Genomic DNA, 136444 nt, shown 5'->3' with positions numbered 1-136444 from the left:
AGCTGGGGCTGTGGACGGGAGCCCAGACACGCAGGGGCAGGCCCCAACCACCTGCACACGTCTCTGCTGGGGAGGAGAGCACTAGGGAAAAGACGTCTGTCAGGCACCTACTGGGCGCTCACCGAGTCAGCCTCAGCGTGTGTGGGGCTACAGACCACAGCCAGAGGCCCTGTGAGCCTTGTGCTCTCCGTGCTCTGCTGAGACTGGGCGGTCAAGCAACCATAAGAATAGACTTCCAGTTGCCCTCACGTTGCCTCTACTAGAGCCCTCAAGCTGGAGCGCTTGGTAGTGTGCAACCCACCGGCAACTAAGCCCTCCACAAGAACGCCTGGGGTCTAGGTGCAAAGGCAAGGCAGGAGTGGAGCTGAGGCCAGGAAGGCGCCAGTAGCATCTCCCAGTCTCGCGCAGCCCGCTCCTTTCTGGACTGGAAGCCTAGCCGCGAGGCAAGTCTGGGCAAGGCTCGCCCAGGGCAGAGCAGCCTCACGCCAGCCCTCTGCCAGATCGGGCCTCTGAGCAGAGCTGGAGCTCTGCCGTACTGGAGGCGCACTCGGCTCCGCCCAAGCAGTGATTGCAGCCCCACGCATCTGGGCTGCTTTCTCTTCTCCCAAGGAGGCTCGCTTCCCTCATGCTGTGCACAAGGCATCCAGGCGGGGGCGCCCCGCGCCTCCTACAGGTCTTGGTTGCGGAGCTGCTTCCCTGAGCTGGGGCTGTGGACGGGAGCCCAGACACGCAGGGGCAGGCCCCAACCACCTGCACAAGTCTCTGCTGGGGAGGAGAGCACTAGGGAAAAGACGTCTGTCAGGCACCTTCTGGGCGCTCACCGAGTCAGCCTCAGCGTGTGTGGGGCTGCAGACCACAGCCAGAGGCCCTGTGAGCCTTGTGCTCTCCGTGCTGTGCTGAGTCTGGGCGGTCAAGCAACCGTAAGAATAGACTTTCAGTTGCCCTCACTTTGCCTCTACTAGAGCCCTCAAGCTGGAGCGCTTGGCAGTGTGCAACCCACCGGCAACTAAGCCCTCCACAAGAACGCCTGGGGACTAGGTGCAAAGGCAAGGCAGGAGTGGAGCTGAGGCCAGGAAGGCGCCAGTAGCATCTCCCAGTCTCGCGCAGCCCGCTCCTTTCTGGACTGGAAGCCTAGCCGCGAGGCAAGTCTGGGCAAGGCTCGCCCAGGGCAGAGCAGCCTCACGCCAGCCCTCTGCCAGATCGGGCCTCTGAGCAGAGCTGGAGCTCTGCCGTACTGGAGGCGCACTCGGCTCCGCCCAAGCAGTGATTGCAGCCCCACGCATCTGGGCTGCCTCCTCTTCTCACAAGGAGGCTCGCTTCCCTCATCCTGTGCACAAGGCTTCCAGGCTGGGGAGCCCCGCGCCTCCTACAGGTCTTGGCTGAGGAGCTGCTTCCCTGAGCTGGGGCTGTGGACGGGAGCCCAGACACGCAGGGGCAGGCCCCAACCACCTGCACACGTCTCTGCTGGGGAGGAGAGCACTAGGGAAAAGACGTCTGTCAGGCACCTTCTGGGCGCTCACCGAGTCAGCTTCCGCGTGTGTGGGGCTGCAGACCACAGCCAGAGGCCCTGTGAGCCTTGTGCTCTCCGTGCTGTGCTGAGTCTGGGCGGTCAAGCAACCGTAAGAATAGACTTTCAGTTGCCCTCACTTTGCCTCTACTAGAGCCCTCAAGCTGGAGCGCCTGGCAGTGAGCAACCCACCGGCAACTAAGCCCTCCACAAGAACGCCTGAGGACTAGGTGCAAAGGTAAAGCAGGAGTGGTACTGAGGCCAGGAAGGCGCCAGTAGCATCTCCCAGTCTCGCGCAGCCCGCTCCTTTCTGGACTGGAAGCCTAGCCGCGAGGCAAGTCTGGGCAAGGCTCGCCCAGGGCAGAGCAGCCTCACGCCAGCAATTCTGCCAGATCGGGCCTCTGAGCAGAGCTGGAGCTCTGCCGTACTGGAGGCGCACTCGGCTCCGCCAAAGCAGTGAATGCAGCCGCGCACAGCAGAGCTGCCTCCTCTTCTCCCGAGGAGGCTCGCTTCCCGCATGCTGTAAACTAGGCTTCCAGGCGGGGCCCCCTGCGCCTCCCACAGGTCTTGGCTCAGGAGCTGCTTCCCTGAGCTGGGGCTGTGGACGGGAGCCCAGATACGCAGGGGCAGGCCCCAACCACCTGCACACGTCTCTGCTGGGGAGGAGAGCACTAGGGAATTGACGTCTGTCAGGCACCTTCTGGGCGCTCACCGAGTCAGCCTCCGCGTGTGTGGGGCTGCAGACCCCAGCCACGGGCCCTGTGAGCCTTGTGCTCTCCGTGCTGTGCTGAGTCTGGGCGGTCAAGCAACCGTAAGAATAGACTTTCAGTTGCCCTCACTTTGCCTCTACTAGAGCCCTCAAGCTGGAGCGCTTGGCAGTGTGCAACCCACCGGCATCTAAGCCCTCCACAAGAAAGCCTGGGGACTAGGTGCAAAGGCAAGGCAGGAGTGGAGCTGAGGCCAGGAAGGCGCCAGTAGCATCTCCCAGTCTCGCGCAGGCCGCTCCTTTCTGGACTGGAAGCCTAGCCGCGAGGCAAGTCTGGGCAAGGCTCGCCCAGGGCAGAGCAGCCTCACGCCAGCCCTCTGCCAGATCGGGCCTCTGAGCAGAGCTGGAGCTCTGCCGTACTGGAGGCGCACTCGGCTCCGCCAAAGCAGTGAATGCAGCCGCACACAGCAGGGCTGCCTTCTCTTCTCCCGAGGAGGCTCGCTTCCCGCATGCTGTAAACTAGGCTTCCAGGCGGGGCCCCCTGCGCCTCCCACAGGTCTTGGCTGAGGAGCTGCTTCCCTGAGCTGGGGCTGTGGACGGGAGCCCAGACACGCAGGGGCAGGCCCCAACCACCTGCACACGTCTCTGCTGGGGAGGAGTGCACTAGGGAAAAGACGTCTGTCAGGCACCTTCTGGGCGCTCACCGAGTCAGCCTCAGCGTGTGTGGGGCTGCAGACCACAGCCAGAGGCCCTGTGAGCCTTGTGCTCTCCGTGCTGTGCTGAGTCTGGGCGGTCAAGCAACCGCTGGAGGAGCCCTGCAGTTGCCCTCCCATTGCCTCTAATAGAGCCCTCTCTGCTGGAGCGTTTGGCAGTGTGCAACCCACCGGCAACTAACCCCTCCACAAGAACGCCTGAGGACTAGGTTCAAAGGTAAGGCAGGAGTGGTGCTGAGGCCAGGAAGGCGCCAGTAGCATCTCCCAGTCTCGCGCAGCCCGCTCCTTTCTGGACTGGAAGTCTAGCCGCGAGGCAAGTCTGGGCAAGGCTCGCCCATGGCAGAGCAGCCTCACGCCAGCAACTCTGCCAGATCGGGCCTCTGAGCAGAGCTGGAGCTCTGCCGTACTGGAGGCGCATTCGGCTCCGCCAATGCAGTGAATGCAGCCACACACAGCAGGGCTGCCTTCTCTTCTCCCGAGGAGGCTCGCTTCCCGCATGCTGTAAACTAGGCTTCCAGGCTGGGCCCCCTGCGCCTCCCACAGGTCTTGGCTCAGGAGCTGCTTCCCTGAGCTGGGGCTGTGGACGGGAGCCCAGACACGCAGGGGCAGGCCCCAACCACCTGCACACGTCTCTGCTGGGGAGGAGAGCACTAGGGAATTGACGTCTGTCAGGAACCTTCTGGGCGCTCACCGAGTCAGCCTCCGCGTGTGTGGGGCTGCAGACCCCAGCCAGAGGCCCTGTGAGCCTTGTGCTCTCCGTGCTGTGCTGAGTCTGGGCGGTCAAGCAACCGTAAGAATAGATTTCCAGTTGCCCTCACTTTGCCTCTAATAGAGCCCTCAAGCTGGAGCGCTTGGCAGTGTGCAACCCACCGGCAACTAAGCCCTCCACAAGAACGCCTGGGGACTAGGTGCAAAGGCAAGGCAGGAGTGGAGCTGAGGCCAGGAAGGCGCCAGTAGCATCTCCCAGTCTCGCGCAGCCTGCTCCTTTCTGGACTGGAAGCCTAGCCGCGAGGCAAGTCTGGGCAAGGCTCGCCCAGGGCAGAGCAGCCTCACGCCAGCACTCTGCCAGATCGGGCCTCTGAGCAGAGCTGGAGCTCTGCCGTACTGGAGGCGCACTCGGCTCCGCCCAAGCAGTGATTGCAGCCCCACGCATCTGGGCTGCCTCCTCTTCTCACAAGGAGGCTCGCTTCCCTCATCCTGTGCACAAGGCTTCCAGGCTGGGGAGCCCCGCGCCTCCTACAGGTCTTGGCTGAGGAGCTGCTTCCCTGAGCTGGGGCTGTGGACGGGAGCCTAGACACGCAGGGGCAGGCCCCAACCACCTGCACACGTCTCTGCTGGGGAGGAGAGCACTAGGGAAAAGACGTCTGTCAGGCACCTTCTGGGCGCTCACCGAGTCAGCTTCCGCGTGTGTGGGGCTGCAGACCACAGCCAGAGGCCCTGTGAGCCTTGTGCTCTCCGTGCTGTGCTGAGTCTGGGCGGTCAAGCAACCGTAAGAATAGACTTTCAGTTGCCCTCACTTTGCCTCTACTAGAGCCCTCAAGCTGGAGCGCCTGGCAGTGAGCAACCCACCGGCAACTAAGCCCTCCACAAGAACGCCTGAGGACTAGGTGCAAAGGTAAAGCAGGAGTGGTACTGAGGCCAGGAAGGCGCCAGTAGCATCTCCCAGTCTCGCGCAGCCCGCTCCTTTCTGGACTGGAAGCCTAGCCGCGAGGCAAGTCTGGGCAAGGCTCGCCCAGGGCAGAGCAGCCTCACGCCAGCAACTCTGCCAGATCGGGCCTCTGAGCAGAGCTGGAGCTCTGCCGTACTGGAGGCGCACTCGGCTCCGCCAAAGCAGTGAATGCAGCCGCACACAGCAGAGCTGCCTCCTCTTCTCCCGAGGAGGCTCGCTTCCCGCATGCTGTAAACTAGGCTTCCAGGCGGGGCCCCCTGCGCCTCCCACAGGTCTTGGCTCAGGAGCTGCTTCCCTGAGCTGGGGCTGTGGACGGGAGCCCAGATACGCAGGGGCAGGCCCCAACCACCTGCACACGTCTCTGCTGGGGAGGAGAGCACTAGGGAATTGACGTCTGTCAGGCACCTTCTGGGCGCTCACCGAGTCAGCCTCCGCGTGTGTGGGGCTGCAGACCCCAGCCAGGGGCCCTGTGAGCCTTGTGCTCTCCGTGCTGTGCTGAGTCTGTGCGGTCAAGCATCCGTAAGAATAGACTTTCAGTTGCCCTCACTTTGCCTCTAATACAGCCCTCAAGCTGGAGCGCTTGGCAGTGTGCAACCCACCGGCAACTAAGCCCTCCACAAGAACGCCTGGGGACTAGGTGCAAAGGCAAGGCAGGAGTGGTGCTGAGGCCAGGAAGGCGCCAGTAGCATCTCCCAGTGTCGCGCAGCCCGCTCCTTTCTGGACTGGAAGCCTAGCCGCGAGGCAAGTCTGGGCAAGGCTCGCCCAGGGCAGAGCAGCCTCACGCCAGCACTCTGCCAGATCGGGCCTCTGAGCAGAGCTGGAGCTCTGCCGTACTGGAGGCGCACCCGGCTCCGCCCAAGCAGTGATTGCAGCCCCACGCATCTGGGCTGCCTCCTCTTCTCCCAAGGAGGCTCGCTTCCCGCATGCTGTGCACAAGGCTTCCAGGCGGGGGCGCCCCGCGCCTCCTACAGGTCTTGGCTGAGGAGCTGCTTCCCTGAGCTGGGGCTGTGGACGGGAGCCCAGACACGCAGGGGCAGGCCCCAACCACCTGCACACGTCTCTGCTGGGGAGGAGAGCACTAGGGAAAAGACGTCTGTCAGGCACCTACTGGGCGCTCACCGAGTCAGCCTCAGCGTGTGTGGGGCTACAGACCACAGCCAGAGGCCCTGTGAGCCTTGTGCTCTCCGTGCTCTGCTGAGACTGGGCGGTCAAGCAACCATAAGAATAGACTTCCAGTTGCCCTCACGTTGCCTCTACTAGAGCCCTCAAGCAGGAGCGCTTGGTAGTGTGCAACCCACCGGCAACTAAGCCCTCCACAAGAACGCCTGGGGTCTAGGTGCAAAGGCAAGGCAGGAGTGGAGCTGAGGCCAGGAAGGCGCCAGTAGCATCTCCCAGTCTCGCGCAGCCCGCTCCTTTCTGGACTGGAAGCCTAGCCGCGAGGCAAGTTTGGGCAAGGCTCGCCCATGGCAGAGCAGCCTCACGCCAGCAACTCTGCCAGATCGGGCCTCTGAGCAGAGCTGGAGCTCTGCAGTACTGGAGGCGCACTCGGCTCCGCCAAAGCAGTGAATGCAGCCGCACACAGCAGGGCTGCCTTCTCTTCTCCCGAGGAGGCTCGCTTCCCGCATGCTGTAAACTAGGCTTCCAGGCGGGGCCCCATGCGCCTCCCACAGGTCTTGGCTCAGGAGCTGCTTCCCTGAGCTGGGGCTGTGGACGGGAGCCCAGACACGCAGGGGCAGGCCCCAACCACCTGCACACGTCTCTGCTGGGGAGGAGAGCACTAGGGAAATGACGTCTGTCAGGCACCTTCTGGGCGCTCACGGAGTCAGCCTCCGCGTGTGTGGGGCTGCAGACCCCAGCCACGGGCCCTGTGAGCCTTGTGCTCTCCGTGCTGTGCTGAGTCTGGGCGGTCAAGCAACCGTAAGAATAGACTTTCAGTTGCCCTCACTTTGCCTCTACTAGAGCCCTCAAGCTGGAGCGCTTGGCAGTGTGCAACCCACCGGCAACTAAGCCCTCCACAAGAAAGCCTGGGGACTAGGTGCAAAGGCAAGGCAGGAGTGGAGCTGAGGCCAGGAAGGCGCCAGTAGCATCTCCCAGTCTCGCGCAGGCCGCTCCTTTCTGGACTGGAAGCCTAGCCGCGAGGCAAGTCTGGGCAAGGCTCGCCCAGGGCAGAGCAGCCTCACGCCAGCCCTCTGCCAGATCGGGCCTCTGAGCAGAGCTGGAGCTCTGCCGTACTGGAGGCGCACTCGGCTCCGCCAAAGCAGTGAATGCAGCCGCACACAGCAGGGCTGCCTTCTCTTCTCCCGAGGAGGCTCGCTTCCCGCATGCTGTAAACTAGGCTTCCAGGCGGGGCCCCCTGCGCCTCCCACAGGTCTTGGCTGAGGAGCTGCTTCCCTGAGCTGGGGCTGTGGACGGGAGCCCAGACACGCAGGGGCAGGCCCCAACCACCTGCACACGTCTCTGCTGGGGAGGAGTGCACTAGGGAAAAGACGTCTGTCAGGCACCTTCTGGGCGCTCACCGAGTCAGCCTCAGCGTGTGTGGGGCTGCAGACCACAGCCAGAGGCCCTGTGAGCCTTGTGCTCTCCGTGCTGTGCTGAGTCTGGGCGGTCAAGCAACCGCTGGAGGAGCCCTGCAGTTGCCCTCCCATTGCCTCTAATAGAGCCCTTTCTGCTGGAGCGCTTGGCAGTGTGCAACCCACCGTCAACTAACCCCTCCACAAGAACGCCTGAGGACTAGGTTCAAAGGTAAGGCAGGAGTGGTGCTGAGGCCAGGAAGGCGCCAGTAGCATCTCCCAGTCTCGCGCAGCCCGCTCCTTTCTGGACTGGAAGTCTAGCCGCGAGGCAAGTCTGGGCAAGGCTCGCCCATGGCAGAGCAGCCTCACGCCAGCAACTCTGCCAGATCGGGCCTCTGAGCAGAGCTGGAGCTCTGCCGTACTGGAGGCGCACTCGGCTCCGCCAATGCAGTGAATGCAGCCGCACACAGCAGGGCTGCCTTCTCTTCTCCCGAGGAGGCTCGCTTCCCGCATGCTGTAAACTAGGCTTCCAGGCTGGGCCCCCTGCGCCTCCCACAGGTCTTGGCTCAGGAGCTGCTTCCCTGAGCTGGGGCTGTGGACGGGAGCCCAGACACGCAGGGGCAGGCCCCAACCACCTGCACACGTCTCTGCTGGGGAGGAGAGCACTAGGGAATTGACGTCTGTCAGGAACCTTCTGGGCGCTCACCGAGTCAGCCTCCGCGTGTGTGGGGCTGCAGACCCCAGCCAGGGGCCCTGTGAGCCTTGTGCTCTCCGTGCTGTGCTGAGTCTGGGCGGTCAAGCAACCGTAAGAATAGACTTTCAGTTGCCCTCACTTTGCCTCTAATACAGCCCTCAAGCTGGAGCGCTTGGCAGTGTGCAACCCACCGGCAACTAAACCCTCCACAAGAACGCCTGGGGACTAGGTGCAAAGGCAAGGCAGGAGTGGAGCTGAGGCCAGGAAGGCGCCAGTAGCATCTCCCAGTCTCGCGCAGCCCGCTCCTTTCTGGACTGGAAGCCTAGCCGCGAGGCAAGTCTGGGCAAGGCTCGCCCAGGGCAGAGCAGCCTCACGCCAGCCCTCTGCCAGATCGGGCCTCTGAGCAGAGCTGGAGCTCTGCCGTACTGGAGGCGCACCCGGCTCCGCCCAAGCAGTGATTGCAACCCCACGCATCTGGGCTGCCTCCTCTTCTCCCAAGGAAGATCGCTTCCCTCATGCTGTGCACTAGGCTTCCAGGCAGGAGCGCCCCGCGCCTCCTACAGGTCTTGGCTGAGGAGCTGCTTCCCTGAGCTGGGGCTGTGGACGGGAGCCCAGACACGCAGGGGCAGGCCCCAACCACCTGCACACGTCTCTGCTGGGGAGGAGAGCACTAGGGAAAAGACGTCTGTCAGGCACCTTCTGGGCGCTCACCGAGTCAGCCTCCGCGTGTGTGGGGCTGCAGACCACAGCCAGAGGCCCTGTGAGCCTTGTGCTCTCCGTGCTGTGCTGAGTCTGGGCGGTCAAGCAACCGCTGGAGGAGCCCTGCAGTTGCCCTCCCATTGCCTCTAATAGAGCCCTCTCTGCTGGAGCGCTTGGCAGTGTGCAACCCACCGGCAACTAAGCCCTCCACAAGAACGCCTGAGGACTAGGTCAAAGGTAAGGCAGGAGTGGTGCTGAGGCCAGGAAGGCGCCAGTAGCATCTCCCAGTCACGCGCAGCCCACTCCTTTCTGGACTGGAAGCCTAGCCGAGAGGCAAGTCTGGGCAAGGCTCGCCCAGGGCAGAGCAGCCTCACGCCAGCAACTCTGCCAGATCGGGCCTCTCAGCAGAGCTGGAGCTCTGCCGTACTGGAGGCGCACTCGGCTCTGCCCAAGCAGTGATTGCAGCCCCACGCATCTGGGCTGCCTCCTCTTCTCACAAGGAGGCTCGCTTCCCTCATCCTGTGCACAAGGCTTCCAGGCTGGGGAGCCCCGCGCCTCCTACAGGTCTTGGCTGAGGAGCTGCTTCCCTGAGCTGGGCTGTGGACGGGAGCCTAGACACGCAGGGGCAGGCCCCAACCACCTGCACACGTCTCTGCTGGGGAGGAGAGCACTAGGGAAAAGACGTCTGTCAGGCACCTTCTGGGCGCTCACCGAGTCAGCTTCCGCGTGTGTGGGGCTGCAGACCACAGCCAGAGGCCCTGTGAGCCTTGTGCTCTCCGTGCTGTGCTGAGTCTGGGCGGTCAAGCAACCGTAAGAATAGACTTTCAGTTGCCCTCACTTTGCCTCTACTAGAGCCCTCAAGCTGGAGCGCCTGGCAGTGAGCAACCCACCGGCAACTAAGCCCTCCACAAGAACGCCTGAGGACTAGGTGCAAAGGTAAAGCAGGAGTGGTACTGAGGCCAGGAAGGCGCCAGTAGCATCTCCCAGTCTCGCGCAGCCCGCTCCTTTCTGGACTGGAAGCCTAGCCGCGAGGCAAGTCTGGGCAAGGCTCGCCCAGGGCAGAGCAGCCTCACGCCAGCAACTCTGCCAGATCGGGCCTCTGAGCAGAGCTGGAGCTCTGCCGTACTGGAGGCGCACTCGGCTCCGCCAAAGCAGTGAATGCAGCCGCACACAGCAGAGCTGCCTCCTCTTCTCCCGAGGAGGCTCGCTTCCCGCATGCTGTAAACTAGGCTTCCAGGCGGGGCCCCCTGCGCCTCCCACAGGTCTTGGCTCAGGAGCTGCTTCCCTGAGCTGGGGCTGTGGACGGGAGCCCAGATACGCAGGGGCAGGCCCCAACCACCTGCACACGTCTCTGCTGGGGAGGAGAGCACTAGGGAATTGACGTCTGTCAGGCACCTTCTGGGCGCTCACCGAGTCAGCCTCCGCGTGTGTGGGGCTGCAGACCCCAGCCAGGGGCCCTGTGAGCCTTGTGCTCTCCGTGCTGTGCTGAGTCTGTGCGGTCAAGCATCCGTAAGAATAGACTTTCAGTTGCCCTCACTTTGCCTCTAATACAGCCCTCAAGCTGGAGCGCTTGGCAGTGTGCAACCCACCGGCAACTAAGCCCTCCACAAGAACGCCTGGGGACTAGGTGCAAAGGCAAGGCAGGAGTGGTGCTGAGGCCAGGAAGGCGCCAGTAGCATCTCCCAGTGTCGCGCAGCCCGCTCCTTTCTGGACTGGAAGCCTAGCCGCGAGGCAAGTCTGGGCAAGGCTCGCCCAGGGCAGAGCAGCCTCACGCCAGCACTCTGCCAGATCGGGCCTCTGAGCAGAGCTGGAGCTCTGCCGTACTGGAGGCGCACCCGGCTCCGCCCAAGCAGTGATTGCAGCCCCACGCATCTGGGCTGCCTCCTCTTCTCCCAAGGAGGCTCGCTTCCCGCATGCTGTGCACAAGGCTTCCAGGCGGGGGCGCCCCGCGCCTCCTACAGGTCTTGGCTGAGGAGCTGCTTCCCTGAGCTGGGGCTGTGGACGGGAGCCCAGACACGCAGGGGCAGGCCCCAACCACCTGCACACGTCTCTGCTGGGGAGGAGAGCACTAGGGAAATGACGTCTGTCAGGCACCTTCTGGGCGCTCACGGAGTCAGCCTCCGCGTGTGTGGGGCTGCAGACCCCAGCCACGGGCCCTGTGAGCCTTGTGCTCTCCGTGCTGTGCTGAGTCTGGGCGGTCAAGCAACCGTAAGAATAGACTTTCAGTTGCCCTCACTTTGCCTCTACTAGAGCCCTCAAGCTGGAGCGCTTGGCAGTGTGCAACCCACCGGCAACTAAGCCCTCCACAAGAAAGCCTGGGGACTAGGTGCAAAGGCAAGGCAGGAGTGGAGCTGAGGCCAGGAAGGCGCCAGTAGCATCTCCCAGTCTCGCGCAGGCCGCTCCTTTCTGGACTGGAAGCCTAGCCGCGAGGCAAGTCTGGGCAAGGCTCGCCCAGGGCAGAGCAGCCTCACGCCAGCCCTCTGCCAGATCGGGCCTCTGAGCAGAGCTGGAGCTCTGCCGTACTGGAGGCGCACTCGGCTCCGCCAAAGCAGTGAATGCAGCCGCACACAGCAGGGCTGCCTTCTCTTCTCCCGAGGAGGCTCGCTTCCCGCATGCTGTAAACTAGGCTTCCAGGCGGGGCCCCCTGCGCCTCCCACAGGTCTTGGCTCAGGAGCTGCTTCCCTGAGCTGGGGCTGTGGACGGGAGCCCAGACACGCAGGGGCAGGCCCCAACCACCTGCACACGTCTCTGCTGGGGAGGAGAGCACTAGGGAATTGACGTCTGTCAGGCACCTTCTGGGCGCTCACCGAGTCAGCCTCCGCGTGTGTGGGGCTGCAGACCCCAGCCAGGGGCCCTGTGAGCCTTGTGCTCTCCGTGCTGTGCTGAGTCTGTGCGGTCAAGCAACCGTAAGAATAGACTTTCAGTTGCCCTCACTTTGCCTCTAATACAGCCCTCAAGCTGGAGCGCTTGGCAGTGTGCAACCCACCGGCAACTAAGCCCTCCACAAGAACGCCTGGGGACTAGGTGCAAAGGCAAGGCAGGAGTGGTGCTGAGGCCAGGAAGGCGCCAGTAGCATCTCCCAGTGTCGCGCAGCCCGCTCCTTTCTGGACTGGAAGCCTAGCCGCGAGGCAAGTCTGGGCAAGGCTCGCCCAGGGCAGAGCAGCCTCACGCCAGCACTCTGCCAGATCGGGCCTCTGAGCAGAGCTGGAGCTCTGCCGTACTGGAGGCGCACCCGGCTCCGCCCAAGCAGTGATTGCAGCCCCACGCATCTGGGCTGCCTCCTCTTCTCCCAAGGAGGCTCGCTTCCCGCATGCTGTGCACAAGGCTTCCAGGCGGGGGCGCCCCGCGCCTCCTACAGGTCTTGGCTGAGGAGCTGCTTCCCTGAGCTGGGGCTGTGGACGGGAGCCCAGACACGCAGGGGCAGGCCCCAACCACCTGCACACGTCTCTGCTGGGGAGGAGAGCACTAGGGAAATGACGTCTGTCAGGCACCTACTGGGCGCTCACCGAGTCAGCCTCAGCGTGTGTGGGGCTACAGACCACAGCCAGAGGCCCTGTGAGCCTTGTGCTCTCCGTGCTCTGCTGAGACTGGGCGGTCAAGCAACCATAAGAATAGACTTCCAGTTGCCCTCACGTTGCCTCTACTAGAGCCCTCAAGCTGGAGCGCTTGGTAGTGTGCAACCCACCGGCAACTAAGCCCTCCACAAGAACGCCTGGGGTCTAGGTGCAAAGGCAAGGCAGGAGTGGAGCTGAGGCCAGGAAGGCGCCAGTAGCATCTCCCAGTCTCGCGCAGCCCGCTCCTTTCTGGACTGGAAGCCTAGCCGCGAGGCAAGTCTGGGCAAGGCTCGCCCAGGGCAGAGCAGCCTCACGCCAGCCCTCTGCCAGATCGGGCCTCTGAGCAGAGCTGGAGCTCTGCCGTACTGGAGGCGCACTCGGCTCCGCCCAAGCAGTGATTGCAGCCCCACGCATCTGGGCTGCTTTCTCTTCTCCCAAGGAGGCTCGCTTCCCTCATGCTGTGCACAAGGCATCCAGGCGGGGGCGCCCCGCGCCTCCTACAGGTCTTGGTTGCGGAGCTGCTTCCCTGAGCTGGGGCTGTGGACGGGAGCCCAGACACGCAGGGGCAGGCCCCAACCACCTGCACAAGTCTCTGCTGGGGAGGAGAGCACTAGGGAAAAGACGTCTGTCAGGCACCTTCTGGGCGCTCACCGAGTCAGCCTCAGCGTGTGTGGGGCTGCAGACCACAGCCAGAGGCCCTGTGAGCCTTGTGCTCTCCGTGCTGTGCTGAGTCTGGGCGGTCAAGCAACCGTAAGAATAGACTTTCAGTTGCCCTCACTTTGCCTCTACTAGAGCCCTCAAGCTGGAGCGCTTGGCAGTGTGCAACCCACCGGCAACTAAGCCCTACACAAGAACGCCTGGGGACTAGGTGCAAAGGCAAGGCAGGAGTGGAGCTGAGGCCAGGAAGGCGCCAGTAGCATCTCCCAGTCTCGCGCAGCCCGCTCCTTTCTGGACTGGAAGCCTAGCCGCGAGGCAAGTCTGGGCAAGGCTCGCCCAGGGCAGAGCAGCCTCACGCCAGCACTCTGCCAGATCGGGCCTCTGAGCAGAGCTGGAGCTCTGCCGTACTGGAGGCGCACTCGGCTCCGCCCAAGCAGTGATTGCAGCCCCACGCATCTGGGCTGCCTCCTCTTCTCACAAGGAGGCTCGCTTCCCTCATCCTGTGCACAAGGCTTCCAGGCTGGGGAGCCCCGCGCCTCCTACAGGTCTTGGCTGAGGAGCTGCTTCCCTGAGCTGGGGCTGTGGACGGGAGCCCAGACACGCAGGGGCAGGCCCCAACCACCTGCACACGTCTCTGCTGGGGAGGAGAGCACTAGGGAAAAGACGTCTGTCAGGCACCTTCTGGGCGCTCACCGAGTCAGCTTCCGCGTGTGTGGGGCTGCAGACCACAGCCAGAGGCCCTGTGAGCCTTGTGCTCTCCGTGCTGTGCTGAGTCTGGGCGGTCAAGCAACCGTAAGAATAGACTTTCAGTTGCCCTCACTTTGCCTCTACTAGAGCCCTCAAGCTGGAGCGCCTGGCAGTGAGCAACCCACCGGCAACTAAGCCCTCCACAAGAACGCCTGAGGACTAGGTGCAAAGGTAAAGCAGGAGTGGTACTGAGGCCAGGAAGGCGCCAGTAGCATCTCCCAGTCTCGCGCAGCCCGCTCCTTTCTGGACTGGAAGCCTAGCCGCGAGGCAAGTCTGGGCAAGGCTCGCCCAGGGCAGAGCAGCCTCACGCCAGCAACTCTGCCAGATCGGGCCTCTGAGCAGAGCTGGAGCTCTGCCGTACTGGAGGCGCACTCGGCTCCGCCAAAGCAGTGAATGCAGCCGCACACAGCAGAGCTGCCTCCTCTTCTCCCGAGGAGGCTCGCTTCCCGCATGCTGTAAACTAGGCTTCCAGGCGGGGCCCCCTGCGCCTCCCACAGGTCTTGGCTCAGGAGCTGCTTCCCTGAGCTGGGGCTGTGGACGGGAGCCCAGATACGCAGGGGCAGGCCCCAACCACCTGCACACGTCTCTGCTGGGGAGGAGAGCACTAGGGAATTGACGTCTGTCAGGCACCTTCTGGGCGCTCACCGAGTCAGCCTCCGCGTGTGTGGGGCTGCAGACCCCAGCCAGGGGCCCTGTGAGCCTTGTGCTCTCCGTGCTGTGCTGAGTCTGTGCGGTCAAGCAACCGTAAGAATAGACTTTCAGTTGCCCTCACTTTGCCTCTAATACAGCCCTCAAGCTGGAGCGCTTGGCAGTGTGCAACCCACCGGCAACTAAGCCCTCCACAAGAACGCCTGGGGACTAGGTGCAAAGGCAAGGCAGGAGTGGTGCTGAGGCCAGGAAGGCGCCAGTAGCATCTCCCAGTGTCGCGCAGCCCGCTCCTTTCTGGACTGGAAGCCTAGCCGCGAGGCAAGTCTGGGCAAGGCTCGCCCAGGGCAGAGCAGCCTCACGCCAGCACTCTGCCAGATCGGGCCTCTGAGCAGAGCTGGAGCTCTGCCGTACTGGAGGCGCACCCGGCTCCGCCCAAGCAGTGATTGCAGCCCCACGCATCTGGGCTGCCTCCTCTTCTCCCAAGGAGGCTCGCTTCCCGCATGCTGTGCACAAGGCTTCCAGGCGGGGGCGCCCCGCGCCTCCTACAGGTCTTGGCTGAGGAGCTGCTTCCCTGAGCTGGGGCTGTGGACGGGAGCCCAGACACGCAGGGGCAGGCCCCAACCACCTGCACACGTCTCTGCTGGGGAGGAGAGCACTAGGGAAATGACGTCTGTCAGGCACCTACTGGGCGCTCACCGAGTCAGCCTCAGCGTCTGTGGGGCTACAGACCACAGCCAGAGGCCCTGTGAGCCTTGTGCTCTCCGTGCTCTGCTGAGTCTGGGCGGTCAAGCAACCGTAAGAATAGACTTCCAGTTGCCCTCACGTTGCCTCTACTAGAGCCCTCAAGCTGGAGCGCTTGGTAGTGTGCAACCCACCGGCAACTAAGCCCTCCACAAGAACGCCTGGGGACTAGGTGCAAAGGCAAGGCAGGAGTGGAGCTGAGGCCAGGAAGGCGCCAGTAGCATCTCCCAGTCTCGCGCAGCCCGCTCCTTTCTGGACTGGAAGCCTAGCCGCGAGGCAAGTCTGGGCAAGGCTCGCCCAGGGCAGAGCAGCCTCACGCCAGCCCTCTGCCAGATCGGGCCTCTGAGCAGAGCTGGAGCTCTGCCGTACTGGAGGCGCACTCGGCTCCGCCCAAGCAGTGATTGCAGCCCCACGCATCTGGGCTGCTTTCTCTTCTCCCAAGGAGGCTCGTTTCCCTCATGCTGTGCACAAGGCATCCAGGCGGGGGCGCACCGCGCCTCCTGCAGGTCTTGGCTGCGGAGCTGCTTCCCTGAGCTGGGGCTGTGGACGGGAGCCCAGACACGCAGGGGCAGGCCCCAACCACCTGCACAAGTCTCTGCTGGGGAGGAGAGCACTAGGGAAAAGACGTCTGTCAGGCACCTTCTGGGCGCTCACCGAGTCAGCCTCAGCGTGTGTGGGGCTGCAGACCACAGCCAGAGGCCCTGTGAACCTTGTGCTCTCCGTGCTGTGCTGAGTCTGGGCGGTCAAGCAACCGTAAGAATAGACTTTCAGTTGCCCTCACTTTGCCTCTACTAGAGCCCTCAAGCTGGAGCGCTTGGCAGTGTGCAACCCACCGGCAACTAAGCCCTCCACAAGAACGCCTGGGGACTAGGTGCAAAGGCAAGGCAGGAGTGGAGCTGAGGCCAGGAAGGCGCCAGTAGCATCTCCCAGTCTCGCGCAGCCCGCTCCTTTCTGGACTGGAAGCCTAGCCGCGAGGCAAGTTTGGGCAAGGCTCGCCCATGGCAGAGCAGCCTCACGCCAGCAACTCTGCCAGATCGGGCCTCTGAGCAGAGCTGGAGCTCTGCAGTACTGGAGGCGCACTCGGCTCCGCCAAAGCAGTGAATGCAGCCGCACACAGCAGGGCTGCCTTCTCTTCTCCCGAGGAGGCTCGCTTCCCGCATGCTGTAAACTAGGCTTTCAGGCGGGGCCCCATGCGCCTCCCACAGGTCTTGGCTCAGGAGCTGCTTCCCTGAGCTGGGGCTGTGGACGGGAGCCCAGACACGCAGGGGCAGGCCCCAACCACCTGCACAAGTCTCTGCTGGGGAGGAGAGCACTAGGGAAAAGACGTCTGTCAGGCACCTTCTGGGCGCTCACCGAGTCAGCCTCAGCGTGTGTGGGGCTGCAGACCACAGCCAGAGGCCCTGTGAGCCTTGTGCTCTCCGTGCTGTGCTGAGTCTGGGCGGTCAAGCAACCGTAAGAATAGACTTTCAGTTGCCCTCACTTTGCCTCTACTAGAGCCCTCAAGCTGAAGCGCTTGGCAGTGTGCAACCCACCGGCAACTAAGCCCTCCACAAGAACGCCTGGGGACTAGGTGCAAAGGCAAGGCAGGAGTGGAGCTGAGGCCAGGAAGGCGCCAGTAGCATCTCCCAGTCTCGCGCAGCCCGCTCCTTTCTGGACTGGAAGCCTAGCCGCGAGGCAAGTTTGGGCAAGGCTCGCCCATGGCAGAGCAGCCTCACGCCAGCAACTCTGCCAGATCGGGCCTCTGAGCAGAGCTGGAGCTCTGCAGTACTGGAGGCGCACTCGGCTCCGCCAAAGCAGTGAATGCAGCCGCACACAGCAGGGCTGCCTTCTCTTCTCCCGAGGAGGCTCGCTTCCCGCATGCTGTAAACTAGGCTTTCAGGCGGGGCCCCATGCGCCTCCCACAGGTCTTGGCTCAGGAGCTGCTTCCCTGAGCTGGGGCTGTGGACGGGAGCCCAGACACGCAGGGGCAGGCCCCAACCACCTGCACACGTCTCTGCTGGGGAGGAGAGCACTAGGGAAATGACGTCTGTCAGGCACCTTCTGGGCGCTCACGGAGTCAGCCTCCGCGTGTGTGGGGCTGCAGACCCCAGCCACGGGCCCTGTGAGCCTTGTGCTCTCCGTGCTGTGCTGAGTCTGGGCGGTCAAGCAACCGTAAGAATAGACTTTCAGTTGCCCTCACTTTGCCTCTACTAGAGCCCTCAAGCTGGAGCGCTTGGCAGTGTGCAACCCACCGGCAACTAAGCCCTCCACAAGAACGCCTGGGGACTAGGTGCAAAGGCAAGGCAGGAGTGGAGCTGAGGCCAGGAAGGCGCCAGTAGCATCTCCCAGTCTCGCGCAGGCCGCTCCTTTCTGGACTGGAAGCCTAGCCGCGAGGCAAGTCTGGGCAAGGCTCGCCCAGGGCAGAGCAGCCTCACGCCAGCCCTCTGCCAGATCGGGCCTCTGAGCAGAGCTGGAGCTCTGCCGTACTGGAGGCGCACTCGGCTCCGCCCAAGCAGTGATTGCAGCCCCACGCATCTGGGCTGCCTCCTCTTCTCCCAAGGAGGCTCGCTTCCCTCATGCTGTGCACAAGGCTTCCAGGCGGGGGCGCCCCGCGCCTCCTACAGGTCTTGGCTGAGGAGCTGCTTCCCTGAGCTGGGGCTGTGGACGGGAGCCCAGACACGCAGGGGCAGGCCCCAACCACCTGCACACGTCTCTGCTGGGGAGGAGAGCACTAGGGAAATGACGTCTGTCAGGCACCTTCTGGGCGCTCACCGAGTCAGCCTCAGCGTGTGTGGGGCTGCAGACCACAGCCAGAGGCCCTGTGAGCCTTGTGCTCTCCGTGCTGTGCTGAGTCTGGGCGGTCAAGCAACCCCTGGAGGAGCCCTGCAGTTGCCCTCCCATTGCCTCTAATAGAGCCCTCTCTGCTGGAGCGCTTGGCAGTGTGCAACCCACCGGCAACTAAGCCCTCCACAAGAACGCCTGAGGACTAGGTGCAAAGGTAAGGCAGGAGTGGTGCTGAGGCCAGGAAGGCGCCAGTAGCATCTCCCAGTCACGCGCAGCCCACTCCTTTCTGGACTGGAAGCCTAGCCGCGAGGCAAGTCTGGGCAAGGCTCGCCCAGGGCAGAGCAGCCTCACGCCAGCAACTCTGCCAGATCGGGCCTCTCAGCAGAGCTGGAGCTCTGCCGTACTGGAGGCGCACTCGGCTCCGCCAAAGCAATGAATGCAGCCGCACACAGCAGGGCTGCCTTCTCTTCTCCCGTGGAGGCTCGCTTCCCGCATGCTGTAAACTAGGCTTCCAGGCGGGGCCCCCTGCGCCCTCCACAGGTCTTGGCTCAGGAGCTGCTTCCCTGAGCTGGGGCTGTGGACGGGAGCCCAGACACGCAGGGGCAGGCCCCAACCACCTGCACACGTCTCTGCTGGGGAGGAGAGCACTAGGGAAAAGACGTCTGTCAGGCACCTTCTGGGCACTCACCGAGTCAGCTTCCGCGTGTGTGGGGCTGCAGACCACAGCCAGAGGCCCTGTGAGCCTTGTGCTCTCCGTGCTGTGCTGAGTCTGGGCGGTCAAGCAACCGTAAGAATAGATTTCCAGTTGCCCTCACTTTGCCTCTAATAGAGCCCTCAAGCTGGAACGTTTGGCAGTGTGCAACCCACCGGCAACTAAGCCCTCCACAAGAACGCCTGGGGACTAGGTGCAAAGGCAAGGCAGGAGTGGAGCTGAGGCCAGGAAGGCGCCAGTAGCATCTCCCAGTGTCGCGCAGCCCGCTCCTTTCTGGACTGGAAGCCTAGCCGCGAGGCAAGTCTGGGCAAGGCTCGCCCAGGGCAGAGCAGCCTCACGCCAGCCCTCTGCCAGATCGGGCCTCTGAGCAGAGCTGGAGCTCTGCCGTACTGGAGGCGCACTCGGCTCCGCCCAAGCAGTGATTGCAGCCCCACGCATCTGGGCTGCTTTCTCTTCTCCCAAGGAGGCTCGCTTCCCTCATGCTGTGCACAAGGCATCCAGGCGGGGGCGCCCCGCGCCTCCTACAGGTCTTGGCTGCGGAGCTGCTTCCCTGAGCTGGGGCTGTGTACGGGAGCCCAGACACGCAGGGGCAGGCCCCAACCACCTGCACACGTCTCTGCTGGGGAGGAGAGCACTAGGGAAAAGACGTCTGTCAGGCACCTACTGGGCGCTCACCGAGTCAGCCTCAGCGTGTGTGGGGCTACACACCACAGCCAGAGGCCCTGTGAGCCTTGTGCTCTCCGTGCTCTTCTGAGTCTGGGCGGTCAAGCAACCGTAAGAATAGACTTCCAGTTGCCCTCACGTTGCCTCTACTAGAGCCCTCAAGCTGGAGCGCTTGGCAGTGTGCAACCCACCGGCAACTAAGCCCTCCACAAGAACGCCTGGGGACTAGGTGCAAAGGCAAGGCAGGAGTGGAGCTGAGGCCAGGAAGGCGCCAGTAGCATCTCCCAGTCTCGCGCAGCCCGCTCCTTTCTGGACTGGAAGCCTAGCCGCGAGGCAAGTCTGGGCAAGGCTCGCCCAGGGCAGAGCAGCCTCACGCCAGCCCTCTGCCAGATCGGGCCTCTGAGCAGAGCTGGAGCTCTGCCGTACTGGAGGCGCACTCGGCTCCGCCCAAGCAGTGATTGCAGCCCCACGCATCTGGGCTGCTTTCTCTTCTCCCGAGGAGGCTCGCTTCCCTCATGCTGTGCACAAGGCATCCAGGCGGGGGCGCCCCGCGCCTCCTACAGGTCTTGGCTGCGGAGCTGCTTCCCTGAGCTGGGGCTGTGGACGGGAGCCCAGACACGCAGGGGCAGGCCCCAACCACCTGCACAAGTCTCTGCTGGGGAGGAGAGCACTAGGGAAAAGACGTCTGTCAGGCACCTTCTGGGCGCTCACCGAGTCAGCCTCAGCGTGTGTGGGGCTGCAGACCACAGCCAGAGGCCCTGTGAGCCTTGTGCTCTCCGTGCTGTGCTGAGTCTGGGCGGTCAAGCAACCGTAAGAATAGACTTTCAGTTGCCCTCACTTTGCCTCTACTAGAGCCCTCAAGCTGGAGCGCTTGGCAGTGTGCAACCCACCGGCAACTAAGCCCTCCACAAGAACGCCTGGGGACTAGGTGCAAAGGCAAGGCAGGAGTGGAGCTGAGGCCAGGAAGGCGCCAGTAGCATCTCCCAGTCTCGCGCAGCCCGCTCCTTTCTGGACTGGAAGCCTAGCCGCGAGGCAGTTTGGGCAAGGCTCGCCCATGGCAGAGCAGCCTCACGCCAGCAACTCTGCCAGATCGGGCCTCTGAGCAGAGCTGGAGCTCTGCAGTACTGGAGGCGCACTCGGCTCCGCCAAAGCAGTGAATGCAGCCGCACACAGCAGGGCTGCCTTCTCTTCTCCCGAGGAGGCTCGCTTCCCGCATGCTGTAAACTAGGCTTCCAGGCGGGGCCCCATGCGCCTCCCACAGGTCTTGGCTCAGGAGCTGCTTCCCTGAGCTGGGGCTGTGGACGGGAGCCCAGACACGCAGGGGCAGGCCCCAACCACCTGCACACGTCTCTGCTGGGGAGGAGAGCACTAGGGAAATGACGTCTGTCAGGCACCTTCTGGGCGCTCACGGAGTCAGCCTCCGCGTGTGTGGGGCTGCAGACCCCAGCCACGGGCCCTGTGAGCCTTGTGTTCTCCGTGCTGTGCTGAGTCTGGGCGGTCAAGCAACCGTAAGAATAGACTTTCAGTTGCCCTCACTTTGCCTCTACTAGAGCCCTCAAGCTGGAGCGCTTGGCAGTGTGCAACCCACCGGCAACTAAGCCCTCCACAAGAACGCCTGGGGACTAGGTGCAAAGGCAAGGCAGGAGTGGAGCTGAGGCCAGGAAGGCGCCAGTAGCATCTCCCAGTCTCGCGCAGGCCGCTCCTTTCTGGACTGGAAGCCTAGCCGCGAGGCAAGTCTGGGCAAGGCTCGCCCAGGGCAGAGCAGCCTCACGCCAGCCCTCTGCCAGATCGGGCCTCTGAGCAGAGCTGGAGCTCTGCCGTACTGGAGGCGCACTCGGCTCCGCCCAAGCAGTGATTGCAGCCCCACGCATCTGGGCTGCCTCCTCTTCTCCCAAGGAGGCTCGCTTCCCTCATGCTGTGCACAAGGCTTCCAGGCGGGGGCGCCCCGCGCCTCCTACAGGTCTTGGCTGAGGAGCTGCTTCCCTGAGCTGGGGCTGTGGACGGGAGCCCAGACACGCAGGGGCAGGCCCCAACCACCTGCACACGTCTCTGCTGGGGAGGAGAGCACTAGGGAAATGACGTCTGTCAGGCACCTTCTGGGCGCTCACCGAGTCAGCCTCAGCGTGTGTGGGGCTGCAGACCACAGCCAGAGGCCCTGTGAGCCTTGTGCTCTCCGTGCTGTGCTGAGTCTGGGCGGTCAAGCAACCCCTGGAGGAGCCCTGCAGTTGCCCTCCCATTCCCTCTAATAGAGCCCTCTCTGCTGGAGCGCTTGGCAGTGTGCAACCCACCGTCAACTAAGCCCTCCACAAGAACGCCTGAGGACTAGGTGCAAAGGTAAGGCAGGAGTGGTGCTGAGGCCAGGAAGGCGCCAGTAGCATCTCCCAGTCACGCGCAGCCCACTCCTTTCTGGACTGGAAGCCTAGCCGCGAGGCAAGTCTGGGCAAGGCTCGCCCAGGGCAGAGCAGCCTCACGCCAGCAACTCTGCCAGATCGGGCCTCTCAGCAGAGCTGGAGCTCTGCCGTACTGGAGGCGCACTCGGCTACGGCAAAGCAATGAATGCAGCCGCACACAGCAGGGCTGCCTTCTCTTCTCCCGTGGAGGCTCGCTTCCCGCATGCTGTAAACTAGGCTTCCAGGCGGGGCCCCCTGCGCCCTCCACAGGTCTTGGCTCAGGAGCTGCTTCCCTGAGCTGGGGCTGTGGACGGGAGCCCAGACACGCAGGGGCAGGCCCCAACCACCTGCACACGTCTCTGCTGGGGAGGAGAGCACTAGGGAAAAGACGTCTGTCAGGCACCTTCTGGGCACTCACCGAGTCAGCTTCCGCGTGTGTGGGGCTGCAGACCACAGCCAGAGGCCCTGTGAGCCTTGTGCTCTCCGTGCTGTGCTGAGTCTGGGCGGTCAAGCAACCGTAAGAATAGATTTCCAGTTGCCCTCACTTTGCCTCTAATAGAGCCCTCAAGCTGGAGCGCTTGGCAGTGTGCAACCCACCGGCAACTAAGCCCTCCACAAGAACGCCTGGGGACTAGGTGCAAAGGCAAGGCAGGAGTGGAGCTGAGGCCAGGAAGGCGCCAGTAGCATCTCCCAGTCTCGCGCAGCCCGCTCCTTTCTGGACTGGAAGCCTAGCCGCGAGGCAAGTCTGGGCAAGGCTCGCCCAGGGCAGAGCAGCCTCACGCCAGCACTCTGCCAGATCGGGCCTCTGAGCAGAGCTGGAGCTCTGCCGTACTGGAGGCGCACCCGGCTCCGCCCAAGCAGTGATTGCAGCCCCACGCATCTGGGCTGCCTCCTCTTCTCCCAAGGAGGCTCGCTTCCCGCATGCTGTGCACAAGGCTTCCAGGCGGGGGCGCCCCGCGCCTCCTACAGGTCTTGGCTGAGGAGCTGCTTCCCTGAGCTGGGGCTGTGGACGGGAGCCCAGACACGCAGGGGCAGGCCCCAACCACCTGCACACGTCTCTGCTGGGGAGGAGAGCACTAGGGAAAAGACGTCTGTCAGGCACCTACTGGGCGCTCACCGAGTCAGCCTCAGCGTGTGTGGGGCTACAGACCACAGCCAGAGGCCCTGTGAGCCTTGTGCTCTCCGTGCTCTGCTGAGTCTGGGCGGTCAAGCAACCGTAAGAATAGACTTCCAGTTGCCCTCACGTTGCCTTTACTAGAGCCCTCAAGCTGGAGCGCTTGGCAGTGTGCAACCCACCGGCAACTAAGCCCTCCACAAGAACGCCTGGGGACTAGGTGCAAAGGCAAGGCAGGAGTGGAGCTGAGGCCAGGAAGGCGCCAGTAGCATCTCCCAGTCTCGCGCAGCCCGCTCCTTTCTGGACTGGAAGCCTAGCCGCGAGGCAAGTCTGGGCAAGGCTCGCCCAGGGCAGAGCAGCCTCACGCCAGCCCTCTGCCAGATCGGGCCTCTGAGCAGAGCTGGAGCTCTGCCGTACTGGAGGCGCACTCGGCTCCGCCCAAGCAGTGATTGAAGCCCCACGCATCTGGGCTGCTTTCTCTTCTCCCGAGGAGGCTCGCTTCCCTCATGCTGTGCACAAGGCATCCAGGCGGGGGCGCCCCGCGCCTCCTACAGGTCTTGGCTGCGGAGCTGCTTCCCTGAGCTCGGGCTGTGGACGGGAGCCCAGACACGCAGGGGCAGGCCCCAACCACCTGCACAAGTCTCTGCTGGGGAGGAGAGCACTAGGGAAAAGACGTCTGTCAGGCACCTTCTGGGCGCTCACCGAGTCAGCCTCAGCGTGTGTGGGGCTGCAGACCACAGCCAGAGGCCCTGTGAGCCTTGTGCTCTCCGTGCTGTGCTGAGTCTGGGCGGTCAAGCAACCGTAAGAATAGACTTTCAGTTGCCCTCACTTTGCCTCTACTAGATCCCTCAAGCTGGAGCGCTTGGCAGTGTGCAACCCACCGGCAACTAAGCCCTCCACAAGAACGCCTGGGGACTAGGTGCAAAGGCAAGGCAGGAGTGGAGCTGAGGCCAGGAAGGCGCCAGTAGCATCTCCCAGTCACGCGCAGCCCACTCCTTTCTGGACTGGAAGCCTAGCCGCGAGGCAAGTCTGGGCAAGGCTCGCCCAGGGCAGAGCAGCCTCACGCCAGCAACTCTGCCAGATCGGGCCTCTCAGCAGAGCTGGAGCTCTGCCGTACTGGAGGCGCACTCGGCTCCGCCAAAGCAATGAATGCAGCCGCACACAGCAGGGCTGCCTTCTCTTCTCCCGAGGAGGCTCGCTTCCCGCATGCTGTAAACTAGGCTTCCAGGCGGGGCCCCCTGCGCCCTCCACAGGTCTTGGCTCAGGAGCTGCTTCCCTGAGCTGGGTCTGTGGACGGGAGCCCAGACACGCAGGGGCAGGCCCCAACCACCTGCACACGTCTCTGCTGGGGAGGAGAGCACTAGGGAAAAGACGTCTGTCAGGCACCTTCTGGGCACTCACCGAGTCAGCTTCCGCGTGTGTGGGGCTGCAGACCACAGCCAGAGGCCCTGTGAGCCTTGTGCTCTCCGTGCTGTGCTGAGTCTGAGCGGTCAAGCAACCGTAAGAATAGATTTAAAGTTGCCCTCACTTTGCCTCTAATAGAGCCCTCAAGCTGGAGCGCTTGGCAGTGTGCAACCCACCGGCAACTAAGCCCTCCACAAGAACGCCTGGGGACTAGGTGCAAAGGCAAGGCAGGAGTGGAGCTGAGGCCAGGAAGGCGCCAGTAGCATCTCCCAGTCTCGCGCAGCCCGCTCCTTTCTGGACTGGAAGCCTAGCCGCGAGGCAAGTCTGGGCAAGGCTCGCCCAGGGCAGAGCAGCCTCACGCCAGCACTCTGCCAGATCGGGCCTCTGAGCAGAGCTGGAGCTCTGCCGTACTGGAGGCGCACTCGGCTCCGCCCAAGCAGTGATTGCAGCCCCACGCATCTGGGCTGCCTCCTCTTCTCACAAGGAGGCTCGCTTCCCTCATCCTGTGCACAAGGCTTCCAGGCTGGGGAGCCCCGCGCCTCCTACAGGTCTTGGCTGAGGAGCTGCTTCCCTGAGCTGGGGCTGTGGACGGGAGCCCAGACACGCAGGGGCAGGCCCCAACCACCTGCACACGTCTCTGCTGGGGAGGAGAGCACTAGGGAAAAGACGTCTGTCAGGCACCTTCTGGGCGCTCACCGAGTCAGCTTCCGCGTGTGTGGGGCTGCAGACCACAGCCAGAGGCCCTGTGAGCCTTGTGCTCTCCGTGCTGTGCTGAGTCTGGGCGGTCAAGCAACCGTAAGAATAGACTTTCAGTTGCCCTCACTTTGCCTCTACTAGAGCCCTCAAGCTGGAGCGCCTGGCAGTGTGCAACCCACCGGCAACTAAGCCCTCCACAAGAACGCCTGAGGACTAGGTGCAAAGGTAAAGCAGGAGTGGTACTGAGGCCAGGAAGGCGCCAGTAGCATCTCCCAGTCTCGCGCAGCCCGCTCCATTCTGCAATGGAAGCCTAGCCGCGGGGCAAGTCTGGGCAAGGCTCGCCCAGGGCAGAGCAGCCTCACGCCAGCAACTCTGCCAGATCGGGCCTCTGAGCAGAGCTGGAGCTCTGCCGTACTGGAGGCGCACTCGGCTCCGCCAAAGCAGTGAATGCAGCCGCACACAGCAGAGCTGCCTCCTCTTCTCCCGAGGAGGCTCGCTTCCCGCATGCTGTAAACTAGCCTTCCAGGCGGGGCCCCCTGCGCCTCCCACAGGTCTTGGCTCAGGAGCTGCTTCCCTGAGCTGGGGCTGTGGACGGGAGCCCAGATACGCAGGGGCAGGCCCCAACCACCTGCACACGTCTCTGCTGGGGAGGAGAGCACTAGGGAATTGACGTCTGTCAGGCACCTTCTGGGCGCTCACCGAGTCAGCCTCAGCGTGTGTGGGGCTGCAGACCCCAGCCAGTGGCCCTGTGAGCCTTGTGCTCTCCGTGCTGTGCTGAGTCTGTGCGGTCAAGCAACCGTAAGAATAGACTTTCAGTTGCCCTCACTTTGCCTCTAATAGAGCCCTCAAGCTGGAGCGCTTGGCAGTGTGCAACCCACCGGCAACTAAGCCCTCCACAAGAACGCCTGGGGACTAGGTGCAAAGGCAAGGCAGGAGTGGAGCTGAGGCCAGGAAGGCGCCAGTAGCATCTCCCAGTCTCGCGCAGCCCGCTCCTTTCTGGACTGGAAGCCTAGCCGCGAGGCAAGTCTGGGCAAGGCTCGCCCAGGGCAGAGCAGCCTCACGCCAGCACTCTGCCAGATCGGGCCTCTGAGCAGAGCTGGAGCTCTGCCGTACTGGAGGCGCACTCGGCTCCGCCCAAGCAGTGATTGCAGCCCCACGCATCTGGGCTGCCTCCTCTTCTCACAAGGAGGCTCGCTTCCCTCATCCTGTGCACAAGGCTTCCAGGCTGGGGAGCCCCGCGCCTCGTACAGGTCTTGGCTGAGGAGCTGCTTCCCTGAGCTGGGGCTGTGGACGGGAGCCCAGACACGCAGGGGCAGGCCCCAACCACCTGCACACGTCTCTGCTGGGGAGGAGAGCACTAGGGAAAAGACGTCTGTCAGGCACCTTCTGGGCGCTCACCGAGTCAGCTTCCGCGTGTGTGGGGCTGCAGACCACAGCCAGAGGCCCTGTGAGCCTTGTGCTCTCCGTGCTGTGCTGAGTCTGGGCGGTCAAGCAACCGTAAGAATAGACTTTCAGTTGCCCTCACTTTGCCTCTACTAGAGCCCTCAAGCTGGAGCGCTTGGCAGTGTGCAACCCACCGGCAACTAAGCCCTCCACAAGAACGCCTGGGGACTAGGTGCAAAGGCAAGGCAGGAGTGGAGCTGAGGCCAGGAAGGCGCCAGTAGCATCTCCCAGTCTCGCGCAGCCCGCTCCTTTCTGGACTGGAAGCCTAGCCGCGAGGCAAGTTTGGGCAAGGCTCGCCCATGGCAGAGCAGCCTCACGCCAGCAACTCTGCTAGATCGGGCCTCTGAGCAGAGCTGGAGCTCTGCAGTACTGGAGGCGCACTCGGCTCCGCCAAAGCAGTGAATGCAGCCGCACACAGCAGGGCTGCCTTCTCTTCTCCCGAGGAGGCTCGCTTCCCGCATGCTGTAAACTAGGCTTCCAGGCGGGGCCCCATGGGCCTCCCACAGGTCTTGGCTCAGGAGCTGCTTCCCTGAGCTGGGGCTGTGGACGGGAGCCCAGACACGCAGGGGCAGGCCCCAACCACCTGCACACGTCTCTGCTGGGGAGGAGAGCACTAGGGAAATGACGTCTGTCAGGCACCTTCTGGGCGCTCACGGAGTCAGCCTCCGCGTGTGTGGGGCTGCAGACCCCAGCCACGGGCCCTGTGAGCCTTGTGCTCTCCGTGCTGTGCTGAGTCTGGGCGGTCAAGCAACCGTAAGAATAGACTTTCAGTTGCCCTCACTTTGCCTCTACTAGAGCCCTCAAGCTGGAGCGCTTGGCAGTGTGCAACCCACCGGCAACTAAGCCCTCCACAAGAACGCCTGGGGACTAGGTGCAAAGGCAAGGCAGGAGTGGAGCTGAGGCCAGGAAGGCGCCAGTAGCATCTCCCAGTCTCGCGCAGGCCGCTCCTTTCTGGACTGGAAGCCTAGCCGCGAGGCAAGTCTGGGCAAGGCTCGCCCAGGGCAGAGCAGCCTCACGCCAGCCCTCTGCCAGATCGGGCCTCTGAGCAGAGCTGGAGCTCTGCCGTACTGGAGGCGCACTCGGCTCCGCCCAAGCAGTGATTGCAGCCCCACGCATCTGGGCTGCCTCCTCTTCTCCCAAGGAGGCTCGCTTCCCTCATGCTGTGCACAAGGCTTCCAGGCGGGGGCGCCCCGCGCCTCCTACAGGTCTTGGCTGAGGAGCTGCTTCCCTGAGCTGGGGCTGTGGACGGGAGCCCAGACACGCAGGGGCAGCCCCCAACCACCTGCACACGTCTCTGCTGGGGAGGAGAGCACTAGGGAAATGACGTCTGTCAGGCACCTTCTGGGCGCTCACCGAGTCAGCCTCAGCGTGTGTGGGGCTGCAGACCACAGCCAGAGGCCCTGTGAGCCTTGTGCTCTCCGTGCTGTGCTGAGTCTGGGCGGTCAAGCAACCCCTGGAGGAGCCCTGCAGTTGCCCTCCCATTGCCTCTAATAGAGCCCTCTCTGCTGGAGCGCTTGGCAGTGTGCAACCCACCGGCAACTAAGCCCTCCACAAGAACGCCTGAGGACTAGGTGCAAAGGTAAGGCAGGAGTGGTGCTGAGGCCAGGAAGGCGCCAGTAGCATCTCCCAGTCACGCGCAGCCCACTCCTTTCTGGACTGGAAGCCTAGCCGCGAGGCAAGTCTGGGCAAGGCTCGCCCAGGGCAGAGCAGCCTCACGCCAGCAACTCTGCCAGATCGGGCCTCTGAGCAGAGCTGGAGCTCTGCCGTACTGGAGGCGCACTCGGCTCCGCCAAAGCAATGAATGCAGCCGCACACAGCAGGGCTGCCTTCTCTTCTCCCGAGGAGGCTCGCTTCCCGCATGCTGTAAACTAGGCTTCCAGGCGGGGCCCCCTGCGCCCTCCACAGGTCTTGGCTCAGGAGCTGCTTCCCTGAGCTGGGTCTGTGGACGGGAGCCCAGACACGCAGGGGCAGGCCCCAACCACCTGCACACGTCTCTGCTGGGGAGGAGAGCACTAGGGAAAAGACGTCTGTCAGGCACCTTCTGGGCACTCACCGAGTCAGCTTCCGCGTGTGTGGGGCTGCAGACCACAGCCAGAGGCCCTGTGAGCCTTGTGCTCTCCGTGCTGTGCTGAGTCTGAGCGGTCAAGCAACCGTAAGAATAGATTTAAAGTTGCCCTCACTTTGCCTCTAATAGAGCCCTCAAGCTGGAGCGCTTGGCAGTGTGCAACCCACCGGCAACTAAGCCCTCCACAAGAACGCCTGGGGACTAGGTGCAAAGGCAAGGCAGGAGTGGAGCTGAGGCCAGGAAGGCGCCAGTAGCATCTCCCAGTCTCGCGCAGCCCGCTCCTTTCTGGACTGGAAGCCTAGCCGCGAGGCAAGTCTGGGCAAGGCTCGCCCAGGGCAGAGCAGCCTCACGCCAGCACTCTGCCAGATCGGGCCTCTGAGCAGAGCTGGAGCTCTGCCGTACTGGAGGCGCACTCGGCTCCGCCCAAGCAGTGATTGCAGCCCCACGCATCTGGGCTGCCTCCTCTTCTCACAAGGAGGCTCGCTTCCCTCATCCTGTGCACAAGGCTTCCAGGCTGGGGAGCCCCGCGCCTCCTACAGGTCTTGGCTGAGGAGCTGCTTCCCTGAGCTGGGGCTGTGGACGGGAGCCCAGACACGCAGGGGCAGGCCCCAACCACCTGCACACGTCTCTGCTGGGGAGGAGAGCACTAGGGAAAAGACGTCTGTCAGGCACCTTCTGGGCGCTCACCGAGTCAGCTTCCGCGTGTGTGGGGCTGCAGACCACAGCCAGAGGCCCTGTGAGCCTTGTGCTCTCCGTGCTGTGCTGAGTCTGGGCGGTCAAGCAACCGTAAGAATAGACTTTCAGTTTCCCTCACTTTGCCTCTACTAGAGCCCTCAAGCTGGAGCGCCTGGCAGTGTGCAACCCACCGGCAACTAAGCCCTCCACAAGAACGCCTGAGGACTAGGTGCAAAGGTAAAGCAGGAGTGGTACTGAGGCCAGGAAGGCGCCAGTAGCATCTCCCAGTCTCGCGCAGCCCGCTCCATTCTGCAATGGAAGCCTAGCCGCGAGGCAAGTCTGGGCAAGGCTCGCCCAGGGCAGAGCAGCCTCACGCCAGCAACTCTGCCAGATCGGGCCTCTGAGCAGAGCTGGAGCTCTGCCGTACTGGAGGCGCACTCGGCTCCGCCAAAGCAGTGAATGCAGCCGCACACAGCAGAGCTGCCTCCTCTTCTCCCGAGGAGGCTCGCTTCCCGCATGCTGTAAACTAGCCTTCCAGGCGGGGCCCCCTGCGCCTCCCACAGGTCTTGGCTCAGGAGCTGCTTCCCTGAGCTGGGGCTGTGGACGGGAGCCCAGATACGCAGGGGCAGGCCCCAACCACCTGCACACGTCTCTGCTGGGGAGGAGAGCACTAGGGAATTGACGTCTGTCAGGCACCTTCTGGGCGCTCACCGAGTCAGCCTCAGCGTGTGTGGGGCTGCAGACCCCAGCCAGGGGCCCTGTGAGCCTTGTGCTCTCCGTGCTGTGCTGAGTCTGTGCGGTCAAGCAACCGTAAGAATAGACTTTCAGTTGCCCTCACTTTGCCTCTAATAGAGCCCTCAAGCTGGAGCGCTTGGCAGTGTGCAACCCACCGGCAACTAAGCCCTCCACAAGAACGCCTGGGGACTAGGTGCAAAGGCAAGGCAGGAGTGGTGCTGAGGCCAGGAAGGCGCCAGTAGCATCTCCCAGTGTCGCGCAGCCCGCTCCTTTCTGGACTGGAAGCCTAGCCGCGAGGCAAGTCTGGGCAAGGCTCGCCCAGGGCAGAGCAGCCTCACGCCAGCACTCTGCCAGATCGGGCCTCTGAGCAGAGCTGGAGCTCTGCCGTACTGGAGGCGCACCCGGCTCCGCCCAAGCAGTGATTGCAGCCCCACGCATCTGGGCTGCCTCCTCTTCTCCCAAGGAGGCTCGCTTCCCGCATGCTGTGCACAAGGCTTCCAGGCGGGGGCGCCCCGCGCCTCCTACAGGTCTTGCCTGAGGAGCTGCTTCCCTGAGCTGGGGCTGTGGACGGGAGCCCAGACACGCAGGGGCAGGCCCCAACGACCTGCACACGTCTCTGCTGGGGAGGAGAGCACTAGGGAAAAGACGTCTGTCAGGCACCTACTGGGCGCTCACCGAGTCAGCCTCAGCGTGTGTGGGGCTACACACCACAGCCAGAGGCCCTGTGAGCCTTGTGCTCTCCGTGCTCTGCTGAGTCTGGGCGGTCAAGCAACCGTAAGAATAGACTTCCAGTTGCCCTCACGTTGCCTCTACTAGAGCCCTCAAGCTGGAGCGCTTGGCAGTGTGCAACCCACCGGCAACTAAGCCCTCCACAAGAACGCCTGGGGACTAGGTGCAAAGGCAAGGCAGGAGTGGAGCTGAGGCCAGGAAGGCGCCAGTAGCATCTCCCAGTCTCGCGCAGCCCGCTCCTTTCTGGACTGGAAGCCTAGCCGCGAGGCAAGTCTGGGCAAGCCTCGCCCAGGGCAGAGCAGCCTCACGCCAGCCCTCTGCCAGATCGGGCCTCTGAGCAGAGCTGGAGCTCTGCCGTACTGGAGGCGCACTCGGCTCCGCCCAAGCAGTGATTGCAGCCCCACGCATCTGGGCTGCTTTCTCTTCTCCCGAGGAGGCTCGCTTCCCTCATGCTGTGCACAAGGCATCCAGGCGGGGGCGCCCCGCGCCTCCTACAGGTCTTGGCTGCGGAGCTGCTTCCCTGAGCTGGGGCTGTGGACGGGAGCCCAGACACGCAGGGGCAGGCCCCAACCACCTGCACAAGTCTCTGCTGGGGAGGAGAGCACTAGGGAAAAGACGTCTGTCAGGCACCTTCTGGGCGCTCACCGAGTCAGCCTCAGCGTGTGTGGGGCTGCAGACCACAGCCAGAGGCCCTGTGAGCCTTGTGCTCTCCGTGCTGTGCTGAGTCTGGGCGGTCAAGCAACCGTAAGAATAGACTTTCAGTTGCCCTCACTTTGCCTCTACTAGAGCCCTCAAGCTGGAGCGCTTGGCAGTGTGCAACCCACCGGCAACTAAGCCCTCCACAAGAACGCCTGGGGACTAGGTGCAAAGGCAAGGCAGGAGTGGAGCTGAGGCCAGGAAGGCGCCAGTAGCATCTACCAGTCTCGCGCAGCCCGCTCCTTTCTGGACTGGAAGCCTAGCCGCGAGGCAGTTTGGGCAAGGCTCGCCCATGGCAGAGCAGCCTCACGCCAGCAACTCTGCCAGATCGGGCCTCTGAGCAGAGCTGGAGCTCTGCAGTACTGGAGGCGCACTCGGCTCCGCCAAAGCAGTGAATGCAGCCGCACACAGCAGGGCTGCCTTCTCTTCTCCCGAGGAGGCTCGCTTCCCGCATGCTGTAAACTAGGCTTCCAGGCGGGGCCCCATGCGCCTCCCACAGGTCTTGGCTCAGGAGCTGCTTCCCTGAGCTGGGGCTGTGGACGGGAACCCAGACACGCAGGGGCAGGCCCCAACCACCTGCACACGTCTCTGCTGGGGAGGAGAGCACTAGGGAAATGACGTCTGTCAGGCACCTTCTGGGCGCTCACGGAGTCAGCCTCCGCGTGTGTGGGGCTGCAGACCCCAGCCACGGGCCCTGTGAGCCTTGTGCTCTCCGTGCTGTGCTGAGTCTGGGCGGTCAAGCAACCGTAAGAATAGACTTTCAGTTGCCCTCACTTTGCCTCTACTAGAGCCCTCAAGCTGGAGCGCTTGGCAGTGTGCAACCCACCGGCAACTAAGCCCTCCACAAGAACGCCTGGGGACTAGGTGCAAAGGCAAGGCAGGAGTGGAGCTGAGGCCAGGAAGGCGCCAGTAGCATCTCCCAGTCTCGCGCAGGCCGCTCCTTTCTGGACTGGAAGCCTAGCCGCGAGGCAAGTCTGGGCAAGGCTCGCCCAGGGCAGAGCAGCCTCACGCCAGCCCTCTGCCAGATCGGGCCTCTGAGCAGAGCTGGAGCTCTGCCGTACTGGAGGCGCACTCGGCTCCGCCCAAGCAGTGATTGCAGCCCCACGCATCCAGGCTGCCTCCTCTTCTCCCAAGGAGGCTCGCTTCCCTCATGCTGTGCACAAGGCTTCCAGGCGGGGGCGCCCCGCGCCTCCTACAGGTCTTGGCTGAGGAGCTGCTTCCCTGAGCTGGGGCTGTGGACGGGAGCCCAGACACGCAGGGGCAGGCCCCAACCACCTGCACACGTCTCTGCTGGGGAGGAGAGCACTAGGGAAATGACGTCTGTCAGGCACCTTCTGGGCGCTCACCGAGTCAGCCTCAGCGTGTGTGGGGCTGCAGACCACAGCCAGAGGCCCTGTGAGCCTTGTGCTCTCCGTGCTGTGCTGAGTCTGGGCGGTCAAGCAACCCCTGGAGGAGCCCTGCAGTTGCCCTCCCATTGCCTCTAATAGAGCCCTCTCTGCTGGAGCGCTTGGCAGTGTGCAACCCACCGGCAACTAAGCCCTCCACAAGAACGCCTGAGGACTAGGTGCAAAGGTAAGGCAGGAGTGGTGCTGAGGCCAGGAAGGCGCCAGTAGCATCTCCCAGTCACGCGCAGCCCACTCCTTTCTGGACTGGAAGCCTAGCCGCGAGGCAAGTCTGGGCAAGGCTCGCCCAGGGCAGAGCAGCCTCACGCCAGCAACTCTGCCAGATCGGGCCTCTCAGCAGAGCTGGAGCTCTGCCGTACTGGAGGCGCACTCGGCTCCGCCAAAGCAATGAATGCAGCCGCACACAGCAGGGCTGCCTTCTCTTCTCCCGAGGAGGCTCGCTTCCCGCATGCTGTAAACTAGGCTTCCAGGCGGGGCCCCCTGCGCCCTCCACAGGTCTTGGCTCAGGAGCTGCTTCCCTGAGCTGGGTCTGTGGACGGGAGCCCAGACACGCAGGGGCAGGCCCCAACCACCTGCACACGTCTCTGCTGGGGAGGAGAGCACTAGGGAAAAGACGTCTGTCAGGCACCTTCTGGGCACTCACCGAGTCAGCTTCCGCGTGTGTGGGGCTGCAGACCACAGCCAGAGGCCCTGTGAGCCTTGTGCTCTCCGTGCTGTGCTGAGTCTGAGCGGTCAAGCAACCGTAAGAATAGATTTAAAGTTGCCCTCACTTTGCCTCTAATAGAGCCCTCAAGCTGGAGCGCTTGGCAGTGTGCAACCCACCGGCAACTAAGCCCTCCACAAGAACGCCTGGGGACTAGGTGCAAAGGCAAGGCAGGAGTGGAGCTGAGGCCAGGAAGGCGCCAGTAGCATCTCCCAGTCTCGCGCAGCCCGCTCCTTTCTGGACTGGAAGCCTAGCCGCGAGGCAAGTCTGGGCAAGGCTCGCCCAGGGCAGAGCAGCCTCACGCCAGCACTCTGCCAGATCGGGCCTCTGAGCAGAGCTGGAGCTCTGCCGTACTGGAGGCGCACTCGGCTCCGCCCAAGCAGTGATTGCAGCCCCACGCATCTGGGCTGCCTCCTCTTCTCACAAGGAGGCTCGCTTCCCTCATCCTGTGCACAAGGCTTCCAGGCTGGGGAGCCCCGCGCCTCCTACAGGTCTTGGCTGAGGAGCTGCTTCCCTGAGCTGGGGCTGTGGACGGGAGCCCAGACACGCAGGGGCAGGCCCCAACCACCTGCACACGTCTCTGCTGGGGAGGAGAGCACTAGGGAAAAGACGTCTGTCAGGCACCTTCTGGGCGCTCACCGAGTCAGCTTCCGCGTGTGTGGGGCTGCAGACCACAGCCAGAGGCCCTGTGAGCCTTGTGCTCTCCGTGCTGTGCTGAGTCTGGGCGGTCAAGCAACCGTAAGAATAGACTTTCAGTTTCCCTCACTTTGCCTCTACTAGAGCCCTCAAGCTGGAGCGCCTGGCAGTGTGCAACCCACCGGCAACTAAGCCCTCCACAAGAACGCCTGAGGACTAGGTGCAAAGGTAAAGCAGGAGTGGTACTGAGGCCAGGAAGGCGCCAGTAGCATCTCCCAGTCTCGCGCAGCCCGCTCCATTCTGCAATGGAAGCCTAGCCGCGAGGCAAGTCTGGGCAAGGCTCGCCCAGGGCAGAGCAGCCTCACGCCAGCAACTCTGCCAGATCGGGCCTCTGAGCAGAGCTGGAGCTCTGCCGTACTGGAGGCGCACTCGGCTCCGCCAAAGCAGTGAATGCAGCCGCACACAGCAGAGCTGCCTCCTCTTCTCCCGAGGAGGCTCGCTTCCCGCATGCTGTAAACTAGCCTTCCAGGCGGGGCCCCCTGCGCCTCCCACAGGTCTTGGCTCAGGAGCTGCTTCCCTGAGCTGGGGCTGTGGAAGGGAGCCCAGATACGCAGGGGCAGGCCCCAACCACCTGCACACGTCTCTGCTGGGGAGGAGAGCACTAGGGAATTGACGTCTGTCAGGCACCTTCTGGGCGCTCACCGAGTCAGCCTCAGCGTGTGTGGGGCTGCAGACCCCAGCCAGGGGCCCTGTGAGCCTTGTGCTCTCCGTGCTGTGCTGAGTCTGTGCGGTCAAGCAACCGTAAGAATAGACTTTCAGTTGCCCTCACTTTGCCTCTAATAGAGCCCTCAAGCTGGAGCGCTTGGCAGTGTGCAACCCACCGGCAACTAAGCCCTCCACAAGAACGCCTGGGGACTAGGTGCAAAGGCAAGGCAGGAGTGGTGCTGAGGCCAGGAAGGCGCCAGTAGCATCTCCCAGTGTCGCGCAGCCCGCTCCTTTCTGGACTGGAAGCCTAGCCGCGAGGCAAGTCTGGGCAAGGCTCGCCCAGGGCAGAGCAGCCTCACGCCAGCACTCTGCCAGATCGGGCCTCTGAGCAGAGCTGGAGCTCTGCCGTACTGGAGGCGCACCCGGCTCCGCCCAAGCAGTGATTGCAGCCCCACGCATCTGGGCTGCCTCCTCTTCTCCCAAGGAGGCTCGCTTCCCGCATGCTGTGCACAAGGCTTCCAGGCGGGGGCGCCCCGCGCCTCCTACAGGTCTTGCCTGAGGAGCTGCTTCCCTGAGCTGGGGCTGTGGACGGGAGCCCAGACACGCAGGGGCAGGCCCCAACGACCTGCACACGTCTCTGCTGGGGAGGAGAGCACTAGGGAAAAGACGTCTGTCAGGCACCTACTGGGCGCTCACCGAGTCAGCCTCAGCGTGTGTGGGGCTACACACCACAGCCAGAGGCCCTGTGAGCCTTGTGCTCTCCGTGCTCTGCTGAGTCTGGGCGGTCAAGCAACCGTAAGAATAGACTTCCAGTTGCCCTCACGTTGCCTCTACTAGAGCCCTCAAGCTGGAGCGCTTGGCAGTGTGCAACCCACCGGCAACTAAGCCCTCCACAAGAACGCCTGGGGACTAGGTGCAAAGGCAAGGCAGGAGTGGAGCTGAGGCCAGGAAGGCGCCAGTAGCATCTCCCAGTCTCGCGCAGCCCGCTCCTTTCTGGACTGGAAGCCTAGCCGCGAGGCAAGTCTGGGCAAGCCTCGCCCAGGGCAGAGCAGCCTCACGCCAGCCCTCTGCCAGATCGGGCCTCTGAGCAGAGCTGGAGCTCTGCCGTACTGGAGGCGCACTCGGCTCCGCCCAAGCAGTGATTGCAGCCCCACGCATCTGGGCTGCTTTCTCTTCTCCCGAGGAGGCTCGCTTCCCTCATGCTGTGCACAAGGCATCCAGGCGGGGGCGCCCCGCGCCTCCTACAGGTCTTGGCTGCGGAGCTGCTTCCCTGAGCTGGGGCTGTGGACGGGAGCCCAGACACGCAGGGGCAGGCCCCAACCACCTGCACAAGTCTCTGCTGGGGAGGAGAGCACTAGGGAAAAGACGTCTGTCAGGCACCTTCTGGGCGCTCACCGAGTCAGCCTCAGCGTGTGTGGGGCTGCAGACCACAGCCAGAGGCCCTGTGAGCCTTGTGCTCTCCGTGCTGTGCTGAGTCTGGGCGGTCAAGCAACCGTAAGAATAGACTTTCAGTTGCCCTCACTTTGCCTCTACTAGAGCCCTCAAGCTGGAGCGCTTGGCAGTGTGCAACCCACCGGCAACTAAGCCCTCCACAAGAACGCCTGGGGACTAGGTGCAAAGGCAAGGCAGGAGTGGAGCTGAGGCCAGGAAGGCGCCAGTAGCATCTACCAGTCTCGCGCAGCCCGCTCCTTTCTGGACTGGAAGCCTAGCCGCGAGGCAGTTTGGGCAAGGCTCGCCCATGGCAGAGCAGCCTCACGCCAGCAACTCTGCCAGATCGGGCCTCTGAGCAGAGCTGGAGCTCTGCAGTACTGGAGGCGCACTCGGCTCCGCCAAAGCAGTGAATGCAGCCGCACACAGCAGGGCTGCCTTCTCTTCTCCCGAGGAGGCTCGCTTCCCGCATGCTGTAAACTAGGCTTCCAGGCGGGGCCCCATGCGCCTCCCACAGGTCTTGGCTCAGGAGCTGCTTCCCTGAGCTGGGGCTGTGGACGGGAACCCAGACACGCAGGGGCAGGCCCCAACCACCTGCACACGTCTCTGCTGGGGAGGAGAGCACTAGGGAAATGACGTCTGTCAGGCACCTTCTGGGCGCTCACGGAGTCAGCCTCCGCGTGTGTGGGGCTGCAGACCCCAGCCACGGGCCCTGTGAGCCTTGTGCTCTCCGTGCTGTGCTGAGTCTGGGCGGTCAAGCAACCGTAAGAATAGACTTTCAGTTGCCCTCACTTTGCCTCTACTAGAGCCCTCAAGCTGGAGCGCTTGGCAGTGTGCAACCCACCGGCAACTAAGCCCTCCACAAGAACGCCTGGGGACTAGGTGCAAAGGCAAGGCAGGAGTGGAGCTGAGGCCAGGAAGGCGCCAGTAGCATCTCCCAGTCTCGCGCAGGCCGCTCCTTTCTGGACTGGAAGCCTAGCCGCGAGGCAAGTCTGGGCAAGGCTCGCCCAGGGCAGAGCAGCCTCACGCCAGCCCTCTGCCAGATCGGGCCTCTGAGCAGAGCTGGAGCTCTGCCGTACTGGAGGCGCACTCGGCTCCGCCCAAGCAGTGATTGCAGCCCCACGCATCCAGGCTGCCTCCTCTTCTCCCAAGGAGGCTCGCTTCCCTCATGCTGTGCACAAGGCTTCCAGGCGGGGGCGCCCCGCGCCTCCTACAGGTCTTGGCTGAGGAGCTGCTTCCCTGAGCTGGGGCTGTGGACGGGAGCCCAGACACGCAGGGGCAGGCCCCAACCACCTGCACACGTCTCTGCTGGGGAGGAGAGCACTAGGGAAATGACGTCTGTCAGGCACCTTCTGGGCGCTCACCGAGTCAGCCTCAGCGTGTGTGGGGCTGCAGACCACAGCCAGAGGCCCTGTGAGCCTTGTGCTCTCCGTGCTGTGCTGAGTCTGGGCGGTCAAGCAACCCCTGGAGGAGCCCTGCAGTTGCCCTCCCATTGCCTCTAATAGAGCCCTCTCTGCTGGAGCGCTTGGCAGTGTGCAACCCACCGGCAACTAAGCCCTCCACAAGAACGCCTGAGGACTAGGTGCAAAGGTAAGGCAGGAGTGGTGCTGAGGCCAGGAAGGCGCCAGTAGCATCTCCCAGTCACGCGCAGCCCACTCCTTTCTGGACTGGAAGCCTAGCCGCGAGGCAAGTCTGGGCAAGGCTCGCCCAGGGCAGAGCAGCCTCACGCCAGCAACTCTGCCAGATCGGGCCTCTCAGCAGAGCTGGAGCTCTGCCGTACTGGAGGCGCACTCGGCTCCGCCAAAGCAATGAATGCAGCCGCACACAGCAGGGCTGCCTTCTCTTCTCCCGTGGAGGCTCGCTTCCCGCATGCTGTAAACTAGGCTTCCAGGCGGGGCCCCCTGCGCCCTCCACAGGTCTTGGCTCAGGAGCTGCTTCCCTGAGCTGGGGCTGTGGACGGGAGCCCAGACACGCAGGGGCAGGCCCCAACCACCTGCACACGTCTCTGCTGGGGAGGAGAGCACTAGGGAAAAGACGTCTGTCAGGCACCTTCTGGGCACTCACCGAGTCAGCTTCCGCGTGTGTGGGGCTGCAGACCACAGCCAGAGGCCCTGTGAGCCTTGTGCTCTCCGTGCTGTGCTGAGTCTGGGCGGTCAAGCAACCGTAAGAATAGATTTCCAGTTGCCCTCACTTTGCCTCTAATAGAGCCCTCAAGCTGGAGCGCTTGGCAGTGTGCAACCCACCGGCAACTAAGCCCTCCACAAGAACGCCTGGGGACTAGGTGCAAAGGCAAGGCAGGAGTGGAGCTGAGGCCAGGAAGGCGCCAGTAGCATCTCCCAGTCTCGCGCAGCCCGCTCCTTTCTGGACTGGAAGCCTAGCCGCGAGGCAAGTCTGGGCAAGGCTCGCCCAGGGCAGAGCAGCCTCACGCCAGCACTCTGCCAGATCGGGCCTCTGAGCAGAGCTGGAGCTCTGCCGTACTGGAGGCGCACTCGGCTCCGCCCAAGCAGTGATTGCAGCCCCACGCATCTGGGCTGCCTCCTCTTCTCACAAGGAGGCTCGCTTCCCTCATCCTGTGCACAAGGCTTCCAGGCTGGGGAGCCCCGCGCCTCCTACAGGTCTTGGCTGAGGAGCTGCTTCCCTGAGCTGGGGCTGTGGACGGGAGCCCAGACACGCAGGGGCAGGCCCCAACCACCTGCACACGTCTCTGCTGGGGAGGAGAGCACTAGGGAAAAGACGTCTGTCAGGCACCTTCTGGGCGCTCACCGAGTCAGCTTCCGCGTGTGTGGGGCTGCAGACCACAGCCAGAGGCCCTGTGAGCCTTGTGCTCTCCGTGCTGTGCTGAGTCTGGGCGGTCAAGCAACCGTAAGAATAGACTTTCAGTTGCCCTCACTTTGCCTCTACTAGAGCCCTCAAGCTGGAGCGCCTGGCTGTGTGCAACCCACCGGCAACTAAGCCCTCCACAAGAACGCCTGAGGACTAGGTGCAAAGGTAAAGCAGGAGTGGTACTGAGGCCAGGAAGGCGCCAGTAGCATCTCCCATTCTCGCGCAGCCCGCTCCTTTCTGCACTGGAAGCCTAGCCGCGAGGCAAGTCTGGGCAAGGCTCGCCCAGGGCAGAGCAGCCTCACGCCAGCAACTCTGCCAGATCGGGCCTCTGAGCAGAGCTGGAGCTCTGCCGTACTGGAGGCGCACTCGGCTCCGCCAAAGCAGTGAATGCAGCCGCACACAGCAGAGCTGCCTCCTCTTCTCCCGAGGAGGCTCGCTTCCCGCATGCTGTAAACTAGCCTTCCAGGCGGGGCCCCCTGCGCCTCCCACAGGTCTTGGCTCAGGAGCTGCTTCCCTGAGCTGGGGCTGTGGACGGGAGCCCAGATACGCAGGGGCAGGCCCCAACCACCTGCACACGTCTCTGCTGGGGAGGGGAGCACTAGGGAATTGACGTCTGTCAGGCACCTTCTGGGCGCTCACCGAGTCAGCCTCCGCGTGTGTGGGGCTGCAGACCCCAGCCAGGGGCCCTGTGAGCCTTGTGCTCTCCGTGCTGTGCTGAGTCTGTGCGGTCAAGCAACCGTAAGAATAGACTTTCAGTTGCCCTCACTTTGCCTCTAATACAGCCCTCAAGCTGGAGCGCTTGGCAGTGTGCAACCCACCGGCAACTAAGCCCTCCACAAGAACGCCTGGGGACTAGGTGCAAAGGCAAGGCAGGAGTGGTGCTGAGGCCAGGAAGGCGCCAGTAGCATCTCCCAGTGTCGCGCAGCCCGCTCCTTTCTGGACTGGAAGCCTAGCCGCGAGGCAAGTCTGGGCAAGGCTCGCCCAGGGCAGAGCAGCCTCACGCCAGCACTCTGCCAGATCGGGCCTCTGAGCAGAGCTGGAGCTCTGCCGTACTGGAGGCGCACCCGGCTCCGCCCAAGCAGTGATTGCAGCCCCACGCATCTGGGCTGCCTCCTCTTCTCCCAAGGAGGCTCGCTTCCCGCATGCTGTGCACAAGGCTTCCAGGCGGGGGCGCCCCGCGCCTCCTACAGGTCTTGGCTGAGGAGCTGCTTCCCTGAGCTGGGGCTGTGGACGGGAGCCCAGACACGCAGGGGCAGGCCCCAACCACCTGCACACGTCTCTGCTGGGGAGGAGAGCACTAGGGAAAAGACGTCTGTCAGGCACCTACTGGGCGCTCACCGAGTCAGCCTCAGCGTGTGTGGGGCTACAGACCACAGCCAGAGGCCCTGTGAGCCTTGTGCTCTCCGTGCTCTGCTGAGTCTGGGCGGTCAAGCAACCGTAAGAATAGACTTCCAGTTGCCCTCACGTTGCCTCTACTAGAGCCCTCAAGCTGGAGCGCTTGGTAGTGTGCAACCCACCGGCAACTAAGCCCTCCACAAGAACGCCTGGGGACTAGGTGCAAAGGCAAGGCAGGAGTGGAGCTGAGGCCAGGAAGGCGCCAGTAGCATCTCCCAGTCTCGCGCAGCCCGCTCCTTTCTGGACTGGAAGCCTAGCCGCGAGGCAAGTCTGGGCAAGGCTCGCCCAGGGCAGAGCAGCCTCACGCCAGCCCTCTGCCAGATCGGGCCTCTGAGCAGAGCTGGAGCTCTGCCGTACTGGAGGCGCACTCGGCTCCGCCCAAGCAGTGATTGCAGCCCCACGCATCTGGGCTGCTTTCTCTTCTCCCAAGGAGGCTCGCTTCCCTCATGCTGTGCACAAGGCATCCAGGCGGGGGCGCCCCGCGCCTCCTACAGGTCTTGGCTGCGGAGCTGCTTCCCTGAGCTGGGGCTGTGGACGGGAGCCCAGACACGCAGGGGCAGGCCCCAACCACCTGCACAAGTCTCTGCTGGGGAGGAGAGCACTAGGGAAAAGACGTCTGTCAGGCACCTTCTGGGCGCTCACCGAGTCAGCCTCAGCGTGTGTGGGGCTGCAGACCACAGCCAGAGGCCCTGTGAGCCTTGTGCTCTCCGTGCTGTGCTGAGTCTGGGCGGTCAAGCAACCGTAAGAATAGACTTTCAGTTGCCCTCACTTTGCCTCTACTAGAGCCCTCAAGCTGGAGCGCTTGGCAGTGTGCAACCCACCGGCAACTAAGCCCTCCACAAGAATGCCTGGGGACTAGGTGCAAAGGCAAGGCAGGAGTGGAGCTGAGGCCAGGAAGGCGCCAGTAGCATCTCCCAGTCTCGCGCAGCCCGCTCCTTTCTGGACTGGAAGCCTAGCCGCGAGGCAAGTTTGGGCAAGGCTCGCCCATGGCAGAGCAGCCTCACGCCAGCAACTCTGCCAGATCGGGCCTCTGAGCAGAGCTGGAGCTCTGCAGTACTGGAGGCGCACTCGGCTCCGCCAAAGCAGTGAATGCAGCCGCACACAGCAGGGCTGCCTTCTCTTCTCCCGAGGAGGCTCGCTTCCCGCATGCTGTAAACTAGGCTTTCAGGCGGGGCCCCATGCGCCTCCCACAGGTCTTGGCTCAGGAGCTGCTTCCCTGAGCTGGGGCTGTGGACGGGAGCCCAGACACGCAGGGGCAGGCCCCAACCACCTGGACACGTCTCTGCTGGGGAGGAGAGCACTAGGGAAATGACGTCTGTCAGGCACCTTCTGGGCGCTCACGGAGTCAGCCTCCGCGTGTGTGGGGCTGCAGACCCCAGCCACGGGCCCTGTGAGCCTTGTGCTCTCCGTGCTGTGCTGAGTCTGGGCGGTCAAGCAACCGTAAGAATAGACTTTCAGTTGCCCTCACTTTGCCTCTACTAGAGCCCTCAAGCTGGAGCGCTTGGCAGTGTGCAACCCACCGGCAACTAAGCCCTCCACAAGAACGCCTGGGGACTAGGTGCAAAGGCAAGGCAGGGGTGGAGCTGAGGCCAGGAAGGCGCCAGTAGCATCTCCCAGTCTCGCGCAGGCCGCTCCTTTCTGGACTGGAAGACTAGCCGCGAGGCAAGTCTGGGCAAGGCTCGCCCAGGGCAGAGCAGCCTCACGCCAGCCCTCTGCCAGATCGGGCCTCTGAGCAGAGCTGGAGCTCTGCCGTACTGGAGGCGCACTCGGCTCCGCCCAAGCAGTGATTGCAGCCCCACGCATCTGGGCTGCCTCCTCTTCTCCCAAGGAGGCTCGCTTCCCTCATGCTGTGCACAAGGCTTCCAGGCGGGGGCGCCCCGCGCCTCCTACAGGTCTTGGCTGAGGAGCTGCTTCCCTGAGCTGGGGCTGTGGACGGGAGCCCAGACACGCAGGGGCAGGCCCCAACCACCTGCACACGTCTCTGCTGGGGAGGAGAGCACTAGGGAAATGACGTCTGTCAGGCACCTTCTGGGCGCTCACCGAGTCAGCCTCAGCGTGTGTGGGGCTGCAGACCACAGCCAGAGGCCCTGTGAGCCTTGTGCTCTCCGTGCTGTGCTGAGTCTGGGCGGTCAAGCAACCCCTGGAGGAGCCCTGCAGTTGCCCTCCCATTGCCTCTAATAGAGCCCTCTCTGCTGGAGCGCTTGGCAGTGTGCAACCCACCGGCAACTAAGCCCTCCACAAGAACGCCTGAGGACTAGGTGCAAAGGTAAGGCAGGAGTGGTGCTGAGGCCAGGAAGGCGCCAGTAGCATCTCCCAGTCACGCGCAGCCCACTCCTTTCTGGACTGGAAGCCTAGCCGCGAGGCAAGTCTGGGCAAGGCTCGCCCAGGGCAGAGCAGCCTCACGCCAGCAACTCTGCCAGATCGGGCCTCTCAGCAGAGCTGGAGCTCTGCCGTACTGGAGGCGCACTCGGCTCCGCCAAAGCAATGAATGCAGCCGCACACAGCAGGGCTGCCTTCTCTTCTCCCGAGGAGGCTCGCTTCCCGCATGCTGTAAACTAGGCTTCCAGGCGGGGCCCCCTGCGCCCTCCACAGGTCTTGGCTCAGGAGCTGCTTCCCTGAGCTGGGGCTGTGGACGGGAGCCCAGACACGCAGGGGCAGGCCCCAACCACCTGCACACGTCTCTGCTGGGGAGGAGAGCACTAGGGAAAAGACGTCTGTCAGGCACCTTCTGGGCACTCACCGAGTCAGCTTCCGCGTGTGTGGGGCTGCAGACCACAGCCAGAGGCCCTGTGAGCCTTGTGCTCTCCGTGCTGTGCTGAGTCTGGGCGGTCAAGCAACCGTAAGAATAGACTTTCAGTTGCCCTCACTTTGCCTCTACTAGAGCCCTCAAGCTGGAGCGCTTGGCAGTGTGCAACCCACCGGCAACTAAGCCCTCCACAAGAACGCCTGGGGACTAGGTGCAAAGGCAAGGCAGGAGTGGAGCTGAGGCCAGGAAGGCGCCAGTAGCATCTCCCAGTCTCGCGCAGCCCGCTCCTTTCTGGACTGGAAGCCTAGCCGCGAGGCAAGTCTGGGCAAGGCTCGCCCAGGGCAGAGCAGCCTCACGCCAGCACTCTGCCAGATCGGGCCTCTGAGCAGAGCTGGAGCTCTGCCGTACTGGAGGCGCACTCGGCTCCGCCCAAGCAGTGATTGCAGCCCCACGCATCTGGGCTGCCTCCTCTTCTCACAAGGAGGCTCGCTTCCCTCATCCTGTGCACAAGGCTTCCAGGCTGGGGAGCCCCGCGCCTCCTACAGGTCTTGGCTGAGGAGCTGCTTCCCTGAGCTGGGGCTGTGGACGGGAGCCCAGACACGCAGGGGCAGGCCCCAACCACCTGCACACGTCTCTGCTGGGGAGGAGAGCACTAGGGAAAAGACGTCTGTCAGGCACCTTCTGGGCGCTCACCGAGTCAGCTTCCGCGTGTGTGGGGCTGCAGACCACAGCCAGAGGCCCTGTGAGCCTTGTGCTCTCCGTGCTGTGCTGAGTCTGGGCGGTCAAGCAACCGTAAGAATAGACTTTCAGTTGCCCTCACTTTGCCTCTACTAGAGCCCTCAAGCTGGAGCGCTTGGCAGTGTGCAACCCACCGGCAACTAAGCCCTCCACAAGAACGCCTGGGGACTAGGTGCAAAGGCAAGGCAGGAGTGGAGCTGAGGCCAGGAAGGCGCCAGTAGCATCTCCCAGTCTCGCGCAGCCCGCTCCTTTCTGTACTGGAAGCCTAGCCGCGAGGCAAGTTTGGGCAAGGCTCGCCCATGGCAGAGCAGCCTCACGCCAGCAACTCTGCCAGATCGGGCCTCTGAGCAGAGCTGGAGCTCTGCAGTACTGGAGGCGCACTCGGCTCCGCCAAAGCAGTGAATGCAGCCGCACACAGCAGGGCTGCCTTCTCTTCTCCCGAGGAGGCTCGCTTCCCGCATGCTGTAAACTAGGCTTCCAGGCGGGGCCCCATGCGCCTCCCACAGGTCTTGGCTCAGGAGCTGCTTCCCTGAGCTGGGGCTGTGGACGGGAGCCCAGACACGCAGGGGCAGGCCCCAACCACCTGCACACGTCTCTGCTGGGGAGGAGAGCACTAGGGAAATGACGTCTGTCAGGCACCTTCTGGGCGCTCACGGAGTCAGCCTCCGCGTGTGTGGGGCTGCAGACCCCAGCCACGGGCCCTGTGAGCCTTGTGCTCTCCGTGCTGTGCTGAGTCTGGGCGGTCAAGCAACCGTAAGAATAGACTTTCAGTTGCCCTCACTTTGCCTCTACTAGAGCCCTCAAGCTGGAGCGCTTGGCAGTGTGCAACCCACCGGCAACTAAGCCCTCCACAAGAACGCCTGGGGACTAGGTGCAAAGGCAAGGCAGGAGTGGAGCTGAGGCCAGGAAGGCGCCAGTAGCATCTCCCAGTCTCGCGCAGGCCGCTCCTTTCTGGACTGGAAGCCTAGCCGCGAGGCAAGTCTGGGCAAGGCTCGCCCAGGGCAGAGCAGCCTCACGCCAGCCCTCTGCCAGATCGGGCCTCTGAGCAGAGCTGGAGCTCTGCCGTACTGGAGGCGCACTCGGCTCCGCCCAAGCAGTGATTGCAGCCCCACGCATCTGGGCTGCCTCCTGTTCTCCCAAGGAGGCTCGCTTCCCTCATGCTGTGCACAAGGCTTCCAGGCGGGGGCGCCCCGCGCCTCCTACAGGTCTTGGCTGAGGAGCTGCTTCCCTGAGCTGGGGCTGTGGACGGGAGCCCAGACACGCAGGGGCAGGCCCCAACCACCTGCACACGTCTCTGCTGGGGAGGAGAGCACTAGGGAAATGACGTCTGTCAGGCACCTTCTGGGCGCTCACCGAGTCAGCCTCAGCGTGTGTGGGGCTGCAGACCACAGCCAGAGGCCCTGTGAGCCTTGTGCTCTCCGTGCTGTGCTGAGTCTGGGCGGTCAAGCAACCCCTGGAGGAGCCCTGCAGTTGCCCTCCCATTGCCTCTAATAGAGCCCTCTCTGCTGGAGCGCTTGGCAGGGTGCAACCCACCGGCAACTAAGCCCTCCACAAGAACGCCTGGGGACTAGGTGCAAAGGTAAGGCAGGAGTGGTGCTGAGGCCAGGAAGGCGCCAGTAGCATCTCCCAGTCACGCGCAGCCCACTCCTTTCTGGACTGGAAGCCTAGCCGCGAGGCAAGTCTGGGCAAGGCTCGCCCAGGGCAGAGCAGCCTCACGCCAGCAACTCTGCCAGATCGGGCCTCTCAGCAGAGCTGGAGCTCTGCCGTACTGGAGGCGCACTCGGCTCCGCCAAAGAAATGAATGCAGCCGCACACAGCAGGGCTGCCTTCTCTTCTCCCGAGGAGGCTCGCTTCCCGCATGCTGTAATCTAGGCTTCCAGGCGGGGCCCCCTGCGCCCTCCACAGGTCTTGGCTCAGGAGCTGCTTCCCTGAGCTGGGGCTGTGGACGGGAGCCCAGACACGCAGGGGCAGGCCCCAACCACCTGCACACGTCTCTGCTGGGGAGGAGAGCACTAGGGAAAAGACGTCTGTCAGGCACCTTCTGGGCACTCACCGAGTCAGCTTCCGCGTGTGTGGTGCTGCAGACCACAGCCAGAGGCCCTGTGAGCCTTGTGCTCTCCGTGCTGTGCTGAGTCTGGGCGGTCAAGCAACCGTAAGAATAGATTTCCAGTTGCCCTCACTTTGCCTCTAATAGAGCCCTCAAGCTGGAGCGCTTGGCAGTGTGCAACCCACCGGCAACTAAGCCCTCCACAAGAACGCCTGGGGACTAGGTGCAAAGGCAAGGCAGGAGTGGAGCTGAGGCCAGGAAGGCGCCAGTAGCATCTCCCAGTCTCGCGCAGCCCGCTCCTTTCTGGACTGGAAGCCTAGCCGCGAGGCAAGTTTGGGCAAGGCTCGCCCAGGGCAGAGCAGCCTCACGCCAGCACTCTGCCAGATCGGGCCTCTGAGCAGAGCTGGAGCTCTGCCATACTGGAGGCGCACTCGGCTCCGCCCAAGCAGTGATTGCAGCCCCACGCATCTGGGCTGCCTCCTCTTCTCACAAGGAGGCTCGCTTCCCTCATCCTGTGCACAAGGCTTCCAGGCTGGGGAGCCCCGCGCCTCCTACAGGTCTTGGCTGAGGAGCTGCTTCCCTGAGCTGGGGCTGTGGACGGGAGCCCAGACACGCAGGGGCAGGCCCCAACCACCTGCACACGTCTCTGCTGGGGAGGAGAGCACTAGGGAAAAGACGTCTGTCAGGCACCTTCTGGGCGCTCACCGAGTCAGCTTCCGCGTGTGTGGGGCTGCAGACCACAGCCAGAGGCCCTGTGAGCCTTGTGCTCTCCGTGCTGTGCTGAGTCTGGGCGGTCAAGCAACCGTAAGAATAGACTTTCAGTTGCCCTCACTTTGCCTCTACTAGAGCCCTCAAGCTGGAGCGCCTGGCAGTGTGCAACCCACCGGCAACTAAGCCCTCCACAAGAACGCCTGAGGACTAGGTGCAAAGGTAAAGCAGGAGTGGTACTGAGGCCAGGAAGGCGCCAGTAGCATCTCCCAGTCTCGCGCAGCCCGCTCCTTTCTGCACTGGAAGCCTAGCCGCGAGGCAAGTCTGGGCAAGGCTCGCCCAGGGCAGAGCAGCCTCACGCCAGCAACTCTGCCAGATCGGGCCTCTGAGCAGAGCTGGAGCTCTGCCGTACTGGAGGCGCACTCGGCTCCGCCAAAGCAGTGAATGCAGCCGCACACAGCAGAGCTGCCTCCTCTTCTCCCGAGGAGGCTCGCTTCCCGCATGCTGTAAACTAGCCTTCCAGGCGGGGCCCCCTGCGCCTCCCACAGGTCTTGGCTCAGGAGCTGCTTCCCTGAGCTGGGGCTGTGGACGGGAGCCCAGATACGCAGGGGCAGGCCCCAACCACCTGCACACGTCTCTGCTGGGGAGGAGAGCACTAGGGAATTGACGTCTGTCAGGCACCTTCTGGGCGCTCACCGAGTCAGCCTCTGCGTGTGTGGGGCTGCAGACCCCAGCCAGGGGCCCTGTGAGCCTTGTGCTCTCCGTGCTGTGCTGAGTCTGTGCGGTCAAGCAACCGTAAGAATAGACTTTCAGTTGCCCTCACTTTGCCTCTAATACAGCCCTCAAGCTGGAGCGCTTGGCAGTGTGCAACCCACCGGCAACTAAGCCCTCCACAAGAACGCCTGGGGACTAGGTGCAAAGGCAAGGCAGGAGTGGTGCTGAGGCCAGGAAGGCGCCAGTAGCATCTCCCAGTGTCGCGCAGCCCGCTCCTTTCTGGACTGGAAGCCTAGCCGCGAGGCAAGTCTGGGCAAGGCTCGCCCAGGGCAGAGCAGCCTCACGCCAGCACTCTGCCAGATCGGGCCTCTGAGCAGAGCTGGAGCTCTGCCGTACTGGAGGCGCACCCGGCTCCGCCCAAGCAGTGATTGCAGCCCCACGCATCTGGGCTGCCTCCTCTTCTCCCAAGGAGGCTCGCTTCCCGCATGCTGTGCACAAGGCTTCCAGGCGGGGGCGCCCCGCGCCTCCTACAGGTCTTGGCTGAGGAGCTGCTTCCCTGAGCTGGGGCTGTGGACGGGAGCCCAGACACGCAGGGGCAGGCCCCAACCACCTGCTCACGTCTCTGCTGGGGAGGAGAGCACTAGGGAAAAGACGTCTGTCAGGCACCTACTGGGCGCTCACCGAGTCAGCCTCAGCGTGTGTGGGGCTACACACCACAGCCAGAGGCCCTGTGAGCCTTGTGCTCTCCGTGCTCTGCTGAGTCTGGGCGGTCAAGCAACCGTAAGAATAGACTTCCAGTTGCCCTCACGTTGCCTCTACTAGAGCCCTCAAGCTGGAGCGCTTGGCAGTGTGCAACCCACCGGCAACTAAGCCCTCCACAAGAACGCCTGGGGACTAGGTGCAAAGGCAAGGCAGGAGTGGAGCTGAGGCCAGGAAGGCGCCAGTAGCATCTCCCAGTCTCGCGCAGCCCGCTCCTTTCTGGACTGGAAGCCTAGCCGCGAGGCAAGTCTGGGCAAGGCTCGCCCAGGGCAGAGCAGCCTCACGCCAGCCCTCTGCCAGATCGGGCCTCTGAGCAGAGCTGGAGCTCTGCCGTACTGGAGGCGCACTCGGCTCCGCCCAAGCAGTGATTGCAGCCCCACGCATCTGGGCTGCTTTCTCTTCTCCCGAGGAGGCTCGCTTCCCTCATGCTGTGCACAAGGCATCCAGGCGGGGGCGCCCCGCGCCTCCTACAGGTCTTGGCTGCGGAGCTGCTTCCCTGAGCTGGGGCTGTGGACGGGAGCCCAGACACGCAGGGGCAGGCCCCAACCACCTGCACAAGTCTCTGCTGGGGAGGAGAGCACTAGGGAAAAGACGTCTGTCAGGCACCTTCTGGGCGCTCACCGAGTCAGCCTCAGCGTGTGTGGGGCTGCAGACCACAGCCAGAGGCCCTGTGAGCCTTGTGCTCTCCGTGCTGTGCTGAGTCTGGGCGGTCAAGCAACCGTAAGAATAGACTTTCAGTTGCCCTCACTTTGCCTCTACTAGAGCCCTCAAGCTGGAGCGCTTGGCAGTGTGCAACCCACCGGCAACTAAGCCCTCCACAAGAACGCCTGGGGACTAGGTGCAAAGGCAAGGCAGGAGTGGAGCTGAGGCCAGGAAGGCGCCAGTAGCATCTCCCAGTCTCGCGCAGCCCGCTCCTTTCTGGACTGGAAGCCTAGCCGCGAGGCAGTTTGGGCAAGGCTCGCCCATGGCAGAGCAGCCTCACGCCAGCAACTCTGCCAGATCGGGCCTCTGAGCAGAGCTGGAGCTCTGCAGTACTGGAGGCGCACTCGGCTCCGCCAAAGCAGTGAATGCAGCCGCACACAGCAGGGCTGCCTTCTCTTCTCCCGAGGAGGCTCGCTTCCCGCATGCTGTAAACTAGGCTTCCAGGCGGGGCCCCATGCGCCTCCCACAGGTCTTGGCTCAGGAGCTGCTTCCCTGAGCTGGGGCTGTGGACGGGAGCCCAGACACGCAGGGGCAGGCCCCAACCACCTGCACACGTCTCTGCTGGGGAGGAGAGCACTAGGGAAATGACGTCTGTCAGGCACCTTCTGGGCGCTCACGGAGTCAGCCTCCGCGTGTGTGGGGCTGCAGACCCCAGCCACGGGCCCTGTGAGCCTTGTGCTCTCCGTGCTGTGCTGAGTCTGGGCGGTCAAGCAACCGTAAGAATAGACTTTCAGTTGCCCTCACTTTGCCTCTACTAGAGCCCTCAAGCTGGAGCGCTTGGCAGTGTGCAACCCACCGGCAACTAAGCCCTCCACAAGAACGCCTGGGGACTAGGTGCAAAGGCAAGGCAGGAGTGGAGCTGAGGCCAGGAGGGCGCCAGTAGCATCTCCCAGTCTCGCGCAGGCCGCTCCTTTCTGGACTGGAAGCCTAGCCGCGAGGCAAGTCTGGGCAAGGCTCGCCCAGGGCAGAGCAGCCTCACGCCAGCCCTCTGCCAGATCGGGCCTCTGAGCAGAGCTGGAGCTCTGCCGTACTGGAGGCGCACTCGGCTCCGCCCAAGCAGTGATTGCAGCCCCACGCATCTGGGCTGCCTCCTCTTCTCCCAAGGAGGCTCGCTTCCCTCATGCTGTGCACAAGGCTTCCAGGCGGGGGCGCCCCGCGCCTCCTACAGGTCTTGGCTGAGGAGCTGCTTCCCTGAGCTGGGGCTGTGGACGGGAGCCCAGACACGCAGGGGCAGGCCCCAACCACCTGCACACGTCTCTGCTGGGGAGGAGAGCACTAGGGAAATGACGTCTGTCAGGCACCTTCTGGGCGCTCACCGAGTCAGCCTCAGCGTGTGTGGGGCTGCAGACCACAGCCAGAGGCCCTGTGAGCCTTGTGCTCTCCGTGCTGTGCTGAGTCTGGGCGGTCAAGCAACCCCTGGAGGAGCCCTGCAGTTGCCCTCCCATTGCCTCTAATAGAGCCCTCTCTGCTGGAGCGCTTGGCAGTGTGCAACCCACCGGCAACTAAGCCCTCCACAAGAACGCCTGAGGACTAGGTGCAAAGGTAAGGCAGGAGTGGTGCTGAGGCCAGGAAGGCGCCAGTAGCATCTCCCAGTCACGCGCAGCCCACTCCTTTCTGGACTGGAAGCCTAGCCGCGAGGCAAGTCTGGGCAAGGCTCGCCCAGGGCAGAGCAGCCTCACGCCAGCAACTCTGCCAGATCGGGCCTCTCAGCAGAGCTGGAGCTCTGCCGTACTGGAGGCGCACTCGGCTCCGCCAAAGCAATGAATGCAGCCGCACACAGCAGGGCTGCCTTCTCTTCTCCCGTGGAGGCTCGCTTCCCGCATGCTGTAAACTAGGCTTCCAGGCGGGGCCCCCTGCGCCCTCCACAGGTCTTGGCTCAGGAGCTGCTTCCCTGAGCTGGGGCTGTGGACGGGAGCCCAGACACGCAGGGGCAGGCCCCAACCACCTGCACACGTCTCTGTTGGGGAGGAGAGCACTAGGGAAAAGACGTCTGTCAGGCACCTTCTGGGCACTCACCGAGTCAGCTTCCGCGTGTGTGGGGCTGCAGACCACAGCCAGAGGCCCTGTGAGCCTTGTGCTCTCCGTGCTGTGCTGAGTCTGGGCGGTCAAGCAACCGTAAGAATAGATTTCCAGTTGCCCTCACTTTGCCTCTAATAGAGCCCTCAAGCTGGAGCGCTTGGCAGTGTGCAACCCACCGGCAACTAAGCCCTCCACAAGAACGCCTGGGGACTAGGTGCAAAGGCAAGGCAGGAGTGGAGCTGAGGCCAGGAAGGCGCCAGTAGCATCTCCCAGTCTCGCGCAGCCCGCTCCTTTCTGGACTGGAAGCCTAGCCGCGAGGCAAGTCTGGGCAAGGCTCGCCCAGGGCAGAGCAGCCTCACGCCAGCACTCTGCCAGATCGGGCCTCTGAGCAGAGCTGGAGCTCTGCCGTACTGGAGGCGCACCCGGCTCCGCCCAAGCAGTGATTGCAGCCCCACGCATCTGGGCTGCCTCCTCTTCTCCCAAGGAGGCTCGCTTCCCGCATGCTGTGCACAAGGCTTCCAGGCGGGGGCGCCCCGCGCCTCCTACAGGTCTTGGCTGAGGAGCTGCTTCCCTGAGCTGGGGCTGTGGACGGGAGCCCAGACACGCAGGGGCAGGCCCCAACCACCTGCACACGTCTCTGCTGGGGAGGAGAGCACTAGGGAAAAGACGTCTGTCAGGCACCTACTGGGCGCTCACCGAGTCAGCCTCAGCGTGTGTGGGGCTACAGACCACAGCCAGAGGCCCTGTGAGCCTTGTGCTCTCCGTGCTCTGCTGAGTCTGGGCGGTCAAGCAACCGTAAGAATAGACTTCCAGTTGCCCTCACGTTGCCTCTACTAGAGCCCTCAAGCTGGAGCGCTTGGCAGTGTGCAACCCACCGGCAACTAAGCCCTCCACAAGAACGCCTGGGGACTAGGTGCAAAGGCAAGGCAGGAGTGGAGCTGAGGCCAGGAAGGCGCCAGTAGCATCTCCCAGTCTCGCGCAGCCCGCTCCTTTCTGGACTGGAAGCCTAGCCGCGAGGCAAGTCTGGGCAAGGCTCGCCCAGGGCAGAGCAGCCTCACGCCAGCCCTCTGCCAGATCGGGCCTCTGAGCAGAGCTGGAGCTCTGCCGTACTGGAGGCGCACTCGGCTCCGCCCAAGCAGTGATTGCAGCCCCACGCATCTGGGCTGCTTTCTCTTCTCCCGAGGAGGCTCGCTTCCCTCATGCTGTGCACAAGGCATCCAGGCGGGGGCGCCCCGCGCCTCCTACAGGTCTTGGCTGCGGAGCTGCTTCCCTGAGCTCGGGCTGTGGACGGGAGCCCAGACACGCAGGGGCAGGCCCCAACCACCTGCACAAGTCTCTGCTGGGGAGGAGAGCACTAGGGAAAAGACGTCTGTCAGGCACCTTCTGGGCGCTCACCGAGTCAGCCTCAGCGTGTGTGGGGCTGCAGACCACAGCCAGAGGCCCTGTGAGCCTTGTGCTCTCCGTGCTGTGCTGAGTCTGGGCGGTCAAGCAACCGTAAGAATAGACTTTCAGTTGCCCTCACTTTGCCTCTACTAGAGCCGTCAAGCTGGAGCGCTTGGCAGTGTGCAACCCACCGGCAACTAAGCCCTCCACAAGAACGCCTGGGGACTAGGTGCAAAGGCAAGGCAGGAGTGGAGCTGAGGCCAGGAAGGCGCCAGTAGCATCTCCCAGTCTCGCGCAGCCCGCTCCTTTCTGGACTGGAAGCCTAGCCGCGAGGCAAGTTTGGGCAAGGCTCGCCCATGGCAGAGCAGCCTCACGCCAGCAACTCTGCCAGATCGGGCCTCTGAGCAGAGCTGGAGCTCTGCAGTACTGGAGGCGCACTCGGCTCCGCCAAAGCAGTGAATGCAGCCGCACACAGCAGCGCTGCCTTCTCTTCTCCCGAGGAGGCTCGCTTCCCGCATGCTGTAAACTAGGCTTCCAGGCGGGGCCCCATGCGCCTCCCACAGGTCTTGGCTCAGGAGCTGCTTCCCTGAGCTGGGGCTGTGGACGGGAGCCCAGACACGCAGGGGCAGGCCCCAACCACCTGCACACGTCTCTGCTGGGGAGGAGAGCACTAGGGAAATGACGTCTGTCAGGCACCTTCTGGGCGCTCACGGAGTCAGCCTCCGCGTGTGTGGGGCTGCAGACCCCAGCCACGGGCCCTGTGAGCCTTGTGCTCTCCGTGCTGTGCTGAGTCTGGGCGGTCAAGCAACCGTAAGAATAGACTTTCAGTTGCCCTCACTTTGCCTCTACTAGAGCCCTCAAGCTGGAGCGCTTGGCAGTGTGCAACCCACCGGCAACTAAGCCCTCCACAAGAACGCCTGGGGACTAGGTGCAAAGGCAAGGCAGGAGTGGAGCTGAGGCCAGGAAGGCGCCAGTAGCATCTCCCAGTCTCGCGCAGGCCGTTCCTTTCTGGACTGGAAGCCTAGCCGCGAGGCAAGTCTGGGCAAGGCTCGCCCAGGGCAGAGCAGCCTCACGCCAGCCCTCTGCCAGATCGGGCCTCTGAGCAGAGCTGGAGCTCTGCCGTACTGGAGGCGCACTCGGCTCCGCCCAAGCAGTGATTGCAGCCCCACGCATCTGGGCTGCCTCCTCTTCTCCCAAGGAGGCTCGCTTCCCTCATGCTGTGCACAAGGCTTCCAGGCGGGGGCGCCCCGCGCCTCCTACAGGTCTTGGCTGAGGAGCTGCTTCCCTGAGCTCGGGCTGTGGACGGGAGCCCAGACACGCAGGGGCAGGCCCCAACCACCTGCACAAGTCTCTGCTGGGGAGGAGAGCACTAGGGAAAAGACGTCTGTCAGGCACCTTCTGGGCGCTCACCGAGTCAGCCTCAGCGTGTGTGGGGCTGCAGACCACAGCCAGAGGCCCTGTGAGCCTTGTGCTCTCCGTGCTGTGCTGAGTCTGGGCGGTCAAGCAACCCCTGGAGGAGCCCTGCAGTTGCCCTCCCATTGCCTCTAATAGAGCCCTCTCTGCTGGAGCGCTTGGCAGTGTGCAACCCACCGGCAACTAAGCCCTCCACAAGAACGCCTGAGGACTAGGTGCAAAGGTAAGGCAGGAGTGGTGCTGAGGCCAGGAAGGCGCCAGTAGCATCTCCCAGTCACGCGCAGCCCACTCCTTTCTGGACTGGAAGCCTAGCCGCGAGGCAAGTCTGGGCAAGGCTCGCCCAGGGCAGAGCAGCCTCACGCCAGCAACTCTGCCAGATCGGGCCTCTCAGCAGAGCTGGAGCTCTGCCGTACTGGAGGCGCACTCGGCTCCGCCAAAGCAATGAATGCAGCCGCACACAGCAGGGCTGCCTTCTCTTCTCCCGAGGAGGCTCGCTTCCCGCATGCTGTAAACTAGGCTTCCAGGCGGGGCCCCCTGCGCCCTCCACAGGTCTTGGCTCAGGAGCTGCTTCCCTGAGCTGGGGCTGTGGACGGGAGCCCAGACACGCAGGGGCAGGCCCCAACCACCTGCACACGTCTCTGCTGGGGAGGAGAGCACTAGGGAAAAGACGTCTGTCAGGCACCTTCTGGGCACTCACCGAGTCAGCTTCCGCGTGTGTGGGGCTGCAGACCACAGCCAGAGGCCCTGTGAGCCTTGTGCTCTCCGTGCTGTGCTGAGTCTTGGCGGTCAAGCAACCGTAAGAATAGACTTTCAGTTGCCCTCACTTTGCCTCTACTAGAGCCCTCAAGCTGGAGCGCTTGGCAGTGTGCAACCCACCGGCAACTAAGCCCTCCACAAGAACGCCTGGGGACTAGGTGCAAAGGCAAGGCAGGAGTGGAGCTGAGGCCAGGAAGGCGCCAGTAGCATCTCCCAGTCTCGCGCAGCCCGCTCCTTTCTGGACTGGAAGCCTAGCCGCGAGGCAAGTCTGGGCAAGGCTCGCCCAGGGCAGAGCAGCCTCACGCCAGCACTCTGCCAGATCGGGCCTCTGAGCAGAGCTGGAGCTCTGCCGTACTGGAGGCGCACTCGGCTCCGCCCAAGCAGTGATTGCAGCCCCACGCATCTGGGCTGCCTCCTCTTCTCACAAGGAGGCTCGCTTCCCTCATCCTGTGCACAAGGCTTCCAGGCTGGGGAGCCCCGCGCCTCCTACAGGTCTTGGCTGAGGAGCTGCTTCCCTGAGCTGGGGCTGTGGACGGGAGCCCAGACACGCAGGGGCAGGCCCCAACCACCTGCACACGTCTCTGCTGGGGAGGAGAGCACTAGGGAAAAGACGTCTGTCAGGCACCTTCTGGGCGCTCACCGAGTCAGCTTCCGCGTGTGTGGGGCTGCAGACCACAGCCAGAGGCCCTGTGAGCCTTGTGCTCTCCGTGCTGTGCTGAGTCTGGGCGGTCAAGCAACCGTAAGAATAGACTTTCAGTTGCCCTCACTTTGCCTCTACTAGAGCCCTCAAGCTGGAGCGCCTGGCAGTGTGCAACCCACCGGCAACTAAGCCCTCCACAAGAACGCCTGAGGACTAGGTGCAAAGGTAAAGCAGGAGTGGTACTGAGGCCAGGAAGGCGCCAGTAGCATCTCCCAGTCTCGCGCATCCCGCTCCTTTCTGGACTGGAAGCCTAGCCGCGAGGCAAGTCTGGGCAAGGCTCGCCCAGGGCAGAGCAGCCTCACGCCAGCAACTCTGCCAGATCGGGCCTCTGAGCAGAGCTGGAGCTCTGCCGTACTGGAGGCGCACTCGGCTCCGCCAAAGCAGTGAATGCAGCCGCACACAGCAGAGCTGCCTCCTCTTCTCCCGAGGAGGCTCGCTTCCCGCATGCTGTAAACTAGCCTTCCAGGCGGGGCCCCCTGCGCCTCCCACAGGTCTTGGCTCAGGAGCTGCTTCCCTGAGCTGGGGCTGTGGACGGGAGCCCAGATACGCAGGGGCAGGCCCCAACCACCTGCACACGTCTCTGCTGGGGAGGAGAGCACTAGGGAATTGACGTCTGTCAGGCACCTTCTGGGCGCTCACCGAGTCAGCCTCCGCGTGTGTGGGGCTGCAGACCCCAGCCAGGGGCCCTGTGAGCCTTGTGCTCTCCGTGCTGTGCTGAGTCTGTGCGGTCAAGCAACCGTAAGAATAGACTTTCAGTTGCCCTCACTTTGCCTCTAATACAGCCCTCAAGCTGGAGCGCTTGGCAGTGTGCAACCCACCGGCAACTAAGCCCTCCACAAGAACGCCTGGGGACTAGGTGCAAAGGCAAGGCAGGAGTGGTGCTGAGGCCAGGAAGGCGCCAGTAGCATCTCCCAGTGTCGCGCAGCCCGCTCCTTTCTGGACTGGAAGCCTAGCCGCGAGGCAAGTCTGGGCAAGGCTCGCCCAGGGCAGAGCAGCCTCACGCCAGCACTCTGCCAGATCGGGCCTCTGAGCAGAGCTGGAGCTCTGCCGTACTGGAGGGGCACCCGGCTCCGCCCAAGCAGTGATTGCAGCCCCACGCATCTGGGCTGCCTCCTCTTCTCCCAAGGAGGCTCGCTTCCCGCATGCTGTGCACAAGGCTTCCAGGCGGGGGCGCCCCGCGCCTCCTACAGGTCTTGGCTGAGGAGCTGCTTCCCTGAGCTGGGGCTGTGGACGGGAGCCCAGACACGCAGGGGCAGGCCCCAACCACCTGCACACGTCTCTGCTGGGGAGGAGAGCACTAGGGAAAAGACGTCTGTCAGGCACCTACTGGGCGCTCACCGAGTCAGCCTCAGCGTGTGTGGGGCTACAGACCACAGCCAGAGGCCCTGTGAGCCTTGTGCTCTCCGTGCTCTGCTGAGTCTGGGCGGTCAAGCAACCGTAAGAATAGACTTCCAGTTGCCCTCACGTTGCCTCTACTAGAGCCCTCAAGCTGGAGCGCTTGGCAGTGTGCAACCCACCGGCAACTAAGCCCTCCACAAGAACGCCTGGGGACTAGGTGCAAAGGCAAGGCAGGAGTGGAGCTGAGGCCAGGAAGGCGCCAGTAGCATCTCCCAGTCTCGCGCAGCCCGCTCCTTTCTGGACTGGAAGCCTAGCCGCGAGGCAAGTCTGGGCAAGGCTCGCCCAGGGCAGAGCAGCCTCACGCCAGCCCTCTGCCAGATCGGGCCTCTGAGCAGAGCTGGAGCTCTGCCGTACTGGAGGCGCACTCGGCTCCGCCCAAGCAGTGATTGCAGCCCCACGCATCTGGGCTGCTTTCTCTTCTCCCGAGGAGGCTCGCTTCCCTCATGCTGTGCACAAGGCATCCAGGCGGGGGCGCCCCGCGCCTCCTACAGGTCTTGGCTGCGGAGCTGCTTCCCTGAGCTCGGGCTGTGGACGGGAGCCCAGACACGCAGGGGCAGGCCCCAACCACCTGCACAAGTCTCTGCTGGGGAGGAGAGCACTAGGGAAAAGACGTCTGTCAGGCACCTTCTGGGCGCTCACCGAGTCAGCCTCAGCGTGTGTGGGGCTGCAGACCCCAGCCAGAGGCCCTGTGAGCCTTGTGCTCTCCGTGCTGTGCTGAGTCTGGGCGGTCAAGCAACCGTAAGAATAGACTTCCAGTTGCCCTCACTTTGCCTCTAATAGAGCCCTCAAGCTGGAGCGCTTGTCAGTGTGCAACCCACCGGCAACTAAGCCCTCCACAAGAACGCCTGGGGACTAGGTGCAAAGGCAAGGCAGGAGTGGAGCAGAGGCCAGGAAGGCGCCAGTAGCATCTCCCAGTCTCGCGCAGCCCGCTCCTTTCTGGACTGGAAGCCTAGCCGCGAGGCAAGTCTGGGCAAGGCTCGCCCAGGGCAGAGCAGCCTCACGCCAGCCCTCTGCCAGATCGGGCCTCTGAGCAGAGCTGGAGCTCTGCCGTACTGGAGGCGCACCCGGCTCCGCCCAAGCAGTGATTGCAGCCCCACGCATCTGGGCTGCCTCCTCTTCTCCCAAGGAGGATCGCTTTCCTCATGCTGTGCACTAGGCTTCCAGGCGGGGGCGCCCGACGCCTCCTACAGGTCTTGGTTGAGGAGCTGCTTCCCTGAGCTGGGGCTGTGGACGGGAGCCCAGACACGCAGGGGCAGTCCCCAACCACCTGCACACGTCTCTGCTGGGGAGGAGAGCACTAGGGAAATGACGTCTGTCAGGCACCTTCTAGGCGCTCACCGAGTCAGCCTCAGCGTGTGTGGGGCTGCAGACCACAGCCAGAGGCCCTGTGAGCCTAGTGCTCTCCGTGCTGTGCTGAGTCTGGGCGGTCAAGCAACCGCTGGAGGAGCCCTGCAGTTGCCCTCCCATTGCCTCTAATAGAGCCCTCTCTGCTGGAGCGCTTGGCAGTGTGCAACCCACCGGCAACTAAGCCCTCCACAAGAACGCATGAGGATTAGGTGCAAAGGCAAGGCAGGAGTGGTGCTGAGGCCAGGAAGGCGCCAGTAGCATCTCCCAGTCTCGCGCAGCCCGCTCCTTTCTGGACTGGAAGCCTAGCTGCGAGGCAAGTCTGGCCAAGGCCTGCCCAGGGCAGAGCAGCCTCACGCCAGCAACTCTGCCAGATCGGGCCTCTGAGCAGAGCTGGAGCTCTGCCGTACTGGAGGCGCACTCGGCTCCGCCAAAGCAGTGAATGCAGCCGCACACAGCAGGGCTGCCTTCTCTTCTCCCGAGGAGGCTCGCTTCCCGCATGCTGGAAACTAGGCTTCCAGGCGGGGCCCCCTGCGCCCTCCACAGGTCTTGGCTCAGGAGCTGCTTCCCTGAGCTGGGGCTGTGGACGGGAGCCCAGACACGCAGGGGCAGGCCCCAACCACCTGCACACGTCTCTGCTGGGGAAGAGAGCACTAGGTAAATGACGTCTGTCAGGCACCTTCTGGGCGCTCACCGAGTCAGCCTCAGCGTGTGTGAGGCTGCAGACCACAGCCAGAGGCCCTGTGAGCCTTGTGCTCTCCGTGCTGTGCTGAGTCTGGGCGGTCAAGCAACCGTAAGAATAGACTTCCAGTTGCCCTCCCATTGCCTCTAATAGAGCCCTCAAGCTGGAGGGCTTGGCAGTGTGCAACCCACCGGCAACTAAGCCCTCCACAAGAACGCCTGAGGACTAGGTGCAAAGGCAAGGCAAGAGTGGAGCTGAGGCCAGGAAGGCGCCAGTAGCATCTCCCAGTCTCGCGCAGCCCGCTCCTTTCTAGACTTGAAGCCTAGCCGCGAGGCAAGTCTGGGCAAGGCTCGCCCAGTGCAGAGCAGCCTCACGCCAGCACTCTACCAGATCGGGCCTCTGAGCAGAGCTGGAGCTCTGCCGTACTGGAGGCGCACTCGACTCCGCCCAAGCAGTGATTGCAGCCCCACGCATCCGGGCTGCCTCCTCTTCTCCCAAGGAGACTCGCTTCCCTCATGCTGTGCACTAGGCTTCCAGGCGGGGGCGCCCCGCGCCTCCTACAGTTCTTGGCTGAGGAGATGCTTCCCTGAGCTGGGGTTGTGGACGGGAGCCCAGACACGCAGGGGCAGGCCCCAACCACCTGCACACGTCTCTGCTGGGGAGGAGAGCACTCGGGAAATGACGTCTGTCAGGCACCTTCTGGGCGCTCACCGAGTCAGCCTCAGCGTGTGTGGGGCTGCAGACCACAGCCAGAGGCCCTGTGAGCCTTGTGCTCTCCGTGCTGTGCTGAGTCTGGGCGGTCAAGCAACCGCTGGAGGAGCCCTGCAGTTGCCCTCCCATTGCCTCTAATAGAGCCCTCTCTGCTGGAGCGCTTGGCAGTGTGCAACCCACCGGCAACTAAGCCCTCCACAAGAACGCCTGAGGACTAGGTGCAAAGGCAAGGCAGGAGTGGTACTGAGGCCAGGAAGGAGCCAGTAGCATCTCCCAGTCTCGCGCAGCCCGCTCATTTCTGGACTGGAAGCCTAGCCGCGAGGCAAGTCTGGGCAAGGCTCGCCCAGGGCAGAGCAGCCTCACGCCAGCAACTCTGCCAGATCGGGCCTCTGAGCAGAGCTGGAGCTCTGCCGTACTGGAGGCGCACTCGGCTCCGCCAAAGCAGTGAATGCAGCCGCACACAGCAGGGCTGCCTTCTCTTCTCCCGAGGAGGCTCGCTTCCCGCATGCTGGAAACTAGGCTTCCAGGCGGGGCCCCCTGCGCCTCCCACAGGTCTTGGCTCAGGAGCTGCTTCCCTGAGCTGGGGCTGTGGACGGGAGCCCAGACACGCAGGGGCAGGCCCCAACCAACTGCACACGTCTCTGCTGGGGAGGAGAGCACTAGGGTAAAGACGTCTGTCACGCACCTTCTGGGCGCTCACCGAGTCAGCCTCAGCGTGTGTGGGGCTGCAGACCACAGCCAGAGGCCCTGTGAGCCTTGTGCTCTCCGTGCTGTGCTGAGTCTGGGCGGTCAAGCAACCGTAAGAATAGACTTTCAGTTGCCCTCACTTTGCCTCTACTAGAGCCCTCAAGCTGGAGCGCTTGGCAGTGTGCAACCCACTGGCAACTAAGCCCTCCACAAGAACGCCTGGGGACTAGGTGCAAAGGCAAGGCAGGAGTGGAGCTGAGGCCAGGAAGGCGCCAGTAGCATCTCCCAGTCTCGCGCAGCCCGCTCATTTCTGGACTGGAAGCCTAGCCGCGAGGCAAGTTTGGGCAAGGCTCGCCCAAGGCAGAGCAGCCTCACGCCAGCAACTCTGCCAGATCGGGCCTCTGAGCAGAGCTGGAGCTCTGCCGTACTGGAGGCGCACTCGGCTCCGCCAAAGCAGTGAATGCAGCCGCACACAGCAGGGCTGCCTTCTCTTCTCCCGAGGAGGCTCGCTTCCCGCATGCTGGAAACTAGGCTTCCAGGCGGGGCCCCCTGCGCCTCCCACAGGTCTTGGCTGAGGAGCTGCTTCCCTGAGCTGGGGCTGTGGACGGGAGCCCAGACACGCAGGGGCAGGCCCCAACCACCTGCACACGTCTCTGCTGGGGAGGAGAGCACTAGGGAAATGACGTCTGTCAGGCACCTTCTGGGCGCTCACCGAGTCAGCCTCCGCTTGTGTGGGGCTGCAGACCCCAGCCAGAGGCCCTGTGAGCCTTGTGCTCTCCGTGCTGTGCTGAGTCTGGGCGGTCAAGCAACCGTAAGAATAGACTTCCAGTTGCCCTCACGTTGCCTCTACTAGAGCCCTCAAGCTGGAGCGCTTGGCAGTGTGCAACCCACCGGCAACTAAGCCCTCCACAAGAACGCCTGGGGACTAGGTGCAAAGGCAAGGCAGGAGTGGAGCTGAGGCCAGGAAGGCGCCAGTAGCATCTCCCAGTCTCGCGCAGCCCGCTCCTTTCTGGACTGGAAGCCTAGCCGCGAGGCAAGTCTGGGCAAGGCTCGCCCAGGGCAGAGCAGCCTCACGCCAGCCCTCTGCCAGATCGGGCCTCTGAGCAGAGCTGGAGCTCTGCCGTACTGGAGGCGCACTCGGCTCCGCCCAAGCAGTGATTGCAGCCCCACGCATCTGGGCTGCTTTCTCTTCTCCCGAGGAGGCTCGCTTCCCTCATGCTGTGCACAAGGCATCCAGGCGGGGGCGCCCCGCGCCTCCTACAGGTCTTGGCTGCGGAGCTGCTTCCCTGAGCTCGGGCTGTGGACGGGAGCCCAGACACGCAGGGGCAGGCCCCAACCACCTGCACAAGTCTCTGCTGGGGAGGAGAGCACTAGGGAAAAGACGTCTGTCAGGCACCTTCTGGGCGCTCACCGAGTCAGCCTCAGCGTGTGTGGGGCTGCAGACCACAGCCAGAGGCCCTGTGAGCCTTGTGCTCTCCGTGCTGTGCTGAGTCTGGGCGGTCAAGCAACCGTAAGAATAGACTTCCAGTTGCCCTCCCATTGCCTCTAATAGAGCCCTCAAGCTGGAGGGCTTGGCAGTGTGCAACCCACCGGCAACTAAGCCCTCCACAAGAACGCCTGAGGACTAGGTGCAAAGGCAAGGCAAGAGTGGAGCTGAGGCCAGGAAGGCGCCAGTAGCATCTCCCAGTCTCGCGCAGCCCGCTCCTTTCTAGACTTGAAGCCTAGCCGCGAGGCAAGTCTGGGCAAGGCTCGCCCAGTGCAGAGCAGCCTCACGCCAGCACTCTACCAGATCGGGCCTCTGAGCAGAGCTGGAGCTCTGCCGTACTGGAGGCGCACTCGACTCCGCCCAAGCAGTGATTGCAGCCCCACGCATCCGGGCTGCCTCCTCTTCTCCCAAGGAGACTCGCTTCCCTCATGCTGTGCACTAGGCTTCCAGGCGGGGGCGCCCCGCGCCTCCTACAGTTCTTGGCTGAGGAGATGCTTCCCTGAGCTGGGGTTGTGGACGGGAGCCCAGACACGCAGGGGCAGGCCCCAACCACCTGCACACGTCTCTGCTGGGGAGGAGAGCACTCGGGAAATGACGTCTGTCAGGCACCTTCTGGGCGCTCACCGAGTCAGCCTCAGCGTGTGTGGGGCTGCAGACCACAGCCAGAGGCCCTGTGAGCCTTGTGCTCTCCGTGCTGTGCTGAGTCTGGGCGGTCAAGCAACCGCTGGAGGAGCCCTGCAGTTGCCCTCCCATTGCCTCTAATAGAGCCCTCTCTGCTGGAGCGCTTGGCAGTGTGCAACCCACCGGCAACTAAGCCCTCCACAAGAACGCCTGAGGACTAGGTGCAAAGGCAAGGCAGGAGTGGTACTGAGGCCAGGAAGGAGCCAGTAGCATCTCCCAGTCTCGCGCAGCCCGCTCATTTCTGGACTGGAAGCCTAGCCGCGAGGCAAGTCTGGGCAAGGCTCGCCCAGGGCAGAGCAGCCTCACGCCAGCAACTCTGCCAGATCGGGCCTCTGAGCAGAGCTGGAGCTCTGCCGTACTGGAGGCGCACTCGGCTCCGCCAAAGCAGTGAATGCAGCCGCACACAGCAGGGCTGCCTTCTCTTCTCCCGAAGAGGCTCGCTTCCCGCATGCTGGAAACTAGGCTTCCAGGCGGGGCCCCCTGCGCCTCCCACAGGTCTTGGCTCAGGAGCTGCTTCCCTGAGCTGGGGCTGTGGACGGGAGCCCAGACACGCAGGGGCAGGCCCCAACCAACTGCACACGTCTCTGCTGGGGAGGAGAGCACTAGGGTAAAGACGTCTGTCACGCACCTTCTGGGCGCTCACCGAGTCAGCCTCAGCGTGTGTGGGGCTGCAGACCACAGCCAGAGGCCCTGTGAGCCTTGTGCTCTCCGTGCTGTGCTGAGTCTGGGCGGTCAAGCAACCGTAAGAATAGACTTTCAGTTGCCCTCACTTTGCCTCTACTAGAGCCCTCAAGCTGGAGCGCTTGGCAGTGTGCAACCCACTGGCAACTAAGCCCTACACAAGAACGCCTGGGGACTAGGTGCAAAGGCAAGGCAGGAGTGGAGCTGAGGCCAGGAAGGCGCCAGTAGCATCTCCCAGTCTCGCGCAGCCCGCTCATTTCTGGACTGGAAGCCTAGCCGCGAGGCAAGTTTGGGCAAGGCTCGCCCAAGGCAGAGCAGCCTCACGCCAGCAACTCTGCCAGATCGGGCCTCTGAGCAGAGCTGGAGCTCTGCCGTACTGGAGGCGCACTCGGCTCCGCCAAAGCAGTGAATGCAGCCGCACACAGCAGGGCTGCCTTCTCTTCTCCCGAGGAGGCTCGCTTCCCGCATGCTGGAAACTAGGCTTCCAGGCGGGGCCCCCTGCGCCTCCCACAGGTCTTGGCTGAGGAGCTGCTTCCCTGAGCTGGGGCTGTGGACGGGAGCCCAGACACGCAGGGGCAGGCCCCAACCACCTGCACACGTCTCTGCTGGGGAGGAGAGCACTAGGGAAATGACGTCTGTCAGGCACCTTCTGGGCGCTCACCGAGTCAGCCTCCGCTTGTGTGGGGCTGCAGACCCCAGCCAGAGGCCCTGTGAGCCTTGTGCTCTCCGTGCTGTGCTGAGTCTGGGCGGTCAAGCAACCGTAAGAATAGACTTCCAGTTGCCCTCACGTTGCCTCTACTAGAGCCCTCAAGCTGGAGCGCTTGGCAGTGTGCAACCCACCGGCAACTAAGCCCTCCACAAGAACGCCTGGGGACTAGGTGCAAAGGCAAGGCAGGAGTGGAGCTGAGGCCAGGAAGGCGCCAGTAGCATCTCCCAGTCTCGCGCAGCCCGCTCCTTTCTGGACTGGAAGCCTAGCCGCGAGGCAAGTCTGGGCAAGGCTCGCCCAGGGCAGAGCAGCCTCACGCCAGCCCTCTGCCAGATCGGGCCTCTGAGCAGAGCTGGAGCTCTGCCGTACTGGAGGCGCACTCGGCTCCGCCCAAGCAGTGATTGCAGCCCCACGCATCTGGGCTGCTTTCTCTTCTCCCGAGGAGGCTCGCTTCCCTCATGCTGTGCACAAGGCATCCAGGCGGGGGCGCCCCGCGCCTCCTACAGGTCTTGGCTGCGGAGCTGCTTCCCTGAGCTCGGGCTGTGGACGGGAGCCCAGACACGCAGGGGCAGGCCCCAACCACCTGCACAAGTCTCTGCTGGGGAGGAGAGCACTAGGGAAAAGACGTCTGTCAGGCACCTTCTGGGCGCTCACCGAGTCAGCCTCAGCGTGTGTGGGGCTGCAGACCACAGCCAGAGGCCCTGTGAGCCTTGTGCTCTCCGTGCTGTGCTGAGTCTGGGCGGTCAAGCAACCGTAAGAATAGACTTTCAGTTGCCCTCACTTTGCCTCTACTAGAGCCCTTAAGCTGGAGCGCTTGGCAGTGTGCAACCCACCGGCAACTAAGCCCTCCACAAGAACGCCTGGGGACTAGGTGCAAAGGCAAGGCAGGAGTGGAGCTGAGGCCAGGAAGGCGCCAGTAGCATCTCCCAGTCTCGCGCAGCCCGCTCCTTTCTGGACTGGAAGCCTAGCCGCGAGGCAAGTTTGGGCAAGGCTCGCCCATGGCAGAGCAGCCTCACGCCAGCAACTCTGCCAGATCGGGCCTCTGAGCAGAGCTGGAGCTCTGCAGTACTGGAGGCGCACTCGGCTCCGCCAAAGCAGTGAATGCAGCCGCACACCGCAGCGCTGCCTTCTCTTCTCCCGAGGAGGCTCGCTTCCCGCATGCTGGAAACTAGGCTTCCAGGCGGGGCCCCCTGCGCCTCCCACAGGTCTTGGCTGAGGAGCTGCTTCCCTGAGCTGGGGCTGTGGACGGGAGCCCAGACACGCAGGGGCAGGCCCCAACCACCTGCACACGTCTCTGCTGGGGAGGAGAGCACTAGGGAAATGACGTCTGTCAGGCACCTTCTGGGCGCTCACCGAGTCAGCCTCCGCTTGTGTGGGGCTGCAGACCCCAGCCAGAGGCCCTGTGAGCCTTGTGCTCTCCGTGCTGTGCTGAGTCTGGGCGGTCAAGCAACCGTAAGAATAGACTTCCAGTTGCCCTCACTTTGCCTCTAATAGAGCCCTCAAGCTGGAGCGCTTGTCAGTGTGCAACCCACCGGCAACTAAGCCCTCCACAAGAACGCCTGGGGACTAGGTGCAAAGGCAAGGCAGGAGTGGAGCAGAGGCCAGGAAGGCGCCAGTAGCATCTCCCAGTCTCGCGCAGCCCGCTCCTTTCTGGACTGGAAGCCTAGCCGCGAGGCAAGTCTGGGCAAGGCTCGCCCAGGGCAGAGCAGCCTCACGCCAGCCCTCTGCCAGATCGGGCCTCTGAGCAGAGCTGGAGCTCTGCCATACTGGAGGCGCACCCGGCTCCGCCCAAGCAGTGATTGCAGCCCCACGCATCTGGGCTGCCTTCTCTTCTCCCAAGGAGGATCGCTTTCCTCATGCTGTGCACTAGGCTTCCAGGCGGGGGCGCCCGACGCCTCCTACAGGTCTTGGCTGAGGAGCTGCTTCCCTGAGCTGGGGCTGTGGACGGGAGCCCAGACACGCAGGGGCAGGCCCCAACCACCTGCACACGTCTCTGCTGGGGAGGAGAGCACTAGGGAAATGACGTCTGTCAGGCAACTTCTGGGCGCTCACCGAGTCAGCCTCAGCGTGTGTGGGGCTGCAGACCACAGCCAGAGGCCCTGTGAGCCTTGTGCTCTCCGTGCTGTGCTGAGTCTGGGCGGTCAAGCAACCCCTGGAGGAGCCCTGCAGTTGCCCTCCCATTGCCTCTAATAGAGCCCTCTCTGCTGGAGCGCTTGGCAGTGTGCAACCCACCGGAAACTAAGCCCTCCACAAGAACGCCTGAGGACTAGGTGCAAAGGAAAGGCAGGAGTGGAGCTGAGGCCAGGAAGGCGCCAGTAGCATCTGCCAGTCTCGCGCAGCCCGCTCCTTTCTGGACTGGAAGCCTAGCCGCGAGGCAAGTCTGGGCAAGGCTTGCCCAGGGCAGAGCAGCCTCACGCCAGCAACTCTGCCAGATCGGGCCTCTGAGCAGAGCTGGAGCTCTGCCGTACTGGAGGCGCACTCGGCTCCGCCAAAGCAGTGAATGCAGCCGCACACAGCAGGGCTGCCTTCTCTTCTCCCGAGGAGGCTCGCTTCCCGCATGCTGGAAACTAGGCTTCCAGGCGGGGCCCCCTGCGCCCTCCACAGGTCTTGGCTCAGGAGCTGCTTCCCTGAGCTGGGGCTGTGGACGGGAGCCCAGACACGCAGGGGCAGGCCCCAACCACCTGCACACGTCTCTGCTGGGGAGGAGAGCACTAGGGAAATGACGTCTGTCAGGCACCTTCTGGGCGCTCACCGAGTCAGCCTCCGCGTGTGTGGGCCTGCAGACCCAAGCCAGGGGCCCTGTGAGCCTTGTGCTCTCCGTGCTGTGCTGAGTCTGGGCGGTCAAGCACCCGTAAGTATAGACTTCCAGTTGCCCTCACTTTGCCTCTACTAGAGCCCTCAAGCTGGAGCGCTTGGCAGTGTGCAACCCACCGGCAACTAAGCCCTCCACAAGAACGCCTGGGGACTAGGTGCAAAGGCAAGGCAGGAGTGGAGCTGAGGCCAGGAAGGCGCCAGTAGCATCTCCCAGTCTCGCGCAGCCCGCTCCTTTCTGGACTGGAAGCCTAGCCGCGAGGCAAGTCTGTGCAAGGCTCGCCCAGGGCAGAGCAGCCTCACCCCAGCCCTCTGCCAGATCGGGCCTCTGAGCAGAGCTGGAGCTCTGCCGTACTGGAGGCGCACCCGGCTCCGCCCAAGCAGTGATTGCAGCCCCACGCATCTGGGCTGCCTCCTCTTCTCCCAAGGAGGATCGCTTTCCTCATGCTGTGCACTAGGCTTCCAGGCGGGGGCGCCCGACGCCTCCTACAGGTCTTGGTTGAGGAGCTGCTTCCCTGAGCTGGGGCTGTGGACGGGAGCCCAGACACGCAGGGGCAGTCCCCAACCACCTGCACACGTCTCTGCTGGGGAGGAGAGCACTAGGGAAATGACGTCTGTCAGGCACCTTCTAGGCGCTCACCGAGTCAGCCTCAGCGTGTGTGGGGCTGCAGACCACAGCCAGAGGCCCTGTGAGCCTAGTGCTCTCCGTGCTGTGCTGAGTCTGGGCGGTCAAGCAACCGCTGGAGGAGCCCTGCAGTTGCCCTCCCATTGCCTCTAATAGAGCCCTCTCTGCTGGAGCGCTTGGCAGTGTGCAACCCACCGGCAACTAAGCCCTCCACAGGAACGCATGAGGATTAGGTGCAAAGGCAAGGCAGGAGTGGTGCTGAGGCCAGGAAGGCGCCAGTAGCATCTCCCAGTCTCGCGCAGCCCGCTCCTTTCTGGACTGGAAGCCTAGCTGCGAGGCAAGTCTGGCCAAGGCCTGCCCAGGGCAGAGCAGCCTCACGCCAGCAACTCTGCCAGATCGGGCCTCTGAGCAGAGCTGGAGCTCTGCCGTACTGGAGGCGCACTCGGCTCCGCCAAAGCAGTGAATGCAGCCGCACACAGCAGGGCTGCCTTCTCTTCTCCCGAGGAGGCTCGCTTCCCGCATGCTGGAAACTAGGCTTCCAGGCGGGGCCCCCTGCGCCCTCCACAGGTCTTGGCTCAGGAGCTGCTTCCCTGAGCTGGGGCTGTGGACGGGAGCCCAGACACGCAGGGGCAGGCCCCAACCACCTGCACACGTCTCTGCTGGGGAAGAGAGCACTAGGTAAATGACGTCTGTCAGGCACCTTCTGGGCGCTCACCGAGTCAGCCTCAGCGTGTGTGAGGCTGCAGACCACAGCCAGAGGCCCTGTGAGCCTTGTGCTCTCCGTGCTGTGCTGAGTCTGGGCGGTCAAGCAACCGTAAGAATAGACTTCCAGTTGCCCTCCCATTGCCTCTAATAGAGCCCTCAAGCTGGAGGGCTTGGCAGTGTGCAACCCACCGGCAACTAAGCCCTCCACAAGAACGCCTGAGGACTAGGTGCAAAGGCAAGGCAAGAGTGGAGCTGAGGCCAGGAAGGCGCCAGTAGCATCTCCCAGTCTCGCGCAGCCCGCTCCTTTCTAGACTTGAAGCCTAGCCGCGAGGCAAGTCTGGGCAAGGCTCGCCCAGTGCAGAGCAGCCTCACGCCAGCACTCTACCAGATCGGGCCTCTGAGCAGAGCTGGAGCTCTGCCGTACTGGAGGCGCACTCGACTCCGCCCAAGCAGTGATTGCAGCCCCACGCATCCGGGCTGCCTCCTCTTCTCCCAAGGAGACTCGCTTCCCTCATGCTGTGCACTAGGCTTCCAGGCGGGGGCGCCCCGCGCCTCCTACAGTTCTTGGCTGAGGAGATGCTTCCCTGAGCTGGGGTTGTGGACGGGAGCCCAGACACGCAGGGGCAGGCCCCAACCACCTGCACACGTCTCTGCTGGGGAGGAGAGCACTCGGGAAATGACGTCTGTCAGGCACCTTCTGGGCGCTCACCGAGTCAGCCTCAGCGTGTGTGGGGCTGCAGACCACAGCCAGAGGCCCTGTGAGCCTTGTGCTCTCCGTGCTGTGCTGAGTCTGGGCGGTCAAGCAACCGCTGGAGGAGCCCTGCAGTTGCCCTCCCATTGCCTCTAATAGAGCCCTCTCTGCTGGAGCGCTTGGCAGTGTGCAACCCACCGGCAACTAAGCCCTCCACAAGAACGCCTGAGGACTAGGTGCAAAGGCAAGGCAGGAGTGGTACTGAGGCCAGGAAGGAGCCAGTAGCATCTCCCAGTCTCGCGCAGCCCGCTCATTTCTGGACTGGAAGCCTAGCCGCGAGGCAAGTCTGGGCAAGGCTCGCCCAGGGCAGAGCAGCCTCACGCCAGCAACTCTGCCAGATCGGGCCTCTGAGCAGAGCTGGAGCTCTGCCGTACTGGAGGCGCACTCGGCTCCGCCAAAGCAGTGAATGCAGCCGCACACAGCAGGGCTGCCTTCTCTTCTCCCGAGGAGGCTCGCTTCCCGCATGCTGGAAACTAGGCTTCCAGGCGGGGCCCCCTGCGCCTCCCACAGGTCTTGGCTCAGGAGCTGCTTCCCTGAGCTGGGGCTGTGGACGGGAGCCCAGACACGCAGGGGCAGGCCCCAACCAACTGCACACGTCTCTGCTGGGGAGGAGAGCACTAGGGTAAAGACGTCTGTCACGCACCTTCTGGGCGCTCACCGAGTCAGCCTCAGCGTGTGTGGGGCTGCAGACCACAGCCAGAGGCCCTGTGAGCCTTGTGCTCTCCGTGCTGTGCTGAGTCTGGGCGGTCAAGCAACCGTAAGAATAGACTTTCAGTTGCCCTCACTTTGCCTCTACTAGAGCCCTTAAGCTGGAGCGCTTGGCAGTGTGCAACCCACCGGCAACTAAGCCCTCCACAAGAACGCCTGGGGACTAGGTGCAAAGGCAAGGCAGGAGTGGAGCTGAGGCCAGGAAGGCGCCAGTAGCATCTCCCAGTCTCGCGCAGCCCGCTCCTTTCTGGACTGGAAGCCTAGCCGCGAGGCAAGTCTGGGCAAGGCTCGCCCAGGGCAGAGCAGCCTCACGCCAGCCCTCTGCCAGATCGGGCCTCTGAGCAGAGCTGGAGCTCTGCCGTACTGGAGGCGCACTCGGCTCCGCCCAAGCAGTGATTGCAGCCCCACGCATCTGGGCTGCTTTCTCTTCTCCCGAGGAGGCTCGCTTCCCTCATGCTGTGCACAAGGCATCCAGGCGGGGGCGCCCCGCGCCTCCTACAGGTCTTGGCTGCGGAGCTGCTTCCCTGAGCTCGGGCTGTGGACGGGAGCCCAGACACGCAGGGGCAGGCCCCAACCACCTGCACAAGTCTCTGCTGGGGAGGAGAGCACTAGGGAAAAGACGTCTGTCAGGCACCTTCTGGGCGCTCACCGAGTCAGCCTCAGCGTGTGTGGGGCTGCAGACCACAGCCAGAGGCCCTGTGAGCCTTGTGCTCTCCGTGCTGTGCTGAGTCTGGGCGGTCAAGCAACCGTAAGAATAGACTTTCAGTTGCCCTCACTTTGCCTCTACTAGAGCCCTTAAGCTGGAGCGCTTGGCAGTGTGCAACCCACCGGCAACTAAGCCCTCCACAAGAACGCCTGGGGACTAGGTGCAAAGGCAAGGCAGGAGTGGAGCTGAGGCCAGGAAGGCGCCAGTAGCATCTCCCAGTCTCGCGCAGCCCGCTCCTTTCTGGACTGGAAGCCTAGCCGCGAGGCAAGTTTGGGCAAGGCTCGCCCATGGCAGAGCAGCCTCACGCCAGCAACTCTGCCAGATCGGGCCTCTGAGCAGAGCTGGAGCTCTGCAGTACTGGAGGCGCACTCGGCTCCGCCAAAGCAGTGAATGCAGCCGCACACCGCAGCGCTGCCTTCTCTTCTCCCGAGGAGGCTCGCTTCCCGCATGCTGGAAACTAGGCTTCCAGGCGGGGCCCCCTGCGCCTCCCACAGGTCTTGGCTGAGGAGCTGCTTCCCTGAGCTGGGGCTGTGGACGGGAGCCCAGACACGCAGGGGCAGGCCCCAACCACCTGCACACGTCTCTGCTGGGGAGGAGAGCACTAGGGAAATGACGTCTGTCAGGCACCTTCTGGGCGCTCACCGAGTCAGCCTCCGCTTGTGTGGGGCTGCAGACCCCAGCCAGAGGCCCTGTGAGCCTTGTGCTCTCCGTGCTGTGCTGAGTCTGGGCGGTCAAGCAACCGTAAGAATAGACTTCCAGTTGCCCTCACTTTGCCTCTAATAGAGCCCTCAAGCTGGAGCGCTTGTCAGTGTGCAACCCACCGGCAACTAAGCCCTCCACAAGAACGCCTGGGGACTAGGTGCAAAGGCAAGGCAGGAGTGGAGCAGAGGCCAGGAAGGCGCCAGTAGCATCTCCCAGTCTCGCGCAGCCCGCTCCTTTCTGGACTGGAAGCCTAGCCGCGAGGCAAGTCTGGGCAAGGCTCGCCCAGGGCAGAGCAGCCTCACGCCAGCCCTCTGCCAGATCGGGCCTCTGAGCAGAGCTGGAGCTCTGCCATACTGGAGGCGCACCCGGCTCCGCCCAAGCAGTGATTGCAGCCCCACGCATCTGGGCTGCCTTCTCTTCTCCCAAGGAGGATCGCTTTCCTCATGCTGTGCACTAGGCTTCCAGGCGGGGGCGCCCGACGCCTCCTACAGGTCTTGGCTGAGGAGCTGCTTCCCTGAGCTGGGGCTGTGGACGGGAGCCCAGACACGCAGGGGCAGGCCCCAACCACCTGCACACGTCTCTGCTGGGGAGGAGAGCACTAGGGAAATGACGTCTGTCAGGCAACTTCTGGGCGCTCACCGAGTCAGCCTCAGCGTGTGTGGGGCTGCAGACCACAGCCAGAGGCCCTGTGAGCCTTGTGCTCTCCGTGCTGTGCTGAGTCTGGGCGGTCAAGCAACCCCTGGAGGAGCCCTGCAGTTGCCCTCCCATTGCCTCTAATAGAGCCCTCTCTGCTGGAGCGCTTGGCAGTGTGCAACCCACCGGAAACTAAGCCCTCCACAAGAACGCCTGAGGACTAGGTGCAAAGGAAAGGCAGGAGTGGAGCTGAGGCCAGGAAGGCGCCAGTAGCATCTGCCAGTCTCGCGCAGCCCGCTCCTTTCTGGACTGGAAGCCTAGCCGCGAGGCAAGTCTGGGCAAGGCTTGCCCAGGGCAGAGCAGCCTCACGCCAGCAACTCTGCCAGATCGGGCCTCTGAGCAGAGCTGGAGCTCTGCCGTACTGGAGGCGCACTCGGCTCCGCCAAAGCAGTGAATGCAGCCGCACACAGCAGGGCTGCCTTCTCTTCTCCCGAGGAGGCTCGCTTCCCGCATGCTGGAAACTAGGCTTCCAGGCGGGGCCCCCTGCGCCCTCCACAGGTCTTGGCTCAGGAGCTGCTTCCCTGAGCTGGGGCTGTGGACGGGAGCCCAGACACGCAGGGGCAGGCCCCAACCACCTGCACACGTCTCTGCTGGGGAGGAGAGCACTAGGGAAATGACGTCTGTCAGGCACCTTCTGGGCGCTCACCGAGTCAGCCTCCGCGTGTGTGGGCCTGCAGACCCAAGCCAGGGGCCCTGTGAGCCTTGTGCTCTCCGTGCTGTGCTGAGTCTGGGCGGTCAAGCACCCGTAAGTATAGACTTCCAGTTGCCCTCACTTTGCCTCTACTAGAGCCCTCAAGCTGGAGCGCTTGGCAGTGTGCAACCCACCGGCAACTAAGCCCTCCACAAGAACGCCTGGGGACTAGGTGCAAAGGCAAGGCAGGAGTGGAGCTGAGGCCAGGAAGGCGCCAGTAGCATCTCCCAGTCTCGCGCAGCCCGCTCCTTTCTGGACTGGAAGCCTAGCCGCGAGGCAAGTCTGTGCAAGGCTCGCCCAGGGCAGAGCAGCCTCACCCCAGCCCTCTGCCAGATCGGGCCTCTGAGCAGAGCTGGAGCTCTGCCGTACTGGAGGCGCACCCGGCTCCGCCCAAGCAGTGATTGCAGCCCCACGCATCTGGGCTGCCTCCTCTTCTCCCAAGGAGGATCGCTTTCCTCATGCTGTGCACTAGGCTTCCAGGCGGGGGCGCCCGACGCCTCCTACAGGTCTTGGTTGAGGAGCTGCTTCCCTGAGCTGGGGCTGTGGACGGGAGCCCAGACACGCAGGGGCAGTCCCCAACCACCTGCACACGTCTCTGCTGGGGAGGAGAGCACTAGGGAAATGACGTCTGTCAGGCACCTTCTAGGCGCTCACCGAGTCAGCCTCAGCGTGTGTGGGGCTGCAGACCACAGCCAGAGGCCCTGTGAGCCTAGTGCTCTCCGTGCTGTGCTGAGTCTGGGCGGTCAAGCAACCGCTGGAGGAGCCCTGCAGTTGCCCTCCCATTGCCTCTAATAGAGCCCTCTCTGCTGGAGCGCTTGGCAGTGTGCAACCCACCGGCAACTAAGCCCTCCACAGGAACGCATGAGGATTAGGTGCAAAGGCAAGGCAGGAGTGGTGCTGAGGCCAGGAAGGCGCCAGTAGCATCTCCCAGTCTCGCGCAGCCCGCTCCTTTCTGGACTGGAAGCCTAGCTGCGAGGCAAGTCTGGCCAAGGCCTGCCCAGGGCAGAGCAGCCTCACGCCAGCAACTCTGCCAGATCGGGCCTCTGAGCAGAGCTGGAGCTCTGCCGTACTGGAGGCGCACTCGGCTCCGCCAAAGCAGTGAATGCAGCCGCACACAGCAGGGCTGCCTTCTCTTCTCCCGAGGAGGCTCGCTTCCCGCATGCTGGAAACTAGGCTTCCAGGCGGGGCCCCCTGCGCCCTCCACAGGTCTTGGCTCAGGAGCTGCTTCCCTGAGCTGGGGCTGTGGACGGGAGCCCAGACACGCAGGGGCAGGCCCCAACCACCTGCACACGTCTCTGCTGGGGAAGAGAGCACTAGGTAAATGACGTCTGTCAGGCACCTTCTGGGCGCTCACCGAGTCAGCCTCAGCGTGTGTGAGGCTGCAGACCACAGCCAGAGGCCCTGTGAGCCTTGTGCTCTCCGTGCTGTGCTGAGTCTGGGCGGTCAAGCAACCGTAAGAATAGACTTCCAGTTGCCCTCCCATTGCCTCTAATAGAGCCCTCAAGCTGGAGGGCTTGGCAGTGTGCAACCCACCGGCAACTAAGCCCTCCACAAGAACGCCTGAGGACTAGGTGCAAAGGCAAGGCAAGAGTGGAGCTGAGGCCAGGAAGGCGCCAGTAGCATCTCCCAGTCTCGCGCAGCCCGCTCCTTTCTAGACTTGAAGCCTAGCCGCGAGGCAAGTCTGGGCAAGGCTCGCCCAGTGCAGAGCAGCCTCACGCCAGCACTCTACCAGATCGGGCCTCTGAGCAGAGCTGGAGCTCTGCCGTACTGGAGGCGCACTCGACTCCGCCCAAGCAGTGATTGCAGCCCCACGCATCCGGGCTGCCTCCTCTTCTCCCAAGGAGACTCGCTTCCCTCATGCTGTGCACTAGGCTTCCAGGCGGGGGCGCCCCGCGCCTCCTACAGTTCTTGGCTGAGGAGATGCTTCCCTGAGCTGGGGTTGTGGACGGGAGCCCAGACACGCAGGGGCAGGCCCCAACCACCTGCACACGTCTCTGCTGGGGAGGAGAGCACTCGGGAAATGACGTCTGTCAGGCACCTTCTGGGCGCTCACCGAGTCAGCCTCAGCGTGTGTGGGGCTGCAGACCACAGCCAGAGGCCCTGTGAGCCTTGTGCTCTCCGTGCTGTGCTGAGTCTGGGCGGTCAAGCAACCGCTGGAGGAGCCCTGCAGTTGCCCTCCCATTGCCTCTAATAGAGCCCTCTCTGCTGGAGCGCTTGGCAGTGTGCAACCCACCGGCAACTAAGCCCTCCACAAGAACGCCTGAGGACTAGGTGCAAAGGCAAGGCAGGAGTGGTACTGAGGCCAGGAAGGAGCCAGTAGCATCTCCCAGTCTCGCGCAGCCCGCTCATTTCTGGACTGGAAGCCTAGCCGCGAGGCAAGTCTGGGCAAGGCTCGCCCAGGGCAGAGCAGCCTCACGCCAGCAACTCTGCCAGATCGGGCCTCTGAGCAGAGCTGGAGCTCTGCCGTACTGGAGGCGCACTCGGCTCCGCCAAAGCAGTGAATGCAGCCGCACACAGCAGGGCTGCCTTCTCTTCTCCCGAGGAGGCTCGCTTCCCGCATGCTGGAAACTAGGCTTCCAGGCGGGGCCCCCTGCGCCTCCCACAGGTCTTGGCTCAGGAGCTGCTTCCCTGAGCTGGGGCTGTGGACGGGAGCCCAGACACGCAGGGGCAGGCCCCAACCAACTGCACACGTCTCTGCTGGGGAGGAGAGGACTAGGGTAAAGACGTCTGTCACGCACCTTCTGGGCGCTCACCGAGTCAGCCTCAGCGTGTGTGGGGCTGCAGACCACAGCCAGAGGCCCTGTGAGCCTTGTGCTCTCCGTGCTGTGCTGAGTCTGGGCGGTCAAGCAACCGTAAGAATAGACTTTCAGTTGCCCTCACTTTGCCTCTACTAGAGCCCTCAAGCTGGAGCGCTTGGCAGTGTGCAACCCACTGGCAACTAAGCCCTACACAAGAACGCCTGGGGACTAGGTGCAAAGGCAAGGCAGGAGTGGAGCTGAGGCCAGGAAGGCGCCAGTAGCATCTCCCAGTCTCGCGCAGCCCGCTCATTTCTGGACTGGAAGCCTAGCCGCGAGGCAAGTTTGGGCAAGGCTCGCCCAAGGCAGAGCAGCCTCACGCCAGCAACTCTGCCAGATCGGGCCTCTGAGCAGAGCTGGAGCTCTGCCGTACTGGAGGCGCACTCGGCTCCGCCAAAGCAGTGAATGCAGCCGCACACAGCAGGGCTGCCTTCTCTTCTCCCGAGGAGGCTCGCTTCCCGCATGCTGGAAACTAGGCTTCCAGGCGGGGCCCCCTGCGCCTCCCACAGGTCTTGGCTGAGGAGCTGCTTCCCTGAGCTGGGGCTGTGGACGGGAGCCCAGACACGCAGGGGCAGGCCCCAACCACCTGCACACGTCTCTGCTGGGGAGGAGAGCACTAGGGAAATGACGTCTGTCAGGCACCTTCTGGGCGCTCACCGAGTCAGCCTCCGCCTGTGTGGGGCTGCAGACCCCAGCCAGAGGCCCTGTGAGCCTTGTGCTCTCCGTGCTGTGCTGAGTCTGGGCGGTCAAGCAACCGTAAGAATAGACTTCCAGTTGCCCTCACGTTGCCTCTACTAGAGCCCTCAAGCTGGAGCGCTTGGCAGTGTGCAACCCACCGGCAACTAAGCCCTCCACAAGAACGCCTGGGGACTAGGTGCAAAGGCAAGGCAGGAGTGGAGCTGAGGCCAGGAAGGCGCCAGTAGCATCTCCCAGTCTCGCGCAGCCCGCTCCTTTCTGGACTGGAAGCCTAGCCGCGAGGCAAGTCTGGGCAAGGCTCGCCCAGGGCAGAGCAGCCTCACGCCAGCCCACTGCCAGATCGGGCCTCTGAGCAGAGCTGGAGCTCTGCCGTACTGGAGGCGCACTCGGCTCCGCCCAAGCAGTGATTGCAGCCCCACGCATCTGGGCTGCTTTCTCTTCTCCCGAGGAGGCTCGCTTCCCTCATGCTGTGCACAAGGCATCCAGGCGGGGGCGCCCCGCGCCTCCTACAGGTCTTGGCTGCGGAGCTGCTTCCCTGAGCTCGGGCTGTGGACGGGAGCCCAGACACGCAGGGGCAGGCCCCAACCACCTGCACAAGTCTCTGCTGGGGAGGAGAGCACTAGGGAAAAGACGTCTGTCAGGCACCTTCTGGGCGCTCACCGAGTCAGCCTCAGCGTGTGTGGGGCTGCAGACCACAGCCAGAGGCCCTGTGAGCCTTGTGCTCTCCGTGCTGTGCTGAGTCTGGGCGGTCAAGCAACCGTAAGAATAGACTTTCAGTTGCCCTCACTTTGCCTCTACTAGAGCCCTTAAGCTGGAGCGCTTGGCAGTGTGCAACCCACCGGCAACTAAGCCCTCCACAAGAACGCCTGGGGACTAGGTGCAAAGGCAAGGCAGGAGTGGAGCTGAGGCCAGGAAGGCGCCAGTAGCATCTCCCAGTCTCGCGCAGCCCGCTCCTTTCTGGACTGGAAGCCTAGCCGCGAGGCAAGTTTGGGCAAGGCTCGCCCATGGCAGAGCAGCCTCACGCCAGCAACTCTGCCAGATCGGGCCTCTGAGCAGAGCTGGAGCTCTGCAGTACTGGAGGCGCACTCGGCTCCGCCAAAGCAGTGAATGCAGCCGCACACCGCAGCGCTGCCTTCTCTTCTCCCGAGGAGGCTCGCTTCCCGCATGCTGGAAACTAGGCTTCCAGGCGGGGCCCCCTGCGCCTCCCACAGGTCTTGGCTGAGGAGCTGCTTCCCTGAGCTGGGGCTGTGGACGGGAGCCCAGACACGCAGGGGCAGGCCCCAACCACCTGCACACGTCTCTGCTGGGGAGGAGAGCACTAGGGAAATGACGTCTGTCAGGCACCTTCTGGGCGCTCACCGAGTCAGCCTCCGCTTGTGTGGGGCTGCAGACCCCAGCCAGAGGCCCTGTGAGCCTTGTGCTCTCCGTGCTGTGCTGAGTCTGGGCGGTCAAGCAACCGTAAGAATAGACTTCCAGTTGCCCTCACTTTGCCTCTAATAGAGCCCTCAAGCTGGAGCGCTTGTCAGTGTGCAACCCACCGGCAACTAAGCCCTCCACAAGAACGCCTGGGGACTAGGTGCAAAGGCAAGGCAGGAGTGGAGCAGAGGCCAGGAAGGCGCCAGTAGCATCTCCCAGTCTCGCGCAGCCCGCTCCTTTCTGGACTGGAAGCCTAGCCGCGAGGCAAGTCTGGGCAAGGCTCGCCCAGGGCAGAGCAGCCTCACGCCAGCCCTCTGCCAGATCGGGCCTCTGAGCAGAGCTGGAGCTCTGCCATACTGGAGGCGCACCCGGCTCCGCACAAGCAGTGATTGCAGCCCCACGCATCTGGGCTGCCTTCTCTTCTCCCAAGGAGGATCGCTTTCCTCATGCTGTGCACTAGGCTTCCAGGCGGGGGCGCCCGACGCCTCCTACAGGTCTTGGCTGAGGAGCTGCTTCCCTGAGCTGGGGCTGTGGACGGGAGCCCAGACACGCAGGGGCAGTCCCCAACCACCTGCACACGTCTCTGCTGGGGAGGAGAGCACTAGGGAAATGACGTCTGTCAGGCACCTTCTAGGCGCTCACCGAGTCAGCCTCAGCGTGTGTGGGGCTGCAGACCACAGCCAGAGGCCCTGTGAGCCTAGTGCTCTCCGTGCTGTGCTGAGTCTGGGCGGTCAAGCAACCGCTGGAGGAGCCCTGCAGTTGCCCTCCCATTGCCTCTAATAGAGCCCTCTCTGCTGGAGCGCTTGGCAGTGTGCAACCCACCGGCAACTAAGCCCTCCACAAGAACGCATGAGGATTAGGTGCAAAGGCAAGGCAGGAGTGGTGCTGAGGCCAGGAAGGCGCCAGTAGCATCTCCCAGTCTCGCGCAGCCCGCTCCTTTCTGGACTGGAAGCCTAGCTGCGAGGCAAGTCTGGCCAAGGCCTGCCCAGGGCAGAGCAGCCTCACGCCAGCAACTCTGCCAGATCGGGCCTCTGAGCAGAGCTGGAGCTCTGCCGTACTGGAGGCGCACTCGGCTCCGCCAAAGCAGTGAATGCAGCCGCACACAGCAGGGCTGCCTTCTCTTCTCCCGAGGAGGCTCGCTTCCCGCATGCTGGAAACTAGGCTTCCAGGCGGGGCCCCCTGCGCCCTCCACAGGTCTTGGCTCAGGAGCTGCTTCCCTGAGCTGGGGCTGTGGACGGGAGCCGAGACACGCAGGGGCAGGCCCCAACCACCTGCACACGTCTCTGCTGGGGAAGAGAGCACTAGGTAAATGACGTCTGTCAGGCACCTTCTGGGCGCTCACCGAGTCAGCCTCAGCGTGTGTGAGGCTGCAGACCACAGCCAGAGGCCCTGTGAGCCTTGTGCTCTCCGTGCTGTGCTGAGTCTGGGCGGTCAAGCAACCGTAAGAATAGACTTCCAGTTGCCCTCCCATTGCCTCTAATAGAGCCCTCAAGCTGGAGGGCTTGGCAGTGTGCAACCCACCGGCAACTAAGCCCTCCACAAGAACGCCTGAGGACTAGGTGCAAAGGCAAGGCAAGAGTGGAGCTGAGGCCAGGAAGGCGCCAGTAGCATCTCCCAGTCTCGCGCAGCCCGCTCCTTTCTAGACTTGAAGCCTAGCCGCGAGGCAAGTCTGGGCAAGGCTCGCCCAGTGCAGAGCAGCCTCACGCCAGCACTCTACCAGATCGGGCCTCTGAGCAGAGCTGGAGCTCTGCCGTACTGGAGGCGCACTCGACTCCGCCCAAGCAGTGATTGCAGCCCCACGCATCCGGGCTGCCTCCTCTTCTCCCAAGGAGACTCGCTTCCCTCATGCTGTGCACTAGGCTTCCAGGCGGGGGCGCCCCGCGCCTCCTACAGTTCTTGGCTGAGGAGATGCTTCCCTGAGCTGGGGTTGTGGACGGGAGCCCAGACACGCAGGGGCAGGCCCCAACCACCTGCACACGTCTCTGCTGGGGAGGAGAGCACTCGGGAAATGACGTCTGTCAGGCACCTTCTGGGCGCTCACCGAGTCAGCCTCAGCGTGTGTGGGGCTGCAGACCACAGCCAGAGGCCCTGTGAGCCTTGTGCTCTCCGTGCTGTGCTGAGTCTGGGCGGTCAAGCAACCGCTGGAGGAGCCCTGCAGTTGCCCTCCCATTGCCTCTAATAGAGCCCTCTCTGCTGGAGCGCTTGGCAGTGTGCAACCCACCGGCAACTAAGCCCTCCACAAGAACGCCTGAGGACTAGGTGCAAAGGCAAGGCAGGAGTGGTACTGAGGCCAGGAAGGAGCCAGTAGCATCTCCCAGTCTCGCGCAGCCCGCTCATTTCTGGACTGGAAGCCTAGCCGCGAGGCAAGTCTGGGCAAGGCTCGCCCAGGGCAGAGCAGCCTCACGCCAGCAACTCTGCCAGATCGGGCCTCTGAGCAGAGCTGGAGCTCTGCCGTACTGGAGGCGCACTCGGCTCCGCCAAAGCAGTGAATGCAGCCGCACACAGCAGGGCTGCCTTCTCTTCTCCCGAGGAGGCTCGCTTCCCGCATGCTGGAAACTAGGCTTCCAGGCGGGGCCCCCTGCGCCTCCCACAGGTCTTGGCTCAGGAGCTGCTTCCCTGAGCTGGGGCTGTGGACGGGAGCCCAGACACGCAGGGGCAGGCCCCAACCAACTGCACACGTCTCTGCTGGGGAGGAGAGCACTAGGGTAAAGACGTCTGTCACGCACCTTCTGGGCGCTCACCGAGTCAGCCTCAGCGTGTGTGGGGCTGCAGACCACAGCCAGAGGCCCTGTGAGCCTTGTGCTCTCCGTGCTGTGCTGAGTCTGGGCGGTCAAGCAACCGTAAGAATAGACTTTCAGTTGCCCTCACTTTGCCTCTACTAGAGCCCTCAAGCTGGAGCGCTTGGCAGTGTGCAACCCACTGGCAACTAAGCCCTACACAAGAACGCCTGGGGACTAGGTGCAAAGGCAAGGCAGGAGTGGAGCTGAGGCCAGGAAGGCGCCAGTAGCATCTCCCAGTCTCGCGCAGCCCGCTCATTTCTGGACTGGAAGCCTAGCCGCGAGGCAAGTTTGGGCAAGGCTCGCCCAAGGCAGAGAAGCCTCACGCCAGCAACTCTGCCAGATCGGGCCTCTGAGCAGAGCTGGAGCTCTGCCGTACTGGAGGCGCACTCGGCTCCGCCAAAGCAGTGAATGCAGCCGCACACAGCAGGGCTGCCTTCTCTTCTCCCGAGGAGGCTCGCTTCCCGCATGCTGGAAACTAGGCTTCCAGGCGGGGCCCCCTGCGCCTCCCACAGGTCTTGGCTGAGGAGCTGCTTCCCTGAGCTGGGGCTGTGGACGGGAGCCCAGACACGCAGGGGCAGGCCCCAACCACCTGCACACGTCTCTGCTGGGGAGGAGAGCACTAGGGAAATGACGTCTGTCAGGCACCTTCTGGGCGCTCACCGAGTCAGCCTCCGCTTGTGTGGGGCTGCAGACCCCAGCCAGAGGCCCTGTGAGCCTTGTGCTCTCCGTGCTGTGCTGAGTCTGGGCGGTCAAGCAACCGTAAGAATAGACTTCCAGTTGCCCTCACTTTGCCTCTGATAGAGCCCTCAAGCTGGAGCGCTTGTCAGTGTGCAACCCACCGGCAACTAAGCCCTCCACAAGAACGCCTGGGGACTAGGTGCAAAGGCAAGGCAGGAGTGGAGCAGAGGCCAGGAAGGCGCCAGTAGCATCTCCCAGTCTCGCGCAGCCCGCTCCTTTCTGGACTGGAAGCCTAGCCGCGAGGCAAGTCTGGGCAAGGCTCGCCCAGGGCAGAGCAGCCTCACGCCAGCCCTCTGCCAGATCGGGCCTCTGAGCAGAGCTGGAGCTCTGCCATAATGGAGGCGCACCCGGCTCCGCCCAAGCAGTGATTGCAGCCCCACGCATCTGGGCTGCCTTCTCTTCTCCCAAGGAGGATCGCTTTCCTCATGCTGTGCACTAGGCTTCCAGGCGGGGGCGCCCCGCGCCTCCTACAGGTCTTGGCTGAGGAGCTGCTTCCCTGAGCTGGGGCTGTGGACGGGAGCCCAGACACGCAGGGGCAGGCCCCAACCACCTGCACACGTCTCTGCTGGGGAGGAGAGCACTAGGGAAATGACGTCTTCAGGCAACTTCTGGGCGCTCACCGAGTCAGCCTCAGCGTGTGTGGGGCTGCAGACCACAGCCAGAGGCCCTGTGAGCCTTGTGCTCTCCGTGCTGTGCTGAGTCTGGGCGGTCAAGCAACCCCTGGAGGAGCCCTGCAGTTGCCCTCCCATTGCCTCTAATAGAGCCCTCTCTGCTGGAGCGCTTGGCAGTGTGCAACCCACCGGAAACTAAGCCCTCCACAAGAACGCCTGAGGACTAGGTGCAAAGGAAAGGCAGGAGTGGAGCTGAGGCCAGGAAGGCGCCAGTAGCATCTGCCAGTCTCGCGCAGCCCGCTCCTTTCTGGACTGGAAGCCTAGCCGCGAGGCAAGTCTGGCCAAGGCTTGCCCAGGGCAGAGCAGCCTCACGCCAGCAACTCTGCCAGATCGGGCCTCTGAGCAGAGCTGGAGCTCTGCCGTACTGGAGGCGCACTCGGCTCCGCCAAAGCAGTGAATGCAGCCGCACACAGCAGGGCTGCCTTCTCTTCTCCCGAGGAGGCTCGCTTCCCGCATGCTGGAAACTAGGCTTCCAGGCGGGGCCCCCTGCGCCCTCCACAGGTCTTGGCTCAGGAGCTGCTTCCCTGAGCTGGGGCTGTGGACGGGAGCCCAGACACGCAGGGGCAGGCCCCAACCACCTGGACACGTCTCTGCTGGGGAGGAGAGCACTAGGGAAATGACGTCTGTCAGGCACCTTCTGGGCGCTCACCGAGTCAGCCTCCGCGTGTGTGGGCCTGCAGACCCCAGCCAGGGGCCCTGTGAGCCTTGTGCTCTCCGTGCTGTGCTGAGTCTGGGCGGTCAAGCACCCGTAAGTATAGACTTCCAGTTGCCCTCACTTTGCCTCTACTAGAGCCCTCAAGCTGGAGCGCTTGGCAGTGTGCAACCCACCGGCAACTAAGCCCTCCACAAGAACGCCTGGGGACTAGGTGCAAAGGCAAGGCAGGAGTGGAGCTGAGGCCAGGAAGGCGCCAGTAGCATCTCCCAGTCTCGCGCAGCCCGCTCCTTTCTGGACTGGAAGCCTAGCCGCGAGGCAAGTCTGTGCAAGGCTCGCCCAGGGCAGAGCAGCCTCACCCCAGCCCTCTGCCAGATCGGGCCTCTGAGCAGAGCTGGAGCTCTGCCGTACTGGAGGCGCACCCGGCTCCGCCCAAGCAGTGATTGCAGCCCCACGCATCTGGGCTGCCTCCTCTTCTCCCAAGGAGGATCGCTTTCCTCATGCTGTGCACTAGGCTTCCAGGCGGGGGCGCCCGACGCCTCCTACAGGTCTTGGTTGAGGAGCTGCTTCCCTGAGCTGGGGCTGTGGACGGGAGCCCAGACACGCAGGGGCAGTCCCCAACCACCTGCACACCTCTCTGCTGGGGAGGAGAGCACTAGGGAAATGACGTCTGTCAGGCACCTTCTAGGCGCTCACCGAGTCAGCCTCAGCGTGTGTGGGGCTGCAGACCACAGCCAGAGGCCCTGTGAGCCTAGTGCTCTCCGTGCTGTGCTGAGTCTGGGCGGTCAAGCAACCGCTGGAGGAGCCCTGCAGTTGCCCTCCCATTGCCTCTAATAGAGCCCTCTCTGCTGGAGCGCTTGGCAGTGTGCAACCCACCGGCAACTAAGCCCTCCACAAGAACGCATGAGGATTAGGTGCAAAGGCAAGGCAGGAGTGGTGCTGAGGCCAGGAAGGCGCCAGTAGCATCTCCCAGTCTCGCGCAGCCCGCTCCTTTCTGGACTGGAAGCCTAGCTGCGAGGCAAGTCTGGCCAAGGCCTGCCCAGGGCAGAGCAGCCTCACGCCAGCAACTCTGCCAGATCGGGCCTCTGAGCAGAGCTGGAGCTCTGCCGTACTGGAGGCGCACTCGGCTCCGCCAAAGCAGTGAATGCAGCCGCACACAGCAGGGCTGCCTTCTCTTCTCCCGAGGAGGCTCGCTTCCCGCATGCTGGAAACTAGGCTTCCAGGCGGGGCCCCCTGCGCCCTCCACAGGTCTTGGCTCAGGAGCTGCTTCCCTGAGCTGGGGCTGTGGACGGGAGCCCAGACACGCAGGGGCAGGCCCCAACCACCTGCACACGTCTCTGCTGGGGAAGAGAGCACTAGGGAAATGACGTCTGTCAGGCACCTTCTGGGCGCTCACCGAGTCAGCCTCAGCGTGTGTGAGGCTGCAGACCACAGCCAGAGGCCCTGTGAGCCTTGTGCTCTCCGTGCTGTGCTGAGTCTGGGCGGTCAAGCAACCGTAAGAATAGACTTCCAGTTGCCCTCCCATTGCCTCTAATAGAGCCCTCAAGCTGGAGGGCTTGGCAGTGTGCAACCCACCGGCAACTAAGCCCTCCACAAGAACGCCTGAGGACTAGGTGCAAAGGCAAGGCAAGAGTGGAACTGAGGCCAGGAAGGCGCCAGTAGCATCTCCCAGTCTCGCGCAGCCCGCTCCTTTCTAGACTTGAAGCCTAGCCGCGAGGCAAGTCTGGGCAAGGCTCGCCCAGTGCAGAGCAGCCTCACGCCAGCACTCTACCAGATCGGGCCTTGAGCAGAGCTGGAGCTCTGCCGTACTGGAGGCGCACTCGACTCCGCCCAAGCAGTGATTGCAGCCCCACGCATCCGGGCTGCCTCCTCTTCTCCCAAGGAGACTCGCTTCCCTCATGCTGTGCACTAGGCTTCCAGGCGGGGGCGCCCCGCGCCTCCTACAGTTCTTGGCTGAGGAGATGCTTCCCTGAGCTGGGGTTGTGGACGGGAGCCCAGACACGCAGGGGCAGGCCCCAACCACCTGCACACGTCTCTGCTGGGGAGGAGAGCACTCGGGAAATGACGTCTGTCAGGCACCTTCTGGGCGCTCACCGAGTCAGCCTCAGCGTGTGTGGGGCTGCAGACCACAGCCAGAGGCCCTGTGAGCCTTGTGCTCTCCGTGCTGTGCTGAGTCTGGGCGGTCAAGCAACCGCTGGAGGAGCCCTGCAGTTGCCCTCCCATTGCCTCTAATAGAGCCCTCTCTGCTGGAGCGCTTGGCAGTGTGCAACCCACCGGCAACTAAGCCCTCCACAAGAACTCCTGAGGACTAGGTGCAAACGTAAGGCAGGAGTGGTGCTGAGGCAAGGAAGGCGCCAGTAGCATCTCCCAGTCTCGCGCAGCCCGCTGCTTTCTGGACTGGAAGCCTAGCCGCGAGGCAAGTCTGGGCAAGGCTCGCCCAGGGCAGAGCAGCCTCACGCCAGCAACTCTGCCAGATCGGGCCTCTGAGCAGAGCTGGAGCTCTGCCGTACTGGAGGCGCACTCGGCTTCGCCAAAGCAGTGAATGCAGCCGCACACAGCAGGGCTGCCTTCTCTTCTCCCGAGGAGGCTCGCTTCTCGCATGCTGTAAACTAGGCTTCCAGGCGGGGCCCCCTGCGCCCTCCACAGTTCTTGGCTCAGGAGCTGCTTCCCTGAGCTGGGGCTGTGGACGGGAGCCCAGACACGCAGGGGCAGGCCCCAACCACCTGCACACGTCTCTGCTGGGGAGGAGAGCACTAGGGAAATGACGTCTGTCAGGCACCTTCTGGGCGCTCACCGAGTCAGCCTCCGCGTGTGTGGGGCTGCAGACCCCAGCCACGGACACTGTGAGCCTTGTGCTTTCCGTGCTGTGCTGAGTCTGGGCGGTCAAGCAACCGTAAGAATAGACTTTCAGTTGCCCTCACTTTGCCTCTACTAGAGCCCTCAAGCTGGAGCGCTTGGCAGTGTGCAACCCACCGGCAACTAAGCCCTCCACAAGAACGCCTGGGGACTAGGTGCAAAGGCAAGGCAGGAGTGGAGCTGAGGCCAGGAAGGCGCCAGTAGCATCTCCCAGTCTCGCGCAGGCCGCTCCTTTCTGGACTGGAAGCCTAGCCGCGAGGCAAGTCTGGGCAAGGCTCGCCCAGGGCAGAGCAGCCTCACGCCAGCCCTCTGCCAGATCGGGCCTCTGAGCAGAGCTGGAGCTCTGCCGTACAGGAGGCGCAGTCGGCTCCGCCCAAGCAGTGATTGCAGCCCCACGCATCTGGGCTGCCTCCTCTTCTCCCAAGGAGGCTCGCTTCCCTCATGCTGTGCACAAGGCTTCCAGGCGGGGGCGCCCCGCGCCTCCTACAGGTCTTGATGAGGAGCTGCTTCCCTGAGCTGGGGCTGTGGACGGGAGCCCAGACACGCAGGGGCAGGCCCCAACCACCTGCACACGTCTCTGCTGGGGAGGAGAGCACTAGGGAAATGACGTCTGTCAGGCACCTTCTGGGCGCTCACCGAGTCAGCCTCAGCGTGTGTGGGGCTGCAGACCACAGCCAGAGGCCCTGTGAGCCTTGTGCTCTCCGTGCTGTGCTGAGTCTGGGCGGTCAAGCAACCGCTGGAGGAGCCCTGCAGTTGCCCTCCCATTGCCTCTAATAGAGCCCTCTCTGCTGGAGCGCTTGGCAGTGTGCAACCCACCGGCAACTAAGCCCTCCACAAGAACGCCTGAGGACTAGGTGCAAAGGTAAGGCAGGAGTGGTGCTGAGGCCAGGAAGGCGCCAGTAGCATCTCCCAGTCTCGCGCAGCCCACTCCTTTCTGGACTGGAAGCCTAGCCGCGAGGCAAGTCTGGCCAAGGCTTGCCCAGGGCAGAGCAGCCTCACGCCAGCAACTCTGCCAGATCGGGCCTCTGAGCAGAGCTGGAGCTCTGCCGTACTGGAGGCGCACTCGGCTCCGCCAAAGCAGTGAATGCAGCCGCACACAGCAGGGCTGCCTTCTCTTCTCCCGAGGAGGCTCGCTTCCCGCATGCTGGAAACTAGGCTTCCAGGCGGGGCCCCCTGCGCCCTCCACAGGTCTTGGCTCAGGAGCTGCTTCCCTGAGCTGGGGCTGTGGACGGGAGCCCAGACACGCAGGGGCAGGCCCCAACCACCTGCACACGTCTCTGCTGGGGAGGAGAGCACTAGGGAAATGACGTCTGTCAGGCACCTTCTGGGCGCTCACCGAGTCAGCCTCAGCGTGTGTGGGGCTGCAGACCACAGCCAGAGGCCCTGTGAGCCTTGTGCTCTCCGTGCTGTGCTGAGTCTGGGCGGTCAAGCAACCGCTGGAGGAGCCCTGCAGTTGCCCTCCCATTGCCTCTAATAGAGCCCTCTCTGCTGGAGCGCTTGGCAGTGTGCAACCCACCGGCAACTAAGCCCTCCACAAGAACGCCTGAGGACTAGGTGCAAAGGCAAGGCAGGAGTGGTACTGAGGCCAGGAAGGCGCCAGTAGCATCTCCCAGTCTCGCGCAGCCCGCTCATTTCTGGACTGGAAGCCTAGCCGCGAGGCAAGTCTGGGCAAGGCTCGCCCAGGGCAGAGCAGCCTCACGCCAGCAACTCTGCCAGATCGGGCCTCTGAGCAGAGCTGGAGCTCTGCCGTACTGGAGGCGCACTCGGCTCCGCCAAAGCAGTGAATGCAGCCGCACACAGCAGGGCTGCCTTCTCTTCTCCCGAGGAGGCTCGCTTCCCGCATGCTGGAAACTAGGCTTCCAGTCGGGGCCCCCTGCGCCTCCCACAGGTCTTGGCTCAGGAGCTGCTTCCCTGAGCTGGGGCTGTGGACGGGAGCCCAGACACGCAGGGGCAGGCCCCAACCAACTGCACACGTCTCTGCTGGGGAGGAGAGCACTAGGGTAAAGACGTCTGTCAGGCACTTTCTGGGCGCTCACCGAGTCAGCCTCAGCGTGTGTGGGGCTGCAGACCACAGCCAGAGGCCCTGTGAGCCTTGTGCTCTCCGTGCTGTGCTGAGTCTGGGCGGTCAAGCAACCGTAAGAATAGACTTTCAGTTGCCCTCACTTTGCCTCTACTAGAGCCCTCAAGCTGGAGCGCTTGGCAGTGTGCAACCCACTGGCAACTAAGCCCTACACAAGAACGCCTGGGGACTAGGTGCAAAGGCAAGGCAGGAGTGGAGCTGAGGGCAGGAAGGCGCCAGTAGCATCTCCCAGTCTCGCGCAGCCCGCTCCTTTCTGGACTGGAAGCCTAGCCGCGAGGCAAGTTTGGGCAAGGCTCGCCCAAGGCAGAGCAGCCTCACGCCAGCAACTCTGCCAGATCGGGCCTCTGAGCAGAGCTGGAGCTCTGCCGTACTGGAGGCGCACTCGGCTCCGCCAAAGCAGTGAATGCAGCCGCACACAGCAGGGCTGCCTTCTCTTCTCCCGAGGAGGCTCGCTTCCCGCATGCTGGAAACTAGGCTTCCAGGCGGGGCCCCCTGCGCCTCCCACAGGTCTTGGCTGAGGAGCTGCTTCCCTGAGCTGGGGCTGTGGACGGGAGCCCAGACACGCAGGGGCAGGCCCCAACCACCTGCACACGTCTCTGCTGGGGAGGAGAGCACTAGGGAAATGACGTCTGTCAGGCACCTTCTGGGCGCTCACCGAGTCAGCCTCCGCTTGTGTGGGGCTGCAGACCCCAGCCAGAGGCCCTGTGAGCCTTGTGCTCTCCGTGCTGTGCTGAGTCTGGGCGGTCAAGCAACCGTAAGAATAGATTTCCAGTTGCCCTCACTTTGCCTCTAATAGAGCCCTCAAGCTGGAGCGCTTGTCAGTGTGCAACCCACCGGCAACTAAGCCCTCCACAAGAACGCCTGGGGACTAGGTGCAAAGGCAAGGCAGGAGTGGAGCTGAGGCCAGGAAGGCGCCAGTAGCATCTCCCAGTCTCGCGCAGCCCGCTCCTTTCTGGACTGGAAGCCTAGCCGCGAGGCAAGTCTGGGCAAGGCTCGCCCAGGGCAGAGCAGCCTCACGCCAGCCCTCTGCCAGATCGGGCCTCTGAGCAGAGCTGGAGCTCTGCCATACTGGAGGCACACCCGGCTCCGCCCAAGCAGTGATTGCAGCCCCACGCATCTGGGCTGCCTCCTTTTCTCCCAAGGAGGATCGCTTTCCTCATGCTGTGCACTAGGCTTCCAGGCGGGGGCGCCCGACGCCTCCTACAGGTCTTGGCTGAGGAGCTGCTTCCTGAGCTGGGGCTGTGGACGGGAGCCCAGACACGCAGGGGCAGGCCCCAACCACCTGCACACGTCTCTGCTGGGGAGGAGAGCACTAGGGAAATGACGTCTGTCAGGCACCTTCTGGGCGCTCACCGAGTCTGCCTCAGCGTGTGTGGGGCTGCAGACCACAGCCAGAGGCCCTGTGAGCCTTGTGCTCTCCGTGCTGTGCTGAGTCTGGGCGGTCAAGCAACCGCTGGAGGAGCCCTGCAGTTGCCCTCCCATTGCCTCTAATAGAGCCCTCTCTGCTGGAGCGCTTGGCAGTGTGCAACCCACCGGCAACTAAGCCCTCCACAAGAACGCCTGAGGACTAGGTGCAAAGGCAAGGCAGGAGTGGTGCTGAGGCCAGGAAGGCGCCAGTAGCATCTCCCAGTCTCGCGCAGCCCGCTCATTTCTGGACTGGAAGCTTAGCCGCGAGGCAAGTCTGGGCAAGGCTCGCCCAGGGCAGAGCAGCCTCACGCCAGCAACTCTGCCAGATCGGGCCTCTGAGCAGAGCTGGAGCTCTACCGTACTGGAGGCCCACTCGGCTCCGCCAAAGCAGTGAATGCAGCCGCACACAGCAGGGCTGCCTTCTCTTCTCCCGAGGAGGCTCGCTTCCCGCATGCTGGAAACTAGGCTTCCAGGCGGGGCCCCCTGCGCCTCCCACAGGTCTTGGCTCAGGAGCTGCTTCCCTGAGCTGGGGCTGTGGACGGGAGCCCAGACACGCAGGAGCAGGCCCCAACCACCTGCACACGTCTCTGCTGGGGAGGAGAGCACTAGGGAAATGACGTCTGTCAGGCACCTTCTGGGCGCTCACCGAGTCAGCCTCAGCGTGTGTGGGGCTGCAGACCACAGCCAGAGGCCCTGTGAGCCTTGTGCTCTCCGTGCTGTGCTGAGTTTGGGCGGTCAAGCAACCGTAAGAATAGAATTTCAGTTGCCCTCACTTTGCCTATACTAGAGCCCTCAAGCTGGAGCGCTTGGCAGTGTGCAACCCACCGGCAACTAAGCCCTCCACAAGAACGCCTGGGGACTAGGTGCAAAGGCAAGGCAGGAGTGGAGCTGAGGCCAGGAAGGCGCCAGTAGCATCTCCCAGTCTCGCGCAGCCCGCTCCTTTCTGGACTGGAAGCCTAGCCGCGAGGCAAGTTTGGGCAAGGCTCGCCCAGGGCAGAGCAGCCTCACGCCAGCAACTCTGCCAGATCGGGCCTCTGAGCAGAGCTGGAGCTCTGCCGTACTGGAGGCGCACTCGGCTCCGCGAAAGCAGTGAATGCAGCCGCACACAGCAGGGCTGCCTTCTCTTCTCCCGAGGAGGCTCGCTTCCCTCATGCTGTAAACTAGGCTTCCAGGAGGGGCCCCCTGCGCCTCCCACAGGTCTTGGCTCAGGAGCTGCTTCCCTGAGCTGGGGCTGTGGACGGGAGCCCAGACACGCAGGGGCAGGCCCCAACCACCTGCACACGTCTCTGCTGGGGAGGAGAGCACTAGGGAAATGACGTCTGTCAGGCACCTTCTGGGCGCTCACCGAGTCAGCCTCCGCGTGTGTGGGGCTGCAGACCCCAGCCACGGGCCCTGTGAGCCTTGTGCTCTCCGTGCTGTGCTGAGTCTGGGCGGCAAGCAACCGTAAGAATAGACTTTCAGTTGCCCTCACTTTGCCTCTACTAGAGCCCTCAAGCTGGAGCGCTTGGCAGTGTGCAACCCACCGGCAACTAAGCCCTCCACAAGAACGCCTGAGGACTAGGTGCAAAGGTAAGGCAGGAGTGGTGCTGAGGCCAGGAAGGCGCCAGTAGCATCTCCCAGTCTCGCGCAGCCCGCTCCTTTCTGGACTGGAAGCCTAGCCGCGAGGCAAGTCTGGGCAAGGCTCGCCCAGGGCAGAGCAGCCTCACGCCAGCACTCTGCCAGATCAGGCCTCTGAGCAGAGCTGGAGCTCTGCCGTACTGGAGGCGCACTCGGCTCCGCCCAAGCAGTGATTGCAGCCCCACGCATCTGGGCTGCCTCCTCTTCTCCCAAGGAGGATCGCTTTCCTCATGCTGTGCACTAGGCTTCCAGGCGGGGGCGCCCGACGCCTCCTACAGGTCTTGGCTGAGGAGCTGCTTCCCTGAGCTGGGGCTGTGGACGGGAGCCCAGACACGCAGGGGCAGGCCCCAACCACCTGCACACGTCTCTGCTGGGGAGGAGAGCACTAGGGAAATGACGTCTGTCAGGCACCTTCTGGGCGCTCACCGAGTCAGCCTCAGCGTGTGTGGGGCTGCAGACCACAGCCAGAGGCCCTGTGAGCCTTGTGCTCTCCGTGCTGTGCTGAGTCTGGGCGGTCAAGCAACCGCTGGAGGAGCCCTGCAGTTGCCCTCCCATTGCCTCTAATAGAGCCCTCTCTGCTGGAGCGCTTGGCAGTGTGCAACCCACCGGCAACTAAGCCCTCCACAAGAACGCCTGAGGACTAGGTGCAAAGGCAAGGCAGGAGTGGTGCTGAGGCCTGGAAGGCGCCAGTAGCATTTCCCAGTCTCGCGCAGCCCGCTCATTTCTGGACTGGAAGCCTAGCCGCGAGGCAAGTCTGGGCAAGGCTCGCCCAGGGCAGAGCAGCCTCACGCCAGCAACTCTGCCAGATCGGGCCTCTGAGCAGAGCTGGAGCTCTGCCGTACTGGAGGCGCACTCGGCTCCGCCAAAGCAGTGAATGCAGCCGCACACAGCAGGGCTGCCTTCTCTTCTCCCGAGGAGGCTCGCTTCCCGCATGCTGGAAACTAGGCTTCCAGGCGGGGCCCCCTGCGCCTCCCACAGGTCTTGGCTCAGGAGCTGCTTCCCTGAGCTGGGGCTGTGGACGGGAGCCCAGACACGCAGGGGCAGGCCCCAACCACCTGCACACGTCTCTGCTGGGGAGGAGAGCACTAGGGAAATGACGTCTGTCAGGCACCTTCTGGGCGCTCACCGAGTCAGCCTCAGCGTGTGTGGGGCTGCAGACCACAGCCAGAGGCCCTGTGAGCCTTGTGCTCTCCGTGCTGTGCTGAGTTTGGGCGGTCAAGCAACCGTAAGAATAGACTTTCAGTTGCCCTCACTTTGCCTATACTAGAGCCCTCAAGCTGGAGCGCTTGGCAGTGTGCAACCCACCGGCAACTAAGCCCTCCACAAGAACGCCTGGGGACTAGGTGCAAAGGCAAGGCAGGAGTGGAGCTGAGGCCAGGAAGGCGCCAGTAGCATCTCCCAGTCTCGCGCAGCCCGCTCCTTTCTGGACTGGAAGCCTAGCCGCGAGGCAAGTTTGGGCAAGGCTCGCCCATGGCAGAGCAGCCTCACGCCAGCAACTCTGCCAGATCGGGCCTCTGAGCAGAGCTGGAGCTCTGCCGTACTGGAGGCTCACTCGGCTCCGCCAAAGCAGTGAATGCAGCCGCACACAGCAGGGCTGCCTTCTCTTCTCCCGAGGAGGCTCGCTTACCTCATGCTGTAAACTAGGCTTCCAGGAGGGGCCCCCTGCGCCTCCCACAGGTCTTGGCTCAGGAGCTGATTCCCTGAGCTGGGGCTGTGGACGGGAGCCCAGACACGCAGGGGCAGGCCCCAACCACCTGCACACGTCTCTGCTGGGGAGGAGAGCACTAGGGAAATGACGTCTGTCAGGCACCTTCTGGGCGCTCACCGAGTCAGCCTCCGCGTGTGTGGGGCTGCAGACCCCAGCCACGGGCCCTGTGAGCCTTGTGCTCTCCGTGCTGTGCTGAGTCTGGGCGGCAAGCAACCGTAAGAATAGACTTTCAGTTGCCCTCACTTTGCCTCTAATACAGCCCTCAAGCTGGAGCGCTTGGCAGTGTGCAACCCACCGGCAACTAAGCCCTCCACAAGAACGCCTGGGGACTAGGTGCAAAGGCAAGGCAGGAGTGGAGCTGAGGCCAGGAAGGCGCCAGTAGCATCTCCCAGTCTCGCGCAGCCCGCTCCTTTCTGGACTGGAAGCCTAGCCGCGAGGCAAGTCTGGGCAAGGCTCGCCCAGGGCAGAGCAGCCTCACGCCAGCCCTCTGCCAGATCGGGCCTCTGAGCAGAGCTGGAGCTCTGCCGTACTGGAGGCGCACTCGGCTCCGCCCAAGCAGTGATTGCAGCCCCACGCATCTGGGCTGCCTCCTCTTCTCCCAAGGAGGCTCGCTTCCCTCATGCTGTGCACAAGGCTTCCAGGCGGGGGCGCCCCGCGCCTCCTACAGGTCTTGGCTGAGGAGCTGCTTCCCTGAGCTGGGGGTGTGGACGGGAGCCCAGACACGCAGGGGCAGGCCCCAACCACCTGCACACGTCTCTGCTGGGGAGGAGAGCACTAGGGAAATGACGTCTGTCAGGCACCTTCTGGGCGCTCACCGAGTTTGCCTCAGCGTGTGTGGGGCTGCAGACCACAGCCAGAGGCCCTGTGAGCCTTGTGCTCTCCGTGCTTTGCTGAGTCTGGGCGGTCAAGCAACCGCTGGAGGAGCCCTGCAGTTGCCCTCCCATTGCCTCTAATAGAGCCCTCTCTGCTGGAGCGCTTGGCAGTGTGCAACCCACCGGCAACTAAGCCCTCCACAAGAACGCCTGAGGACTAGGTGCAAAGGCAAGGCAGGAGTGGTGCTGAGGCCAGGAAGGCGCCAGTAGCATCTCCCAGTCTCGCGCAGCCCGCTCATTTCTGGACTGGAAGCCTAGCCGCGAGGCAAGTCTGGGCAAGGCTCGCCCAGGGCAGAGCAGCCTCACGCCAGCAACTCTGCCAGATCGGGCCTCTGAGCAGAGCTGGAGCTCTGCCGTACTGGAGGCCCACTCGGCTCCGCCAAAGCAGTGAATGCAGCCGCACACAGCAGGGCTGCCTTCTCTTCTCCCGAGGAGGCTCGCTTCCCGCATGCTGGAAACTAGGCTTCCAGGCGGGGCCCCCTGCGCCTCCCACAGGTCTTGGCTCAGGAGCTGCTTCCCTGAGCTGGGGCTGTGGACGGGAGCCCAGACACGCAGGAGCAGGCCCCAACCACCTGCACACGTCTCTGCTGGGGAGGAGAGCACTAGGGAAATGACGTCTGTCAGGCACCTTCTGGGCGCTCACCGAGTCAGCCTCCGCTTGTGTGGGGCTGCAGACCCCAGCCAGAGGCCCTGTGAGCCTTGTGCTCTCCGTGCTGTGCTGAGTCTGGGCGGTCAAGCAACCGTAAGAATAGACTTCCAGTTGCCATCACTTTGCCTCTAATAGAGCCCTCAAGCTGGAGCGCTTGTCAGTGTGCAACCAACCGGCAACTAAGCCCTCCACAAGAACGCCTGGGGACTAGGTGCAAAGGCAAGGCAGGAGTGGAGCTGAGGCCAGGAAGGCGCCAGTAGCATCTCCCAGTCTCGCGCAGCCCGCTCCTTTCTGGACTGGAAGCCTAGCCGCGAGGCAAGTCTGGGCAAGGCTCGCCCAGGGCAGAGCAGCCTCACGCCAGCACTCTGCCAGATCAGGCCTCTGAGCAGAGCTGGAGCTCTGCCGTACTGGAGGCGCACTCGGCTCCGCCCAAGCAGTGATTGCAGCCCCACGCATCTGGGCTGCCTCCTCTTCTCCCAAGGAGGCTCGCTTCCCTCGTGCTGCGCACAAGGCTTCCAGGCGGGGGCGACCCGCGCCTCCTACAGGTCTTGGCTGAGGAGCTGCTTCCCTGAGCTGGGGCTGTGGACGGGAGCCCAGACACGCAGGGGCAGGCCCCAACCACCTGCACACGTCTCTGCTGGGGAGGAGAGCACTAGGGAAATGACGTCTGTCAGGCACCTTCTGGGCGCTCACCGAGTCAGCCTCAGCGTGTGTGGGGCTGCAGACCACAGCCAGAGGCCCTGTGAGCCTTGTGCTCTCCGTGCTGTGCTGAGTTTGGGCGGTCAAGCAACCGTAAGAATAGACTTTCAGTTGCCCTCACTTTGCCTCTACTAGAGCCCTCAAGCTGGAGCGCTTGGCAGTGTGCAACCCACCGGCAACTAAGCCCTCCACAAGAACGCCTGGGGACTAGGTGCAAAGGCAAGGCAGGAGTGGAGCTGAGGCCAGGAAGGCGCCAGTAGCATCTCCCAGTCTCGCGCAGCCCGCTCCTTTCTGGACTGGAAGCCTAGCCGCGAGGCAAGTTTGGGCAAGGCTCGCCCAGGGCAGAGCAGCCTCACGCCAGCAACTCTGCCAGATCGGGCCTCTGAGCAGAGCTGGAGCTCTGCCGTACTGGAGGCGCACTCGGCTCCGCCAAAGCAGTGAATGCAGCCGCACACAGCAGGGCTGCCTTCTCTTCTCCCGAGGAGGCTCGCTTCCCTCATGCTGTAAACTAGGCTTCCAGGAGGGGCCCCCTGCGCCTCCCACAGGTCTTGGCTCAGGAGCTGCTTCCCTGAGCTGGGGCTGTGGACGGGAGCCCAGACACGCAGGGGCAGGCCCCAACCACCTGCACACGTCTCTGCTGGGGAGGAGAGCACTAGGGAAATGACGTCTGTCAGGCACGTTCTGGGCGCTCACCGAGTCAGCCTCCGCGTGTGTGGGGCTGCAGACCCCAGCCACGGGCCCTGTGAGCCTTGTGCTCTCCGTGCTGTGCTGAGTCTGGGCGGCAAGCAACCGTAAGAATAGACTTTCAGTTGCCCTCACTTTGCCTCTAATACAGCCCTCAAGCTGGAGCGCTTGGCAGTGTGCAACCCATCGGCAACTAAGCCCTCCACAAGAACGCCTGGGGACTAGGTGCAAAGGCAAGGCAGGAGTGGAGCTGAGGCCAGGAAGGCGCCAGTAGCATCTCCCAGTCTCGCGCAGCCCGCTCCTTTCTGGACTGGAAGCCTAGCCGCGAGGCAAGTCTGGGCAAGGCTCGCCCAGGGCAGAGCAGCCTCACGCCAGCCCTCTGCCAGATCGGGCCTCTGTGCAGAGCTGGAGCTCTGCCGTACTGGAGGCGCACTCGGCTCCGCCCAAGCAGTGATTGCAGCCCCACGCATCTGGGCTGCCTCCTCTTCTCCCAAGGAGGCTCGCTTCCCTCATGCTGTGCACAAGGCTTCCAGGCGGGGGCGCCCCGCGCCTCCTACAGGTCTTGGCTGAGGAGCTGCTTCCCTGAGCTGGGGCTGTGGACGGGAGCCCAGACACGCAGGGGCAGGCCCCAACCACCTGCACACGTCTCTGCTGGGGAGGAGAGCACTAGGGAAATGACGTCTGTCAGGCACCTTCTGGGCGCTCACCGAGTCTGCCTCAGCGTGTGTGGGGCTGCAGACCACAGCCAGAGGCCCTGTGAGCCTTGTGCTCTCCGTGCTGTGCTGAGTCTGGGCGGTCAAGCAACCGCTGGAGGAGCCCTGCAGTTGCCCTCCCATTGCCTCTAATAGAGCCCTCTCTGCTGGAGCGCTTGGCAGTGTGCAACCCACCGGCAACTAAGCCCTCCACAAGAACGCCTGAGGACTAGGTGCAAAGGCAAGGCAGGAGTGGTGCTGAGGCCAGGAAGGCGCCAGTAGCATCTCCCAGTCTCGCGCAGCCCGCTCATTTCTGGACTGGAAGCCTAGCCGCGAGGCAAGTCTGGGCAAGGCTCGCCCAGGGCAGAGCAGCCTCACGCCAGCAACTCTGCCAGATCGGGCCTCTGAGCAGAGCTGGAGCTCTACCGTACTGGAGGCCCACTCGGCTCCGCCAAAGCAGTGAATGCAGCCGCACACAGCAGGGCTGCCTTCTCTTCTCCCGAGGAGGCTCGCTTCCCACATGCTGGAAACTAGGCTTCCAGGCGGGGCCCCCTGCGCCTCCCACAGGTCTTGGCTCAGGAGCTGCTTCCCTGAGCTGGGGCTGTGGACGGGAGCCCAGACACGCAGGAGCAGGCCCCAACCACCTGCACACGTCTCTGCTGGGGAGGAGAGCACTAGGGAAATGACGTCTGTCAGGCACCTTCTGGGCGCTCACCGAGTCAGCCTCCGCTTGTGTGGGGCTGCAGACCCCAGCCAGAGGCCCTGTGAGCCTTGTGCTCTCCGTGCTGTGCTGAGTCTGGGCGGTCAAGCAACCGTAAGAATAGACTTCCAGTTGCCCTCACTTTGCCTCTAATAGAGCCCTCAAGCTGGAGCGCTTGTCACTGTGCAACCAACCGGCAACTAAGCCCTCCACAAGAACGCCTGGGGACTAGGTGCAAAGGCAAGGCAGGAGTGGAGCTGAGGCCAGGAAGGCGCCAGTAGCATCTCCCAGTCTCGCGCAGCCCGCTCCTTTCTGGACTGGAAGCCTAGCCGCGAGGCAAGTCTGGGCAAGGCTCGCCCAGAGCAGAGCAGCCTCACGCCAGCACTCTGCCAGATCAGGCCTCTGAGCAGAGCTGGAGCTCTGCCGTACTGGAGGCGCACTCGGCTCCGCCCAAGCAGTGATTGCAGCCCCACGCATCTGGGCTGCCTCCTCTTCTCCCAAGGAGGCTCGCTTCCCTCGTGCTGTGCACAAGGCTTCCAGGCGGGGGCGACCCGCGCCTCCTACAGGTCTTGGCTGAGGAGCTGCTTCCCTGAGCTGGGGCTGTGGACGGGAGCCCAGACACGCAGGGGCAGGCCCCAACCACCTGCACACGTCTCTGCTGGGGAGGAGAGCACTAGGGAAATGACGTCTGTCAGGCACCTTCTGGGCGCTCACCGAGTCAGCCTCCGCGTGTGTGGGGCTGCAGACCCCAGCCAGGGGCCCTGTGAGCCTTGTGCTCTCCGTGCTGTGCTGAGTCTGGGCGGCAAGCAACCGTAAGAATAGACTTTCAGTTGCCCTCACTTTGCCTCTAATACAGCCCTCAAGCTGGAGCGCTTGGCAGTGTGCAACCCACCGGCAACTAAGCCCTCCACAAGAACGCCTGGGGACTAGGTGCAAAGGCAAGGCAGGAGTGGAGCTGAGGCCAGGAAGGCGCCAGTAGCATCTCCCAGTCTCGCGCAGCCCGCTCCTTTCTGGACTGGAAGCCTAGCCGCGAGGCAAGTCTGGGCAAGGCTGGCCCAGGGCAGAGCAGCCTCACGCCAGCCCTCTGCCAGATCGGGCCTCTGAGCAGAGCTGGAGCTCTGCCGTACTGGAGGCGCACTCGGCTCCGCCCAAGCAGTGATTGCAGCCCCACGCATCTGGGCTGCCTCCTCTTCTCCCAAGGAGGCTCGCTTCCCTCATGCTGTGCACAAGGCTTCCAGGCGGGGGCGCCCCGCGCCTCCTACAGGTCTTGGCTGAGGAGCTGCTTCCCTGAGCTGGGGCTGTGGACGGGAGCCCAGACACGCAGGGGCAGGCCCCAACCACCTGCACACGTCTCTGCTGGGGAGGAGAGCACTAGGGAAATGACGTCTGTCAGGCACCTTCTGGGCGCTCACCGAGTCAGCCTCAGCGTGTGTGGGGCTGCAGACCACAGCCAGAGGCCCTGTGAGCCTTGTGCTCTCCGTGCTGTGATGAGTCTGGGCGGTCAAGCAACCGCTGAAGGAGCCCTGCAGTTGCCCTCCCATTGCCTCTAATAGAGCCCTCTCTGCTGGAGCGCTTGGCAGTGTGCAACCCACCGGCAACTAAGCCCTCCACAAGAACGCCTGAGGACTAGGTGCAAAGGCAAGGCAGGAGTGGTGCTGAGGCCAGGAAGGCGCCAGTAGCATCTCCCAGTCTCGCGCAGCCCGCTCATTTCTGGACTGGAAGCCTAGCCGCGAGGCAAGTCTGGGCAAGGCTCGCCCAGGGCAGAGCAGCCTCACGCCAGCAACTCTGCCAGATCGGGCCTCTGAGCAGAGCTGGAGCTCTGCCGTACTGGAGGCCCACTCGGCTCCGCCAAAGCAGTGAATGCAGCCGCACACAGCAGGGCTGCCTTCTCTTCTCCCGAGGAGGCTCGCTTCCCTCATGCTGTAAACTAGGCTTCCAGGAGGGGCCCCCTGCGCCTCCCACAGGTCTTGGCTCAGGAGCTGCTTCCCTGAGCTGGGGCTGTGGACGGGAGCCCAGACACGCAGGGGCAGGCCCCAACCACCTGCACACGTCTCTGCTGGGGAGGAGAGCACTAGGGAAATGACGTCTGTCAGGCACCTTCTGGGCGCTCACCGAGTCAGCCTCCGCGTGTGTGGGGCTGCAGACCCCAGCCACGGGCCCTGTGAGCCTTATGCTCTCCGTGCTGTGCTGAGTCTGGGCGGCAAGCAACCGTAAGAATAGACTTTCAGTTGCCCTCACTTTGCCTCTACTAGAGCCCTCAAGCTGGAGCGCTTGGCAGTGTGCAACCCACCGGCAACTAAGCCCTCCACAAGAACGCCTGGGGACTAGGTGCAAAGGCAAGGCAGGAGTGGAGCTGAGGCCAGGAAGGCGCCAGTAGCATCTCCCAGTCTCGCGCAGCCCGCTCCTTTCTGGACTGGAAGCCTAGCCGCGAGGCAAGTCTGGGCAAGGCTCGCCCAGGGCAGAGCAGCCTCACGCCAGCAACTCTGCCAGATCGGGCCTCTGAGCAGAGCTGGAGCTCTGCCGTACTGGAGGCGCACTCGGCTCCGCCAAAGCAGTGAATGCAGCCGCACACAGCAGGGCTGCCTTCTCTTCTCCCGAGGAGGCTCGCTTCCCTCATGCTGGAAACTAGGCTTCCAGGCGGGGCCTCCTGCGCCTCCCACAGGTCTTGGCTCAGGAGCTGCTTCCCTGAGCTGGGGCTGTGGACGGGAGCCCAGACACGCAGGGGCAGGCCCCAACCAACTGCACACGTCTCTGCTGGGGAGGAGAGCACTAGGGTAAAGACGTCTGTCAGGCACCTTCTGGGCGCTCACCGAGTCAGCCTCCGCGTGTGTGGGGCTGCAGACCACAGCCAGAGGCCCTGTGAGCCTTGTGCTCTCCGTGCTGTGCTGAGTCTGGGCGGTCAAGCAACCGTAAGAATAGACTTTCAGTTGCCCTCACTTTGCCTCTACTAGAGCCCTCAAGCTGGAGGGCTTAGCAGTGTGCAACCCACTGGCAACTAAGCCCTACACAAGAACGCCTGGGGACTAGGTGCAAAGGCAAGGCAGGAGTGGAGCTGAGGCCAGGAAGGCGCCAGTAGCATCTCCCAGTCTCGCGCAGCCCGCTCCTTTCTGGACTGGAAGCCTAGCCGCTAGGCAAGTTTGGGCAAGGCTCGCCCAAGGCAGAGCAGCCTCACGCCAGCAACTCTGCCAGATCGGGCCTCTGAGCAGAGCTGGAGCTCTGCCGTACTGGAGGCGCACTCGGCTCTGCCAAAGCAGTGAATGCAGCCGCACACAGCAGGGCTGCCTTCTCTTCTCCCGAGGAGGCTCGCTTCCCGCATGCTGTAAACTAGGCTTCCAGGCGGGGCCCCCTGCGCCCTCCACAGGTCTTGGCTGAGGAGCTGCTTCCCTGAGCTGGGGCTCTGGACGGGAGCCCAGACAAGCAGGGGCAGGCCCCAACCACCTGCACACGTCTCTGCTGGGGAGGAGAGCACTAGGGAAATGACGTCTGTCAGGCACCTTCTGGGCGCTCACCGAGTCAGCCTCCGCTTGTGTGGGGCTGCAGACCCCAGCCAGAGGCCCTGTGAGCCTTGTGCTCTCCGTGCTGTGCTGAGTCTGGGCGGTCAAGCAACCGTAAGAATAGACTTCCAGTTGCCCTCACTTTGCCTCTAATAGAGCCCTCAAGCTGGAGCGCTTGTCAGTGTGCAACCCACCGGCAACTAAGCCCTCCACAAGAACGCCTGGGGACTAGGTGTAAAGTCAAGGCAGGAGTGGAGCTGAAGCCAGGAAGGCGCCAGTAGCAGCTCCCAGTCTCGCGCAGCCCGCTCCTTTCTGGACTGGAAGCCTAGCCGCGAGGCAAGTCTGGGCAAGGCTCGCCCAGGGCAGAGCAGCCTCACGCCAGCCCTCTGCCAGATCGGGCCTCTGAGCAGAGCTGGAGCTCTGCCGTACTGGAGGCGCACCCGGCTCCGCCCAAGCAGTGATTGCAGCCCCACGCATCTGGGCTGCCTCCTCTTCTCCCGAGGAAGCTCGCTTTCCTCATGCTGTAAACTAGGCTTCCAGGCGGGGGCGCCCGACGCCTCCCACAGGTCTTGGCTGAGGAGCTGCTTCCCTGAGCTGGGGCTGTGGACGGGAGCCCAGACACGCAGGGGCAGGCCCCAACCACCTGCACACGTCTCTGCTGGGGAGGAGAGCACTAGGGAAATGACGTCTGTCAGGCACCTTCTGGGCGCTCACCGAGTCAGCCTCAGCGTGTGTGGGGCTGCAGACCACAGCCAGAGGCCCTGTGAGCCTTGTGCTCTCCGTGCTCTGCTGAGTCTGGGCGGTCAAGCAACCGCTGGAGAAGCCCTGCAGTTGCCCTCCCATTGCCTCTAATAGAGCCCTCTCTGCTGGAGCGCTTGGCAGTGTGCAACCCACCGGCAACTAAGCCCTCCACAAGAACGCCTGAGGACTAGGTGCAAAGGCAAGGCAGGAGTGGTGCTGAGGCCAGGAAGGCGCCAGTAGCATCTCCCAGTCTCGCGCAGCCCGCTCATTTCTGGACTGGAAGCCTAGCCGCGAGGCAAGTCTGGGCAAGGCTCGCCCAGGGCAGAGCAGCCTCACGCCAGCAACTCTGCCAGATCGGGCCTCTGAGCAGAGCTGGAGCTCTGCCGTACTGGAGGCGCACTCGGCTCCGCCAAAGCAGTGAATGCAGCCGCACACAGCAGGGCTGCCTTCTCTTCTCCCGAGGAGGCTCGCTTCCCGCATGCTGGAAACTAGGCTTCCAGGCGGGGCCCCCTGCGCCTCCCACAGGTCTTGGCTCAGGAGCTGCTTCCCTGAGCTGGGGCTGTGGACGGGAGCCCAGACACGCAGGGGCAGGCCCCAACCACATGCACACGTCTCTGCTGGGGAGGAGAGCACTAGGGAAATGACGTCTGTCAGGCACCTTCTGGGCGCTCACCGAGTCAGCCTCAGCGTGTGTGGGGCTGCAGACCACAGCCAGAGGCCCTGTGAGCCTTGTGCTCTACGTGCTGTGCTGAGTTTGGGCGGTCAAGCAACCGTAAGAATAGACTTTCAGTTGCCCTCACTTTGCCTATACTAGAGCCCTCAAGCTGGAGCGCTTGGCAGTGTGCAACCCACCGGCAACTAAGCCCTCCACAAGAACGCCTGGGGACTAGGTGCAAAGGCAAGGCAGGAGTGGAGCTGAGGCCAGGAAGGCGCCAGTAGCATCTCCCAGTCTCGCGCAGCCCGCTCCTTTCTGGACTGGAAGCCTAGCCGCGAGGCAAGTTTGGGCAAGGCTCGCCCATGGCAGAGCAGCCTCACGCCAGCAACTCTGCCAGATCGGGCCTCTGAGCAGAGCTGGAGCTCTGCCGTACTGGAGGCTCACTCGGCTCCGCCAAAGCAGTGAATGCAGCCGCACACAGCAGGGCTGCCTTCTCTTCTCCCGAGGAGGCTCGCTTCCCTCATGCTGTAAACTAGGCTTCCAGGAGGGGCCCCCTGCGCCTCCCACAGGTCTTGGCTCAGGAGCTGCTTCCCTGAGCTGGGGCTGTGGACGGGAGCCCAGACACGCAGGGGCAGGCCCCAACCACCTGCACACGTCTCTGCTGGGGAGGAGAGCACTAGGGAAATGACGTCTGTCAGGCACCTTCTGGGCGCTCACCGAGTCAGCCTCCGCGTGTGTGGGGCTGCAGACCCCAGCCACGGGCCCTGTGAGCCTTGTGCTCTCCGTGCTGTGCTGAGTCTGGGCGGCAAGCAACCGTAAGAATAGACTTTCAGTTGCCCTCACTTTGCCTCTAATACAGCCCTCAAGCTGGAGCGCTTGGCAGTGTGCAACCCACCGGCAACGAAGCCCTCCACAAGAACGCCTGGGGACTAGGTGCAAAGGCAAGGCAGGAGTGGAGCTGAGGCCAGGAAGGCGCCAGTAGCATCTCCCAGTCTCGCGCAGCCCGCTCCTTTCTGGACTGGAAGCCTAGCCGCGAGGCAAGTCTGGGCAAGGCTCGCCCAGGGCAGAGCAGCCTCACGCCAGCCCTCTGCCAGATCGGGCCTCTGAGCAGAGCTGGAGCTCTGCCGTACTGGAGGCGCACTCGGCTCCGCCCAAGCAGTGATTGCAGCCCCACGCATCTGGGCTGCCTCCTCTTCTCCCAAGGAGGCTCGCTTCCCTCATGCTGTGCACAAGGCTTCCAGGCGGGGGCGCCCCGCGCCTCCTACAGGTCTTGGCTGAGGAGCTGCTTCCCTGAGCTGGGGCTGTGGACGGGAGCCCAGACACGCAGGGGCAGGCCCCAACCACCTGCACACGTCTCTGCTGGGGAGGAGAGCACTAGGGAAATGACGTCTGTCAGGCACCTTCTGGGCGCTCACCGAGTCAGCCTCAGCGTGTGTGGGGCTGCAGACCACAGCCAGAGGCCCTGTGAGCCTTGTGCTCTCCGTGCTGTGCTGAGTCTGGGCGGTCAAGCAACCGCTGGAGGAGCCCTGCAGTTGCCCTCCCATTGCCTCTAATAGAGCCCTCTCTGCTGGAGCGCTTGGCAGTGTGCAACCCACCGGCAACTAAGCCCTCCACAAGAACGCCTGAGGACTAGGTGCAAAGGCAAGGAGGGGTGGTGCTGAGGCCAGGAAGGCGCCAGTAGCATCTCCCAGTCTCGCGCAGCCCGCTCATTTCTGGACTGGAAGCCTAGCCGCGAGGCAAGTCTGGGCAAGGCTCGCCCAGGGCAGAGCAGCCTCACGCCAGCAACTCTGCCAGATCGGGCCTCTGAGCAGAGCTGGAGCTCTGCCGTACTGGAGGCCCACTCGGGTCTGCCAAAGCAGTGAATGCAGCCGCACACAGCAGGGCTGCCTTCTCTTCTCCCGAGGAGGCTCGCTTCCCGCATGCTGGAAACTAGGCTTCCAGGCGGGGCCCCCTGCGCCTCCCACAGGTCTTGGCTCAGGAGCTGCTTCCCTGAGCTGGGGTTGTGGACGGGAGCCCAGACACGCAGGAGCAGGCCCCAACCACCTGCACACGTCTCTGCTGGGGAGGAGAGCACTAGGGAAATGACGTCTGTCAGGCACCTTCTGGGCGCTCACCGAGTCAGCCTCCGCTTGTGTGGGGCTGCAGACCCCAGCCAGAGGCCCTGTGAGCCTTGTGCTCTCCGTGCTGTGCTGAGTCTGGGCGATCAAGCAACCGTAAGAATAGACTTCCAGTTGCCATCACTTTGCCTCTAATAGACCCCTCAAGCTGGAGCGCTTGTCAGTGTGCAACCAACCGGCAACTAAGCCCTCCACAAGAACGCCTGGGGACTAGGTGCAAAGGCAAGGCAGGAGTGGAGCTGAGGCCAGGAAGGCGCCAGTAGCATCTCCCAGTCTCGCGCAGCCCGCTCCTTTCTGGACTGGAAGCCTAGCCGCGAGGCAAGTCTGGGCAAGGCTCGCCCAGGGCAGAGCAGCCTCACGCCAGCACTCTGCCAGATCAGGCCTCTGAGCAGAGCTGGAGCTCTGCCGTACTGGAGGCGCACTCGGCTCCGCCCAAGCAGTGATTGCAGCCCCACGCATCTGGGCTGCCTCCTCTTCTCCCAAGGAGGCTCGCTTCCCTCGTGCTGTGCACAAGGCTTCCAGGCGGGGGCGACCCGCGCCTCCTACAGGTCTTGGCTGAGGAGCTGCTTCCCTGAGCTGGGGCTGTGGACGGGAGCCCAGACACGCAGGGGCAGGCCCCAACCACCTGCACACGTCTCTGCTGGGGAGGAGAGCACTAGGGAAATGACGTCTGTCAGGCACCTTCTGGGCGCTCACCGAGTCAGCCTCAGCGTGTGTGGGGCTGCAGACCACAGCCAGAGGCCCTGTGAGCCTTGTGCTCTCCGTGCTGTGCTGAGTTTGGGCGGTCAAGCAACCGTAAGAATAGACTTTCAGTTGCCCTCACTTTGCCTATACTAGAGCCCTCAAGCTGGAGCGCTTGGCAGTGTGCAACCCACCGGCAACTAAGCCCTCCACAAGAACGCCTGGGGACTAGGTGCAAAGGCAAGGCAGGAGTGGAGCTGAGGCCAGGAAGGCGCCAGTAGCATCTCCCAGTCTCGCGCAGCCCGCTCCTTTCTGGACTGGAAGCCTAGCCGCGAGGCAAGTTTGGGCAAGGCTCGCCCAGGGCAGAGCAGCCTCACGCCAGCAACTCTGCCAGATCGGGCCTCTGAGCAGAGCTGGAGCTCTGCCGTACTGGAGGCGCACTCGGCTCCGCCAAAGCAGTGAATGCAGCCGCACACAGCAGGGCTGCCTTCTCTTCTCCCGAGGAGGCTCGCTTCCCTCATGCTGTAAACTAGGCTTCCAGGAGGGGCCCCCTGCGCCTCCCACAATCTTGGCTCAGGAGCTGCTTCCCTGAGCTGGGGCTGTGGACGGGAGCCCAGACACGCAGGGGCAGGCCCCAACCACCTGCACACGTCTCTGCTGGGGAGGAGAGCACTAGGGAAATGACGTCGGTCAGGCACGTTCTGGGCGCTCACCGAGTCAGCCTCCGCGTGTGTGGGGCTGCAGACCCCAGCCACGGGCCCTGTGAGCCTTGTGCTCTCCGTGCTGTGCTGAGTCTGGGCGGCAAGCAACCGTAAGAATAGACTTTCAGTTGCCCTCACTTTGCCTCTACTAGAGCCCTCAAGCTGGAGCGCTTGGCAGTGTGCAACCCACCGGCAACTAAGCCCTCCACAAGAACGCCTGGGGACTAGGTGCAAAGGTAAGGCAGGAGTGGTGCTGAGGCCAGGAAGGCGCCAGTAGCATCTCCCAGTCTCGCGCAGCCCGCTCCTTTCTGGACTGGAAGCCTAGCCGCGAGGCAAGTCTGGGCAAGGCTCGCCCAGGGCAGAGCAGCCTCACGCCAGCACTCTGCCAGATCAGGCCTCTGAGCAGAGCTGGAGCTCTGCCGTACTGGAGGCGCACTCGGCTCCGCCCAAGCAGTGATTGCAGCCCCTCGCATCTGGGCTGCCTCCTCTTCTCCCAAGGAGGATCGCTTTCCTCATGCTGTGCACTAGGCTTCCAGGCGGGGGCGCCCGACGCCTCCTACAGGTCTTGGCTGAGGAGCTGCTTCCTTGAGCTGGGGCTGTGGACGGGAGCCCAGACACGCAGGGGCAGGCCCCAACCACCTGCACACGTCTCTGCTGGGGAGGAGAGCACTAGGGAAATGACGTCTGTCAGGCACCTTCTGGGCGCTCACCGAGTCAGCCTCAGCGTGTGTGGGGCTGCAGACCACAGCCAGAGGCCCTGTGAGCCTTGTGCTCTCCGTGCTCTGCTGAGTCTGGGCGGTCAAGCAACCGCTGGAGGAGCCCTGCAGTTGCCCTCCCATTGCCTCTAATAGAGCCCTCTCTGCTGGAGCGCTTGGCAGTGTGCAACCCACCGGCAACTAAGCCCTCCACAAGAACGCCTGAGGACTAGGTGCAAAGGCAAGGCAGGAGTGGTGCTGAGGCCTGGAAGGCGCCAGTAGCATTTCCCAGTCTCGCGCAGCCCGCTCATTTCTGGACTGGAAGCCTAGCCGCGAGGCAAGTCTGGGCAAGGCTCGCCCAGGGCAGAGCAGCCTCACGCCAGCAACTCTGCCAGATCGGGCCTCTGAGCAGAGCTGGAGCTCTGCCGTACTGGAGGCGCACTCGGCTCCGCCAAAGCAGTGAATGCAGCCGCACACAGCAGGGCTGCCTTCTCTTCTCCCGAGGAGGCTCGCTTCCCGCATGCTGGAAACTAGGCTTCCAGGCGGGGCCCCCTGCGCCTCCCACAGGTCTTGGCTCAGGAGCTGCTTCCCTGAGCTGGGGCTGTGGACGGGAGCCCAGACACGCAGGGGCAGGCCCCAACCACCTGCACACGTCTCTGCTGGGGAGGAGAGCACTAGGGAAATGACGTCTGTCAGGCACCTTCTGGGCGCTCACCGAGTCAGCCTCAGCGTGTGTGGGGCTGCAGACCACAGCCAGAGGCCCTGTGAGCCTTGTGCTCTCCGTGCTGTGCTGAGTTTGGGCGGTCAAGCAACCGTAAGAATAGACTTCCAGTTGCCCTCACTTTGCCTATACTAGAGCCCTCAAGCTGGAGCGCTTGGCAGTGTGCAACCCACCGGCAACTAAGCCCTCCACAAGAACGCCTGGGGACTAGGTGCAAAGGCAAGGCAGGAGTGGAGCTGAGGCCAGGAAGGCGCCAGTAGCATCTCCCAGTCTCGCGCAGCCCGCTCCTTTCTGGACTGGAAGCCTAGCCGCGAGGCAAGTTTGGGGAAGGCTCGCCCATGGCAGAGCAGCCTCACGCCAGCAACTCTGCCAGATCGGGCCTCTGAGCAGAGCTGGAGCTCTGCCGTACTGGAGGCGCACTCGGCTCCGCCAAAGCAGTGAATGCAGCCGCACACAGCAGGGCTGCCTTCTCTTCTCCCGAGGAGGCTCGCTTCCCTCATGCTGTAAACTAGGCTTCCAGGAGGGGCCCCCTGCGCCTCCCACAGGTCTTGGCTCAGGAGCTGCTTCCCTGAGCTGGGGCTGTGGACGGGAGCCCAGACACGCAGGGGCAGGCCCCAACCACCTGCACACGTCTCTGCTGGGGAGGAGAGCACTAGGGAAATGACGTCTGTCAGGCACCTTCTGGGCGCTCACCGAGTCAGCCTCCGCGTGTGTGGGGCTGCAGACCCCAGCCACGGGCCCTGTGAGCCTTGTGCTCTCCGTGCTGTGCTGAGTCTGGGCGGCAAGCAACCGTAAGAATAGACTTTCAGTTGAACTCACTTTGCCTCTAATACAGCCCTCAAGCTGGAGCGCTTGGCAGTGTGCAACCCACCGGCAACTAAGCCCTCCACAAGAACGCCTGGGGACTAGGTGCAAAGGAAAGGCAGGAGTGGAGCTGAGGCCAGGAAGGCGCCAGTAGCATCTCCTAGTCTCGCGCAGCCCGCTCCTTTCTGGACTGGAAGCCTAGCCGCGAGGCAAGTCTGGGCAAGGCTCGCCCAGGGCAGAGCAGCCTCACGCCAGCCCTCTGCCAGATCGGGCCTCTGAGCAGAGCTGGAGCTCTGCCGTACTGGAGGCGCACTCGGCTCCGCCCAAGCAGTGATTGCAGCCCCACGCATCTGGGCTGCCTCCTCTTCTCCCAAGGAGGCTCGCTTCCCTCATGCTGTGCACAAGGCTTCCAGGCGGGGGCGCCCCGCGCCTCCTACAGGTCTTGGCTGAGGAGCTGCTTCCCTGAGCTGGGGCTGTGGACGGGAGCCCAGACACGCAGGGGCAGGCCCCAACCACCTGCACACGTCTCTGCTGGGGTGGAGAGCACTAGGGAAATGACGTCTGTCAGGCACCTTCTGGGCGCTCACCGAGTCAGCCTCAGCGTGTGTGGGGCTGCAGACCACAGCCAGAGGCCCTGTGAGCCTTGTGCTCTCCGTGCTGTGCTGAGTCTGGGCGGTCAAGCAACCGCTGGAGGAGCCCTGCAGTTGCCCTCCCATTGCCTCTAATAGAGCCCTCTCTGCTGGAGCGCTTGGCAGTGTGCAACCCACCGGCAACTAAGCCCTCCACAAGAACGCCTGAGGACTAGGTGCAAAGGCAAGGCAGGAGTGGTGCTGAGGCCAGGAAGGCGCCAGTAGCATCTCCCAGTCTCGCGCAGCCCGCTCATTTCTGGACTGGAAGCCTAGCCGCGAGGCAAGTCTGGGCAAGGTTCGCCCAGGGCAGAGCAGCCTCACGCCAGCAACTCTGCCAGATCGGGCCTCTGAGCAGAGCTGGAGCTCTGCCGTACTGGAGGCGCACTCGGCTCCGCCAAAGCAGTGAATGCAGCCGCACACAGCAGGGCTGCCTTCTCTTCTCCCGAGGAGGCTCGCTTCCCGCATGCTGGAAACTAGGCTTCCAGGCGGGGCCACCTGCGCCTCCCACAGGTCTTGGCTCAGGAGCTGCTTCCCTGAGCTGGGGCTGTGGACGGGAGCCCAGACACGCAGGAGCAGGCCCCAACCACCTGCACACGTCTCTGCTGGGGAGGAGAGCACTAGGGAAATGACGTCTGTCAGGCACCTTCTGGGCGCTCACCGAGTCAGCCTCCGCGTGTGTGGGGCTGCAGACCCCAGCCAGAGGCCCTGTGAGCCTTGTGCTCTCCGTGCTGTGCTGAGTCTGGGCGGTCAAGCAACCGTAAGAATAGACTTCCAGTTGCCCTCACTTTGCCTCTAATAGAGCCCTCAAGCTGGAGCGCTTGTCAGTGTGCAACCAACCGGCAACTAAGCCCTCCACAAGAACGCCTGGGGACTAGGTGCAAAGGCAAGGCAGGAGTGGAGCTGAGGCCAGGAAGGCGCCAGTAGCATCTCCCAGTCTCGCGCAGCCCGCTCCTTTCTGGACTGGAAGCCTAGCCGCGAGGCAAGTCTGGGCAAGGCTCGCCCAGGGCAGAGCAGCCTCACGCCAGCACTCTGCCAGATCAGGCCTCTGAGCAGAGCTGGAGCTCTGCCGTACTGGAGGCGCACTCGGCTCCGCCCAAGCAGTGATTGCAGCCCCACGCATCTGGGCTGCCTCCTCTTCTCCCAAGGAGGCTCGCTTCCCTCGTGCTGTGCACAAGGCTTCCAGGCGGGGGCGACCCGCGCCTCCTACAGGTCTTGGCTGAGGAGCTGCTTCCCTGAGCTGGGGCTGTGGACGGGAGCCCAGACACGCAGGGGCAGGCCCCAACCACCTGCACACGTCTCTGCTGGGGAGGAGAGCACTAGGGAAATGACGTCTGTCAGGCACCTTCTGGGCGCTCACCGAGTCAGCCTCAGCGTGTGTGGGGCTGCAGACCACAGCCAGAGGCCCTGTGAGCCTTGTGCTCTCCGTGCTGTGCTGAGTTTGGGCGGTCAAGCAACCGTAAGAATAGACTTTCAGTTGCCCTCACTTTGCCTATACTAGAGCCCTCAAGCTGGAGCGCTTGGCAGTGTGCAACCCACCGGCAACTAAGCCCTCCACAAGAACGCCTGGGGACTAGGTGCAAAGGCAAGGCAGGAGTGGAGCTGAGGCCAGGAAGGCGCCAGTAGCATCTCCCAGTCTCGCGCAGCCCGCTCCTTTCTGGACTGGAAGCCTAGCCGCGAGGCAAGTTTGGGCAAGGCTCGCCCAGGGCAGAGCAGCCTCACGCCAGCAACTCTGCCAGATCGGGCCTCTGAGCAGAGCTGGAGCTCTGCAGTACTGGAGGCGCACTCGGCTCCGCCAAAGCAGTGAATGCAGCCGCACACAGCAGGGCTGCCTTCTCTTCTCCCGAGGAGGCTCGCTTCCCTCATGCTGTAAACTAGGCTTCCAGGAGGGGCCCCCTGCGCCTCCCACAGGTCTTGGCTCAGGAGCTGCTTCCCTGAGCTGGGGCTGTGGACGGGAGCCCAGACACGCAGGGGCAGGCCCCAACCACCTGCACACGTCTCTGCTGGGGAGGAGAGCACTAGGGAAATGACGTCTGTCAGGCACCTTCTGGGCGCTCACCGAGTCAGCCTCCGCGTGTGTGGGGCTGCAGACCCCAGCCACGGGCCCTGTGAGCCTTGTGCTCTCCGTGCTGTGCTGAGTCTGGGCGGAAAGCAACCGTAAGAATAGACTTTCAGTTGCCCTCACTTTGCCTCTACTAGAGCCCTCAAGCTGGAGCGCTTGGCAGTGTGCAACCCACCGGCAACTAAGCCCTCCACAAGAACGCCTGAGGACTAGGTGCAAAGGTAAGGCAGGAGTGGTGCTGAGGCCAGGAAGGCGCCAGTAGCATCTCCCAGTCTCGCGCAGCCCGCTCCTTTCTGGACTGGAAGCCTAGCCGCGAGGCAAGTCTGGGCAAGGCTCGCCCAGGGCAGAGCAGCCTCACGCCAGCACTCTGCCAGATCAGGCCTCTGAGCAGAGCTGGAGCTCTGGCGTACTGGAGGCGCACTCGGCTCCGCCCAAGCAGTGATTGCAGCCCCACGCATCTGGGCTGCCTCCTCTTCTCCCAAGGAGGATCGCTTTCCTCATGCTGTGCACTAGGCTTCCAGGCGGGGGCGCCCGACGCCTCCTACAGGTCTTGGCTGAGGAGCTGCTTCCCTGAGCTGGGGCTGTGGACGGGAGCCCAGACACGCAGGGGCAGGCCCCAACCACCTGCACACGTCTCTGCTGGGGAGGAGAGCACTAGGGAAATGACGTCTGTCAGGCACCTTCTGGGCGCTCACCGAGTCAGCCTCAGCGTGTGTGGGGCTGCAGACCACAGCCAGAGGCCCTGTGAGCCTTGTGCTCTCCGTGCTCTGCTGAGTCTGGGCGGTCAAGCAACCGCTGGAGGAGCCCTGCAGTTGCCCTCCCATTGCCTCTAATAGAGCCCTCTCTGCTGGAGCGCTTGGCAGTGTGCAACCCACCGGCAACTAAGCCCTCCACAAGAACGCCTGAGGACTAGGTGCAAAGGCAAGGCAGGAGTGGTGCTGAGGCCTGGAAGGCGCCAGTAGCATTTCCCAGTCTCGCGCAGCCCGCTCATTTCTGGACTGGAAGCCTAGCCGCGAGGCAAGTCTGGGCAAGGCTCGCCCAGGGCAGAGCAGCCTCACGCCAGCAACTCTGCCAGATCGGGCCTCTGAGCAGAGCTGGAGCTCTGCCGTACTGGAGGCGCACTCGGCTCCGCCAAAGCAGTGAATGCAGCCGCACACAGCAGGGCTGCCTTCTCTTCTCCCGAGGAGGCTCGCTTCCCGCATGCTGGAAACTAGGCTTCCAGGCGGGGCCCCCTGCGCCTCCCACAGGTCTTGGCTCAGGAGCTGCTTCCCTGAGCTGGGGCTGTGGACGGGAGCCCAGACACGCAGGGGCAGGCCCCAACCACCTGCACACGTCTCTGCTGGGGAGGAGAGCACTAGGGAAATGACGTCTGTCAGGCACCTTCTGGGCGCTCACCGAGTCAGCCTCAGCGTGTGTGGGGCTGCAGACCACAGCCAGAGGCCCTGTGAGCCTTGTGCTCTCCGTGCTGTGCTGAGTTTGGGCGGTCAAGCAACCGTAAGAATAGACTTCCAGTTGCCCTCACTTTGCCTATACTAGAGCCCTCAAGCTGGAGCGCTTGGCAGTGTGCAACCCACCGGCAACTAAGCCCTCCACAAGAACGCCTGAGGACTAGGTGCAAAGGCAAGGCAGGAGTGGAGCTGAGGCCAGGAAGGCGCCAGTAGCATCTCCCAGTCTCGCGCAGCCCGCTCCTTTCTGGACTGGAAGCCTAGCCGCGAGGCAAGTTTGGGCAAGGCTCGCCCATGGCAGAGCAGCCTCACGCCAGCAACTCTGCCAGATCGGGCCTCTCAGCAGAGCTGGAGCTCTGCCGTACTGGAGGCCCACTCGGCTCCGCCAAAGCAGTGAATGCAGCCGCACACAGCAGGGCTGCCTTCTCTTCTCCCGAGGAGGCTCGCTTCCCTCATGCTGTAAACTAGGCTTCCAGGAGGGGCCCCCTGCGCCTCCCACAGGTCTTGGCTCAGGAGCTGCTTCCCTGAGCTGGGGCTGTGGACGGGAGCCCAGACACGCAGGGGCAGGCCCCAACCACCTGCACACGTCTCTGCTGGGGAGGAGAGCACTAGGGAAATGACGTCTGTCAGGCACCTTCTGGGCGCTCACCGAGTCAGCCTCCGCGTGTGTGGGGCTGCAGACCCCAGCCACGGGCCCTGTGAGCCTTGTGCTCTCCGTGCTGTGCTGAGTCTGGGCGGCAAGCAACCGTAAGAATAGACTTTCAGTTGCCCTCACTTTGCCTCTAATACAGCCCTCAAGCTGGAGCGCTTGGCAGTGTGCAACCCACCGGCAACTAAGCCCTCCACAAGAACGCCTGGGGACTAGGTGCAAAGGCAAGGCAGGAGTGGAGCTGAGGCCAGGAAGGCGCCAGTAGCATCTCCTAGTCTCGCGCAGCCCGCTCCTTTCTGGACTGGAAGCCTAGCCGCGAGGCAAGTCTGGGCAAGGCTCGCCCAGGGCAGAGCAGCCTCACGCCAGCCCTCTGCCAGATCGGGCCTCTGAGCAGAGCTGGAGCTCTGCCGTACTGGAGGCGCACTCGGCTCCGCCCAAGCAGTGATTGCAGCCCCACGCATCTGGGCTGCCTCCTCTTCTCCCAAGGAGGCTCGCTTCCCTCATGCTGTGCACAAGGCTTCCAGGCGGGGGCGCCCCGCGCCTCCTACAGGTTTTGGCTGAGGAGCTGCTTCCCTGAGCTGGGGCTGTGGACGGGAGCCCAGACACGCAGGGGCAGGCCCCAACCACCTGCACACGTCTCTGCTGGGGTGGAGAGCACTAGGGAAATGACGTCTGTCAGGCACCTTCTGGGCGCTCACCGAGTCAGCCTCAGCGTGTGTGGGGCTGCAGACCACAGCCAGAGGCCCTGTGAGCCTTGTGCTCTCCGTGCTGTGCTGAGTCTGGGCGGTCAAGCAACCGCTGGAGGAGCCCTGCAGTTGCCCTCCCATTGCCTCTAATAGAGCCCTCTCTGCTGGAGCGCTTGGCAGTGTGCAACCCACCGGCAACTAAGCCCTCCACAAGAACGCCTGAGGACTAGGTGCAAAGGCAAGGCAGGAGTGGTGCTGAGGCCAGGAAGGCGCCAGTAGCATCTCCCAGTCTCGCGCAGCCCGCTCATTTCTGGACTGGAAGCCTAGCCGCGAGGCAAGTCTGGGCAAGGCTCGCCCAGGGCAGAGCAGCCTCACGCCAGCAACTCTGCCAGATCGGGCCTCTGAGCAGAGCTGGAGCTCTGCCGTACTGGAGGCGCACTCGGCTCCGCCAAAGCAGTGAATGCAGCCGCACACAGCAGGGCTGCCTTCTCTTCTCCCGAGGAGACTCGCTTCCCGCATGCTGGAAACTAGGCTTCCAGGCGGGGCCCCCTGCGCCTCCCACAGGTCTTGGCTCAGGAGCTGCTTCCCTGAGCTGGGGCTGTGGACGGGAGCCCAGACACGCAGGAGCAAGCCCCAAGCACCTGCACACGTCTCTGCTGGGGAGGAGAGCACTAGGGAAATGACGTCTGTCAGGCACCTTCTGGGCGCTCACCGAGTCAGCCTCCGCGTGTGTGGGGCTGCAGACCCCAGCCACGGGCCCTGTGAGCCTTGTGCTCTCCGTGCTGTGCTGAGTCTGGGCGGCAAGCAACCGTAAGAATAGACTTTCAGTTGCCCTCACTTTGCCTCTAATACAGCCCTCAAGCTGGAGCGCTTGGCAGTGTGCAACCCACCGGCAACTAAGCCCTCCACAAGAACGCCTGGGGACTAGGTGCAAAGGCAAGGCAGGAGTGGAGCTGAGGCCAGGAAGGCGCCAGTAGCATCTCCCAGTCTCGCGCAGCCCGCTCCTTTCTGGACTGGAAGCCTAGCCGCGAGGCAAGGCTGGGCAAGGCTCGCCCAGGGCAGAGCAGCCTCACGCCAGCCCTCTGCCAGATCGGGCCTCTGAGCAGAGCTGGAGCTCTGCCGTACTGGAGGCGCACTCGGCTCCGCCCAAGCAGTGATTGCAGCCCCACGCATCTGGGCTGCCTCCTCTTCTCCCAAGGAGGCTCGCTTCCCTCATGCTGTGCACAAGGCTTCCAGGCGGGGGCGCCCCGCGCCTCCTACAGGTCTTGGCTGAGGAGCTGCTTCCCTGAGCTGGGGCTGTGGACGGGAGCCCAGACACGCAGGGGCAGGCCCCAACCACCTGCACACGTCTCTGCTGGGGAGGAGAGCACTAGGGAAATGACGTCTGTCAGGCACCTTCTGGGCGCTCACCGAGTCAGCCTCAGCGTGTGTGGGGCTGCAGACCACAGCCAGAGGCCCTGTGAGCCTTGTGCTCTCCGTGCTGTGCTGAGTCTGGGCGGTCAAGCAACCGCTGGAGGAGCCCTGCAGTTGCCCTCCCATTGCCTCTAATAGAGCCCTCTCTGCTGGAGCGCTTGGCAGTGTGCAACCCACCGGCAACTAAGCCCTCCACAAGAACGCCTGAGGACTAGGTGCAAAGGCAAGGCAGGAGTGGTGCTGAGGCCAGGAAGGCGCCAGTAGCATCTCCCAGTCTCGCGCAGCCCGCTCATTTCTGGACTGGAAGCCTAGCCGCGAGGCAAGTCTGGGCAAGGCTCGCCCAGGGCAGAGCAGCCTCACGCCAGCAACTCTGCCAGATCGGGCCTCTGAGCAGAGCTGGAGCTCTGCCGTACTGGAGGCCCACTCGGCTCCGCCAAAGCAGTGAATGCAGCCGCACACAGCAGGGCTGCCTTCTCTTCTCCCGAGGAGGCTCGCTTCCCGCATGCTGGAAACTAGGCTTCCAGGCGGGGCCCCCTGCGCCTCCCACAGGTCTTGGCTCAGGAGCTGCTTCCCTGAGCTGGGGCTGTGGACGGGAGCCCAGACACGCAGGAGCAGGCCCCAACCACCTGCACACGTCTCTGCTGGGGAGGAGAGCACTAGGGAAATGACGTCTGTCAGGCACCTTCTGGGCGCTCACCGAGTCAGCCTCCGCGTGTGTGGGGCTGCAGACCCCAGCCAGAGGCCCTGTGAGCCTTGTGCTCTCCGTGCTGTGCTGAGTCTGGGCGGTCAAGCAACCGTAAGAATAGACTTCCAGTTGCCCTCACTTTGCCTCTAATAGAGCCCTCAAGCTGGAGCGCTTGTCAGTGTGCAACCAACCGGCAACTAAGCCCTCCACAAGAACGCCTGGGGACTAGGTGCAAAGGCAAGGCAGGAGTGGAGCTGAGGCCAGGAAGGCGCCAGTAGCATCTCCCAGTCTCGCGCAGCCCGCTCCTTTCTGGACTGGAAGCCAAGCCGCGAGGCAAGTCTGGGCAAGGCTCGCCCAGGGCAGAGCAGCCTCACGCCAGCACTCTGCCAGATCAGGCCTCTGAGCAGAGCTGGAGCTCTGCCGTACTGGAGGCGCACTCGGCTCCGCCCAAGCAGTGATTGCAGCCCCACGCATCTGGGCTGCCTCCTCTTCTCCCAAGGAGGCTCGCTTCCCTCGTGCTGTGCACAAGGCTTCCAGGCGGGGGCGCCCCGCGCCTCCTACAGGTCTTGGCTGAGGAGCTGCTTCCCTGAGCTGGGGCTGTGGACGGGAGCCCAGACACGCAGGGGCAGGCCCCAACCACCTGCACACGTCTCTGCTGGGGAGGAGAGCACTAGGGAAATGACGTCTGTCAGGCACCTTCTGGGCGCTCACCGAGTCAGCCTCAGCGTGTGTGGGGCTGCAGACCACAGCCAGAGGCCCTGTGAGCCTTGTGCTCTCCGTGCTGTGCTGAGTTTGGGCGGTCAAGCAACCGTAAGAATAGACTTTCAGTTGCCCTCACTTTGCCTATACTAGAGCCCTCAAGCTGGAGCGCTTGGCAGTGTGCAACCCACCGGCAACTAAGCCCTCCACAAGAACGCCTGGGGACTAGGTGCAAAGGCAAGGCAGGAGTGGAGCTGAGGCCAGGAAGGCGCCAGTAGCATCTCCCAGTCTCGCGCAGCCCGCTCCTTTCTGGACTGGAAGCCTAGCCGCGAGGCAAGTTTGGGCAAGGCTCGCCCAGGGCAGAGCAGCCACACGCCAGCAACTCTGCCAGATCGGGCCTCTGAGCAGAGCTGGAGCTCTGCCGTACTGGAGGCGCACTCGGCTCCGCCAAAGCAGTGAATGCAGCCGCACACAGCAGGGCTGCCTTCTCTTCTCCCGAGGAGGCTCGCTTCCCTCATGCTGTAAACTAGGCTTCCAGGAGGGGCCCCCTGCGCCTCCCACAGGTCTTGGCTCAGGAGCTGCTTCCCTGAGCTGGGGCTGTGGACGGGAGCCCAGACACGCAGGGGCAGGCCCCAACCACCTGCACACGTCTCTGCTGGGGAGGAGAGCACTAGGGAAATGACGTCTGTCAGGCACCTTCTGGGCGCTCACCGAGTCAGCCTCCGCGTGTGTGGGGCTGCAGACCCCAGCCACGGGCCCTGTGAGCCTTGTGCTCTCCGTGCTGTGCTGAGTCTGGGCGGCAAGCAACCGTAAGAATAGACTTTCAGTTGCCCTCACTTTGCCTCTACTAGAGCCCTCAAGCTGGAGCGCTTGGCAGTGTGCAACCCACCGGCAACTAAGCCCTCCACAAGAACGCCTGGGGACTAGGTGCAAAGGCAAGGCAGGAGTGGAGCTGAGGCCAGGAAGGCGCCAGTAGCATCTCCCAGTCTCGCGCAGCCCGCTCCTTTCTGGACTGGAAGCCTAGCCGCGAGGCAAGTTTGGGCAAGGCTCGCCCATGGCAGAGCAGCCTCACGCCAGCAACTCTGCCAGATCGGGCCTCTGAGCAGAGCTGGAGCTCTGCCGTACTGGAGGCGCACTCGGCTCCGCCAAAGCAGTGAATGCAGCCGCACACAGCAGGGCTGCCTTCTCTTCTCCCGAGGAGGCTCGCTTCCCTCATGCTTTAAACTAGGCTTCCAGGAGGGGCCCCCTGCGCCTCCCACAGGTCTTGGCTCAGGAGCTGCTTCCCTGAGCTGGGGCTGTGGACGGGAGCCCAGACACGCAGGGGCAGGCCCCAAACACCTGCACACGTCTCTGCTGGGGAGGAGAGCACTAGGGAAATGACGTCTGTCAGGCACCTTCTGGGCGCTCACCGAGTCAGCCTCCGCGTGTGTGGGGCTGCAGACCCCAGCCACGGGCCCTGTGAGCCTTGTGCTCTCCGTGCTGTGCTGAGTCTGGGCGGCAAGCAACCGTAAGAATAGACTTTCAGTTGCCCTCACTTTGCCTCTACTAGAGCCCTCAAGCTGGAGCGCTTGGCAGTGTGCAACCCACCGGCAACTAAGCCCTCCACAAGAACGCCTGGGGACTAGGTGCAAAGGCAAGGCAGGAGTGGAGCTGAGGCCAGGAAGGCGCCAGTAGCATCTCCCAGTCTCGGGCAGCCCGCTCCTTTCTGGACTGGAAGCCTAGCCGCGAGGCAAGTCTGGGCAAGGCTGGCCCAGGGCAGAGCAGCCTCACGCCAGCCCTCTGCCAGATCGGGCCTCTGAGCAGAGCTGGAGCTCTGCCGTACTGGAGGCGCACTCGGCTCCGCCCAAGCAGTGATTGCAGCCCCACGCATCTGGGCTGCCTCCTCTTCTCCCAAGGAGGCTCGCTTCCCTCATGCTGTGCACTAGGCTTCCAGGCGGGGGCGCCCCCCGCCTCCTACAGGTCTTGGCTGAGGAGCTGCTTCCCTGAGCTGGGGCTGTGGACGGGAGCCCAGACACGCAGGGGCAGGCCCCAACCACCTGCACACGTCTCTGCTGGGGAGGAGAGCACTAGGGAAATGACGTCTGTCAGGCACCTTCTGGGCGCTCACCGAGTCAGCCTCAGCGTGTGTGGGGCTGCAGACCACAGCCAGAGGCCCTGTGAGCCTTGTGCTCTCCGTGCTGTGCTGAGTCTGGGCGGTCAAGCAACCGCTGGAGGAGCCCTGCAGTTGCCCTCCCATTGCCTCTAATAGAGCCCTCTCTGCTGGAGCGCTTGGCAGTGTGCAACCCACCGGCAACTAAGCCCTCCACAAGAACGCCTGAGGACTAGGTGCAAAGGCAAGGCAGGAGTGGTGCTGAGGCCAGGAAGGCGCCAGTAGCATCTCCCAGTCTCGCGCAGCCCGCTCATTTCTGGACTGGAAGCCTAGCCGCGAGGCAAGTCTGGGCAAGGCTCGCCCAGGGCAGAGCAGCCTCACGCCAGCAACTCTGCCAGATCGGGCCTCTGAGCAGAGCTGGAGCTCTGCCGTACTGGAGGCCCACTCGGCTCCGCCAAAGCAGTGAATGCAGCCGCACACAGCAGGGCTGCCTTCTCTTCTCCCGAGGAGGCTCGCTTCCCGCATGCTGGAAACTAGGCTTCCAGGCGGGGCCCCCTGCGCCTCCCACAGGTCTTGGCTCAGGAGCTGCTTCCCTGAGCTGGGGCTGTGGACGGGAGCCCAGACACGCAGGAGCAGGCCCCAACCACCTGCACACGTCTCTGCTGGGGAGGAGAGCACTAGGGAAATGACGTCTGTCAGGCACCTTCTGGGAGCTCACCGAGTCAGCCTCCGCTTGTGTGGGGCTGCAGACCACAGCCAGAGGCCCTGTGAGCCTTGTGCTCTCCGTGCTGTGCTGAGTCTGGGCGGTCAAGCAACCGTAAGAATAGACTTCCAGTTGCCCTCACTTTGCCTCTAATAGAGCCCTCAAGCTGGAGCGCTTGTCAGTGTGCAACCAACCGGCAACTAAGCCCTCCACAAGAACGCCTGGGGACTAGGTGCAAAGGCAAGGCAGGAGTGGAGCTGAGGCCAGGAATGCGCCAGTAGCATCTACCAGTCTCGCGCAGCCCGCTCCTTTCTAGACTGGAAGCCTAGCCGCGAGGCAAGTCTGGGCAAGGCTCGCCCAGGGCAGAGCAGCCTCACGCCAGCCCTCTGCCAGATCGGGCCTCTGAGCAGAGCTGGAGCTCTGCCGTACTGGAGGCGCACTCGGCTCCGCCCAAGCAGTGATTGCAGCCCCACGCATCTGGGCTGCCTCCTCTTCTCCCAAGGAGGCTCGCTTCCCTCATGCTGTGCACAAGGCTTCCAGGCGGGGGCGCCCCGCGCCTCCTACAGGTCTTGGCTGAGGAGCTGCTTCCCTGAGCTGGGGCTGTGGACGGGAGCCCAGACACGCAGGGGCAGGCCCCAACCACCTGCACACGTCTCTGCTGGGGAGGAGAGCACTAGGGAAATGACGTCTGTCAGGCACCTTCTGGGCGCTCACCGAGTCAGCCTCAGCGTGTGTGGGGCTGCAGACCACAGCCAGAGGCCCTGTGAGCCTTGTGCTCTCCGTGCTGTGCTGAGTCTGGGCGGTCAAGCAACCGCTGGAGGAGCCCTGCAGTTGCCCACCCATTGCCTCTAATAGAGCCCTCTCTGCTGGAGCGCTTGGCAGTGTGCAACCCACCGGCAACTAAGCCCTCCACAAGAACGCCTGAGGACTAGGTGCAAAGGCAAGGCAGGAGTGGTGCTGAGGCCAGGAAGGCGCCAGTAGCATCTCCCAGTCTCGCGCAGCCCGCTCATTTCTGGACTGGAAGCCTAGCCGCGAGGCAAGTCTGGGCAAGGCTCGCCCAGGGCAGAGCAGCCTCACGCCAGCAACTCTGCCAGATCGGGCCTCTGAGCAGAGCTGGAGCTCTGCCGTACTGGAGGCGCACTCGGCTCCGCCAAAGCAGTGAATGCAGCCGCACACAGCAGGGCTGCCTTCTCTTCTCCCGAGGAGGCTGGCTTCCCGCATGCTGTAAACTAGGCTTCCAGGCGGGGCCCCCTGCGCCCTCCACAGGTATTGGCTGAGGAGCTGCTTCCCTGAGCTGGGGCTGTGGACGGGAGCCCAGACACGCAGGGGCAGGCCCCAACCACCTGCACACGTCTCTGCTGGGGAGGAGAGCACTAGGGAAATGACGTCTGTCAGGCACCTTCTGGGCGCTCACCGAGTCAGCCTCCGCGTGTGTGGGGCTGCAGACCCCAGCCACGGGCGCTGTGAGCCTTTTGCTCTCCGTGCTGTGCTGAGTCTGGGCGGCAAGCTACCGTAAGAATAGACTTTCAGTTGCCCTCACTTTGCCTCTACTAGAGCCCTCAAGCTGGAGCGCTTGGCAGTGTGCAACCCACCGGCAACTAAGCCCTCCACAAGAACGCCTGGGGACTAAGTGCAAAGGCAAGGCAGGAGTGGAGCTGAGGCCAGGAAGGCGCCAGTAGCATCTCCCAGTCTCGCGCAGCCCGCTCCTTTCTGGACTGGAAGCCTAGCCGCGAGGCAAGTCTGGGCAAGGCTCGCCCAGGGCAGAGCAGCCTCACGCCAGCCCTCTGCCAGATCGGGCCTCTGAGCAGAGCTGGAGCTCTGCCGTACTGGAGGCGCACTCGGCTCCGCCCAAGCAGTGATTGCAGCCCCACGCAACTGGGCTGCCTCCTCTTCTCCCAAGGAGGCTCGCTTCCCTCATGCTGTGCACAGGGTTTCCAGGCCGGGGCGCCCCGCGCCTCCTACAGGTCTTGGCTGAGGAGCTGCTTCCCTGAGCTGGGGCTGTGGACGGGAGCCCAGACACGCAGGAGCAGGCCCCAACCACCTGCACACGTCTCTGCTGGGGAGGAGAGCACTAGGGAAATGACGTCTGTCAGGCACCTTCTGGGCGCTCACCGAGTCAGCCTCCGCTTGTGTGGGGCTGCAGACCCCAGCCAGAGGCCCTGTGAGCCTTGTGCTCTCCGTGCTGTGCTGAGTCTGGGCGGTCAAGCAACCGTAAGAATAGACTTCCAGTTGCCCTCACTTTGCCTCTAATAGAGCCCTCAAGCTGGAGCGCTTGGCAGTGTGCAACCAACCGGCAACTAAGCCCTCCACAAGAACGCCTGGGGACTAGGTGCAAAGGCAAGGCAGGAGTGGAGCTGAGGCCAGGAAGGCGCCAGTAGCATCTCCCAGTCTCGCGCAGCCCGCTCCTTTCTGGACTGGAAGCCTAGCCGCGAGGCAAGTTTGGGCAAGGCTCGCCCATGGCAGAGCAGCCTCAGGCCAGCAACTCTGCCAGATCGGGCCTCTGAGCAGAGCTGGAGCTCTGCCGTACTGGAGGCGCACTCGGCTCCGCCAAAGCAGTGAATGCAGCCGCACACAGCAGGGCTGCCTTCTCTTCTCCCGAGGAGGCTCGCTTCCCTCATGCTGTAAACTAGGCTTCCAGGAGGGGCCCCCTGCGCCTCCCACACGTCTTGGCTCAGGAGCTGCTTCCGTGAGCTGGGGCTGTGGACGGGAGCCCAGACACGCAGGGGCAGGCCCCAACCACCTGCACACGTCTCTGCTGGGGAGGAGAGCACTAGGGAAATGACGTCTGTCAGGCACCTTCTGGGCGCTCACCGAGTCAGCCTCCGCGTGTGTGGGGCTGCAGACCCCAGCCACGGGCCCTGTGAGCCTTGTGCTCTCCGTGCTGTGCTGAGTCTGGGCGGCAAGCAACCGTAAGAATAGACTTTCAGTTGCCCTCACTTTGCCTCTAATACAGCCCTCAAGCTGGAGCGCTTGGCAGTGTGCAACCCACCGGCAACTAAGCCCTCCACAAGAACGCCTGGGGACTAGGTGCAAAGGCAAGGCAGGAGTGGAGCTGAGGCCAGGAAGGCGCCAGTAGCATCTCCCAGTCTCGCGCAGCCTGCTCCTTTCTGGACTGGAAGCCTAGCCGCGAGGCAAGTCTGGGCAAGGCTCGCCCAGGGCAGAGAAGCCTCACGCCAGCCCTCTGCCAGATCGGGCCTCTGAGCAGAGCTGGAGCTCTGCCGTACTGGAGGCGCACTCGGCTCCGCCCAAGCAGTGATTGCAGCCCCACGCATCTGGGCTGCCTCCTCTTCTCCCAAGGAGGCTCGCTTCCCTCATGCTGTGCACAAGGCTTCCAGGCGGGGGCGCCCCGCGCCTCCTACAGGTCTTGGCTGAGGAGCTGCTTCCCTGAGCTGGGGCTGTGGACGGGAGCCCAGACACGCAGGGGCAGGCCCCAACCACCTGCACACGTCTCTGCTGGGGAGGAGAGCACTAGGGAAATGACGTCTGTCAGGCACCTTCTGGGCGCTCACCGAGTCAGCCTCAGCGTGTGTGGGGCTGCAGACCACAGCCAGAGGCCCTGTGAGCCTTGTGCTCTCCGTGCTGTGCTGAGTCTGGGCGGTCAAGCAACCGCTGGAGGAGCCCTGCAGTTGCCCTCCCATTGCCTCTAATAGAGCCCTCTCTGCTGGAGCGCTTGGCAGTGTGCAACCCACCGGCAACTAAGCCCTCCACAAGAACGCCTGAGGACTAGGTGCAAAGGCAAGGCAGGAGTGGTGCTGAGGCCAGGAAGGCGCCAGTAGCATCTCCCAGTCTCGCGCAGCCCGCTCATTTCTGGACTGGAAGCCTAGCCGCGAGGCAAGTCTGGGCAAGGCTCGCCCAGGGCAGAGCAGCCTCACGCCAGCAACTCTGCCAGATCGGGCCTCTGAGCAGAGCTGGAGCTCTGCCGTACTGGAGGCCCACTCGGCTCCGCCAAAGCAGTGAATGCAGCCGCACACAGCAGGGCTGCCTTCTCTTCTCCCGAGGAGGCTCGCTTCCCGCATGCTGGAAACTAGGCTTCCAGGCGGGGCCCCCTGCGCCTCCCACAGGTCTTGGCTCAGGAGCTGCTTCCCTGAGCTGGGGCTGTGGACGGGAGCCCAGACACGCAGGAGCAGGCCCCAACCACCTGCACACGTCTCTGCTGGGGAGGAGAGCACTAGGGAAATGACGTCTGTCAGGCACCTTCTGGGCGCTCACCGAGTCAGCCTCCGCTTGTGTGGGGCTGCAGACCCCAGCCAGAGGCCCTGTGAGCCTTGTGCTCTCCGTGCTGTGCTGAGTCTGGGCGGTCAAGCAACCGTAAGAATAGACTTCCAGTTGCCCTCACTTTGCCTCTAATAGAGCCCTCAAGCTGGAGCGCTTGTCAGTGTGCAACCAACCGGCAACTAAGCCCTCCACAAGAACGCCTGGGGACTAGGTGCAAAGGCAAGGCAGGAGTGGAGCTGAGGCCAGGAAGGCGCCAGTAGCATCTCCCAGTCTCGCGCAGCCCGCTCCTTTCTGGACTGGAAGCCTAGCCGCGAGGCAAGTCTGGGCAAGGCTCGCCCAGGGCAGAGCAGCCTCACGCCAGCACTCTGCCAGATCAGGCCTCTGAGCAGAGCTGGAGCTCTGCCGTACTGGAGGCGCACTCGGCTCCGCCCAAGCAGTGATTGCAGCCCCACGCATCTGGGCTGCCTCCTCTTCTCCCAAGGAGGCTCGCTTCCCTCGTGCTGTGCACAAGGCTTCCAGGCGGGGGCGCCCCGCGCCTTCTACAGGTCTTGGCTGAGGAGCTGCTTCCCTGAGCTGGGGCTGTGGACGGGAGCCCAGACACGCAGGGGCAGGCCCCAACCACCTGCACACGTCTCTGCTGGGGAGGAGAGCACTAGGGAAATGACGTCTGTCAGGCACCTTCTGGGCGCTCACCGAGTCAGCCTCAGCGTGTGTGGGGCTGCAGACCACAGCCAGAGGCCCTGTGAGCCTTGTGCTCTCCGTGCTGTGCTGAGTTTGGGCGGTCAAGCAACCGTAAGAATAGACTTTCAGTTGCCCTCACTTTGCCTATACTAGAGCCCTCAAGCTGGAGCGCTTGGCAGTGTGCAACCCACCGGCAACTAAGCCCTCCACAAGAACGCCTGGGGACTAGGTCCAAAGGCAAGGCAGGAGTGGAGCTGAGGCCAGGAAGGCGCCAGTAGCATCTCCCAGTCTCGCGCAGCCCGCTCCTTTCTGGACTGGAAGCCTAGCCGCGAGGCAAGTTTGGGTAAGGCTCGCCCAGGGCAGAGCAGCCTCACGCCAGCAACTCTGCCAGATCGGGCCTCTGAGCAGAGCTGGAGCTCGGCCGTACTGGAGGCGCACTCGGCTCCGCCAAAGCAGTGAATGCAGCCGCACACAGCAGGGCTGCCTTCTATTCTCCCGAGGAGGCTCGCTTCCCTCATGCTGTAAACTAGGCTTCCAGGAGGGGCCCCCTGCGCCTCCCACAGGTCTTGGCTCAGGAGCTGCTTCCCTGAGCTGGGGCTGTGGACGGGAGCCCAGACACGCAGGGGCAGGCCCCAACCACCTGCACACGTCTCTGCTGGGGAGGAGAGCACTAGGGAAATGACGTCTGTCAGGCACCTTCTGGGCGCTCACCGAGTCAGCCTCAGCGTGTGTGAGGCTGCAGATTACAGCCAGAGGCCCTGTGAGCCTTGTGCTCTCCGTGCTGTGCTGAGTCTGGGCGGTCAAGCAACCGCTGGAGGAGCCCTGCAGTTGCCCTCCCATTGCCTCTAATAGAGCCCTCTCTGCTGGAGCGCTTGGCAGTGTGCAACCCACCGGCAACTAAGCCCTCCACAAGAACGCCTGGGGACTAGGTGCAAAGGCAAGGCAGGAGTGGAGCTGAGGCCAGGAAGGCGCCAGTAGCATCTCCCAGTCTCGCGCAGCCCGCTCCTTTCTGGACTGGAAGCCTAGCCGCGAGGCAAGTCTGGGCAAGGCTGGCCCAGGGCAGAGCAGCCTCACGCCAGCCCTCTGCCAGATCGGGCCTCTGAGCAGAGCTGGAGCTCTGCCGTACTGGAGGCGCACTCGGCTCCGCCCAAGCAGTGATTGCAGCCCCACGCATCTGGGCTGCCTCCTCTTCTCCCAAGGAGGCTCGCTTCCCTCATGCTGTGCACAAGGCTTCCAGGCGGGGGCGCCCCGCGCCTCCTACATGTCTTGGCTGAGGAGCTGCTTCCCTGAGCTGGGGCTGTGGACGGGAGCCCAGACACGCAGGGGCAGGCCCCAACCACCTGCACACGTCTCTGCTGGGGAGGAGAGCACTAGGGAAATGACGTCTGTCAGGCACCTTCTGGGCGCTCACCGAGTCAGCCTCAGCGTGTGTGGGGCTGCAGACCACAGCCAGAGGCCCTGTGAGCCTTGTGCTCTCCGTGCTGTGCTGAGTCTGGGCGGTCAAGCAACCGCTGGAGGAGCCCTGCAGTTGCCCTCCCATTGCCTCTAATAGAGCCCTCTCTGCTGGAGCGCTTGGCAGTGTGCAACCCACCGGCAACTAAGCCCTCCACAAGAACGCCTGAGGACTAGGTGCAAAGGCAAGGCAGGAGTGGTGCTGAGGCCAGGAAGGCGCCAGTAGCATCTCCCAGTCTCGCGCAGCCCGCTCATTTCTGGACTGGAAGCCTAGCCGCGAGGCAAGTCTGGGCAAGGCTCGCCCAGGGCAGAGCAGCCTCACGCCAGCAACTCTGCCAGATCGGGCCTCTGAGCAGAGCTGGAGCTCTGCCGTACTGGAGGCCCACTCGGCTCCGCCAAAGCAGTGAATGCAGCCGCACACAGCAGGGCTGCCTTCTCTTCTCCCGAGGAGGCTCGCTTCCCGCATGCTGGAAACTAGGCTTCCAGGCGGGGCCCCCTGCGCCTCCCACAGGTCTTGGCTCAGGAGCTGCTTCCCTGAGCTGGGGCTGTGGACGGGAGCCCAGACACGCAGGAGCAGGCCCCAACCACCTGCACACGTCTCTGCTGGGGAGGAGAGCACTAGGGAAATGACGTCTGTCAGGCACCTTCTGGGCGCTCACCGAGTCAGCCTCCGCTTGTGTGGGGCTGCAGACCCCAGCCAGAGGCCCTGTGAGCCTTGTGCTCTCCGTGCTGTGCTGAGTCTGGGCGGTCAAGCAACCGCTGGAGGAGCCCTGCAGTTGCCCTCCCATTGCCTCTAATAGAGCCCTCTCTGCTGGAGCGCTTGGCAGTGTGCAACCCACCGGCAACTAAGCCCTCCACAAGAACGCCTGGGGACTAGGTCCAAAGGCAAGGCAGGAGTGGAGCTGAGGCCAGGAAGGCGCCAGTAGCATCTCCCAGTCTCGCGCAGCCCGCTCCTTTCTGGACTGGAAGCCTAGCCGCGAGGCAAGTTTGGGTAAGGCTCGCCCAGGGCAGAGCAGCCTCACGCCAGCAACTCTGCCAGATCGGGCCTCTGAGCAGAGCTGGAGCTCGGCCGTACTGGAGGCGCACTCGGCTCCGCCAAAGCAGTGAATGCAGCCGCACACAGCAGGGCTGCCTTCTATTCTCCCGAGGAGGCTCGCTTCCCTCATGCTGTAAACTAGGCTTCCAGGAGGGGCCCCCTGCGCCTCCCACAGGTCTTGGCTCAGGAGCTGCTTCCCTGAGCTGGGGCTGTGGACGGGAGCCCAGACACGCAGGGGCAGGCCCCAACCACCTGCACACGTCTCTGCTGGGGAGGAGAGCACTAGGGAAATGACGTCTGTCAGGCACCTTCTGGGCGCTCACCGAGTCAGCCTCCGCGTGTGTGGGGCTGCAGACCCCAGCCACGGGCCCTGTGAGCCTTGTGCTCTCCGTGCTGTGCTGAGTCTGGGCGGCAAGCAACCGTAAGAATAGACTTTCAGTTGCCCTCACTTTGCCTCTACTAGAGCCCTCAAGCTGGAGCGCTTGGCAGTGTGCAACCCACCGGCAACTAAGCCCTCCACAAGAACGCCTGGGGACTAGGTGCAAAGGCAAGGCAGGAGTGGAGCTGAGGCCAGGAAGGCGCCAGTAGCATCTCCCAGTCTCGCGCAGCCCGCTCCTTTCTGGACTGGAAGCCTAGCCGCGAGGCAAGTCTGGGCAAGGCTGGCCCAGGGCAGAGCAGCCTCACGCCAGCCCTCTGCCAGATCGGGCCTCTGAGCAGAGCTGGAGCTCTGCCGTACTGGAGGCGCACTCGGCTCCGCCCAAGCAGTGATTGCAGCCCCACGCATCTGGGCTGCCTCCTCTTCTCCCAAGGAGGCTCGCTTCCCTCATGCTGTGCACTAGGCTTCCAGGCGGGGGCGCCCCCCGCCTCCTACAGGTCTTGGCTGAGGAGCTGCTTCCCTGAGCTGGGGCTGTGGACGGGAGCCCAGACACGCAGGGGCAGGCCCCAACCACCTGCACACGTCTCTGCTGGGGAGGAGAGCACTAGGGAAATGACGTCTGTCAGGCACCTTCTGGGCGCTCACCGAGTCAGCCTCAGCGTGTGTGGGGCTGCAGACCACAGCCAGAGGCCCTGTGAGCCTTGTGCTCTCCGTGCTGTGCTGAGTCTGGGCGGTCAAGCAACCGCTGGAGGAGCCCTGCAGTTGCCCTCCCTTGCCTCTAATAGAGCCCTCTCTGCTGGAGCGCTTGGCAGTGTGCAACCCACCGGCAACTAAGCCCTCCACAAGAACGCCTGAGGACTAGGTGCAAAGGCAAGGCAGGAGTGGTGCTGAGGCCAGGAAGGCGCCAGTAGCATCTCCCAGTCTCGCGCAGCCCGCTCCTTTCTGGACTGGAAGCCTAGCCGCGAGGCAAGTCTGGGCAAGGCTCGCCCAGGGCAGAGCAGCCTCACGCCAGCAACTCTGCCAGATCGGGCCTCTGAGCAGAGCTGGAGCTCTGCCGTACTGGAGGCCCACTCGGCTCCGCCAAAGCAGTGAATGCAGCCGCACACAGCAGGGCTGCCTTCTCTTCTCCCGAGGAGGCTCGCTTCCCGCATGCTGGAAACTAGGCTTCCAGGCGGGGCCCCCTGCGCCTCCCACAGGTCTTGGCTCAGGAGCTGCTTCCCTGAGCTGGGGCTGTGGACGGGAGCCCAGACACGCAGGAGCAGGCCCCAACCACCTGCACACGTCTCTGCTGGGGAGGAGAGCACTAGGGAAATGACGTCTGTCAGGCACCTTCTGGGCGCTCACCGAGTCAGCCTCCGCTTGTGTGGGGCTGCAGACCCCAGCCAGAGGCCCTGTGAGCCTTGTGCTCTCCGTGCTGTGCTGAGTCTGGGCGGTCAAGCAACCGTAAGAATAGACTTTCAGTTGCCCTCACTTTGCCTCTACTAGGGCCCTCAAGCTGGAGCGCTTGGCAGTGTGCAACCCACCGGCAACTAAGCCCTCCACAAGAACGCCTGGGGACTAGGTGCAAAGGCAAGGCAGGAGTGGAGCTGAGGCCAGGAAGGCGCCAGTAGCATCTCCCAGTCTCGCGCAGCCCGCTCCTTTCTGGACTGGAAGCCTAGCCGCGAGGCAAGTTTGGGCAAGGCTCGCCCAGGGCAGAGCAGCCTCACGCCAGCAACTCTGCCAGATCGGGCCTCTGAGCAGAGCTGGAGCTCTGCCGTACTGGAGGCCCACTCGGCTCCGACCAAGCAGTGACTGCAGCCCCACGCATCTGGGCTGCCTCCTCTTCTCCCAAGGAGGCTCGCTTCCCTCATGCTGTGCACAAGGCTTCCAGGCGGGGGCGCCCCGCGCCTCCTACAGGTCTTGGCTGAGGAGCTGCTTCCCTGAGCTGGGGCTGTGGACGGGAGCCCAGACACGCAGGGGCAGGCCCCAACCACCTGCACACGTCTCTGCTGGGGAGGAGAGCACTAGGGAAATGACGTCTGTCAGGCACCTTCTGGGCGCTCACCGAGTCAGCCTCAGCGTGTGTGGGGCTGCAGACCACAGCCAGAGGCCCTGTGAGCCTTGTGCTCTCCGTGCTGTGCTGAGTTTGGGCGGTCAAGCAACCGTAAGAATACACTTTCAGTTGCCCTCACTTTGCCTATACTAGAGCCCTCAAGCTGGTGCGCTTGGCAGTGTGCAACCCACCGGCAACTAAGCCCTCCACAAGAACGCCTGAGGACTAGGTCAAAGGTAAGGCAGGAGTGGTGCTGAGGCCAGGAAGGCGCCAGTAGCATCTCCCAGTCTCGCGCAGCCCGCTCCTTTCTGGACTGGAAGCCTAGCCGCGAGGCAAGTCTGGCCAAGGCTTGCCCAGGGCAGAGCAGCCTCACGCCAGCAACTCTGCCAGATCGGGCCTCTCAGCAGAGCTGGAGCTCTGCCGTACTGGAGGCGCACTCGGCTCCGCCAAAGCAGTGAATGCAGCCGCACACAGCAGGGCTGCCTTCTTTTCTCCCGAGGAGGCTCGCTTCCCGCCTGCTGGAAACTAGGCTTCCAGGCGGGGCCCCCTGCGCCCTCCACAGGTCTTGGCTCAGGAGCTGCTTCCCTGAGCTAGGGCTGTGGACGGGAGCCCAGACACGCAGGGGCAGGCCCCAACCACCTGCACACGTCTCTGCTGGGGAGGAGAGCACTAGGGAAATGACGTCTGTCAGGCACCTTCTGGGAGCTCACCGAGTCAGCCTCAGCGTGTGTGAGGCTGCAGATTACAGCCAGAGGCCCTGTGAGCCTTGTGCTCTCCGTGCTGTGCTGAGTCTGGGCGGTCAAGCAACCGCTGGAGGAGCCCTGCAGTTGCCCTCCCATTGCCTCTAATAGAGCCCTCTCTGCTGGAGCGCTTGGCAGTGTGCAACCCACCGGCAACTAAGCCCTCCACAAGAACGCCTGGGGACTAGGTGCAAAGGCAAGGCAGGAGTGGAGCTGAGGCCAGGAAGGCGCCAGTAGCATCTCCCAGTCTCGCGCAGCCCGCTCCTTTCTGGACTGGAAGCCTAGCCGCGAGGCAAGTCTGGGCAAGGCTGGCCCAGGGCAGAGCAGCCTCACGCCAGCCCTCTGCCAGATCGGGCCTCTGAGCAGAGCTGGAGCTCTGCCGTACTGGAGGCGCACTCGGCTCCGCCCAAGCTGTGATTGCAGCCCCACGCATCTGGGCTGCATCCTCTTCTCCCAAGGAGGCTCGCTTCCCTCATGCTGTGCACAAGGCTTCCAGGCGGGGGCGCCCCGCGCCTCCTACAGGTCTTGGCTGAGGAGCTGCTTCCCTGAGCTGGGGCTGTGGACGGGAGCCCAGACACGCAGGGGCAGGCCCCAACCACCTGCACACGTCTCTGCTGGGGAGGAGAGCACTAGGGAAATGACGTCTGTCAGGCACCTTCTGGGCGCTCACCGAGTCAGCCTCAGCGTGTGTGGGGCTGCAGACCACAGCCAGAGGCCCTGTGAGCCTTGTGCTCTCCGTGCTGTGCTGAGTCTGGGCGGTCAAGCAACCGCTGGAGGAGCCCTGCAGTTGCCCTCCCATTGCCTCTAATAGAGCCCTCTCTGCTGGAGCGCTTGGCAGTGTGCAACCCACCGGCAACTAAGCCCTCCACAAGAACGCCTGAGGACTAGGTGCAAAGGTAAGGCAGGAGTGGTGCTGAGGCCAGGAAGGCGCCAGTAGCATCTCCCAGTCTCGCGCAGCCCGCTCCTTTCTGGACTGGAAGCCTAGCCGCGAGGCAAGTCTGGCCAAGGCTTGCCCAGGGCAGAGCAGCCTCACGCCAGCAACTCTGCCAGATCGGGCCTCTCAGCAGAGCTGGAGCTCTGCCGTACTGGAGGCGCACTCGGCTCCGCCAAAGCAGTGAATGCAGCCGCACACAGCAGGGCTGCCTTCTCTTCTCCCGAGGAGGCTCGCTTCCCGCATGCTGGAAACTAGGCTTCCAGGCGGGGCCCCCTGCGCCCTCCACAGGTCTTGGCTCAGGAGCTGCTTCCCTGAGCTGGGGCTGTGGACGGGAGCCCAGACACGCAGGGGCAGGCCCCAACCACCTGCACACGTCTCTGCTGGGGAGGAGAGCACTAGGGAAATGACGTCTGTCAGGCACCTTCTGGGCGCTCACCGAGTCAGCCTCAGCGTGTGTGAGGCTGCAGACCACAGCCAGAGGCCCTGTGAGCCTTGTGCTCTCCGTGCTGTGCTGAGTCTGGGCGGTCAAGCAACCGTAAGAATAGACTTCCAGTTGCCCTCCCATTGCCTCTAATAGAGCCCTCAAGCTGGAGCGCTTGGCAGTGTGCAACCCACCGGCAACTAAGCCCTCCACAAGAACGCCTGGGGACTAGGTGCAAAGGCAAGGCAGGAGTGGAGCTGAGGCCAGGAAGGCGCCAGTAGCATCTCCCAGTCTCGCGCAGCCCGCTCCTTTCTGGACTGGAAGCCTAGCCGCGAGGCAAGTTTGGGCAAGGCTCGCCCAGGGCAGAGCAGCCTCACGCCAGCAACTCTGCCAGATCGGGCCTCTGAGCAGAGCTGGAGCTCTGCCGTACTGGAGGCGCACTCGGCTCCGCCAAAGCAGTGAATGCAGCCGCACACAGCAGGGCTGCCTTCTCTTCTCCCGAGGAGGCTCGCTTCCCTCATGCTGTAAACTAGGCTTCCAGGAGGGGCCCCCTGCGCCTCCCACAGGTCTTGGCTCAGGAGCTGCTTCCCTGAGCTGGGGCTGTGGACGGGAGCCCAGACACGCAGGGGCAGGCCCCAACCACCTGCACACGTCTCTGCTGGGGAGGAGAGCACTAGGGAAATGACGTCTGTCAGGCACCTTCTGGGCGCTCACCGAGTCAGCCTCCGCGTGTGTGGGGCTGCAGACCCCAGCCACGGGCCCTGTGAGCATTGTGCTCTCCGTGCTGTGCTGAGTCTGGGCGGCAAGCAACCGTAAGAATAGACTTTCAGTTGCCCTCACTTTGCCTCTACTAGAGCCCTCAAGCTGGAGCGCTTGGCAGTGTGCAACCCACCGGCAACTAAGCCCTCCACAAGAACGCCTGGGGACTAGGTGCAAAGGTAAGGCAGGAGTGGTGCTGAGGCCAGGAAGGCGCCAGTAGCATCTCCCAGTCTCGCGCAGCCCGCTCCTTTCTGGACTGGAAGCCTAGCCGCGAGGCAAGTCTGGCCAAGGCTTGCCCAGGGCAGAGCAGCCTCACGCCAGCAACTCTGCCAGATCGGGCCTCTGAGCAGAGCTGGAGCTCTGCCGTACTGGAGGCGCACTCGGGTCCGCCAAAGCAGTGAATGCAGCCGCACACAGCAGGGCTGCCTTCTCTTCTCCCGAGGAGGCTCGCTTCCCGCATGCTGGAAACTAGGCTTCCAGGCGGGGCCCCCTGCGCCCTCCACAGGTCTTGGCTCAGGAGCTGCTTCCCTGAGCTGGGGCTGTGGACGGGAGCCCAGACACGCAGGGGCAGGCCCCAACCACCTGCACACGTCTCTGCTGGGGAGGAGAGCACTAGGGAAATGACGTCTGTCAGGCACCTTCTGGGCGCTCACCGAGTCAGCCTCAGCGTGTGTGAGGCTGCAGACCACAGCCAGAGGCCCTCTGAGCCTTGTGCTCTCCGTGCTGTGCTGAGTCTGGGCGGTCAAGCAACCGTAAGAATAGACTTCCAGTTGCCCTCCCATTGCCTCTAATAGAGCCCTCAAGCTGGAGCGCTTGGCAGTGTGCAACCCACCGGCAACTAAGCCCTCCACAAGAACGCCTGGGGACTAGGTGCAAAGGCAAGGCAGGAGTGGAGCTGAGGCCAGGAAGGCGCCAGTAGCATCTCCCAGTCTCGCGCAGCCCGCTCCTTTCTGGACTGGAAGCCTAGCCGCGAGGCAAGTTTGGGCAAGGCTCGCCCAGGGCAGAGCAGCCTCACGCCAGCAACTCTGCCAGATCGGGCCTCTGAGCAGAGCTGGAGCTCTGCCGTACTGGAGGCGCACTCGGCTCCGCCAAAGCAGTGAATGCAGCCGCACACAGCAGGGCTGCCTTCTCTTCTCCCGAGGAGGCTCGCTTCCCTCATGCTGTAAACTAGGCTTCCAGGAGGGGCCCCCTGCGCCTCCCACAGGTCTTGGCTCAGGAGCTGCTTCCCTGAGCTGGGGCTGTGGACGGGAGCCCAGACACGCAGGGGCAGGCCCCAACCACCTGCACACGTCTCTGCTGGGGAGGAGAGCACTAGGGAAATGACGTCTGTCAGGCACCTTCTGGGCGCTCACCGAGTCAGCCTCCGCGTGTGTGGGGCTGCAGACCCCAGCCACGGGCCCTGTGAGCCTTGTGCTCTCCGTGCTGTGCTGAGTCTGGGCGGCAAGCAACCGTAAGAATAGACTTTCAGTTGCCCTCACTTTGCCTCTACTAGAGCCCTCAAGCTGGAGCGCTTGGCAGTGTGCAACCCACCGGCAACTAAGCCCTCCACAAGAACGCCTGGGGACTAGGTGCAAAGGCAAGGCAGGAGTGGAGCTGAGGCCAGGAAGGCGCCAGTAGCATCTCCCAGTCTCGCGCAGCCCGCTGCTTTCTGGACTGGAAGCCTAGCCGCGAGGCAAGTCTGGGCAAGGCTGGCCCAGGGCAGAGCAGCCTCACGCCAGCCCTCTGCCAGATCGGGCCTCTGAGCAGAGCTGGAGCTCTGCGGTACTGGAGGCGCACTCGGCTCCGCCCAAGCAGTGATTGCAGCCCCACGCATCTGGGCTGCCTCCTCTTCTCCCAAGGAGGCTCGCTTCCCTCATGCTGTGAACAAGGCTTCCAGGCGGGGGCGCCCCGCGCCTCCTACAGGTCTTGGCTGAGGAGCTGCTTCCCTGAGCTGGGGCTGTGGACGGGAGCCCAGACACGCAGGGGCAGGCACCAACCACCTGCACACGTCTCTGCTGGGGAGGAGAGCACTAGGGAAATGACGTCTGTCAGGCACCTTCTGGGCGCTCACCGAGTCAGCCTCAGCGTGAGTGGGGCTGCAGACCACAGCCAGAGGCCCTGTGAGCCTTGTGCTCTCCGTGCTGTGCTGAGTCTGGGCGGTCAAGCAACCGCTGGAGGAGCCCTGCAGTTGCCCTCCCATTGCCTCTAATAGAGCCCTCTCTGCTGGAGCGCTTGGCAGTGTTCAACCCACCGGCAACTAAGCCCTCCACAAGAACGCCTGAGGACTAGGTGCAAAGGTAAGGCAGGAGTGGTGCTGAGGCCAGGAAGGCGCCAGTAGCATCTCCCAGTCTCGCGCAGCCCGCTCCTTTCTGGACTGGAAGCCTAGCCGCGAGGCAAGTCTGGGCAAGGCTCGCCCAGGGCAGAGCAGCCTCACGCCAGCACTCTGCCAGATCAGGCCTCTGAGCAGAGCTGGAGCTCTGCCGTACTGGAGGCGCACTCGGCTCCGCCCAAGCAGTGATTGCAGCCCCACGCATCTGGGCTGCCTCCTCTTCTCCCAAGGAGGCTCGCTTCCCTCATGCTGTGCACAAGGCTTCCAGGCGGGGGCGCCCCGCGCCTCCTACAGGTCTTGGCTGAGGAGCTGCTTCCCTGAGCTGGGGCTGTGGACGGGAGCCCAGACACGCAGGGGCAGGCCCCAACCACCTGCACACGTCTCTGCTGGGGAGGAGAGCACTAGGGAAATGACGTCTGTCAGGCACCTTCTGGGCGCTCACCGAGTCAGCCTCAGCGTGTGTGGGGCTGCAGACCACAGCCAGAGGCCCTGTGAGCCTTGTGCTCTCCGTGCTGTGCTGAGTCTGGGCGGTCAAGCAACCGCTGGAGGAGCCCTGCAGTTGCCCTCCCATTGCCTCTAATAGAGCCCTCTCTGCTGGAGCGCTTGGCAGTGTGCAACCCACCGGCAACTAAGCCCTCCACAAGAACGCCTGAGGACTAGGTGCAAAGCAAGGCAGGAGTGGTGCTGAGGCCAGGAAGGCGCCAGTAGCATCTCCCAGTCTCGCGCAGCCCGCTCATTTCTGGACTGGAAGCCTAGCCGCGAGGCAAGTCTGAGCAAGGCTCGCCCAGGGCAGAGCAGCCTCACGCCAGCAACTCTGCCAGATCGGGCCTCTGAGCAGAGCTGGAGCTCTGCCGTACTGGAGGCGCACTCGGCTCCGCCAAAGCAGTGAATGCAGCCGCACACAGCAGGGCTGCCTTCTCTTCTCCCGAGGAGGCTCGCTTCCCGCATGCTGGAAACTAGGCTTCCAGGCGGGGCCCCCTGCGCCTCCCACAGGTCTTGGCTCAGGAGCTGCTTCCCTGAGCTGGGGCTGTGGACGGGAGCCCAGACACGCAGGGGCAGGCCCCAACCACCTGCACACGTCTCTGCTGGGGAGGAGAGCACTAGGGAAATGACGTCTGTCAGGCACCTTCTGGGCGCTCACCGAGTCAGCCTCCGCTTGTGTGGGGCTGCAGACCCCAGCCAGAGGCCCTGTGAGCCTTGTGCTCTCCGTGCTGTGCTGAGTCTGGGCGGTCAAGCAACCGTAAGAATAGACTTCCAGTTGCCCTCACTTTGCCTCTAATAGAGCCCTCAAGCTGGAGCGCTTGTCAGTGTGCAACCAACCGGCAACTAAGCCCTCCACAAGAACGCCTGGGGACTAGGTGCAAAGGCAAGGCAGGAGTGGAGCTGAGGCCAGGAAGGCGCCAGTAGCATCTCCCAGTCTCGCGCAGCCCGCTCCTTTCTGGACTGGAAGCCTAGCCGCGAGGCAAGTCTGGGCAAGGCTCGCCCAGGGCAGAGCAGCCTCACGCCAGCACTCTGCCAGATCAGGCCTCTGAGCAGAGCTGGAGCTCTGCCGTACTGGAGGCGCACTCGGCTCCGCCCAAGCAGTGATTGCAGCCCCACGCATCTGGGCTGCCTCCTCTTCTCCCAAGGAGGCTCGCTTCCCTCGTGCTGTGCACAAGGCTTCCAGGCGGGGGCGCCCCGCGCCTCCTACAGGTCTTGGCTGAGGAGCTGCTTCCCTGAGCTGGGGCTGTGGACGGGAGCCCAGACACGCAGGGGCAGGCCCCAACCACCTGCACACGTCTCTGCTGGGGAGGAGAGCACTAGGGAAATGACGTCTGTCAGGCACCTTCTGGGCGCTCACCGAGTCAGCCTCAGCGTGTGTGGGGCTGCAGACCACAGCCAGAGGCCCTGTGAGCCTTGTGCTCTCCGTGCTGTGCTGAGTCTGGGCGGTCAAGCAACCGCTGGAGGAGCCCTGCAGTTGCCCTCCCATTGCCTCTAATAGAGCCCTCTCTGCTGGAGCGCTTGGCAGTGTGCAACCCACCGGCAACTAAGCCCTCCACAAGAACGCCTGAGGACTAGGTGCAAAGGTAAGGCAGGAGTGGTGCTGAGGCCAGGAAGGCGCCAGTAGCATCTCCCAGTCTCGCGCAGCCCGCTCCTTTCTGGACTGGAAGCCTAGCCGCGAGGCAAGTCTGGGCAAGGCTCGCCCAGGGCAGAGCAGCCTCACGCCAGCACTCTGCCAGATCAGGCCTCTGAGCAGAGCTGGAGCTCTGCCGTACTGGAGGCGCACTCGGCTCCGCCCAAGCAGTGATTGCAGCCCCACGCATCTGGGCTGCCTCCTCTTCTCCCAAGGAGGCTCGCTTCCCTCATGCTGTGCACAAGGCTTCCAGGCGGGGGCGCCCCGCGCCTCCTACAGGTCTTGGCTGAGGAGCTGCTTCCCTGAGCTGGGGCTGTGGACGGGAGCCCAGACACGCAGGGGCAGGCCCCAACCACCTGCACACGTCTCTGCTGGGGAGGAGAGCACTAGGGAAATGACGTCTGTCAGGCACCTTCTGGGCGCTCACCGAGTCAGCCTCAGCGTGTGTGGGGCTGCAGACCACAGCCAGAGGCCCTGTGAGCCTTGTGCTCTCCGTGCTGTGCTGAGTCTGGGCGGTCAAGCAACCGCTGGAGGAGCCCTGCAGTTGCCCTCCCATTGCCTCTAATAGAGCCCTCTCTGCTGGAGCGCTTGGCAGTGTGCAACCCACCGGCAACTAAGCCCTCCACAAGAACGCCTGAGGACTAGGTGCAAAGCAAGGCAGGAGTGGTGCTGAGGCCAGGAAGGCGCCAGTAGCATCTCCCAGTCTCGCGCAGCCCGCTCATTTCTGGACTGGAAGCCTAGCCGCGAGGCAAGTCTGGGCAAGGCTCGCCCAGGGCAGAGCAGCCTCACGCCAGCAACTCTGCCAGATCGGGCCTCTGAGCAGAGCTGGAGCTCTGCCGTACAGGAGGCCCACTCGGCTCCGCCAAAGCAGTGAATGCAGCCGCACAGAGCAGGGCTGCCTTCTCTTCTCCCGAGGAGGCTCGCTTCCCGCATGCTGGAAACTAGGCTTCCAGGCGGGGCCCCCTGCGCCTCCCACAGGTCTTGGCTGAGGAGCTGCTTCCCTGAGCTGGGGCTGTGGACGGGAGCCCAGACACGCAGGGGCAGGCCCCAACCACCTGCACACGTCTCTGCTGGGGAGGAGAGCACTAGGGAAATGACGTCTGTCAGGCACCTTCTGGGCGCTCACCGAGTCAGCCTCAGCGTGTGTGGGGCTGCAGACCACAGGCAGAGGCCCTGTGAGCCTTGTGCTCTCCGTGCTGTGCTGAGTCTGGGCGGTCAAGCAACCGTAAGAATAGACTTTCAGTTGCCCCCACTTTGCCTCTACTAGAGCCCTCAAGCTGGAGCGCTTGGCAGTGTGCAACCCACCGGCAACTAAGCCCTCCACAAGAACGCCTGGGGAATAGGTGCAAAGGCAAGGCAGGAGTGGAGCTGAGGCCAGGAAGGCGCCAATAGCATCTCCCAGTCTCGCGCAGCCCGCTCCTTTCTGGACTGGAAGCCTAGCCGCGAGGCAAGTCTGGGCAAGGCTCGCCCAGGGCAGAGCAGCCTCACGCCAGCACTCTGCCAGATCGGGCCTCTCAGCAGAGCTGGAGCTCTGCCGTACTGGAGGCGTACTCGGCTCCGCCCAAGCAGTGATTGCAGCCCCACGCATCTGGGCTGCCTCCTCTTCTCCCAAGGAGGCTCGCTTCCCTCATGCTGTGCACTAGGCTTCCAGGCGGGGGCGCCCCGCGCCTCCTACAGGTCTTGGCTGAGGAGCTGCTTCCCTGAGCTGGGGCTGTGGACGGGAGCCCAGACACGCAGGGGCAGGCCCCAACCACCTGCACACGTCTCTGCTGGGGAGGAGAGCACTAGGGAAATGACGTCTGTCAGGCACCTTCTGGGCGCTCACCGAGTCAGCCTCCGCGTGTGTGGGGCTGCAGACCACAGCCAGAGGCCCTGTGAGCCTTGTGCTCTCCGTGCTGTGCTGAGTCTGGGCGGTCAAGCAACCGCTGGAGGAGCCCTGCAGTTGCCCTCCCATTGCCTCTAATAGAGCCCTCTCTGCTGGAGCGCTTGGCAGTGTGCAACCCACCGGCAACTAAGCCCTCCACAAGAACGCCTGAGGACTAGGTGCAATGCAAGGCAGGAGTGGTGCTGAGGCCAGGAAGGCGCCAGTAGCATCTCCCAGTCTCGCGCAGCCCGCTCATTTCTGGACTGGAAGCCTAGCCGCGAGGCAAGTCTGGGCAAGGCTCGCCCAGGGCAGAGCAGCCTCACGCCAGCAACTCTGCCAGATCGGGCCTCTGAGCAGAGCTGGAGCTCTGCCGTACTGGAGGCCCACTCGGCTCCGCCAAAGCAGTGAATGCAGCCGCACACAGCAGGGCTGCCTTCTCTTCTCCCGAGGAGGCTCGCTTCCCGCATGCTGGAAACTAGGCTTCCAGGCGGGGCCCCCTGCGCCTCCCACAGGTCTTGGCTGAGGAGCTGCTTCCCTGAGCTGGGGCTGTGGACGGGAGCCCAGACACGCAGGGGCAGGCCCCAACCACCTGCACACGTCTCTGCTGGGGAGGAGAGCACTAGGGAAATGACGTCTGTCAGGCACCTTCTGGGCGCTCA

Source organism: Capricornis sumatraensis, chromosome 19 (genome assembly GCF_032405125.1).
Source record: "Capricornis sumatraensis isolate serow.1 chromosome 19, serow.2, whole genome shotgun sequence".
Classification (NCBI taxonomy): Eukaryota; Metazoa; Chordata; class Mammalia; order Artiodactyla; family Bovidae; genus Capricornis; species Capricornis sumatraensis.
Note: the sequence above shows the minus strand (reverse complement) of the source record.